At 47.5% G+C, this 143,369-nt stretch overlaps 2 protein-coding genes across 6 annotated transcripts; both read left to right on the top strand.

The window, feature by feature from the left end:
- The first annotated feature begins 819 nt into the window (after positions 1–819).
- TIFAB (TIFA inhibitor) lies at positions 820–1,443 on the top strand. Its single transcript, XM_007172265.3, has one exon. The coding sequence runs from the start codon at positions 820–822 to the stop codon at positions 1,441–1,443; it is 624 nt and encodes a 207-aa protein (XP_007172327.2).
- A 41,161-nt stretch (positions 1,444–42,604) lies between these two features.
- Positions 42,605–123,373, top strand: LOC103002265 (core histone macro-H2A.1). Of its 5 annotated transcripts, none has more exons than XM_057540047.1 (9): positions 42,605–42,713; positions 52,808–53,012; positions 73,514–73,620; positions 74,058–74,255; positions 96,206–96,316; positions 103,755–103,854; positions 110,546–110,635; positions 113,231–113,405; positions 122,597–123,373. In XM_057540047.1, the coding sequence occupies exons 2-9, from the start codon at positions 52,841–52,843 to the stop codon at positions 122,760–122,762; spliced, it is 1,119 nt and encodes a 372-aa protein (XP_057396030.1). In that variant the 5' UTR covers positions 42,605–42,713; positions 52,808–52,840; the 3' UTR covers positions 122,763–123,373. The 5 variants fall into 5 exon arrangements, with proteins under 5 accessions (XP_057396030.1, XP_057396034.1, XP_057396031.1 ...); XM_057540051.1 differs by lacking the exon at positions 103,755–103,854 and adding an exon at positions 105,630–105,720 and having other exon boundaries at positions 42,711–42,851; positions 96,209–96,316; XM_057540048.1 differs by having other exon boundaries at positions 42,711–42,851; positions 96,209–96,316.
- Positions 123,374–143,369: the final 19,996 nt, after the last annotated feature.

The following is a 143,369-nucleotide window of genomic DNA, read 5'->3' as shown; positions in this document are numbered from 1 at the left end:
TGGCAGATATGTATGGCCAGTTGACCTCCATGGAGTCCCAGCAGCTCTGAGAGAGATCTCAGCTCTTTCCAAGTTCATCACCGGGATCTGTCTTCTGCCCCAGACAGTGAGGAGGGGATGCCTGTGGCATTCGCGCGCATAGGAGCACTTAGAATGTGCTAGATGTTTTTGTTCTTCCTTGGGGTGTCCAGGCAGCCTTTCTGATCCCCCAGGAGCAGGCGGGGGTCCCCTCTTCTGTGTCACTCCACAACGCCGGGAGCTAGAAACCCCTTCTCCTTTCCCAGCTGGTGTTCCTGTTGATCAGCTCATCCCCAGCCACTGGTCAGCGCCTGGCTCAGAGGAGGGCACGGCAAGCATTTGCTGTGTGACTGGCGGATACAAGGAAGGTGGATCCTACCTTCTGTCCTTCCCTTTCCATGAGGCAGGGCAAATTGTCCCCAAATGCCAACAGGCCACGCAAACCCCACCACACAGGCTGGTATGCCTTGGACCTTGCACAGACAAGGATCAACATACCTACGTTACAGAAGAGAGAACTAAAATTTGGAGATTGAGTAACATGCCTCACTCAGAGCGTGTTAGGGATGAAGCTGAGGCTAGAAGCAGCGGGCCTGAGCTTTCATACCAGCTCTGGCCGTGGCTGCAGCCTGGCTGGAGCAGAATGACTGCATCGACGTTCAGTGCCCGGCCCTGCTTGGCCAGAGGTGGCTGGGAGCCCCTGAGGTGGGCAAGAATGTCCGGGCTCAGGGAATCACAGAGGAGTGTCTGCCTCCACCCACGCCTGTGTGTCTGTGCTCCGTCTTTCTTAGGCTATCGTCCATGGAGAGGCCCCTCACGGTCCTGCGGGTGAGCCTGCACCACCCCACGCCAGGCCCTGCCACCTTCGCCAATGTCCCTCCGCAGCTAGAGCACGACACCAGCCCACTGCTGGTGGGCCGGGGACTGGATGCCCACCTCCGGCTGCAGCTCCCTCGCCTCTCCCGCCAGCACTTGTCACTGGAACCCTACCTGGAGAAGGGCAGTGCCCGGCTGGCCTTCAACTTGAAGGCTCTGAGCCGCAAGGGCTGCGTGTGGGTCAACGGGCTGACGCTGAGGTTCCTGGAGCAGGTGCCCCTGAGCACCGTCAACAGGGTCGCCTTCTCTGGCATGCAGATGGTGGTCCACATCGAGGGAGGCACCTCCCTGGAGGCCTTTGTCTGCTGCTTCCAACTCAGCCCCTCGCCCCTGATTTACAGGCTCCAGGCTGAGGAGACCGACGAATGGGAAATCATCCCCCAGGAGCAGGCTCCCTCAGGTTCAGGGCAGCAGGCTCGGGGTCACCTGGGGTTTCTCGACAGCCCTCCCCAGCCCAGCCCTGGAGGAGCACCAGAAATACAGCTCCAGAGGAAGCCCCCGGACAGTGCGCTCTGCGAGCCCCGCCGGCCACCCCGGAGCAAGCCTTAGCTGAAATGGGACTTGAAATAGTCAAGCTACATCATGCAAGGTTGACAAGCCAGGCCTGCCGCGTAATAATGAACCTATTCTGCAAGCATGAACCGCCAGGGGTGAGGGGAGTGCCCTCCGCATCCATAGCTATGCAAGGTAACAGGAACTTCATATACTTTTAGAGGCCCTGAGGGGTTCTGGGAGCCTCTCTCAGTGTTTCCCCACATTTCCCCCTCTCATCTGACTAGGAGTTACTTTATGTTGCTAATTTTGTGTGCCGTTTAAGAGCTGGAGTTTGAGGTTGCACCAGGAATGCATGGACACATGTAACAATTACGTTTGTGGTAGCTTGGGGTTACCTTGGGCTTTCAAATACCCACAGGCACTCGGGGCTTAGGGAAGCCTGTGTTTAATAAACTGCAAGTATTTCATTAAGCTGGCATACCCAGTAGGATTCCCTGATCCCCAGATGGGCCGCCTGCACGACACATCCTCATGCAGAGGCAGGGGCGGGAAATAGAGAAGAGGTGTAAGAGGAAATTGGCAAGGCAGGGGCTCACAGTTCTGGAAAGGATGAAGGTAGAGCGGAGGGCTTCCTGGGGATGGGGAGCTGGGGGCTGGGCCTGCCCGGGAATGCATTGCCACTGTCATCCTCTTCATCCTCATGCCCCCCCACTCTCACTTCTGGATCAAAGCCTTGGCTGACCAGAGGGCAAAGGTCTTCAGGGGAAGGTAGCTTCCCAGAGCAATGGGCTCTTCCAGGACTAATTCTATGAGAGGGCGGGGTGGGAGGTTGTGACAGAACACAGTTCAGCAGTTATTTCACTCAAGGGTGGGTCGTATGCCAATGGGGGTGGACTACTAGGGGATCAAGAGTGAGCTCATTTTCTCAGTGCCTGTTGGGAGGTATGTGCTGGGGGGCAGAGCACAAGCAGCCACGCTCCGTGCCGTCCTGGGGAGGGGGAGTGTGGTTTAGAAACCGTGCTCACCTGTGTCATGAAGGGAGGGACCTCAGACCCAGAGGGTTGCCATCAGCCTTGACCCTGCTCTACGATATCCAAGGCACTGAAGCTGCCCACGAGCTGGCTCGCATCCCCAGGTCTGTGACCACCTCCAGCAAGGCTTCCAACACTCCTCACTTCCCGCCCAAGAAGAGAGATCCTTTTGCACCCAGGGTAGGCCGCAAGGAAGTTCAACCGCACTGCCAGGCCTGAGCATCTTCTCCTTCGGGAAGGTAGCAGTGGGCAGGACCCAGACTGCCCAGACTTGGGAAGATTCCATCCGATAGGCAATGAGGCAGATACACTCAGGTCACAGCCACAAAGCAGAGGAGGGCAAGGGATGTGAGAAGAAGGGGCTGTCCTAAGCTGTGAATGGCCCATGGGGCTGCCAGAGCAGTCCTTCACTCAACTTTCACCAAGCACCCACCTTGTACCAGATGCTGTGCAAAGCCCGGGGAACCAGCAGTGAACAGGTTGACTAAGGCCCTGCCCTCAGGGAGCTTACTTGGGACTCAGGAAAGACATGCTTTCAGGAGATGATCACTGTGGGCAGTGCTAGAGACATTGTGTTTTCTCTCTCTTCATGCTGGTGTTAACCTCAGCTCTACTATTAAGTGGCCGTGTCTGGTGAGTGCTTACTATGTACTCCACGCTCTGCTAGGTGCTGTGTACATTCCCCCATTTAATCTCCACAATGCCCAGATAGACAACGGTATTAACCACATTGTACAGATGAGGAAATTGAGGCTCAGAAAAGTGAGGTATCTTGCCCAACGTCACGCCACTCACTAGCTGTGTGATCTTGGGCAAGATCAAGGCTGCTTTGGTCTCCATTTCTCCTTCTGGAAAATGGGCAAGATGATAGCACCTCCCTGCTGGAGCCCGCTGGGGTCCCCACTGGAGCCAGCCAGTGGGCCGTGAGGGTTTTAGGAGGTGGCACATATAAAGCAGTTACAGCACCTAGCACACAGCGGCCACTCAGTAAGCGTTAGCTACTATCGCGAGACCTGAGAGAGGGAAACATATAGGTCCTGACCCAAGGGCTCACCTTAGACAGGAATATGGAGTGAGAGAAGGTTGGGAGCCTGGCGGGATGGCTCCAGAGCCTGAGGGCTCATCCACACTCTGTGATTCCCTGATGAAGAATTTTGTCTTAGCCATCGACCTGGTGGGCAGTCAGGAGGGGGTTTATTATTGTGAACGTTGGCACCAGAAGGCCCAATATTCAGGGTCTGTAGAATGGGAGACACACGGTCAGGGCGGGTGAGCAGCAGAAGCCCTGTGCGGTGTGGTCTGATGAAGCCCATGTTTTGGGACTGCCTTTATTTTTCACACAATGATCCCTCCACAGACCGAAGTGCTCCCCAAACTATGCATTAGGGAGCAGCAGCCCTTTGCATGCAGAACTGAGAAGCCACTGCCCGGAGACTAAACCTGAACATCAAAGGCTGAAGAGAGGAAGCTGGCTGATGGCTCCCCAGAGTCCCCAGGGTGCAGCTCCCCTGCTCCAGCAGGGAACCTCTGCCATAGACGGAGAGTCCTCTTCCTTCCAGGAAGGAGCAAACCCAACCCAGCTGGGGGCCTATGAGAGGGAGCGGCCCGCCTCCTCCCTGGGGGGGTGTCTCTGACTTGGGGTGAAGTCTGGGAGGCCCTCTGGGCCCCAGGATGGACTGTGCAGCACGCGGGAGGAGGGCAGACCAGAGCCAGGGCAGAAGGGAGCCAAGAAACACCCAGCTTGTTGTTTCAGACTCTACCTGTTCATGAAGTCCCCTCCGGAAACTCACTGCCTGCCTCATACACGTTTCCTAAACAGCAAAGCTCCACTCCATGCAAGGCTCCATTTTTCTTGGGTAGAAAACCATTTAAATCACCAGACCCCAACACCCACCCCCCAATTCTCGCCCAGCAGTTAGAATTATCAGGTTGGTTTCAGGCCCTGGTCCATGAACTTGATACCCCTTTCCTTTGCTGCTCAGACAGACTGAGCAGGGCGGTGAGTCCCTCTCAGCAATGTCCTCTGCATTCCCTCAGCTCCCATACACAGGGCAGCCTATGTGGCTGAGGGGTGTACATGAGCATGCGTGTGCACACGCACGCGCGCACGCACGCACATGCACACACACGCGCACATGCACACACACACGCATATGCACACACGCACACACACGCATGCGCACACACAAGCCCGAGCTTGTGGCTCCAAGCTGGGGCTCTGCAGTCAGGCTGCTGCCTGGGTTAGAATTCTTGCTCCACACTTACTAGTTCTGGGATCTTGGACAAGTGACTGAAATTCCCTGTACCTCAGTTTCTTCTTCTGGGAAATGGGGAAAATAACAGCTTTGAGAAGGTAAAATGAGGCACTGCCTATAAAGAACCTGGTGCAGTGTCTGGCACACAGGAAGTGCTCAATAGGGTCGCTTTCATTGTTTGATTTAGTGGAATGAATTCAATGCATATAGACACATGGACTCAGCTTATACACACACACACACACACACACATGCACACACACACATCTGCTACAAAGAGCTACATCAATTACATTCAGGCATACCCCAGAGCGCTACAACTCTCTGAGAGGACATCTGGAAATTTAGAAATCATTCCCTGTGCCCTTTCAGGCATTATAACCCCACATTCCTCTGCTCTTCTAAGAATGGGAGTCTCCCCGACTTGTCTGTGAGTCACTGCATTCGCTTGAGCCCCGTGCTGAGGGAGACACGAGAATGCTCCATCAACAACCCCAGCGTGGGGCTCTGAGGCACAAAGAAACGCCGTCAGGTCGTGGCGGCAGACGCATCAGACAGCGCAGTCCTGGCCACAGCCATGCACAGCCGTTCTCTCCCGGCATCGGAACGCTGCACCCACGGTTTCCATGTCTCTCTCCCTGTGAGACCCCAAGATCCACACAGACAAGGACCCTGGGTGGTTTGCTGTTGTATTCCCGACGGCCATCACAGAGCTGGGCAGAGCCGGGACAGACAGACAGGCACGCGTGGTCAGGGAAGCAGTCACCTTGGCGGTGCTAAGGCTTGAGCCAGGCTTCTCGGGGCACGCGAGGGCCGGGCCAGGGCCTGCAGTGGGGGGCAAGAAGCAGGCCGGCCCTCTGGGGCAACAAGGCCGCGAAGCTGAGGGCAGACAGTAAGTCTTACCTGCTGTAGGCTTCTGTTGGGGCAGCCGAGAGCCTCCGGCTGGGGCAGAACAAGGCTGGTTCTTCTGCCTAGTTCTTGAGACTCTGCAGCCCAAACTCAACCCGAATTCTGGGTTTTTGGAACTCGGTGTGATGACTACTGAGGAAGGTTGACAGATTTGACAGGGTCCCACATACCAAGAGATAGCTCTCAGCCAGCACTTCCTGCCCCAAACAGAGGCACGTAGGTGTCCCCAGCAGACCCTGGGAGGGCTCCCAGCCACGGCAATCAGGGGTTGGGCTGGCTGGGTTGAGTCTGGGCCTGTGGGCCACAGAGACCACCTACCCCAAACACACACTAGGAGCACACAGCCTCCCTGAAACAAGACTGTCTCTTAAAGAGATTTCCTGTGGTGCAGGACGCTAAGATCTCGCCCTGCTAGAGGCATCTGCATTTTCAAAGAAAGGATTGGAGAGGACAATGCTTGCCCAGTGGAAAGAGCGACATTAAAGTTTTCACAGTAGGCTGATAAAGGAAACATTTTCCCTTTCCCCTCAAATCGATGGTTACTTCGTAAATGTGAAGTAAGACAGAGTTAAGGGGCTAGCTCAAGGTTGCCCTGTGACCAAAGAGAGCTGAGACAGGAACTGAGAAGGGATTCTTTCCCAGCAGCCCACTGAGCGGCCAGGCTGCAGTCAGCAAAGAGATGTGCAAAAGCAAGGGAGCCCCACGCCAGGTGAATGGTTCGCTGCCACCTCCATAACCTCCTCCCGCCGCCAGACTGGGCCGGGAGACCTGCCTCCTGCCGTATCTGAGGCGTGAGTTTGTTTCTCCAGCTTTTCTCTGTGTCCCCTTCTTCCTCTGCTTCCGCTCCATGGCATCTGCTGGTACTGGTGCCTCCAGCAGGTTAGCTGGTCTCGGAATCACTGAGGCAACCTCCCCTCACTGAGGCAGCTCTCCCTGCACCCCGCGCCCCAGTCACGCTCTACCACACCAGGCCCCGAAGCCAGACAAGGAGGAGCTAAGCCAGCTCCTCCACCTTTAGGAGGAGATTTCGGAGTTAATAAACTCTATTCACGTTGCAGGTTGTGGTCCCTCTTACCTTGAAAGTGAACTCACAGGCAGATTAAAGTGAAATAAAATCTACCATTTGAGTTACGTTCTCAGCTGATTGGAAACATGCATTACCTCCCCATGACCGGGCCGTGAGAAGGGAAGTTATCTTTCTTTAGAGTTTGTAAACTCTTTATGGCTGAGGCAGCTTTAATCCTGCTGGGGGAAAAAAAATGATCCGGGAATAAATTGCTCTCATTTACCTTTGTTTTCCAATCATACGCTCCAGTGGGAACAAAACAGCCTAAGTGAGTGGATGTGGGGAGCCAGGTGATCCTCAACAGAAGACGTTCATTATTTTCTTCTTTAGGCACGTGAGTGGAAAGGGCTTTAGGTGCCATTTGGCAGGGGGCTCGCACCACAAAAATGTGTGCCCCGTAGTAATGTCAGCATCCTTGAGCTGTTTCTATCTCTGCTTCCACTTCCCCGTGACGCCCACTTCTTTAAGGGCCACCATCACCAGAGTGCGCAGCTCCAGACATTTGGGAACAAGAAAGAAGGAGTCTGAGAAAGGGCAGATGTGAATCAAAACCAAATTACAGTCCAGGGAGGAGGGAGAAACCGTGGGGTCTGGGGTTCTGGAGGGGGCTTTCCTTCCCCCCTGTTCTCTGATCCTCTCTGCGTTACCTAACACAGAGCTTACATAGAGCAGGTACTGGGCAAAGCCATCAGGACGCCCCAGGCTCTGAGCCAAGCACTTTAACTGCTGGAAGGAGCCCCAGGTGGGATGTCTGCCTCACTTTCCTTTAAAGATGTGTACGTCGGGGGGAGGGGGTGAGGAATCTTCAGAATAAAGCAGAGACAGGGGCCTTTGGAGGGAGAGCTCAGCCAGGCAGCCAGCCATGGGGTTTCCATAATTGCTCCTCTGAGGGATGGGGATGCCATGATATTACTCTTTCATTCACCTGCAGCTTGCTGCAGATGGGCTAGGAAGATGGACCCTATTAGGTCACCTTGCTTGTGGGACAGGTGGGGTGACGGTGGCCGGGAGTATATCAGTCAGGAAAAAAAAAAAACAACCACTCTAAGTATTTCAACAATTTGATTCAGTGAATTGGGTATACAGGTGATAGAATCGCCGAAAAGCCACACAGGCAATGCAATTCGGAGTTCAGCAAGAACAAGAAGTGCTACCACTGCTAGCTCCCACCCCTGGGGCTGCAGGGGCACCTGCAGAGACCGTGTTGCCAGAGCGGGTGCTGTGCGGCACAGAGCTAGAGCTACCCGTGAAGCTGGGACCTTGGCGGCAGAGGCCGTCCAGCCGGATCTGGAGCCACAGAAGAGAGGCAGCTGCTGCCAGACTCTCCCCAAGGTGCTGAGAGAGAGGGCAAAATATCCTGGCTTCTCCCCTTCCCTGGCCCCCAGCGGCCGAAGCCAGCCAAAGGCAGCTGATGAGCAGCCTAGGATATGCAGCCTGCAGGAACGACTCCCCGAAGCACAGAGGGCAAACCGTCAAACCCAGCACAGGGAGTGTGCCCAGCTCAGTGCCCTCAGTCCCAGCCTGAAGCCCTGGGGTGGCCGCCAAGAATGGAGAGGAGATGGGAGAGGGCCGCACAGCACTGAGGGCTCCACTGCTCAGGGGCCTCCTGAAGCCATAGGCAAACACAAATCCCCCTCTACCACTGTCACCCCAGCCTGTATGACCTTCAGCATCTGTAAGAAAGGAAGGGAGAGGGCACAAAGGACGAGTGCAGGACAGTGAGGTACAGACGCGGCCTGGCCTGGCCCACACAGTCCTGCAAGGATGTCTGCTTTGATTCCGCAGCCCTCCCCTCCCGCCTGAGAGGCAGGGCAGCAGAGCAGGGTCCAAATCCCCCCTGCCCTTCACTTACTGACCCTGAAACTTCATTTCCCAAGCCTCTTTTCTTCGTGTATAAAGTGGGGATACTATTAGTACCTACCCCACCTCTGTGAAGACTGAAACACACAACCTATACGGGATCTCAGCACCTACCTTGGAAATGCTCAATAAATGCCAGCCATTTCTTATTAAACATGAACCACCACCCATCCCCAAATGTTCCTCCCTCCGGAAAGCTTCCTTGACTTTTTCCCACAAAGAGCTAGCTCCTTCCTACCTCCAAACCAGTGTTGGGACACTCAGAGAGGATTTTCAGGCATGATCCATGGAACAAAAGGTATGTCCTCAGCTGGGCATATGTGTACTTGCTGTGTGCTCTGCATCATGCCAGCACTCCCCCCCAGCAGAGCCCTGGGGGTGGCGGAAACTGTCTGCAGATCGAACAACCACCTGGCACACAGTAGGTCCTCAGTAAGTGTCTATTGACTGTGAGGAAGAATTTGGAGGGGGTGAAAGCAGACCTTTAGGGAACGAGGCTTTGAGAAGCACAGCAAACCACAACAAAGATGCTGGTTAAAAGGTTAACGTGCACTTTAAAAAACTAATTGATCGGAATGAGAAGAGGCCAGCAGGTTTTTCTGTTTCTAGATGAGTCCCGTCTCCGTGAAACACCCAGCCCTTCACCTCTTGGAAACACACGCACGAGGCACAGGGCTCCCACGCTGGAGCTCTGGCCCGAGAGCCCTGGAGGCAGGCAGGCTGGACGCCGGACATCGGAGGCTTCCAGCACCAGTGCTGGGCCTCATTACTGAGGAACACATAGTCCCCTGTGGCACTCGCTGGAGGCCAGAGAGGGAAGCTAATCATCAGGGGGCTCCGTCTTTCGTCTTTCGGTTTTACATTCCTCTTCCCCGGGGCCTGCGGTTGCTGTGCAGACTTCAAGCTGCAACATCAGGAAAGACTCATGCGGTCTGACTTCTTCCCCAACACACACACTCACACGCACACGCCTGCCTCTGGGCTTTGTCAAGCACCCCAGGTAAAGTGTTGGTTAGAAAACCATGGGGTAATGATGAGCTGTGAGTTTTGCTCCTTGCAGTTAAAGAAAGAGAAAATACCTCCACTTAAGATTCTCAGCATGCTTTACAAACCAGAGTGAATATTTTGGCTCAGCTCAGAGGAAAAAACAGAAGCCAAGGAGATCTCATTAGAGGAATGGCAAGGAGCATTCAGAAAAGGCCAGAGTGTTCTGGATAACGAAATGCTATACACCCCGGACATGAGGTCCTGGGAATGCTGAACAGCTAACTCTGATGGAGAGAGCAGCAGGTTGAGAGAAAGACATTCATCACGGCCGTGAGACTGAGAAAGTCGCCAAAAGCTCCGCATGCCTCACTTTGCCAATCTCAACAATCAGGGATGTGCTGGTTAATGTTTAACAACCGGCTCTCTGGGTGGTGCGTGAAGTCTGGTTGTAGTGTTGACCCATCTCCGATTTCCATGGTGTAAATTCTCCAACTGTGGTCGATTTCAACGTATCAAGATGACATCACTGAACTTGGATTTGGAAAGAGATGCACAGTGAGCACAGCTTTTCATAGCATTTCCGCCATACAGACACAATTTACAAGAGCATAGATACAGTAAAATATAGTAAAATAATTAGGAAGCTGTGTTTTGATTATTTACTAACTTTGTATTTAATATAGTTCATTTAACTGTGAGTTCATACAATTTAATTTTTAATAGTGGCTTAACAGTCATCTCTTACAAGACAGCATGAGACAGCTCCAGGACGCCACTGTATGGAAAAAGTGCCAACCCCTTGTGCCCAACTGTGGGCCAGAGACACAAAATAACCAATGCGAAAATGCCTTGGAAAGAAAGATGCTAGTACACAGAAGCCCTAGAGGGGTCAGAGTAACTATCCTAAGAAACCTGTATAATGCTTTGCTATTTAAAAGTGAATGTGCGTTTAGATTTAGAACATTGGATATTCAAAATAACCTTATGAAGATGTTAAACCATCCCATGCAACAGAAGAAGAAACTAAGGCTCAGAGAGGGGATGAATGCCCAAATTCACTCAGCAGGTCAGTGGGAGAGCCAGTATCTGATTTCTTCTAGATCCTAGCTCTTCTCCTCACCCCCTTCCTCCATGCACACTCAGTGAAGGGCAGCTGATCAGCTCTGGTCGAGCTTGGGTTGCAGAGTCACATTGTCATGCCCGTCTAGCAGATGTCACCAGATATGGTTTACAATGGCAGTGCTTGTGCTAGGGCTCTGGAATCAGTCCTCTGGCTGAAAACATGCAACGGGGGTATTAAGTAAGAGACCACACTCCCTTCTTTCCTGGGAACTCTTTTAGAGTTCGGGGCAGTGACAGATTGCCTGGCATTTAGAGGAAGGAAAGCACAGCTCTCTGGGCTTCACCCCACCTCTCATCCCTCTTAGACAAAGGATATTGGAGTGTCTGGTTTACTGATCAGCAGGAAGCAGAGGGGCTTTCAACTCAGTCTCTGAGCTGTAGCCAAACCCCAAGCCCTGCTGGACACTGACAACAGGGCAGTGCCTGGTTGGCCACCCAGGCAGTGTGTGAGCATTACCCAGCAGCCCCTTGGGAGGCTCCAGACAGGCTACCCCCCAACCCAGGGCAACTGGCATTGGATTCCAGAAGGCATCAAGACCCTCACTTGAGGCTTGGATCCCAGACCCCAAACTCACATGTGGCAGAAACCCATCCCTCCTCCAGGGCAAAGTGAGCCCCTCTCCTACCTCTCACCTTCTCCCAACTTGGCTACTACCCCTCTGGCTTTTGGGTAGGAGACACCCCATTGCCCAGGCCGTGTCCCCTCAATCCTGTGTCATTTCAAATTTTCTGACATGTAGATTTGGTATGCTTGGCTCTTTTAAACATCACGCTTTATGGCCTTTTGCAGTGTAATTTTGTTCCTGTCCTGCCATTCAATTTGAATTAAATATCAAACAGATGTGAGTCACTTTTTTGCGCTTTATGAAGAAAAAGTTTAATATTAGGGAGCATGCCCTCCTATATGATCAGGAAAGCCATTCGGAGAAATAAGCCCCTTCAAATTAAAAAAGAATCACATTGGGTAACATTAAGATGCTTTCAAGCGATACATTTCGAAGTGCTAAGGGAAGGTGTTATCCAGCAAGCTATAAAGCAGCCAGGAGAAAGGAGGAGAAGATATACGGCCCCAGACTGATGGGGAAATTGGAGCTCAGAGAGGGGGCAACCCCACCTGGGGAGGAAGCTCTAAGCTTGGAGGTGAGGTTCACAGATGATGGTGGGGGAGGCCATCTTCCCCAAAGGCCGGGGCGGGAGCGGGGGATGCTCTCTGCAGCCTGTGTGGTCCGAGTGGGAAGGGAGTCATGAGGAGCTCCATTCTGCTCAGACAGCCAACCTGACCTGGGTAGCCATTCCCCATCCTCACATACTTGCACCAGCTTGGCACATCAGCCCCCACCAGCAGCCCCAGGGGTGGGCTTGTATGTTCGGGCATGCTGAATGGTGTAATCCCCTTGTTCCTGCTCCAGTCTCTTGGATAGCGTGATCTTTGGCCTCTTGTGCGTCTTGGATGCCTCCGAAAATGCCAAGAAAGCTGTGGCGCTTCTTCAGACACAGGAACATACATAAACCTCCGTACAACCTCATGGTCCCCTGATTTAGACCCCCTTCCCCCCAGGATGGCCCTAGAACAGAGCATTTCATCATCAAGACACTCAGCCCACAGGACTGAGGCCCTTCTCTCACAGAGAACAGGAAGCTACTTTCCTGAGCACCCACAAGCCCAGCACTGTGCAGGGCCTTGGCGTGAGCTGAGGGAGCTGGTCAGTCTCCAGACCCCTCTGGCTTCTTGGCAACATGCATGCCTGGAGCTCAGCATTATTGGACCTGCCGCCATTCATGGCTTTGAGCCAGGGCTTCTCCAGTGCCGGCTCAGGCTAAAGTGTTTCCATGTGGTCCTTTGACTCACTGCACCTAAAAGGCAGTTCTCCAACTACAGCCGGCTGACTATAAATGACATTTCCATGTGGCGGGGAAAGGGGCCAGAAGGCCTCTGATTCCAGCTGGTTCTGGACATCCTGGACCCTGAGATGAGGCTCTGCACACCCAAGGTTCCCCTCTAGGGATGATGTGCAAATGCCCAGAGGCCCTGCTCCATGGGGAGCAGGAGGCCCCGCTGATGAGAAACAGAACCGACACTTCCTAGAATTCCGCACACAAAAGAGAAGTTCAATGGAGGGATTTAGAACAAAGAAAAGCCTAGACTTTGGAGTCAGACAGTCAACGTCTGGATCCCAGCTCTATCACTTACTACCTCTCCCAGCCTCAGTTTCTTCCATCTGTAAAGCAGAAATGCATGTCTCCTAGGGTGTTTGGGAGGTTGAAATGGACTGATGCACGTGCAGCACTTAGTACAATGCTTGACCTACAGCAAGGGCTCAACATTTGGAAGTTATCTTTTTTGCCCTTCCTTCCAAGAGGACAAGACCCCTATCTGATGGTGCTTGTGGGGTCTGGCACTGGGAGGTAGATCACAGCCAGGCTTGCTCCCTGCAGTAACCATCCTGATAACCACAAGAGGAACAGGAGATGCAAAGGGAGGGGATATGAGTTACTGTCTCATAATTCCTGTCTGAGGGGTGGGGTGGGGAGGAAGAGGAGGGAGGGAGGGGGGAGGGGAGAAACTGCAAAAATACCTACAAGTGGTTTTAGAAGAGGAATTGAAATTCACAAATCATTGCTGCTATTCCAACTGTTATTCTGCATCCGTGGCAATTCAGTAAGAAGGAATTGAGGTCCGTTCTGAAAGCCTGGGGGGAGAGGGAGGTGCAGCAGAGCAAGGGTGAGGGACCCAGGACTACATCCAGATTCTAGAAGGGCTCTGAGCTCAGGCGGCAAGGGCTGGGCTGGTCAGGAGAGGATTCCGGTAGGAGGAGGACAAAGCTGTGCCTTGAACGATGAGAAGTCTGTTGAGGGAGAGAGACACCCACAATCTATGCCTTGCTGCTCACCAGGCAGGGGTCCGAAGATAAGGAAGCCTGCTCTCAGGGGTCTCGGTTTTAGGCTCCCTCCATCTTCCAATGCACTCGGTCACACACAACAGCCATTCATTTCTGCTTCACTCAGAACAGGAGGTCCCCTCCATAGTGCTGCCCAGCTTTAGAACTCCTAACGGCAATGAAAACGCAGTTCCCTCACCCTACCGCTAGGGGAAGCCGTGCGCCGGTCAGAGCCCTGAGGACACTCCCAGCCCTCCTCAGGGGCCAAGGTCCCTCTCCAAGTGACAGGGGCAGGGGGTGTATGTGGGGTCCTGGGCTGTGAAAGGAAGCTGACTGTGATGGGGGCTCAGCCCCATTTCCCCCAGGACACCCTGCCCAACCTTGGAACTTCATGCAGGTGGCCACACTCATTCTGATGACCCTGCTTCTATGGTCTCTGCATGGGCAGGGCCCCAGCTGCAGGCTTTTCTCCAGCCTTTGTGACCACATACATCTTGTCCTGGACTGATGACATGGGCTCTCATCCTAGCAGGAACTTGATAACTTAGACACATTCATATCAATCTCTGTTCTCATTTAATTTTCATTTTTATTATGCATTTAAATATTGAATGACTTAAATATATTTAGATAAGCAATTACATCTCCCTCCAGTCTTTCTTTTTCGGGGTATGCATTTTCCCACAGTCATAATCAGGGTGCGTAGACTTGCTTTCTTCAGTTATTTCCTGGGCATTTGACATGGCTTCACACTTGTCATATTGATCTTATTGGCTATTCACTAATGGCATCAATGACACACCTCAGTGTATAACCAATCGATGGGCATTTTCACTGGTTACATTTTTTTTTTACTGTGTTCAAAGTAACACCCTAAACTATTTATAAAATAATTTTCCTTTTGAGCTATTCCCTTGGAGATGTTCCCAGGAGCTGGATGCCCAGTTGAGAGCTGTGTGAAGATTCTCTGTGGGCTTCATGTTCTATGAATGGCCTCTCACTTATCCATGTGCCAACCAAGCATAGTGCATTCCTGATTCCCATTTTACAGATGAGAAAACTGAGGTGGGTGGAGTGGGTATCTCCCTGTGCCATTTCTTGGCATGTGACCTCCTCCCTCCCGATGCACTCTGGGTTTAAAAGGAGACCTGAGTGTCTTTGCCCAAGGCTGTGAATGAGTAACAGTGGAAATGCCCGGATGGCAGCATGGAGATAATTATAGGATGAAGAATGTCGCTTCTTCAACCTCTGAAAGAAGCCTGCAGATGGCTGTCTCTGACCAAGCCCAAGACTGCCCTCCTCAGTCCCTCCAAGGAGCCTTTAAGCCAGGGAGGGCATGCTTTTTGGATCTCTAAGCCCTTCAGAAGATGTGAAAATGGGGGCAGGTCAGCCACATGAAGTGCTGGCTGCAATGTGTACACACCACCTCAGGGCGCTGCTAATCTCCCAGGTCAGGGCCTGGTGCAACCAGCTGCCCACTGCAGGCACAGAGGCCGGGGTGGCTCTCACCCAGTTGCCTGTATGATCTCACATCACTGGCAGGCGGTCACTGGGCTCCCAGGACCTGGCAGGGGACCATTCGTGGGTACCTCTCTCTGCCCTGCGGCAGCCTGAGCGCCCTGCCCAGCCTTCTCTAGATGCAAAGCTGCCGCAGCTGCCGGGCCAGAGAGGCGCCGGGCTCACACAGGCATCTCTGGCCCCCAGTTGTGCCCCTGGGCGAGGTGCATGGGGCTAACCAGAAACACCTGTGTACATGGAATTTCCTGCCCCAGTTCAGCCTTCATTTCCTCCGCCAGTAAAAACCCAAGGCGTGCAAAGGTGAAAGAAACCAGCCAGTCAATCACCCAGACGACGGCCACCAGGGCCGCAGAGACAGGACTCTCTAAATTAAATTTTAATTCCCACCTGATGGCCTGGCCAGGACAGCCATGATTCAAACCGTGTAACCGCCACCACGGCCAGGCAGATCCCTGCCCGGTCCTTGCGGGAATTAACCTCGCCCCTGGGCCAGCGGACAGGGGTGTCAGCCTTGGCCATCAGGTCATGAAATGAGACCCTAAGAATGAAAGCACTCCCTTTCCCCTCCACTTTATTGTGCAGCTGCAAGGGCTGCCCAGCTGATTAGCTGCTCACTGCCCCAGGCTGTTTGAATTATTAGGTGCTGGAGAGATCAGATCCCACCGGTGATTCAGGGACATTTACCAAGACAACATCAAAGCCGGGGGGGCAGCCCGGGTCCAAAGTGTAGGATAATGGTCAGGGCCCAAGGGTCTGTGCTCTGTCCTGGCCCAGCAGGTTTAGGTGAGGAGAGAGTTGTAAAAATGCCTCCATTTTTCCAGAATATTTTTTCCAGAGATTCCTGCCGGCTGGAGGAGGTAGGGCTTGGAACAAGAAAAGAGATATTGAGCTACCTGTTGTATGGTTAAACCAACCAAAGCATCGTCAGAGACAATGGCTTGCCTGACCATACAGCTGGCTGGGACCAGTCCACCAGACTGAGTCCATCACTGGAGACTGAGTCATGACTCCCATCTTCCCGTCTCAGCTAGCCATGAAAAGGGCAGGGAAGCGGCCTTGAGGGGGTGATCCTGGGGTCCACAACAGACCTGGGCTCAAAGCCCAGACTGTGCCCTTACACAAGCCCAATTCTCTCAGTTTCAGTCTCATGGTGATAAAATGCGAAATCATGATAGCCCCACCTTTATAAGGTTGGTGTGAGAAATAAAAGAATGTCCATGAGGTGCTTTATGCGAGGAATGTGACAAGCCAGGAGACCAGATGAGGCTACTTTTGCCAGGAAACTTCTGATTTTCTGTCAGGGGCATGTCAGCCATGGTCACCACAGGAATGGAGGTGAAGACTCGCCCTTCAGGAGGACTTGACCCCATCCTAGACACCCACATCCCCACTTCCGGTCTCGTTCAGCCTTTGGCAAGATGCACATGCCCCCCTCCCACCCTGTCTGACTGGTTTCTTCTTTGAGGGGTTCAGACACCAATATGTGTCATTGGTGATGGCAGGTGAGCCAAGGGATGGTGGGATTGGCACAAATCCATCCGAGACCTGGAGAAGCAACTGGGAGAAAGAAACTTCAGGACAGAGGGCTGGGGGCAGGAGGCCATAACCAACTCCCCAGCAGAAGCACTGTAGAGCCCTCATTGGGAAGTGGAAAACATCCAGGTTTTTGACAGCTGCCATCCGCCATCTTTTTAAAAATAGTTTTATGATTTAAAAACTATATATGCTCATTATAATATAGTACAACTACACACCATAATGTGGGTGAATCACATCAACAGCGTTGAGCAAAAGCAACCAGACAGAGAGTTCACACTGCATGATTCCATTTATATAAGGTTTTAAAATAGGAAATGGAATCTGTGGTGTTTAACTCAGAAGCAGGTCATCCTTGAGGGTGGTAGCGACTGGAAGGGAAGACAGGGGAACTTCTGAAGGGCCGCTGATGCTCTGTTTCTTGATCTGGGGACTGGTTACACAGGCGTGTTCACTCAGTGACAATCCACTGAGCCGTACACTCATGATTCTGGCACGTTTCTGTGTCTTTTGTTATATTTCACAATACATTTCCTTAAAATAAATTGCCAGGTCCTTGGCAACACTGTGTTAAAAACAAATATAAAACATTCATGCTCAGTCTAGAAAATGTTTTTTTTTTAATGTAGAAACTTGGAAACAGATCCCTCATCCTACCATCCTAAGTTACTTCTTTTTATTTTTTAGTCTATTTCCTTCCCACCTTTTGCCATGTATAATGTGTGTGTATTTTATACATTTAGTTGTATTTTTGAACTTAAAAGTGCCTGTGTGACTTCTGTTGTCTCAATATGATATTGTAAGGATTTGTGCACACGTCCTTAATGCCTCTTGAAAACTATCCTTATGACTCTGTAACATGCCACCATAAGGGACATACCACGCTTTAACCTAGTGGTTCTCAACCTCAGTTGATTTTGCCCCTCCTCAGGGAGCATTTTGCAACGTGTGAAGACATTTTCGGTTGTCACAACTTGGGGGGCGTGGTGGCTGCTGGCATCTAGTAGATCAGGGATGCTGTTAAAGAGGACAGCCCCTACAGCAAAGAATTATTTGACCTCAAACGTCAACAGTGCTGAGGCTGAGAATCCCTGTAAATAATTAATAATAATAATAATTAATGTTATTAATAAGGCAACAGCAAACTTCCTAGATAAATCATGCTGTGCACCTCTGAGTATGTCCTCTGTATCAGTTTCTGTGGGCAAGCTCCGTGTTATGGCCACTTTGAAGAGCTTGATACGTATTGCTAGTCTGCCTTTCAGAAAGTGGCTTCTGTTTACCCACACCATCCCGATCCTTCCCCCTCCTTCTCTAGTGACAAGCTCTGGCCTCAACCTTTAGAGGCTCATGGACCTCCCATTCCTAAAGATATCTTCTTTGCCCAAGACTCCCTCTCTCCCTGTGCCCCATTTTCTCATGCTTTCTCAGCAGAGCTTCCTGAAAGAGGTGTCCACATCCCTCGTCCTTCTCTCCACCTACTGCTCTGGGCACCACAGAAGGACTCCCACCCCACTGAGACTATCCTCAGAGTTACTACAGGCCCCCCCTTGAACCAAACATCAAGGTTGTTTTTCAGTGCTTGGCCACCTAACCCTCAGACACATTGGCCACAGGCACCCCTCCCCCATCTCTCTCAGAAGATTGCCTAAGACTCTCGCACCTGCCACTCCTTAGGGCTGGTCCTCCCCAGGGCTTGGACCCCACCCTTTCTCACCCACAAACACAGAGATGATCCCAGCCCAGCCTGCTCTCCTGAACTCCAGACCTATATTTTCAACCAAAACAAGGCAGCTTGGCCTCTCTCCCAAGCCAGGACACTTGAGCCTTCCACACTTCACCTTCTTTGGTGATCTTTCTGAAACAAAATCACAAATGCAATATGGTAGACTTGATTTGAATCCTGATTCACACAAATCAACCTTAAAACAAAAATATTTTGGGGACAATCTTGGAAATTTGAATATGAACTTGGTATTAGATATTAAGAAACTATGGGAGATGTGATGATGGCACTGTAGTTGTGTAAAAAAAATGTTCAGTTTCAGTATGGGTTCATGGGAAGTTCATTATACTGTTCTCTCCACTTTTTACGAAATTTTTCATACATTAAAAAAAAAAAACAAACACTGCAAATCTGACCACATTGTTCTCCTGCTCAGAATATTCTGGTATTCCCTACTGCCTAGAAATAGTCCATACTTAAAAGTGTCACACAAGCACTTAGAGCCTTGTCTTGCATCCTTCTCCAGCCTGCACTTCCCCAGACAGACTCTTCTGCTCGGTCTGACAAAAGCCAGGAGCAGGGGGTGATTTGGGTTCCAATCCCCTCCTGTAGTTGGTCATGCTGTCTTCTTTCACCTAAGAATTCCTAAGAATCTTTGCTGCTGGCTGTTTCGCCGCACAATGAATTGGCCATAAGACCAATTGAAATAACATAAAAGATAAAATAGTGAAAATAAAAGAGGACATTAAAAAGGACATAATGAAACATGAAAATTAATAACAAAATTTAAAATCAATTTTATTGTGGAAAATGAAAATACAGAAACTATTTGAATACATTTAAAATGTGTGCAGATTCATGATTACAGTTGTATCTGGATATATCTTAGAGATCTTCCTTTCTCAAAGTCGATCATTAAGGGTTTAGGCTCTAATGTCAGGCGTACATAAGTTCTTTACAATATTAAAAAAATCTGCTGTAAGTCTCTTCAGATTTCCCTGGAAGTAAAGCTGATATTTCTTACCAATATATGTAGCCCATATAACTGGTAGTACACATCTGGACTACATTTAAATGCTCCATCATATGCCCAGTTTTAAAATTTCACCAAATCATCTAAGCCAAATTCTGTGCCAAATACCAAAATTCTGTCTCCATCATGTTACCCACAATCAAATAGCAAAATTTTTTTCACCGTTTTCAAGAAACTTATACTCATCAGGAATCATGTAACCATTTATTTGGCCGAGGGAGGGGGGGATAGGAAGTGCTGATTCTTTTTTTGCCTCCAACTTCTAATATTGCAATGATAAATTTGATAAAATGGCATTAGAGAACAATTTGGATCTAAATTAGCCAAAGAATTGATAATTAATGCCCTCGAAGAGTGTTGTGAATCACTAGCTGCCTCTTTTATACTATCTTTTATGGCCTTGAAAGCAAACTGTCACCCAGTTACTTTATCTTTTACGGCAGAAGTGCCTTATGGCCAAGCGGTGCGGTAAAACTGCTTGCGGGAAAGAGTTTACGGCAAAGATACAAGATGCGGTTACGGTACTCGGAAGAGGGGACGCCGTTAAGAAGGCACAGCTTGGGGCCCAACCTGGACTTATTGAATCAATTCTCGGAGTGGATTTTAGGAATCTGCATTTCAGCAAGCTCTTCAGGTAATTCTTTTTTTTTTTTTTTAACTGTGGTAAAATATATATAACATAAAATATAACATAAAACCATTTTTAAATGTATAATTCAGTGGCAGGCATTAATCACATCAACACAACATCACAAGCAATCATCACCACTATCTGTTTCCAGAACTTTTCTATCGCCCCAAACGGAAGCTCTGTACCCATTAAGCAGTAATTCCCCATTTCTGCCAGCTTCTGGTAACTTCTAATCCACTCCCTGTCTCTATGAATTAGCCTATTCTAGGTAGTTCATGTAAGTGAAATCATACAATATGTGTCCTTTTGTGTTTGGCTTGTTTCACTTAGCGTAAATATTTTCCGGTTTCATCCATGTTGTAGCATGTACCATAACTTCATTTTTGTGGCTAAATAATATTCCATTGCATGGCTATATCACATGTTGTTTACCCACTCATTCTCCTATTGATTGGCAGACACTCCATCTTTTGGCTTTTGTGAATAATGCTGCTGTGAACATTGGTCTTTGAGTATCTGTTCAAGTCCCTGTTTTCAATTTTTTGGTGTATATACTTAGTAGTAGAATTGCTGGGTCATAAGATAATTTTATGTTGAACTTTTTGAGGAATGCCAAAGTGTTTTCCACCAGCTGCTCCATTTTACATTCCCGTGCACGAGGGTTCCATCCCCATTCTCAACAACACTTGTTATTTTCCATGTTTTTTTTATTATAACCATCCTAGTAGATGCGAATTGGTATCTCATTGTGGTTTTCTTCTGGTAATTCTCATGCATACTAAAGCTGGAGAACTGTACTGTTTAAAAAGGAGACAGAACTTTCAACAGAGAGATAAGGACTCAGGTAAAGGGAAGGGGATTTTTGTCATTTTTCAAAGAAAAAGAGATTTTTCTTTTTTGTTGTTTTAAACAAACACTGGTTCCTAGTGCTGAATTCAGTGGCCCATCAAGAGCACCTTATAGTCCTGAAGCAAGTTTGAAGAGTTTGGGAGTTGGGAGGGCGGGGCTGAGATCTAAGAAGACTGGGCAGATAGTGACTGAGCTGGGGGCAGAGGTGCAGGATTAGTGACGATGGAACCGTGGAAACCTGAAGTCCCCCACTCTCATGAAGCTCTTAGCAGTGGAAGGGATTGCATCTGAGCCTCTCTCCAGGGTCTAATGATTTCATGTGTTGACTTTGTAGGATAACTGTACCTTTTAGGAAGAGCTGTAATGAGAATGAACAGTGGGAAAAGCGCCGTCCAGCTTTTTAATTAAAAAAACCATGTGAGTCATGGGTGGAGAGACTAACTCCTCTGCCTTCCCACCAGCAGTGTCTGTGCAACAGCGCTCAGTGGGCAAGATATCAGGCTCTGGATCCATCTTGAGACATATCCGATCAGAGAGGTTTTCTTGTTTTCTAGGACTTTAGTCCAGGCTGTGTGAAAATCTCTCCAGAGTCAGGGGATGCCCCTCAGTACCGCGCCCCCCATCACCCTCATTGAGAAGCTGCTGCCCAGTGGGGGTTCTGAGTGTCTGGGAAGTGCTGACCCCTGAGCCCCATAGAGGCTGCCCTCTCCCAAATGCCACATCCTGCCAGAAAAAACACTCACTGCTTTAGGTGGAATTCTGCTTCTTGGACTACACTGGGCCAATTAGCATAGCAGAGCTCTGTGGGTAAGCACACTCTCAATGGGACTTGTAAGAGCCACAGTCAGGAGATCAAATAACCCCCTTGCTCTCTGTGCAGCAGGCCTGGACTCCATCAGAAGGACATGCCCAGCCAGCCAAGACGTAACTTTGGTGCAGACAGCAGGGCAATGAGGCAAGCAATAAAAAGGCCTAATCTCTTAAGGCAACATGAATTGTTGGCAAGAACATAAGGGGGAAGCAACATTAGCCAAGGATCCTTTTCCTCTTGTTATAGATGCCTGCTGACTGCTTGGAAAAAGAAGAGGGGGGGAGGGCGGGGAATCCTGCTAACACCAGTGGGCAGCAAGATGCAATTTACAGAACTGATTTCCCCCAAATTTTAACAGCTAAACAGTATCATCATCCCAGGTTCAGTGTAAGAAACAGGTTATTCTAGGTATTTCGAGCAAAAGGGGATTTTTGTATTGGGAATCATATGCCAACCAGATTGTGATAGGAGCTGCATATGCAAAGGGGTGATAATAAGCTGCTGTTTATAAGGACCCATTACATGGCTGAGACATCAGGAAGCTGCTATAGCTGCCACCATGGCTACTGTCACATGACCTCTTCCAGCCTGAAGCTGGTGACCCTCTTTCTTGAACACCTCTAAACTCACAACAGCCAAGCTTGCCTCAGCAGGAGGAAGAGGCCTCCCTCAGCTCCAAACCTCCCATGAGAACCACCAGCTAGTGGGACTTACTTCCCATCCAGAACTCTAGTTGCAAGGGCGTCTGGGGAGCTTTCCAGGCTCTCCAAGGAAGGAGGGTTGAATTGAGAATAAGGGTGCCTCACCTCCTCATTTTTCAGTTGTGTCCAGAGAGGTTAAGTTAGTCGTACAAGGTCACACAGCTAGTAGGTAGTAGAGCCATTACTTAAGCCTAAGATTGCAGGACTATGAAGCCTGTTCTTACCCACTGCTTTCTGGGGAATATAGGAGAAAAAGCACTCTACATATTCTAAGCATTCCTATTAATTATAATTACATTGGTGGTTATTATAGATCTCAGATTAAATTGCCAGGAGACTATTATGGATAAAATTACTCTGGAAGTCATGAGAAATGAATTGTTCAAGTATCAGTGGAGAGCGCGTTCCGAGGAAGTGGTTAAGAGAAAGTAAATGTGACTAGTCTGGACTTAGCTGCAGAGCAAACCTATATCCTCCTAGATCTCTGTTCCAGGCTACAGGTTCCTCACTCCCTGCCATTGCAGCCTGGGGAGATTTACAGCACCCTTGTCGAAGGGTTAGCATGGAAGGGCAGTTCTCACAACTAACGCTAGCACGTAGATGCCAGGCATGATGCCAAGCATATTTACAAAGATTAGCTCATTTCATCTGCACAAGAATTTTTGAGGTAGGTGACTGTCTCCTTTGAATTTCATAGATAGGGAGATTGAGTCTCAGGGAGGTTAAATGCCTCATCCGAGGTCACAGTCAGTCTTTGGTAAAGTCAGAGTTGGCACCCAAGTCTGTCTAAGTCTGATTTCAGAATACAGACTTAGCCCCTGGCTATGTGTATGTACACCTCCCTGGCCCTCCAAGGTCTGGCAGCCCCTCACAGCACACACACAGCTGGATTAAGGCAAAAAGATTGAATACCAGCTGGGTGGACACTGCTTGTGACAGAGCAGTGGTGACCAGCTCCCAGGACGCCAATCTGGAGAACTCAGTGCAGGTGGCTTCCAGCAGGCCTGGGGACAGCTTGTAGGGCATCTCTCTACCCCAGGGATTCTTTCCAGGTCCATCATGCATTTCCCCCACCATAGCCCATCCCTTGGGATTTTTGGCAAGTCCTAAAACCTCATTGCTCCAGCTTGAGAGACCTTCATGGCTTGCTAGTTAAGCCTTGCATTGTATGCCTGGAGAAAGAGATTGTGAGAGAGGAAGTGACCTGCCAAAGGTAATTTAGATGGCTAGAATCAAGGGGGTAGGAGCAGAACCCAGGCTGCTTCATCTTCTCCTCAACTTTGGAGCTTACGTTTAAAGGAGGAGGCGTCATAGCCCAAACTCAGTGCCCCTAGAATTCCTTCATCACTAAGAAATCCCCCCCAACCCTTACTTGTTAGCTTCTGAGATAGTGGTCATGTTCATGTTTTATTTCTTGATCTGGGTGATAGTCATATGGCTATATTGACGCTGTGAAAATTCACTGAGCTGATTACTTATGGGTTTTTTTTTCATTTTTTATATTACATCAAATTTCAATAAAAAGCTTACTTAAAAATAATGTGGGCTGATTTGCAACAACATGGATGAACCCAGAGAGTATTATGCTTAGTGAAATAAGTCAGATGGAGAAAGACAAATACTGCATGATTTCACTTATACGTGGAATCTAAAAAACAAACAAAAAACCAAAATAAATGAACAAACCAAACCAAGCAAAAACAACACGTAGATACAGAGAATAGAGTAGTGGTTACCGGAGGAACAGGTACGGAGGGAGGGGGGGAAATCAGTAAAGGGGATCAACTGTTTGGTGATGGATGGAAACTAAATTTTTGGTGGTAAGTACACTGTAGGGTACACAGAAGTAGAGTACAGTGTTGTACACCTGAAACTTATGTTATAAACCAATGTTACCTCAATAAGAAATAAATAAAAATCATGGTGGCTGATTAGACTCCCCTCAGTACCAGGAAAATAGTCCATGTTTTCACTGAAAAGTATTTTCCTTCTAGTCTTAAGAGCCTGAACAAACCATATCCAGTGCTGCTGTCAACTCAGGGTTTGAGAAAACTGAGGAGTGAAATAGTCAAGAAGGTTTAGGGGCTCTTTGGCAAAAGCAAAGACATTCCTTTTACTTTTTCTTCAGAAAGCAGAAACACACACATACACATACAAGTGAGACTTGTGACAGAGACTTGTAGCTGTTCACAAATTATTTACCTCTTCCTCTTGGACGAGCACTGGGCTGTACTTCCCAGCCTCCCTTGCAGGTAAGGGCAGCCATGTGACTGGATTCTGGCCAGTGGAATACCCAGAGTGGGTAGAAGTAATGGATACAGATTCCATGTTTGGCCCATAAACCCTCCCATGTACAACCCTTGATTACCTTTTCCTATCTACTGGCTAACTGGAGAGTTCTCTGAGGTCCTAGAAGAGGGCAGAGCTGTAAGACAGAAGGAGCCCAGGTCCCTGTGACACCATGTGGAGGAGAGCCATGTAGAAAAGATGCCTGATCAGGAAAACCTATGATGGGACATTGCACAAGCAAGAAATAAACTTTATTGTGTAAAGTATTGAAATGCATAGCTTGTTTGTTACAGCAGTTAGCCTACCCTGAATAATACAAGAACCATTTTGAAATTAGGCAAATCCTGGTCTCCAAATCACCCCTATTTTCTCAACGTAGAGCCAGCCCCAAAGAATTTTTAAAATCTGAGAAGCCAAAGTGGCCTCTTGCCTGTTACCGATTGGCTTTTAATTCAGAAACAGTTGTAATAGGTACCATTTACCAGCTTCCCAGGTGAGTTAGGGCAAGAGGTCAAGGTGGGGAGACTCATTATAAGATATGAGAGTTGTCAGTCCTTTTTTTTTTTTTTTAAATTGTTCTGTCTCCTTCTTTGTTAACAAAGTGCTCAGAACAGCAGCATTCCGGACACATTCAATACAGGGCTAACAGTCCTGTACCACCAGAGGGCAATACTATATAATGGCTGATGCACATATGATAACTGAATCCTCATGAAAGGGAGAAATGGAGTCAGTAACTATGGAAAGGGGCAGGAGGCTGACACCAGGATTGTGGAAGGTCTCTGCGTGATGGAGTGGGGGACAGTGAGGAAAGTTTCTTCCAGATATGTGCTCCCGACCTCCATCTCCTTTGCAATTGTTCTAAGGACCAACTCTGCCTGTAATTTTCCTGCATGTCTGAAAATTCTCTAGCTGAAATATCCTGTTGCACGAGGTAAGGAAAAACTGTGCTGAAGCTACCTTCCACCAAAACATACAAATGTGCAGAGCTGTTAGAAAAGAGACATTGAGGGAAAAAAAATAGATATAAAAGGAGAAGCACCTGAGGAGACAGAGTCCCATTTTGTTTTCTCTTGGGCCTGGGGCCTGCAAAAGTTTATAAGGAAACAGCAGTTTCTCTAGCAATACCCTGTGGTTTCTTATTAAAACCCAAGGTTGTGAGTTCTGCTTCCTGGAATGGGTGGGGGATGAGGTGGGGTCTAGCGTTTTTCCAGACCAAGCTTCTAGCTGAAAATAACTAGAAAAGAAGACAGAAATATATATATGTATCTTTTAAACTGTTCGATGGCATTAAAGAGCAACCAAAGATCGCTAGAAGCAAGATCTCAGAGAGAAGGGGCAGCCAGGAGTCTAAGCCCAATATTTGGCATCCCTTTTTTCCTTGAGAAGTTTGGACTTTTTTTTTTTTTTTTTTGCCGTACCGTGCAGCGTGTGGGATCTTAGTTCCCTGACCAGGGATCGAACCCGTGCCCCCTGTATTGGGAGCACAGAGTCTTAACCACTGGACTGCCGGGGAAGTCCCTGGACTTTTGATTGAAGCGCTGATCAGAAAGTGGCAGCTGAGAAGCTGAGTAAGAACTTTTGACAGCCTCTCACCAGGTTGCAGGAACAAAAATTGGAGTCTGAGACCTGCCAATCAGGAGAGGATACAATGAATGGCCCAGGTTTTCAGTGGGGATCTCAAAGATCTACTACCTAGAATAAGAGGGTCTTAGGCCAGATTTCCTGGAAGACAGAGCCAGAGGCAAAAGCTTGCATGCTGCCACTTTGCCAGGAAACACACTTGCAGGGAAGCTGGAGTGAGGAAGAAAGGGAGTGGGGCAGAGCAGAAGGGAGAACGTGTGTAAGGGAGGGTGTACTGAATTCTACAAAGCACCAGTTCTCAAAACCCTCAATGTCGTCGAAAACAAGGAAAATCTGATACTGTTACAGACCAGATGAGACGTGATGACTAAATATGAAGTGGTATCCTGGAACAGAATAGGAACATTAGGGAAAAACTTATGGAAACCAAATAAAGTATGCAGTTTAGTTAATAGTTATGTGCCAATGTTGGCTCCTTAATTGTTACAAATGTACCTTAGTAATGTAAATTGTTACCAGTAGGGAAAAGTGGGTGCAAGGTATATGGAACTCTCTGTACTATCTTTGCAACTTTTCTGTAAATCTAAAACTATTCTAAAATACAATTTTATTTAAAAAAAAAGAGTAAATAGGTAGGTTAAACCAAATGAATTTTCTCTGGTGAAAATGTGAATAATAATAATGTCTTGTGGGATTATAAACGTGTATTTAACATCACTTATAATTAAATCATATACATATTAAATATTAATAAACATAAACACATATAATTATATTACATACATAATTAAAACACATACATAATTAAAGCACACAGCAATAGCTCAAAGGCAGAAGGATGGGGATACATGGAGTTAAGATGTTCTAAAATCCTTGTATTGTCTGGGAAATTGTTAAAATATTCATTTATAGTAGATTTTAATAAATCAAAAATGCATGTTGAATCTCTAGTTTCATCACCAACAGAATAGAAACTGAATGCGTAACTTAGCAACCGATAGAGAAGAAAAATAGAATAATAAAAATACTTAATATGAAAGAGTAAGAAAGGAAATTGAACATAAAAGAGGTAGGACAAATAGAAAATAAATAGTAAGTTGTAATGCTGAAACCTAAGTATCAGTTATAACATTAAGTATGAATGAAGAAAATGCTCCAATTAAAAGTCTAAGAGGAGATTTCGAAACAACAACATTATGCAAATGTTTCTTTAAATAATATACTTTAATTATAAGCATACAAAATTATTAAAAAATAGAGATGGAAAAAGACATTCAATTCAAGCAGTAACTAAAAGAAAACTGGTGTAGCTAAGTAGACTTCAAAACAAAGCATTATCGGAGATAAAGAGGAATCATGTATATTAAAAGAGGCAATCCACCAGAAATATATAACAATTCCAAATTTGTATGTACTTCATAACAGAGGCTCAAAATATAAAAAACAAAATTAGATAAAACTAAAAAGGAAAAAGACAGATCTACAACTACAGTGGGGGACTTAAATACACTTCTCTCAGCAACTGATAGAACAAGCAGGAAAAAAATCAGGATTTAAAAGAATCGAGCTATAAAATAAAAAAAGTTGACCTATAACATACATACTACCACCTCTAAACAGTGAGAGATTGAGTATACAATTGACCTTTGAACAACATGGTTTGAAGTGCATGGGTCCACTTATATGTGGATTTTTTTCACCAACTGTATAGTACAGTACTACACAATTCACAGTTGGTTGAATCCAAGGATGTAGAACTGTGAATATGGAGGGCTGACTGTAAAGTTATACTTGGATTTTTGACTGCATGCGGAGTCGGTGCTCCTAACCCCCTGGTTGTTCAAGGGTTGACTGTACCTTCTTTTCAAGTGTATATGAACACTTGCCAAAATTGAACATATGTTGAGCCATAAAGCAAATTTCAAAGAACTGAAATCATACAGAAGATGTTCTCTAACCACAGTAGAATTAAGCTAAAAATCAATAACAACAAACTAGAAAATACTCAAATGTTTGGAAATTAAGCAATATACTTCTAAATAAATCATGGATCAAAGAATATCACAATAGAGAGGAGAAACTATCTGAATAATAATGAAAATACAACATAGGAAAACTTGTGAGCTGTGGACTGAATGTTTGTGTCTCCTCCAGATGCATGTGTTGAAGCCCTATTCCCCAGTGTGATGGTATCGGAAGTAGGGCCTTTGGGAAGTAATTAGGTTTAGACGAGGTGACATGAATGGAGCTCCTATGGTGAGATTGGTACCCATAGGAGAAGAGGAAGAGACAAGAACCTTCTCTGTTTTCACCATGTGAGGATACAGCAAGAAGGTGTGCAGACCAAGAAAAGGGCCCTCACCAGGTGTTAAATCTGTTGACACCTTGATCTTGGAATTTTCCCCCTCCAGAATTATGAGAAATAAAAGTCTGTTGTTTAAGCCATCCAGGCTATAGAATTTTGTTATGGAATGACTAAGATATTGTGGAATATAGTCACAATGGACCTGGACCTGGAAGGAAATTTATAACCTGGAATTCATGTAAGAGAAAAGAGGAAAGAGCATCTATCTCCAGGAAGTTAGAATATCAACAGCATATTCAACCCAAAGAGGTCCACTTCCAGGTGCATGAAGTGGTTTGTGGCAAGGCAATGCTCCCACTAAAAAAAAACCCTGGAAACACAGACAACTTATAAAAATCATATATTCAAAAGCATCAGAGAACTACTGAGGCAATGGAGATTAAAGGATAAGATTTCATTGAGGGGAGAACTTTTTACCAAATGAGTGCAGAATACACATTATTTTCAGGAGACATTTATATGGTCAATTCATTTTCAGTAAAGATGCCAAATCAAACCAGTGGGGAAAGATAAGTCTTTTCATCAAAAGGTGCTGGAACAACTGAATATCCATATGAGATCAAATGAAACTTGACCTCCCTACCTCACTATATGTAGGATTTAATTTGCCATGGATCATAAACCTAAATGTAAAAGCTATAACTGTAAAGATAGTAAGGAAAATATCTTCATGATCTGGGGTAGGCAAAGATTTCTCAGAACTAGAAAGATATAACTATAAAAGAAATCATTGAGTGGAATTTATCAAAAGTAAAAACGTCTGTTCATCAAAAGATACGATACCATCAAGAAAATAAACAGGCAAGCCCCAGACTGAAAGAAAATATTGACAAGATAGATAACTAAGAAAGAACTTATATTCAGAATACATAAAAACTCCTACAACTTAATAATTTAAAGGAAAAACAACCCCATAAAAATAAGCAAAAAACTTGACAGACGTTTCACAAAGGAAGATTTTTGAATGGCTAATAAGTTTGTGAAAAAGTGCTCAACATTACAAGGCATTAGGAAAGTGGCAAGGATGTAGAGCAACCCAAACTCTATTACTGGTAGGAACATAAAAGAGTACAACCATTTTGCAAAAATTCTTTGGCAATTTCTTAGCAAGTTAAACATGCACTTACACTTTGACTTAGCAATTCCAATCCTAGTTATTTATCCAGGAGGTACAAAAACCAACTTACACAAGAATGCTCCACACACCTTTTTTCACAATAACAAAAAAAATTGGAAAAAAAACCCAAACCCAAATATTCATCAACAGGAGAGTGGATAAACAAATTGCGATGTATTTATACAATGTAGTGCTATTCAACAATAAAAACAATCAGTGCACACAGCAACATGGATTGATATCCCAAACAAAAACAACTGAAGACAAAAGAGACATACTCTATAATTCCATTTTTATGAAATTCTTAAACAGTCAAAACCAATCCGAGGTGAAAAACATCAAAACGTTGGTTGCCTCTGGGGGTAGAGATTAACTGGGAAGGGACTCAAGGGAACTTTCTAAGGTGATGAAAATGTTACGTATCATGATAAAGGAGGCAATTAAGTGATATATCCATTTGTCAGAATCGTAAAGCTAAAATGTGTGCACTTCCATGCATGTATATTTTACCTTAAAATGAAAGAACTGTTAAAAATCATCATCAGGTAGGGGAGTTTGGGGGAGTATAATGGATGCAAGAATGGCAGAATTTGATAATTGTTGTAGCTAGGTGATGAATATACTGGCGTTAATAATACTCTCCTCCTTACTTTGTAAATGTGAGTTTTTCCATAATAGAATTTGTTAATGAAGGTGAAATAAAGAAGTTTTAAAATTTCTTTAAAGAAGAAAGAATGAAGAGAATTAGTTGCCAGCAAGTCTTTATTAAAAGAAACACTAATGGTAGTTTTTTCAAGAAATAAAAATGAAAAAGAATCTGAAAAAGAATAGATATATGTATATGTATAACTAAATCACTTTGCTGTACACCTGAAACTAAACAACATTGTAAATCAAATACACTCCAATATAAAATAAAAATTTTTTAAAATAAATAATTTCAATTAAAAAAAAACAATAAAAATGATCCACATGGAAACATAGATATACAAGAGAGACTGAAGAGCACCAGAAGGGATAAATATGTGGATGAACATAAATTAATGTAACTATACAGAATAATCCTAATAATATGGAGTTTAAAATATATGTGGAAGATTCATGAGAATAATGAAAAGTTGAGAGAGTTAAAAGTATTCTAAGTTAAAATATTCTAAGGTGTTGAAATTATTGGGAAGATAGGAAAAATAATTGTTTGGTAAAATATCAAGCAGATGTCTTGTAATATATGTGGTAATTTATTACAGTAGTAATAGGAAACTAATGTAGTATCCACTAATGATTTTTGCCAAAACTAATCCTTACTTTGATGGTTGCACAATGCTGATTTTCCAACTCCAGCACTCCCTCTACATTTTCTAGTTGCCACTTGTCATTCTACTAAAGGAACAGAACTTTTTCCCCCTTTCTATATAAATAAATAAATATTATATGTATAAGTATCTATTAAATATATATTTATATGCAATATACTATATGTATAAGTATATATTATATATGTACATATATTATCTTTTTATAATAAGTATGGACTCATAAATCTGTGAGATTGTCCCAGATTTGGCCCACGGGAGCCTGTTAAACTGGCTCATTGTTGAGCCTCTTTAACTGGCTCCCATCATTTTGTGAGTGTGTGTGTCTGTGCATGTGCATTTCCCTACTTCCTAGCATAGCAAGATATTCCAGTCTTATATATTTCCTGCCCTAGCCCTAGAATGAGCCATTTCTCCAAGGAGCCCTAGACTCCTTTTAGTAGGAAATGGTATTAAAAATCAAGATCTGGGTATTAGATATCCATATTGCTACAGGGGTGTCTTTTCTTCTTGGCCTTTACAGCAGCTAGAGCTAGGAAATACATGCGTGTATAATAAACACACACACATATATATACACACACAAATATATGTGTGTGAACATATACAGACATGTACACATATATATTTATATATACCTATTTTAGAAATGAGTTCACACCAGTACCTCCAGTCCCAATTCATCCCCATAGGCCTCTTCCTTGCCTTCCTCCATTCCATATTTCTACATCCCTTTTCCCCATGGTGAGAACCCTGGCTTCCAATAATATCAACACATTTACTCTTTTTTCTAAAACCTATAATAGATCCAAAACTATTTTAGAGGACTTCCCTGGTGGCGCAGTGGTTAAGAATCCGCCTGCCAATGCAGGGGACAAGGGTTCGAGCCCTCGTCCGGGAAGATCCCACATGTCGCGGAGCAACTAAGCCCTTGCACCACAACTACTGAGCCTGCGCTCTAGAGCCCGCGAGCCACAATTACTGAAGCCTGCGCGCCTAGAGCCCGTGCTCCGCAACAAGAGAAGCCACCGCCATGGCAAGACCGCGCACCGCAGTGAAGAGTAGCCCCCGCTCGACGCAACTAGAGAAAGCCCGCGCAGCAACAAAGACCCAAAGCAGCCCACCCCCCAAAAAATTGTTTTAGAATTGATTTTCCTATAGCATTGCAAAAAAAAAGCAAACAATAAAAACGGTTCAGGATTTGTTTGTAACTCTTCCTTGCCTTCCTTCCTCACCCCAAAGTATCAAATACTGTATTCATAAGTAAAGTCAACTGCTTCTTTGCCCACCCCTGCATTCAGTAGGGTTATGGTATTCATTTGAAATAAATTGGGTTCACTGGTTTTAGTTTGATTTCAGTTTTAGAAATGTTCTCCCTGTTCATTCTTACAGATGCAATTTTAGTTTTTGAATATGTGGAACTCTAACATACTTCCAAAAGCCAAAAGTGTGCAAAATATACTCAGAAGAATGTTACTGTCTCCCTTGCTTTCTGCCCCTTACCCCTTCAAGTTAACTATGTTCATTGTTTTATGATTTATCCTTCCTGTGTTTCTATTTGTAGAGATATATGTATGTTTTCTTATTTTGCCTTCTTTCTTATACAAAATGTAGCACACTATATATGCTCATTTGCACTTTGCTTTTTTCATTTAACAATATCTCCTGGAAATCACTCCATAATCAGTTCATAGAGATCTTCATCCTTTCTTTTTACAGTGTGTAGTATATACTGTGTGTATGTATCAGAGTTTATTCAACCAATCTTATATGCTTGGATATTTAAGTATTTGTCAATATTTTGCAATTACAAATAGTGAAGCAATGAATAATCTTGAAGGCCTGTATTTTCGTGTCATTGGGGTGCATTTTCAGGGTAAATTCTAAAAGCAGAATTGCTTGGTTAAGGGTACATACAAAGATAATTTTATTAAATACTGTGAAATTCCCCTCCATAAGTCTGTAATAGTTTGTATTCCTACCAGCAATATATGAGATCCTGTTTCCTACAGCTGTGCCAACAGGGTGTAGTTTCAAGCTTTTGAACTTTTGCCAGTCTGATAAGTGAGAAATGATACCTAGGTGTATTTTTATTTACATTTTTCTTATGAGTGAAGTTGAACATCTTTTCATATTTTAAGCACCATTTTTATATCTCTTTTGTTAATTGTTTGTATCATTTGAGCATTTTTTTCTTTTGGCCGTGTTGGGTCTTCATTGCTGGGCATGGGCTTTCTCTAGTTGTGGCGAGCAGGGGCTACTCATCGTTGTGGTGCTCGGCCTTCTCATTGTGGTGGCTTTTCTTGTTGTGGAGCACGGGCTCTAGGCACACAGGCTCAGTAGTTGTGGCGCATGGGCTTAGTTGCTCCGTGGCATGTGGGATCTTCCCAGACCAGGGATGGAACCTGTGTCCTCCGCATTGGCAGGCAGATTCTTAACCATTGCGCCACCAGGGAAGTCCCTGAGCATTTTTTCCATAGAATTTTAAATCTCCCCCCCAGTTTTCAGAAGATATATTTATATGACTGCTGTGGACTGAATTGTGTCCCCCCAGAATTCATATTGAGGCTCTAACCCCAATGTGACTATATTTGGAAATAGGGCCTTTAAGAGGTAATTAAGGTTATATGAGGTCATAAGGATGGGGCTCTAATCCAAAAGGATTAGTGTCCTTATAAGAGGAGACACCAGAGAATAATCTCTTCTATTTCTCTCTCTCTCCCTGTACACGTGTACAGAGGAAAGGTCATGTGAAGACAAGTGGCCGTGTGCTCTGGAAGAGAGCTTTTACCAGAAACTGAACTGTACCAGAACCTTGATCTTGGACTTTCCAGCCTCCAGAACTGTGAGGAAATTCTATTATTTAAGCCACCCAGTCTATGGTATTTTGTTATGGCAACCTAAGCAGATTAAGACAAGGACAATAACTTTTACCTGTGTTATATTTTGCCAGTATTTTCTTCCAGTTTGTCATTTGTCTTTTTTTTTTTAAATTAATTTATTTATTTATTTATGTATTTATGGCTGTGCTGGATCTTCGTTTCTGTGCGAGGGCTTTCTCCAGTTGCGGCAAGTGGAGGCCACTCTTCATCACGGTGCGCGGGCCTCTCATTATCGCGGCCCCTCCTGCTGCGGAGCACAGACTCCAGACACGCAGGCTCAGTAGTTGTGGCTTATGGGCTTAGTTGCTCTGCAGCATGTGGGATCCTCCCAGACCAGGGCTTGAACCCGTGTCCCCTGCACTGGTAGGTAGACTTTCAACCACTGTGCCACCAGGGAAGCCCTGTCATTTGTCTTTTGACTTTCTTATGGTGGTTTTCTTTTTCCATGGAAAAGTTTTGTTTTGTTTTTTAATGTAGTCAAGAGAGAAGTATTATAATAACCTTTTCAGATAATTGTGGATATTGTTCTCTGATTCTACACCCAAACTTATTAAGTGGTAGTTTCCTAACAGTTAGTAGTTATGTAGAATATTAAAACATATCACTGGACTTTTCATACTTTGTGACATTAAATCCATTGGTTTTTCTTTCACTTCGAATAAATTTTTTTTCAACCAATGCATGATGTTGTAACATCATGCATTTGGAAAATATAAGTTCACTAAGTTATACTATCTTATATATTACTAAGATATTTAAGATCTTTCCAAATGTTGACAGATTTTTATTATATAACATCAAAAAATTATATTAGTTAATACCGTCACCAATATCATCAGAAAAGTTTTTAAGTTTTGGGAAGCTGTCAACTGTCAAGCTCATGGTGGCAGACACAGGCTTTAAAAAATTTTTAACTCTGCTCATTAAAGACACTTTTAATTCTTAAGTGAAACTGTGTGTGTGTGTTGAAGAATTCCATAACTGCTAACAGTTTGGGGCCACTGCCTTGATTTATGCTAAGACACAGTTTTACCCACCAGTGCTTTTGTAATATCAGTGCAAATGTCAATACAGTGAAAAAGGCAAATAAGGCCTTACAATTAATTATGAATGTAGTCTTGACCCACAGACCCCAGTAAAGAGTCTCAGGGACTCTGCAGTGGTCCCTTTGAGCACCACTGCTCTACAGGTAGCCTAAATCCTTTAAACCGTATTTTCAATCCAGCTCTAACTTCAGGGGGGAAAATATTTAAATCTAGAGATGCCTCTAGGCCTGGAAAAAGGTAATGTAGCCCTGATGGTTTTCCTTGGTTCCTTTGTTGTTCCCAATTAAGGGTAAATATTCATCTGTACTTCTCTTAGAGAAGGGCATTAACTGCTTACAAAGACAGGAGGGGGTGGGGATTATTGAAAACATGGGAAGGAGTCAGATGTTACCGCCAATTACAGATCAAAGAGAGAGAACTTACCTCTGCAGTAATGAAGTAAGGAAGAAAGGCTCCAATGGAAGAGACGAGACGGTGGTGCATCTGTTCCATGGAAAAGACCACATCTGTTTGCTTGTGGGGGGCAGAGGACGGTGGGGAGAGGTTTATTTCTTTCCTGGGATTCCTCCCCTCCCTCGAGCACTCACACTCACTTCTCTTTGCTTGAGTGTGTGATGAAAAGCTTAGGAACTAACTAGAGACCCACTCCCTGCCCTTCCACAAATAAGGTCAAGCTAAACCAGGGAAATGGTGACACCCCACCGTTTGACTCTCAGATCATCAAAGGTCTTGGAGAACAGTCAGGGTGGGGCCAGGAGGTGCTGGGGAAATGCACGAATGCTCAATCCTGCCCATTGCCTGCCCTGTCCCAAGATCTCTGGAGGGCCATTTGGCTACCTGTGTTAAAGCTTGTAAACTATGGCTCTTTGATCCAGCAGTTCCGCTTCTAAGAACTTATCCTCAACAGTCAGATGTGCACAAAGATGTATCTCTAAGGACATTCATCAGGTCTTTCTAATAGAGTGGGAAATTGCCTGAAAGAAAAACAGTAACTACTGCTGAACTGAATGAATAAGCATTTTCAGAACTCTAATGAAAAACTGATGAACTCATAAAAGTGCTAACAAAAGATCAAGATGAAAAAAAAAATTAATTACATGGGACTGAGTGAACTGATGAGGATGAGTATAATTTTTGTGACTTTCTGTCTGAATTAAAAAAAAAAAAAATCCCACAAGGACTCAGAGGCAAAGAATATACAAATCAATTTTCACTGCAAAGTAAAGGAGCTGTTACAGTGGAGGATTACTGGACTGAATGTCAATATTATGACATAGTATGAGTGTGTTTCATGTTTGGTAATTGCAATCATTGTTGCTTTTGTTGTGGTCATCCATGTACAATGCTTGGTGTCAGTCTATTTATCTCTTGTAAAAATAAAATACAGTGTGTGTGTGTGGAAAAAATAAAAAAAAAAAAAAAGAAAAAAAAAAAAAAAAAAGAAAAACAGTAACAACAACAATAACCAATAATAATTGGTTAACTAAATAATGGTACAGCCCAGGATGTTTGGGACAGTGGTTCCCAAAATGGGGTCTGCAGATCCCCGAAGGTCACTGAGACCCCAGACTTTTCATGATAATGCTCAAACATTATTTAGCTTTTTCACTGTCTTGGTCTTTGCACCAATGGTGCAAAAACAATCGGTACAACTGCTGGTGACTTAGCACGTATCAGCAATGACACCAAACTGTACTAATCATCATTTTATCCTTTATTGCCAAACACTCACAGAAAAAAAAAATCCCAACAGTTTCACTTAAGAATGTCCTTGATGAAGCAGTAAAAATCACTAATTTTATTGCTCTTGACCCCTCAGGTCACATTTTACATTTTAAAATGTTCTCTGTGACCACATGGGAAGTATTTGTGAAGTACTTCTGCTGTATAACAAACTAGGATGGTTGCCTTGAGGAAAAAGCATTTGTGTGACTGAGTTGTGGGCTAAACTAGCTGCTTTTTTCATGAAACACCATTTTTATTTGAAACGACGATGACAGACAGCAGGGCTACATTAATATTTTCATGGGCTCCAGGCACTTTTGCTTTTGTGGGCCCCTTCCTCTATAAAAAGATATAAAAATTATATTTTATGACTACGTTGGTATAAAGACAAATATATTAATGTTATATTTTAAAATATTTTATTCGATCTAAAAGAAGTAACCTTCATTTTCTTCTTCTGATTTTAAAGAAGTTGAAACATTTTCATGGGCCCATAAAGTCATGTGGGCCTGGGCTCTGTTCCTAATGGAGAAAGTGGGCCTGACTGACAGATGAACTGTGGTTGTTCAGACTTGGGTGTGTGCAAGGCTGAATTCTCCATGAGGCATAGTTGTAATATATCATGTTAATATATTTGTCTTTACACCAGTGCTGGGGCTTTTTGTTTGTTTTTGTTTCTGTTTTTAAATGGAGGAAGGGAGCCCAAGAAGGTAAAGGTGCCTAAGGCCCAGGAAATTCATAATGCAGCCCTGTGTATATGGTGGACATTTTCTTGAAAATGAATAAAATGAACTTGTCACCTCAAGAAAGGTAATTGTGACATTATGTTGCCATTGGTAAATTTGAACTTACAAGCAAAAATTACAATATTGGGAAATTTGTATCTGCCACCATAAGCTTGAAATCTTCTCAGTACTTAAAAACCTTCTGTTGATATCAGCGGTGATATTAAGGAATGTGATCTTCTGATTGTACCATGAAAGGAGTTCGCATTTGGAAGACTGGGAGATCTGTATAACTCAGTGAACCACTGTTTTCCAAATGACCAATGAGTGATTATATCAAATCATGCATGGCTAAAAGATCCATCAAAATAATGGATGAAAAAATAAGATAGACTATTAAGGAAATTAGCCCTTTGCCTGTGGTGTGAGTTACAAATAATGTTTCCCTAGCTTATCATTTCTACTTGGACTTGATTTATGGTGGGTTTTTTTTTTTAATGCAGACTTTTAATTTATTTTTTATTTTATTTATTTATTTTTTTAACATCTTTATTGGAGTATAATTGCTTTACAATGTTTTGTTAGTTTCTGCTGTATAACAAATAGAATCAGCTATATGTATGCATATATTCCCATATCCCCTCCCTATCCCACCCCTCTAGGTGGTCACAAAGCACCGAGCTGATCTTCCTGTGCTATGCGGCTACTTCCCACTAGCTATCTGTTTTACATTTGGTAGTGTATATATGTCCATGCCACTCTCTCACTTCATCCCAGCTTACCCTTCCCCCTCCCCGTGTCCTCAAATCCATTCTCTACATCTGCATCTTTATTCCTGTCCTAATGCAGACTTTTTAAATGTAAAATAAAATTTAAGAATTCTGCTCATTCCCCCCCTAAAATAAGATAGATTAATAAATCCATTCAAAATAATACAAAAATAGATTAACAGATTTTTATGTTACCAAATTCAAAAATTTATCCATTGGTTTCAGATTCTACATTGCTATTAACCTTTAAGAAACTACTACTTTTTGGGTTTTGGTATGGTATCAAAGAAGAACATCCAAAAGTATCTGAAAAGGATATTAAAATCTTCTATCTTTTCCCAAACACATATCTGTTTTTTTTTTTATGTAGGCTGGATTTTTTTATACTTAAAAACAATAGATAGCAACGACCAAATACAGGAGACATGAGAATCTAGCTATCTTCTATTAAACCAGGCATTAAAGAAATGTGCAAAGTTGCAAGGCAATGACACTCTTCTCACTAAATTTTGTTTGTTTGGAGAATATAGTTATTTTTCATACAAATACATTATTTATATTAATGTGTAACTGGTTTACATATTAACATTTAAAAAATGAATAAATTGATATTAAGATCTTTCTGTTTTAATTTCTGATAGAACAAATATTGACAGATATAACCCACATAAACGAGCTCTTTGCAGTCAGTAATTTAAGAAGCTAAAGGCATTTTGAATTCAAATAGTTTGAGAACTGCTGTTGTAGAATACCTGGTTAAATGTTCATAAAGGACCATTAAGTTTAAAAAGCAGGTGACAAGCCCTAAATGCAATAGGAACCCAAATACATTTAATATTAAGTAGATATGGATACAAGGGCTGAAAGGGAAGCAGTGGTTCTCTCCCAGTGGTATACTTAGGGTGATTTTTTTGAGCATTTTTATTTTCCAAGTTTTACATAGTGAGCATGCATTTATTTTGCAATTGGAGGAAAAAAAAAGCTGGTGGAACCCTCTGAGCCAGATTAGGGGAGAGTGCATGTCACCGAGGTGGAAGAACAGGGCACACAAGTTAGAGGGGAAGAGAAAGGGGGGTGGAGCCTTTTGGAGAGAGGTGGAGAGAGGGCATCTTGAACTGCTCCCAGGGACAATATTCCTAGTGAGTTCTATGAGAATGGCACACTGCGGGGGGGGGGGGCGGGGAGTGTGAGGGGGATGGCACTAAGACCGCCTCTTGGAGGGGTATAGACTCTAACCCAAGGACAACAGTGCATGACTCAGTGGGGACAAAAAGACCCATTCTGAATGGCGGGGGAGGATGCAGAGGATAGATGCTGGGTGCAGAGGAAACCAAGCCCCTAGAAGGGCTCTCTTCAGGACTGAGCCATGAGAACTCAGGTCCCAGATGAACTTGGATTTGAACGCCAGCACCAGCCTACCTGCTCTTTGATCTCCAGCATATTTCTTAGCTTTCCGAATCTATAGTGTCTTCATCTGTAAACTGGGGATAGAAATGTCCCAGAAATAGTGTGCCTGCTAGGGCTGATGTGAAATGAAAATCATGGGATACATGTGATTTGACACATAGTGAGTGTGCAATAAGATGGAAAGAAAAAATAGCCTTGTAGGCGTGACCCACTTCCATGTCACCAGGGAAATCAACTTAGAAACCAAAGCTGGTGTGGAGGTGAGTGAATTACTTCTTGGCGCCCTAGGGTTGCAGATTGGGATCTCTTAGACAATCATGCTCTGTGTCTGGTCTTAGCCATCACTAACGACCTGGGGAAGAGGAAGCCTCAGGTCTGTAAACAGCCAGGGCACCAGCAGGCTGCAGGCATCTCCCCCTCTCCAGACGTGCCTGGCCTTCCCTACAGCCCAGCTGTTCTCTCTTGTTAAGGTTTCTAGGAGTACTGCTTATGTTTCGGACCAGAGCCTGGGCAGTATGGCAACGCACCTAGAGGGTTTTTCTCCTGGAAGGAGCCTAGTCCACAGCAGGTGCTCAGCAAGTATTTGTTGAGTGAATTATTGAAGTCTGGCATCCTCCCGACTTGCTGTGGCCTACAGAAGCCTCACCTGGTGGGTGGCCCCTGCAGAACTGAGGGACCTCCCTAAGGAGCAGGGAAGGACAGAGCAACTGGGGTGGGGGGTGATCTCTGTCCCTTTCCAGGCACCTCTCTGGAGCTTCCCTGGGGGAGTCCTCACACATCCTTAATGCTTTGTTTTTGGACCCAAAGAAATATCATTTCTCCAGTTTCTCCTCCTGTAATTTTCCCCTTCACTCATTCCACTTTAGCCTCACACTCACTCTTCCTTTCTTAAAAATTGAGATATTATTGACATATAACATTGTGTGAGTTTAAGGTGTACAACCTGTTGATTTGATATATTTATATATTGCCATGTGACTACCACCTTAGCACTAGTTAACACCTCTGTCATGTCACACATTATCTTTTTTTATGGTAAGAACACACTCACTATACCTTGACGATTTCAGAGACGCTTCTGCCTCAGGGTCTTTGCATTTGCTGTTCCTGCTGCTTGGAATACTCTTCCCCCAGATATCCACTTGGCTTGCTCCCTCAATTCATTCACGTCTTTGCTTAAATGTCACCTTCTCATGGAGGCCTTCTCTAAAGTTTGAAACCCCACCCCAACTCATACCTCCTATCCCCCTTCCTTGCTTTGTTACTGAGCCCAAGCTTGTACTCCTTGCCGCATGACAGGCCAATAAATCAAGAGACGAGTTGTTGGGCCAAGGAATAATGACTTTATTCAGAAAGCCAGCAAACCAAGAAGATGGTGGACTTGTGCCCCAAAGAACCATCTTGCCTGAGTTAGAATTCAGGCTTCTTTTATACTAAAAGGGGAGGGAGTAGAGTCAAACATTTGCTGGTTCTGGTCAGCCTCTGGAGGGGATGTGTTAATTTCTTCCTCCCTGCAGTCATTCACAGGTGGGCCTGGTCAGGATGGTTCCTGTGAGCTAACCAAAGGTATTTTAGTTTCATGCTCATTACCTGGGAGGCAGGGTTCGCAGAGATGGGCCATTATATATAATTTAAGCTTATAGGAAACACCCTTTTAGTGATTAACTTGTAGTAGGATACAAAATTTCTTCCCTATTGCAGCTTTATTTTTCTCTATAGCCTTTACACCATCTGGCACATCATCTCTTTTGCCTATAACCTTTCTTTCCCTACTGCACTGCAGACTTCAGGAGGTCAGGCATTTTTGCATGTTCTGTTCACTGCTTCATTTTCATCACCCAAATTGGAGCATGGCACAAAGTATGACCACAGTAGTTAATTGAATTAATGGATGTGTGAATGGCATGTTTTGGACACTGCTTTGCACACTTTTTTAAAAATTTATTTATTTATTTATTTATTTATTTATTTATTTATTTATGGCTGTGTTGGGTCTTCGTTTCTGTGCGAGGGCTTTCCCTAGTTGTGGCAAGCGGGGGCCACTCTTCATTGCGGCGCGCGGGCCTCTCATTATAACGGCCTGCACACTTTTAAAGTATAGTGTAAAGCATCATGGTGAGGGGAGGAGGTTACCACCGCTGCTACAGGGGCAGCTTGAGGGAAGGGGGGGTCTTTAATGACTCATAATCTCCCATCACCAACTCCAGCAGCCACAGAACAACTCTGCGGAGGGTATGTATTGTTATCTAAAGTTGGTCCACAGCTGGGTGCTGAGGTGGCTTTGGTGGAGGGAGAGGAGAGAAGGAGAGGGAAGGCCCCTGTTTAAGTCCTTGGGATGGGTCACTAACGCCTTCAGGCCAAAAACCAATTTAGGAATACAAGATAAGTTTTGCATCGGCCCCTCTTTCTGCTTGTCTGCAGTTTAAAAAAAAAAAAATGTGTGTGATGATAAAGAATCACTGTTTGTCTTAGTAAATCTCAACTTGGGTCCAAGAGTGAACATTTGCTGAATCGAAGTAAACGCCTTCCATGCAACAATGCAGATCCAGACTTCTAGGGGTCACTATGAAGAACCTCAGGGGTGCGCATTAGTTGGTCGCGGGGAAGACCAGGTTTGATGGGGGCTTGTGTCTAAAGACAGCGGGAGGTTCTGAGGTGCGCGGGAGGTTTGCATTGGTTGGGGAGGGAAAAGTGCTTGCTGGTAACAGCAATCGTGCCTCCCTCCCTGCGTTAATGGGAAGGTTTCTAGGGATGGGCAGCAAAAGCCCCCCTCAGTAGGCGCTCAATAAGTGTCACTCGAGACGCACAGGCTGGGACGCGCGCTGGAGAAGCGCCTCTGCCGGGGTCCCGACCCTTTCCCAGGACTTAACTCAGGGCGAGTCCCCGGCTCGGGCGGGACCCAGCGTTCAGTGTCCTGGAGGGCTGACCGAGGGCTGAGGGCCAGAGCCAGGGCCGCGATGCGGCCAGGGGACTGACCCACCGACGTCCAGGCGGTACAGCGCGGAGGATCCCGCGCGCGCAGCCGCGGGCTTGGGGTCAAGGCCGGGGCGCCCGGGTGGCGCGGGAGGGGTGGCCGGACGCGCGGGGACGGGATGGGATGTGACGAGCGGCGCGCTGTGCATTGTGGGAATCCCGGGGCCGCGGCTACTGGTTCCAGTTCACTCAGCAGCGGAGCCGGGCGGAGGGGGCGAGCGCGGGGCGCGCGGGCGGGAAGCGAGGAGGCGGGCGGGCCAGCCAGGAGCGCGGAGAGAAAAGGCGCGAGCGGCCGAGAGGGCACAGGCCAGACACCTTGCTGCTGCTGCCGCTGCCGCCGCCGAGCCGCCCCGTAAGTGCCGCGCGGGCCCCCTCGCCGCGCGCCCCGTCCCCGCCGCCCGGGTCCGGCCGCCTCGCTCTTCCGGCCGAGGGTCCCTGGGAGCCTCCGGGCCTGGCGCGTACCGGGCGGCGCACGGCCGCGCTCGGGCCGCCGGGCTCAGCGCGGCCCACGCCGGGGCCTCGCGCGCGCACGGCGCCCTCCCAGGCCCTGCCCCGGCCGCGCGGGAGTCCCTCTGGTTTTGTTCAAAAAGCAAACCCGGAAGCCAACTTCTCTTAGAACCGCGTCCTCCTGCCTGCGCCTGGGCGCTTTTGTGGGCAGGAGACAGCCCTGGCCCGTCCCCCGGCGACCCTTCCCGGGGCGGGCGGGCTGGACTCGAGGCCGGGGGAGGCGGCGGGGAGCTGGCCGGCCGGCCTGGGCCTGGACGCCCGGGAGCTGTTGTGCGCGGAGTTGTACTTAGTGAGGCGCCCGTCCGCCGGCGAGTTGCCGTCCCCGGCACAATAAGTGGGGCCCGAGCCCCAGGTGGCCGTGGTGTAGGCGTCTGGCTGGTATCTGCTGGGAGGGTGGGGTGGGGGGTTGGGGGAGACTTGCGGGACTGCAGCCAGGCAGGCGCGGGGAGGAGTTTGTCCAGGGACTGCCTGGAGAGGGGCCACGGGAACCCCCGCTGCTTTCGCTCGTCTTCTGACCGGCCTTTTGTTTGCTTTGTGGTTGGGAGTTTTTTTTAAGGTAACTCCGGAAGGCTGTAGGTTCCTCGGGTGGAGAAGGCCGGGAGGGAAGAGACTCGCTGGGGGTGGGGTGGAGTGAGGAGGTGAGTGTGCAGGATGCTGTTGGCCATGCCACCTGACAACAGGTGTGCGGAATGGCGCGCCCCACGTCCACTCCTGCAGGGACCACAGATCACTCAAGGATCTTGTCAGTAGATTGCTTGGAAGGTTCTTTTAGACAAGATGTTAGGGAAAAATATTCCTGAGTTTGAAAGTAAGAGACTTATGTATTGATACAAACAGCTGAGACAAGCCTTAAATTCAATAATTACAATTACCACGAAGTCCTTGTAAGACTTTAATGATCCAATAAACAGCATATAAGAATAGACAATTAGAGGGGCACTCCTGCTAGCTTCTCTCTTCTACCCTTGTGGCTTGAGGTTTTATCATTAAAGAGGGGGGAAAGTGCTTTGTTACAAGGCTTCCTGCTCTAGGGACTCAGGGAATTTTGAACAGTTTTAGGTTTGAGTGGGACACTCTAGTTGTGAATTAGATGGAATCCGCGTACTCCAGGCCACGTTTCGGTTACTAGTCTTTCAGAGGAGTTATTAGCTCTGAAATGGACACGTCATGCCTGCAACTGGAATTAATACCCCTTGTACACAACTAACCAAAGCTGGGCAGTAGCATCTCAGTCTTGCACAAGAGGCTACCCGATGAGGATAAATGTGTTTTTAACCTATTTTTCTTTCTTTCTTTCTTTTTTTAAATCCTCAAGACTTTAAATTCTTCTTTACTCTAGTTTTAGGAGGAGAGTGGGAAATCTTTCCACTTTGTTATTGTTTTAATCTCTTACCATTGTTAATGCTGATCCCTAGATAAAGGCGTTTAGTAGGAGGGAAGGGGTTAAAGTATATGAAAATTGTTTGAGGCAGGGAGGGCCTTTAGAATGAGGAAGGGATGGCTCACATTTTATTAAACTTTAAGAGTTGTCTGGAACATCACACACGACACTCTACACTTTACACAACTATAAGTCACTAGCTTGGTCTATGCCAAATGGGCCAAGATCAGGGAGGGGTACGTCTCAATCTGCCATTTCTTCTGGTCCTCCAGACAGCAGATCTCTGGAAGATCCCTCATCCCTTCCTTCCAAGAGAGACTTGGACTACATACATGTATTCTCAGACCTGCCTCTAATAGCTTCAGAGTTAATGGCGCCCCAAGCCATTTAAAGGAGCTTTATTTAAATAAACAGAAGCATAAACTGAAAACCCAACCTGACAAAACCCAACAAGAATCTATATGTGGTGTTCATCAGAATTTCAGCAGCCTCTAGCTCTCATTTGAGTGTGCCTTTGGATTTATGTCAGCTTTTTCAGAGCCCCATTCTTGGCACATGGACTGGGAAGGGGCAGGGCTCAGTAGGGCCCATACCTGGCTTATGGGTCCTTCCTGAGTTCTGTAGGTTTAGAAATACATTGGGCCCCACCCCAGCTCTTATGAGTGAGCCCAAGTGGGTCAGCTCTTCGTTCCAAAGAGTTGTAAAGCTTGTTAACTTGGATCAAGCCTTCCAGATCAGTGTCTTGCAGCTTTCAGTAAATATTTCTTGAGAATCATTTTCTTGAGGGTCAGGCACTAGGGACAGAACCTGATCAAGAAATGTCCAGTCTTGCCATGTCCCTCCACCTCCCAGGAGGGGAGGGGGCTGGAGGTTGAATCAATCACCAGTGGCCAGTAATTTGGTCAGTCGTGCCTCCTATGTAATGAAGCCTCCATAAAACCCCCAAAGGACAGGGTTCAGAGAGCATCTAGGTTGGTGAACAAGTGGAGATTTGGAGAGAGTGGCACACTTGGAGAGGGCATGGAAGCTCCGTGCCCTTCCCCAGACCTTGCCCTATGTATCTCTTCCATCAGGCTGTTCCAAGTCATATCCTTTTATAATAAACTGGTAATCTAGTAAAGAAAAAAAAAAAAGAAATGCCCAGTTCTTATCCTTGGGAAGCTGATACGAGGAGGAGAGGGCAGGCAGGCAGCCATTGCAGGATCAGTACAGGAGGCCACAGTAGATCCCATAGCAGCTCCCAGACAGTAACCTATTCAGGAGCAAGCCCTTACCAGGCACGGAAAGGCCAAGTAACAGTTGGCTGGGCAAAGGAGGGCAGGTGGGGACAAGTGTTTGAGACCTACCCCACATGTGCAGAGTCTGAGAACAATGAGAACAGGTCATATGGGGGAACTACCAGAGGCTCAGGATGGCTGGATTCTAGAGGGGAGTCAGGTGAAGCCAGGGGGCCAAACAGACCAAATCACAGAGGGTCCTGATCAGAAACACACTGAAGGATTTAAACTTCTTCCTAAGAGCAGTAACAAGCTCTGAGTAGGAGGAAGGCTTGAGTAGGAGGAAGATGTGGTCAGATGTCCTTTATTGGGAATGCTTCATCAGTTCAGCAAATATTGAGTAGCCTCTAGATGCCAAGCCTCCCCAGGGTCTTGCCCTACTGAAGCTCACATTTTCCTCTGATGGCCTTCCATTGGAGTGATTCTCTCTGAGTTTCGCACAACCTTTAAAAGGGAGAGGCAGTTTGAAGGAAAATGTCCTTATGAAGCAGGCAGACAGTGCCTTACTGTTGTTGAAGAATAGTGCTGGTTCCTTTAGTGTCGCTCAGGAAGCACACCACGGAGTGGGTTTGCAGAGGTGAAATTTTAATCCCAGCCTAGCTTCCTGCTAACTGTTCCTGCTTGTAGTGAGTAACACTTGTGTTCAGCTTTTGTTTTTTTCCCGCCATTAAAAACCTAACACATGAGGAGAGTAGTATCTGCTGGAACAAAATGTGTGGTTTAGGGTTTACTTACTGTCTCAATTTATCCTTCTCTCCCTGTTTGCAGTCCCTTGGTTCACTGAGGGTGGACTGTAAGTTCTTTAATCATCCGCCTCATTTTATGGTATAGTGTTTTATGAATGGAGAGAGATGTTTTTTCTGATTGGCCAGAGTACCAGACCAAGTCTCTGTTCTGAGCCAATCAGAGTGCAGCTTGTGAACCCCTGCTCTGTGAGTGATAGTTGTGTAGTATATCCGCATGCCTCTGGGGACATGACAGCAATGACACCGTTAATCATTTGGTACGATAGGAGTAAACGGAAGAGAATGCAGTAAACAGGATTAGTGTCCTGCGCTTCAGAATTAAGTGTCTCGGGTTTGCCTTCGTGAATGGAGTTGATGGGAAGGTGACAAATGCATGTGGACACGTGGGCATTTATCCAGCTGCAGGGAATAGATGGGGCAGTCCTCGCTCTGTAACAGGGACTTGAGCGCTGATAGCTCAGATTCCTCCATCCTTGGGTGCTGGAGATAGGGCTGTCTTACTCGCAGCCCCCCAGCAGTTCTAATCAATATTTTGCTCAAGATCAATATGCACACATTCATTGCTTAGATAATAAAAGACTTCACCATTGACCATTCCAGTGGTTTTGTGAGTGTCCTGATTATTTAAGAGTTTTCTATGCTGCATCTTTTACAGAGGTCAGCGTCTCATAGATATGAGGAAGGTCAGTACTTTCCTCTGGTCTGTGTTACTGCGCCCGTCTTACGGCAAGAAGAGAGATTGCTGGAGCCATAGAATGGTCAGGGAGTCAGAAGGCCTCTGCAGGCTCCAGCCTCAGCCATCAGGGAAATTGCAGTGTTCCCCTCCTGGGAATCCCCAAGGTAGCTCCACAAGCTCCCTGAATTTTGAGGGTCTGGGCTTCCACACGAATGGTCCCAAAGAAGGTCCCGGACTGGTGTCTCACTTACCACATCTCTGAGTCCTGTGGCCTTTGGAAATGCTGCCCTCATTTTTGTCAGGAGAACCCCATCCACTGTAACTAGTCAGTCCCAACCCAGCCAGCATTTGAGGGCCTCTCAGGAACGAGGCAGGGTGGTAGGTTCTTAGAGATACAGTGGTGAACAGAGCAGCCTGGTCCATCCCATCATGACAGACAGGGAAATAGGCAGTGGTGATACAGTGTAACAAGTGCTAAGAGTGGGATAGTTGGCTTTAGAATGTTTATATAAATTGGATCCGGAGTGGCAATCATGTTGGAGGGAGGGGCTGGAAACTGCGCTTGCAAAGCACTTTATATAAGACTGAGAAAAGCAATTGAACATATTTCCATGGTGGCTGAGGTGCATTATAAGGGATTTTTCGCTGGGCTCAGGGGCCACCGCAGGAGTGTCTACTGAGGAAACAGAGTGATTCAGCCTGGTGGAGCCCTCATTGCTGGAAATAGGGAGAGATGAGCCGGAGGTCAGCGGGACCTTGCGTGTAAAGCTAGAGTCTGGGCGTGGGGCTGCTCCACACTAGACTGGGACTGGGGGCCACACGGCACAGCCACTGCAGGAATGGGTCTCCATCGCCAGAGGACATGTTGGGACCGCTAGGTAGGATTGCCCCAGACTGAGGGCTGGAGAGAGTGTTCCAGACTGAGCGAGTGGCATGTGCCGAAGGGTAGAAGTGGGAATGAAGGTGGTTTGCAGCGCACTGAGGAACCAGTTAGGGTGCCCTGTTGGTGAGGAATAGAAGGGTGTGGTAGGATGGCCATTTGCCCTCCTGAACTCTGTTGCCCCTCCTCCTTGTTTTTGTGTCCGTCTTATTCATGGAATCCTCACAGCCAGGCTTCTCATTTGTCCTGTGCTTTGAGGACAGATCACGTTGTAGCGGTCTCATCTCGATCGCTGAGGGGCTTGTCATCAAAGACCTGCTTCTCACTCGAGCCTGGCTCTTCCCTCTACGGCCCCCTCCACCAGTGTGTCTCTGTGTGAACTTTGGGTTTCTGCAAACAAGGTTCATGTCTATTGTGAATGATTTATTGTTGGAGGAGTTGCAGAGATAAAGACCACAGAGATCCCTTCAGGACCAACCACAGAATTTTCATTTCCTGGCCTGATAACAGTCAAAAAGACCGCCAAGCTAATGTTCAGTAACGAACAGATGCCAGGATTGCCTGAAGACCTATCACTGTCTTCAAAGCCTGTGGGGCCCTCTACAGGGCTGAGGGCTTCTGGTTTGCTGAACAGGGTGCCCCCCTGGTGGACGAGTCCAGGAAGGAAGGACACAGCTTTGTTAGTTCGATAAGGTATTATTGCTGTTTCTCCTGTGGGCAAGCTCAGTGCCCTGAAGAGAAGGTGAATGCAGAAGAAGCCACTTTCTCCATGACGTAGGACTGTCCGTCTCTCAGAAAAGGCTAGACGTAGGACATGGGTCAAAGTAGGCTTTGACTGGTCACTCAGAGCCTGGTTTCAGGGTCAGCTTTCAAGTTGGTCTGTCAGGTTACAGAGACTGGCTGTTTCCTCTTTTCTTCGGAGCACATAGCTGGAGGACATTTCCCAATCTCTCTTGCAATTAGGTGTGGCCACGTGACCACGTTCTAGTCAGTGGATCACAGGGGTGATGTGCCCCACTTCCAGGCCTGGCCTCTGAAAGCCCCATGTGTTGTCCTCCATGGCCCTTTCCCTCCAGTAGTAACCCTGACTTGTGCATTGAAGGGTGGCAGGAGTCTGGATCCACAAATCGTCCTGCAGAGAAGCACCAGCCAGTCATGGAAGCCGCTTTGGACTTTTCACAAGTGAGAAATAACCTGGGGGGGGGGCGCTTATTTGTTACAGCAGCTAACCTAGGACACATAGGCTTTCAGTGGTAGGGCTGTGACTTGAATCAGGTCAGTCTGACTTTGGAATTCGAGTTATTAACCACAGTGCTCAACAGCCACTTCTGTCACAGCCACTCTCTCCCCCCACGTTGGTGCCTGGCCATAGCTGCCCACATCCCGTAGACCTCTGAAGAGCAGGATGGACCCAACATGTTCTTTGATTGGTTGATCTGGAGATTGCACATCATTTTCCAAATGATGTTTTAAAAATCACCACAGGTTACTGGATGTCATGAGGCTGCATGGCTCAGTCAGAATTCTTTCAGAGCTGTGGCTGCAGCTTGGGGATTTATAGTTGGAAGTGCAGGAAGAACATGAGGAGGGGTGAGGAACAGAATCCCTTGAGGACGGGCCCCTTGGGGAGGGGATGAAGACTTGGGCTGCTCTATCAGAGAGGAGCCTGACTCCAAATAAGACGTGAAGATGTTCTTCTATCAGCAGAGTGGCAGTGATGTTTAAGATCTTTCCTGGGACCTGGGGAGCTACAGATGAGTTGACTTACAGCACCTGGCATGGAGTAGCTCCAGGTTGAGTCGAGTTGGGGAGACAGGCACACAGATATATGCCGGGGTATGTGCCGTGGGAACACAGAGCAGTGAGCAATTCCATGGTCAGGACCGAGGAGAGGGGTCATGTGAGCGTCAGTTCAGCAGGTTGGCAAGAGGACAGAGGGTGTTTCAGGCAGGGGAAGCAGCCTATATAAAAACATTCTGGACACAGCTTCACAGGTCAGGAATTCAGGGGCAGCCTGGGACATCAGCCTAGGCAGGGGTGGCAGGAAGCAGTGCTGCCGAAGTAGTTGAAGGATGCTGTTTGTGGCTGGCTCAGGGTGATGGGGAACCAGCAAAGTGGGCGGAGATCCTCTGGTGTCCATGGAGAGAGACTGGTGCTGGGGAGAACAGGTGAGAAGTAGTGGGAGCTGAACCAAGGCAGGGAGGGCGAAGAGAAGGGAAGAGGCTTGAGAAGTTAGGGAAGCCTCTGTTGAACCTTACTAATGACTGGGAGCTGCGGAGGTGGGCAGAGAAATAGGGACAGGGTGACTCCCGCCTGGCAGCTTGATGCATGGTTTTGCCACCGCTGGGGCTGAGAAACCCAGAGGAGTTCACCTGCCTGTGGGACTTAACAAGTGGGCCCTGCCGCAGGCAGTCAGAACAGCTCTGGAGCTCAGCAAGCAGGTGTGCGCCGGCTTAGGGACCTGGGAGTCACCAGCATGTCGACTAAGTCTCTTGACTCAAGTCAGAGGGAAACCCCAGGAGCATTACTTTTGAAGAATAAGCGTGTCTAGGGCCCATCAGTTCCCTCAATGGTAGTGGCTCCTCTCTGGGACAGGACATTGTCCCATTCCCACAAAGGCAGCCCTAAACATACCCAGACAGGTCCGCCTGTAGACAGAGCTGGAGTCTGTGCTCCAAGAAGAACAGGCTTCTCCTTCTGGAAGAGGGGAAGCATTCAGATGTAAAAGCTCTTAGTCCAAAGGCATGGGGTTGGTCTGTGAAACACATTTGCATTAAAGCAGAAGACTGCTAGGAGCCCAGTTACAGCTTTTCCCTGCAAACACACATGCACACACGTGTGCACATACCATTTCCTGCTCAGAGTGAGCATGGGCACCTGTTTGCAGGGAATGTTTTAAAATAGAGCTCATTACAGAAGAAATGGAACCAACTAATTGTTTCAGAAAAACCAGACCCTTCTGGGACTCTCTTTAGCACTCGGTGATCAATTAAGACTTGGTGCCCCCCTTGACAGGGTGAAACACAGGGTTCTCATCACAGAGGCCTTGAGCCCCCTTAATTCTGGTGAGCCAGTCAGCACAGCTGCCCCAGAGTGTCCAGGAATTCTGCTCTCTGCTGTTTTGGCCATCTCTCTGTCAGGCAGGTGATCTGAGATGATCTTGGGGTTAGGGTCGGGTGTCAGAGTAACAAGGACTCCTAACTTTGTGGCTTCCATGGTCATAGAGACATGGACTGTGGCAACTGGAGGGGCCCACACACCGTGGAGCCTGACCTCAGTTTACGAGAAGATGAGAGACCTGCCCATTTTATTCAGTGGTCTGAGCATCAGTGACTTCTAGGGAAGGCTTGTCTGACGCCCCAGAGCAGGCTGAGGGCTCTGCATAGCCCCCCTCCCAGCACCCTGCACTGGCCTTTCACAGTTACCATTTAAACGACTGTAGGGTTATTTATTGTTTCTCTTCCCCACCAGCTCTGGGAGAACAGGAACCACATCTGTCTCGTGCACTGCTGTCTCCATTCCCCAGCATAATTCCTGAAGTGAATGCATGAATGGCTTGAATGCTCTTAGTAAACATTTGTGACCTTACTGTGTGGTGCTACACTAGGAATACAGTCGGGGGCAGCCCTCTGAGACCTTGCAGTGTGATGGGAGAGACGGCGGGGTGGGGCGGGGGCGTGTGCACGTCAGTGCTGTGGTGTGAAGCACATAGGAGCCCAGAGGGTGGAGCACTCAGGGAGGGGTTGGCAGAGGGCAGAAAAGCCTGAAGGATAAAGGAGGTCCTGGTTAACGGGCACAGCCACTGTGGAGGAGGGCACCTGGGGGGACTGCCTGTGTTTGTGTTTAGACCTAAGGAAGCACAGGTAAAACTAGATGGGTGTGCCAGGCCTAGATTTCTAGGGCGTTTGGCGACAGGCCGAGGGTCCTGATTTTATCTTGGGAATTGTGGCAGCAGGGAAAACTTTAAAACCTCGGCCATGGCATATTCAGATTTGTGTGTACGGAGATAGCCCAGCCAGTGGAGGGCAGGTAGATTAGAGTGTGGCCTGTGGTGAGAAGACCTTTTCAGGAGATGTTTGTGATCATTTGGTTAAGATAGTGGTGACCTGGATCCAGGCACAGTCGGGGTGGAAAAGAGAGGACCCCACAGTAGGTGTTGAAGAGGGGGGATCCTTCGGACTGGGGGGCATTTTGGATGGGGGTGGGTGGGGGCCAAGGAATGAAGAACTCTCCTCCCTCTTCTCTAAGGACAGGCCTGTCTAGCAGTCTGGAAGTGCTCAGAGGGCCTCTTACTCCAACCTGGCTGCCCACTGAACTCCTGTGAGCTGTTCTTGCCTCTCACAGGTAAAGGACCTTAAGGTAGAGATGCTGCTTTCATCAGAGAACCTAGGTATATGCCTTACATCTTCATTCTAGGGGCAGGTGACATAGTTTTCTTTTCTTTTATGAAGGCTTCGGCAAATTTATCAGCCCAGGTCTCAAGTGTATGGAAATACAATTATTAAACAAGCGTATAGATGGTAGCCAAGAAATCCCATTTTCTTTTGCATCGTGTGGCATAAAGGTGAGGCACTTAAGAGCAGTCATTGTCAGCGTGACGTTTAAATGGAAGTGGCCGATAAAATTGATGTCATGGTATAAAATGTGAAAAGCGAAGCCGTTCTCTTTTCCAGGGCTGAAGCACACCGGCAGAATGCAGAAACTGGGCTCGTGGGGCTCAGCGGCTGCAGGCAGTGGCATCTGCTGGCACAACCCATTTCTTCCAGGGGCCAGAAGGCATGGGGAAAGGGGAGATGCACTGTCCCCAGTAATCCTGACCCGTGTGTCTCTTGCCTCCACAGTGTGTTTACTGATCCATCTCCAGGACCACCGCCATGTCCAGCCGGGGTGGGAAGAAGAAGTCCACCAAAACCTCCCGGTCCGCCAAGGCAGGAGTCATCTTCCCTGTGGGCCGGATGCTGCGGTACATCAAGAAAGGCCACCCCAAGTACAGGATCGGAGTGGGCGCGCCCGTGTACATGGCCGCCGTCCTGGAGTACCTGACAGGTGAGTGTGCCCGAGTCACTGCAGACACCACAGCTTTCCAAGGGTTGGTAGGACCTTGTTCATTTCTTTTATTTTGAAATTTTTCAAACCTACAGAAAAGTTACGAGAACAGTACAGTGAACATTTTTACCTAGATTCAACAGTTGTTAACATGTTGCCCCACTTGCTTTATCTCCCTCCACCCTGTGTATGTGTGTGTGTGTGTTTGTGTGTGCACTTGGACGTTTCTGGAGAGCCCAGTCCAGTTGTTTTGCAGAATGTCCTTTAATCTGGGTTGGCCTAAGGCTTGGATTTAGGTTAAATGTTTTGGTAGGAGAATTCCATAAGCAATGTTGAATCCTTCTCTGGCATCATGTCAGAAGGCGCCTGCTGTGGGTTTGTCCTGTTATTAGTGATCTTTGCTTTGGTCATTCGATCAAGGTGGTATCTGTGCATTTCTGCACATCCTGGATCACAATCTGACACCCATTGGCTTTAGCATTCCTTGATGATCTTACCTGGATCTGTTATCACTATGGTGGTTATAAAATAGTGATTTTTCTATTTCTGTTATTTTTCCTACATTTGTTAGTCGGCATTCTTCTGTTAAGAAAAGCTTTCCTTCTGCCCTTCCCTTCTTTTTATTTTTTGTTCTATCAATGTTGGTTCACGGATTTTTAAAATTTAGTGTGTTATACACTATCATGTCATTACTCGTTATGATGGTCACATTGTCTCAAATTTGACCTTCAAGCTGGTTTTTATGTCCTTCTGCCCCCTCTCCATCAGTTTCTGTACATTTCCTTGCTTTCCAACATAATGAGATAGTCTCATCTCCCCCTGACCTTCTCCTGCCCTAGTCTTGGAATCAGCCATCTCTTCAGGGGCGTCCTTGGTCCTTTTCCCAGATATAATGTTATTGGTCTTATTGGTGGCGCCATAGCAACTGTGGGAGGCCAGCTGGGCAGGGATACCACCCCCCATTTTTAGTAATGAGAAAACCAACCTCTGGGCATAAAAAGATTTGCCTAGGGTCACATATAACCAGGAAGTGCTTGAGAAGGGATGCACATCCTGCTCTCCTTTTGTAATGCTTTTACCACTTTTTGCTTCCATACACCATCAGGGTAGGTGGCATGCAGCGACAGCTGTCTCTCTAGAGCCAGAAAGGAGAGACTCAACAAGACAAGGCGCCTCTTCCAAAGGGAAGTGGTCAGGCAGTAGAAGAGCTGGGTCACTTCCTGCTATCCCAGACCTCTCAATAAGACAAGACCAAGGTTTCCCCCACAGAGAACACAGTCACGAGGGTTATAGAGTTTTTTTTGTGTTCTGTTAAAAGAGTCTAGGCATAAAAAGTAATTGGGGTTATAGTTGTGAGGCCTTTGCACATATTTGGAACTTGGACCCTCTGCTTGTCAGAGACTCATAGGTGGCATGGCTGGTAGCATGAAGTAGGCCTCATTCTTCTCACTATGCAGATGAGGAAACAGAGGCCCAGAATTTATGTGTCACATCCAGGAAAACCATGTATAACACTGGCAGTCAGCCAGGGAGACCAGGGGAGAAGTCACTAGATAGGACTCAGAGAACATTTTTAAGGTCTGGCCCTGCAGTTTACATGCTTTGCGACCCAGAGAGAGTCACTTAACCTCTCTGGACCCCAATTTCCTTACAAATCAAATGGAGACAGCAGTCCCTGCTTCACCAACTCCAGGCTGCTATGAGAGGGGCTTTGTTTGAGTATAATGGTAAGCTGACATGATGTGCAAACCCAGCCAGCCGGTGTTTCCTGGTTCCCGAATGCTATGATGCCCCTGGCACTGGAGTGACACTGGGGTGTTCACAGACACTTTCGTTAGGTCAAGTACAGTAGCAGTTTCATTTCTTCTGTCAAGCTTCCTCTTTTCAGTTAGCAGGGCGTTGGTGGGGGGATACCACTTCTCCATCATGTCTGAGGCAACTACTGTCTGTGCCACACAGAAAATCTGTACATCTTCCTTGTCTATGCCTGGCTGGCTCTGAAACTGAGTGCAGTGCTCATGAAGGCCAGGTCAGCAGGTCCGTTCTCATGGGGTCCAGGCACCTTGACCCTGCACCCTCCCCACCAACTGTGCCTGTCTCTGGCTGTCATAGGTGCAGTAGTGGTCCCAAAGAGGGGTGGGAATGGTCAGGGCAGCCCAGCCCTAGAGCTGGCCAAGTCGCTCAAGGCAAATCCTTTCTCTGGCGTTAGCCATGTTAACCCCTGTATATTAAAGAGTAATATGTATTTTTAAATTTTACCATGTCCTTCCAGCAGAGCTATTAGCTGAACCTGAACCACTTCCTCTGCCTACACGCAGTGCTGAGTCATTGACGTGACTGTTGCCCAGTGCCTGCCCCCGACTGGGTACCTGGTCTGTGTGATGGGGCCTTGAGGGACGTCCTGAGCACTGTACTCCATCACTGTTGGTGGTCACTTGTGTCCGGTTGCCTGATGGGACAGGAGCTGAGTTCTGGGGCCACGTCCAGTGAAACATTGCTCCATCCCACCCACAGGACAGTGCTGCACACCCACCCTCACTGCTGTCAGGCGGTGATCTGCCCTGAGCCCCTCGGGCTGGGATGTGGGAGCACGTGGGTATTGGGAAGTCCCGGGCATCTGCCTGCTGAGAACTTTGGTTTTGGTCCCTGAGAGAGAAGTAAAGGTGGACCAGCTCGCTTTCTGCTCTTTTCTTTTGCTTCACTGAAGACCCCTTCCCACCCATTCCACATACTCACCGAGCACCTGCTGTGTGCCTGGCACCATGCTAGGCTCTGTACGAGTGCACAGGAATGACTGGGGAAGAAATGGTCTCTGCTCCGTGGGGCTCTCACAGTCTAGTCTGGGAGAAAGAACCAGCCAACCCAGATGGTTACTGGCTGTGCTGAGTGCTCTGGAGGCTGTAAACGGGACAAAGGGACCCAGGTGGTGATGTGGCCCAGGAGGGCTTCGTTGAGGAGGAGACATCAGCTGAGACCTGGAGAAGGAGACGGTGCCGACCAGCCCTGCGAGGGCTGGGAAAGGGGCCCTGCCACCCACTCACCTACGCACAACGCACCTACTGGGTGCCCGCCTCTTCCCAGAGCTGGGAGAAGCCAGGAGAGCAGCACTCACGCAGCTTAGGGCCGAGTCAAGGATGTGGCCCAGACATCATGCTCCAGCACAAGGCATCTGAAGGAAGTACCACCCATTCCGCAGGTCCTCATTGAGAGCTACGGTGTGTCCGGTGCTGAGATATAAGCCAGAACAAGACCTCCCCCCAGCCCAAAGAGCTTTGTCCAGAGGCAGGTACAGGCAAGAAAAAGGCAGTGATGATGTAGGACCGCATGTGCTGGGAGTAGGTTTCAGAAAACGTTTCCTGGAGGATGCTTGTTAACCAGTTGACCAGAGCCGCCCTGCTTGTCTAGCTGTCACCTGAAGGGCCCTATGGAGGGATTGTTTTCTTCTCTTACAGGTGGCGTACACAATTGCAGGCATGGTGATGGGGTGCCACACAATGCTCTTTTGAAATGGCTGGGCCAGGCCTCCTCCTGTGAGAAGGCCCCGGTGGAGAGATGAAGAGGGGTCTGGATGCTCACGAGTTGCTGAGCTAGCTGCAGGGCCCACCTAGGAACAGGTGGCTCTGGAGCAGGGAGCTGACATCTCCTTGGTGGCCAGCCAGGGGCACCACTTGGGGTGCCACGATGTTCGGTGGAATCAGGTAGAGGCAGCAGGGCCAGGTGGTTAAGAGTGTGGACCTTGGTGTCAGAGCTGCCGTTTCTTCACTGTGGTCTTAGGCAGGTCACTCACATCCCCAAGCTGCGGTTTTATTATCTGTGAAATGGGGGTTACAGCAACTGTGTCATAGAGTTATTATGAGGTGGAAATGAGAGGATGCACGTGAAGTGCTTTTCTGTGCCTGCACAGTGTAGGTGCCCAAATGCTAACTGGTAGCGTAAAAGCAGAGGGAGGAGTCCCCAGTAATCCTGCTCTGGCTGCTGAGGTGACTGAGGGTTGCCCACTTCCTTTAGGGATGGCGATGGGGGCTGTCACTGCCCACTCACGCGTGGTGTCCTTTCATCAGGCACCTGTAGAACATCTTGGCTGTTTCAGACCTACTCGTTCTGGTTTATTTCAAGCTGCCATTTGACCCCTCCTCAAGCCTGAAGCACCCTCAACACCAAGGTGCCCTGTTAACCGAACTCTTCTGTCTGGTATTGAAGGCCACTTCTGTCCTGAGCTCGTGGCACACTGATGAAAACCTTGAAGGGTTTTCTGGTTAGCTAGGAGCTGAGCATGCCCAGCCCCGGGCCTGTGTTAGGCCGGAGCTGCGGCCAGATCAGCATTAGAGCATCTGAACAGGCAGCCCCCCGGCAGGCCAGGGGCCGTCAGGGCCCAGATAGATGATCTCCTGTGAAGAGCATGTCTTCGGGGGTGAGGGACCATGCTCACTCATGGAGTACTTCGTGGGTAAGTACTCCTCCTTAGGGTCTGTTCAAGGCTGGGGTGGATGTGGGAGGAGGATGTGGCCTTGCGTCTTGCTGTGAAACTTGAAGCTGGCGTCTGTTTCTCCTCTTGGGTGCAGAGCCCAATCATCTGCCAAACTTAAAAGGAAAAGGCAACATCTGGAACAAGCTTGAGTCTGGCGACCAGACAGCTCCTTCTGCACACCTCTATGTGCCTGGCAGCCCTTCTGACTCTTCCCAGAGCTCGTCCCGAGGAATGTGATGCTGTTTGCTGGTCTTCCCAGTGCCCCAGGACAGTCCATTCTCCACCCGTTGGCCCTTGACCTTCCAGCCTAGGTGATGATAGTAGCCCCACCTCTTGGGGTTGCTTTGAAGATTGATATTGCATCTTATGACTTTAGCCAGCATTCCTACCAAACACTCAATAAATGATGGATAAAAATAAGTATTATCATGGGGAAACTGAGGTAGTTTCTTTGAGGCATCATCTTTGTCCCCATATTACTGTGGTACTTTTTTCTTAAATGATATTTAAAGGGAACTTGAATTTAGTTCAGCTCAGAAAGCATCTTTGGAGTTTCTTCCCTCTGCTCAGCACAGCACTGCTCAGTGCTGGAAGGTATAGGAGACATGAAATAAGGAACACGTGACATGGCTTTTGCTCTAGTGGAACTTCCATTGATGTTGGGGACACACACGCCCACAGGCCAGTAGGGGAATAGGGCAGGTCTAAGGGACAAGTTAAAAGCACTGGAGTCCTACAGTGGGGGTAGCAGGGGGAATGAGAAGTGTGTGGAAGAGCAAAAAGCAACCATGCTATGATTCGATGGATGCAAAGCACTCTGGGTCAGCATTGCTCAGACTGTGTTCAGCAGAACCGAGGTGTTTTGTGAAATTTAAGAGGTAGTCCACCGAAACATAAGGCTCTATGGGTGAAATCAGGAGATGGCTAGATTCACATTCCCTCTTTTGAGATGGATATGTGAATACCTTTGTTGAGTTCCTGAGTAAAGGAACTGGTTTTAGTTTGGGAACCACTCAGAAACCACTCTCTTTACTGCAGGACTTTTCAGAGCCTTTAATATACTGGTGTCCCATGAATCCCCAAGTGAGGGAACTGTGATATGTAGCGGTTCCCAAACTTTTATCAGAAAGCCTTTCAAGGAACACCTGTAAACACCTTGCACCATACCGTGTGGGGAGACTTATGGGTTAGGCCCATGAGAAATGGTCCATGAGAAATGAAGAGTGCCAACTGAAGAAACAAAGCTGAAGGCCACCATGAAGGGTGCATTTTGGTCTGGCTCATGGCATTGAGGCGCAGAACTTGGCTGATAGATAAGGAGACCTAGGTCTGCCTCCTCCATACAGGGCTCAACATATTAGAAGGTGCTTCAGCATTCACACAGGGTGGCTATGACTTGGGGAAGCTGTGCAGTTATTCTGCTAAGCTGAGCCACTCATGCACTGACTCAGGGAGGGCCCACCACTCTTCAGGGCTGTGCTAGTCACTGAGATGCCAGAGAAAAGTCCCTGCCCGTGGGACTTACCCTGGAGGGAAGTGCCTTTGGAGTCACTCACCCAACGCCTGAGAGAACAGGCCTGGTTCCTGGTCATCAAATCCAAAAAGATGTCTGATGACATCTTTTTCTGGTCCAGAAACCCTGTTACATAGCCTGATCACACAGCTTATTCTGCCAACCTGCCTCCTAGGATGTAAGCCTGTTTGCAAAAATCAAATCTGTTCTCAGAGGATTTCTCGACAGTAAGGAGGATGGGAAGCCCTGGCTGCCAGCTCTCAAGACTGAATGTTGACACTTCGTAATAAGTGTAGACGCCCCCCCCCCCCACCAGGGGACCACCGTGAGAGTTCTGCTGATTTAGATACCCCAGCTCTGGTCTGTTTAAAAACCTACTGTTGTAGTATTACATTTCCACCTCTCATAGGATAAGGCCGTGGCTAGAATTTTTTTTTTCTGTCTTCTTTGGCTCTAATCTACAAAATGATGAAGATATCCAGATTTGCATATTCTTAACCCCCTACTCCTTTTCCATTTCCCCGTGCCCTGTGCCTCCCCATGCCCTGTGTTTCAGACCTCGGTCTTCCCTCTCCTGTTTCTTGTCAGTGACCAGGACCTCCACGCTCTTCTAGCAGGCACCTGGCATCGCTCACAGCAGGCACTCCAGCCTGAAACTGCCTGTGGGTACTTCGCTAACCATGGGGAAGTTTACAGGGCCAGCTCCTGACCTGGGGAACGAACAGCGTTCACCCAGCGGACCCTTATAGCTACTTTACAGACTGGATGAGTCCTAGCCCTTGTGCCTGACTGCATCCTGTAGTAAAACCCCGGGGAAAAGGGATGGTTGTTAAAAATACATCTTGCTATCTGGTTTTGGCTAGTAAAGTGATCATCCTCATCCCAAATTTCAGCTTGTTTGATTTCTAATCTATAACTCAGGTCAGGTGTTGCATAGCCCTTTGGTGCTAGTCACTGTCTGCACTCCATCCCTGCCCCCATCTCTTGTAAGTATAGTAGGGAGAGGCCTCCTCTGTCAGCAGTGTGTCCTGTTACACAGATACTCATTTCAACAAACATCCATCCACTTGGCATTTCTGGCCTGGGAAAGAAAGGATCCGATAAGCTTGGAAGATTAGGGTAGGCAGAGCCTGCAGTTGTCTCTGTCACTTACCTGGCCTCTTTACCGCTTTCCTATCCGGAACAGCCAACTGTGTCCTGTACTCAAACAGCTAAAAATAGGGCAGGGAGAAGAGGACAGGCGGGCTCCGTGATGCTCAGAGGCTCTCTGAATTCCTGTGTCTCTTGCTTGTTTGCATGACCACCCTACCTTAGACTTACACTTCAGGCCAGGACCCAGCTAACTCTTGCCAGTGACTTCATGCTTCCCTGGAGCTCCCAGAACCCCACAGCACTCACTGTTCTGCAAAGCCCTTCAGCAGCTGAAAGGGAGGACTAGATTTTAATGAGCCAGAGGGTTGCGACTAGAAAAAAATTGGAAACACAGAAGTTGAAACTCCAGTGTACTGGCAGCCTATATTTAATGTATGTTCCCTTTTCCAGTTATGTGAGTAATTTATGTTTGAAAATTTAAGAAGGGAAAACTCACTAATAATCCCACTGCCCAGAGATAGCCGCTGGCACTGAATGCCTTTTGTGTGTATGTGTACATGCATGAAAGGGAGTTAGATTTTAGTCTATTTGTTTTTATTAATATCTGCTATTGATGATCACTGTACATGATCATACAAAGCAAATCATGAAGTCATTAAGGGAGAGCTACATTGTCAGTCCTCCTCAGTCTCCCAGGAGGAATAGATGATTCTGTGGTGGATGAACATTCAAGGGGCGCTTGAAAAAAGCAGCACTTTAGCACAGTGTGCCTTTGACATTTCCCTGATGACTTGTTGTCAGATGGCCAGCCTGTTAGCAGACCCAGGTGAGTCAGACTTCGGGGCTGAGGGCAGACATAGAAACCACTGAGGGGTGGAGTTTCCCCAGTGCTTCACTTCCCCATCCAAGGTGTGGAGGCGGCAGCACGGCTTGAGGACGTGCTTCTCCCAGGGCCACTTGAATCTGCTACAGAGCTCAAAAACTGAATTTTTATCTGGTCCTTCATTCAGTCCTTCTAAAGAGGCCATGAGTTTGTCCAGGAGAGTGTAAGTGTGACCTGGGCCCCCTTCACAAAACAGTGGACCCATGTCCCCTGCACTCTCGGCCCTGGGGGTTGGACCACATCACTTGGATCAGAGAAAGGAAAGGTCTCATTGCTTTCTTTTGCAAATATTTTCTCCTGCTCTGTGACTTCATATTCTCTCAACACTGTCTTTCACAGAGCAGAATTTTTTTTTATTTTAAAAAATTTTCAATTCTTTTTTTCATGTATTGTGCCGTTGATGTTGTATCTAAAAAGTCATCACCAAACCTTGAGGTCATCTAAATTTCCTCCTATGTTATCTTCTAGGAGTTTTATAGTTTTGTATTTTACATTTAGGTCTCTGATCCATTTTGTGTTAATTTTTGCAGAGGGTGTTAGGTCTTTGTCTAGATTCAGTTTTTTGCATGTGGATGTCCAATTGTTCCAGCACCATTTGTTGTAAACCTCTCTGCTTTCTTGAAGATAAGCCACGGTGCCTAGGAAACCTCAGTGGTCAAGGATTCTCATTGTTGCTTTATGATTTCCCTTTGAAGGGCTATATGCAACTTTCATTTCTGTCATTGGGGTCAGCATATGCATAGCTGAGTTCCCACCAGAGGTTCTGTTTTTGCTTGGGCCAATGGGAAGGCACAAAACACTACAAAACTGATTCTGGATTTAGGCAAGGAAAAATCTGTGACCCAAACTGTGCGTGCGTCTTTCATTCAGACCTTCCATCTGGGCTCACTTTATATACATCCTTTAGAATTTCATTTAGTGAGGTCTTCTGGTCGTAAGCTTTCTCAGGCTCTGATTTTGAACATGTCTTTATCTCATCCATAAAGTTTTTAGCTGTTGTTTCTTCAGTGTCTCTATTCTAGTCTCTTTCTCCTTATGGAACACAGATTAAACATTTATTGGTCTTTTATCTAAGTTCCATATCTGTTCATCTCACTCGTATTTTTCATTTCTGTCTCTCTAGATTACTTTCTGGATAATTACTTCTGGTCTATCTTGTAGAACTATCTCCCAGTTTACTAATTCTCTCTTCAGCTGTGTCTTATCTGCTATTTAATTCAATCACTGAACTTTTAATTTCAATTTTGATATTTTTTACTCTAGAAGTTGTTTGGTTCTTTTGTGAATCTGCTTGGTTATTCTTTATAATATCTTGTTTTCTCTTCATTTTCAGAATTTTCTTTAAATATATATTATACACAGTTCTCATATATTTTTCTGAATAATTATTTTTTCCCCAGCTTTATTAAGGAATAACTGACAAATATAATTGTATATATTTAAAGTGTACAATGTGATGCCTTAACATAAATGAAATGATTACCCAATTTATCTGAATAATTCTAGTATCTGAAGTCTTTATGAGTCTGTTTTTGCTGGATTTTCAGTCATTGTTCAGAAAGCCTACCTCTCTCCAAGGCTGCAGAGGAATTCCCTCATGCTCTTGCTTAGTATTTTTATGGTTTAATTTTTTACATTTTTACTTTGACCCATTTGGAATTTATCCTGATATATAGTGTGGGAGAGGGATCAACTTAATTTTGTTCCAGATGGTTACCCATCTGTCTCAACACAATTAATTGGATATTCCGTCTTTTCCCTGGTGATCTGAGATGCTGCTTTTACCATACATGAAATTTCTAGATATAATTAGGGCTACTTCTCGACTTTCTTTTCTGTTTCATTGGTATGTTTATCTGGTTATATACTTCATAATATGTTTCTCATATCTGGTAGGTCTTTCCTGTCTTTTTATTTTTATAGAAAGTAATTATTTCCTTTAATAAGTAATACATACCAATGATAAAATTCACGTTCCCAAAGGACATACAGTGAGACATGCATTTCTCTCCCTACTCTTTTGCACACCCAGTTCTCCTCTCAGGAGACAATCAGTGTTATCAGTTTCTTATATATGTTGTATATGTTTCTAAATATATTCTTCTCCCTTTTCATTTCAGAATAAATATAGAAAATGTAATGGGTGCATGTGATATACAAAGACTGACATTTATATTTGAGCCAAAATCTGAGGGTGGTTGATCTGCCTCTAACCTGCCCCAACATCCCTGGTCCCCTCAGCCAACCTTGAGTCCTGATTTGAGACTGAGAGGGACGGCCTGCCTGGATCCTGGGCCACCCTGGGGCTGCTTTCCCCCGGGATGACAGCTTTGTAGTTCACACGGCCTGCCATGGATTCTGAGTGTTTGTTCTAATCCATGAAATCAGGACAGTGCCTTGGAGAACATCCCTGCACTTCCATCCTGCATCACCGCCTGAATGCTGCAGTGCTTGTTCACTGGTTTAGTAATTCATCTGTAATAACCTATTTGTGAAAGAGTTACCAAGCTCTGACCAGGTACAAGGTGCCGAGCTGGGTGCTGGGGGTCCGAAGAATCACTGTTGATTTCAACAGATTTGTACTGAGTGCTTGTGATGAGCCAGACATCCCTGAGGACATATTAGTGACCCCCAAGGCTGGGACTGTGCCTTCCCTACCCCTCCCTCATCACCGTGTACTCAGCTGCTCAGCACATAGGTTTTTGTTGAAGGGTAAGAAGACTAGTTAGAGGAAGGATGAATTTCTGGAGGGGGGAATGTAGGTAATGTCAGATGCTGCCAGGAAATTGGTAAGGATGAGAGTTGAACTAGACCCCTGGATTTTTTTAATGATGCATAATTAGGATTAACACCAGGGCGTCGTGGACCAGACCTGCCTGAGGAGAGGCAAGTGGCAGGGCAACTGTTGGTGGCAAATAGGAAGGCATTGGGAGTGTTTCAAGAGTTGATCTCTCACTCCTGCCACAAAAGGATGTCTCTAGCTGCACCTCAAATAGCAGAGGAAGCCAGGAGCTGCCCAACTGATTAAAGTAGCAGCATCCCAGGAGAGGTGCTCGAGGTCCCCCTGGGTTCCCCTGTGGATGACCATCAAGAATGGCTTTAAAAGAACTACTTACTTACTGAGAGGAGGAGGAAGTAGGTAAGAATTCTACAAATATCTCTTCTCTCAATATCTTCCCATTAAAATATCAGCAACTAATAAAATATATTTATAGCCCTCTTACTTTCTTTCCCTGCCTGAGGCCTTCTCTGTCTAGTCAACCCAGAATAAAATACCATGAGAGCAAAAAGCCACTCCTCAGAACTATAAATAAGTTCTAGCAAGAAGACAAACCCAAAGGATACTAACCACAGTCAGCCTCTCTCTCTCTCCCTCTTCCCACCACCCCCTCCAGTTCTGGTTGCCAAGAGGATGATACGCACTCTCCTCGGATTTGCCAGGCTGCTCAGCCAGCCTACAGCTCTGACCCTGCCTCCACCTTCCCTCCCTCCCTCTCTCTTCCTTTATCTTCCACCCCACCTTCTTCCTTTTTAGACAAGTGCCCTCCATCTAGTGGCCAGAAAACACGTGTTCCCTGGTACCTCAAGAGGCCTGTGGGGTCTACAGGGGGACATGTGTCGAATGGCCTTGATAGAAGACATTTACATATGTCCTCCTTATAGAAGGAGGCTCCTTCTCTGCCAGAGCCCACATTTCTTGCCTGCAGAACTGTGAGAACCATGTGGAAATCCAGGGCCTCTGGAAAAGGCTAATCTATCGGCTTCCTTTGCCATCGATATCCTGATTGATGCTCCCTGGGGTAATGGGTAACTGAGGTAGTCTTTGGTTAGCATTTCTCTGTTGTCTCTGTAAATCTGGATATTGACCGCTGCAAGTCAATATCTGCTGTTCATTCAGAAAATGAAGGTCTTTAACTCCAGTAGCATTGTTTTCTTTGCTCTCCCACCTCTGCCCCAGGCCCTGGCAGTCTCCCTCCCAGATTAAAATTGTGGCTTGTCAAAATGTGAGTTTTGGGGCACAGAGGGCAGTGCTTTGCACGCAGGCAAAGGCGGGACGGTTTAGGTAATAAAACGCCTGCCATACATTGAGCATTCACTATGTGTCAGGCATTGGCTAAGTGCTTTACATCTGGAAACTCACTGAATCCTCAAACCACCTATTTTGCTTAGGAGGAAATTGAGGCTCGAGGAGTTTAAATAACTTCTCCAAGGTCACTCAGCACAATGACTCATCTCTAGAAGAGCATTTCTGTAGGCTCTCAATGGAGCTGAAACCTTAGCAGTGAAAAGGAGAGCCCTGGGACTTGGGATTTCTCAGTGCACTTCGCGTCTCCTCTGCCTTTAGTGGACATCTCAGGAGGATGGGATACGCCCAGGCCTCCACGGCTGGCTCCTGTCCTCCCCAGAGCAGCAGCCTGGCCCAGGAGGCAGCTGTGGACTCACGGGAGGGGTGGGCCCTGCGCAGTCACAGGTGATTGCCAAAGGGCACGTGGTGTGGGTGTGCCAGGCGGGAGACAGCCCTGTGGCCTGCCGTGGGCAAACAGGACAGAGGTCCTGCGGGATGGGCCTGGAAGGACGAGTAGTCCCTGACAGGAAGGAGGAAAGTCGCGGACTTGTAGGAAGGAGGTGCATGAGCACAAGAGGGGTGATGGCCATTGGAGGGACGTGTGCTGGGCTATAGGGAAGGGGCAGTCTGGTCAGTGTGGGAGGTGCTGCCTGTAGCGGGACACAGAGGTCCTGGGGGAGAAGCACCAGACGGCCGCCCTGCGGAGAGCGGAAGGCAGTGCCCAGTCGGGTGTGGGGAGGCTGTAGCACTCAGCAGCACTGAGGGTGGACTGAAGGGCCAAAGGGTTTTGCCCGATGTCCCTTCATTGTCCTCTTAGTGAAGGGGAGGTGGAATCCTGGGCGACAGAGCTTAGGCAAATCCTTAGACAAGTGGCCCTCAGCATTGGGAATCCGTTTGGGCAGACAGAGCTGGGCTAGTAAAGGTGACCCCAGGAGCGGCAGCCCCTTTCGGGGCCTCCCCTACTATGACACACTCATATCGCTCTAAAAACAGTCAGTTATGAAAGAACCTAAAAAGTCTTCATGTGGTCAGATCTTTTTTTCCACAAGCAGGATTAAGCAGGCTGGGACAGACGTCAAGGCAGGAGGGTGCTTACGACACGCAGTTGCCAAGGCCAGTGGGGTGGCATATCGCATAGTTGCCATTTCTCATTTATGCTGTGTTTTCAATTTACTTTTTACATTTTGAAAAGATAAATTGTGCACAAGATAAACTCAGCGCCAAAAGGCTAGAAAAAAATGTCTCCCTCGGATCTGGTCGCCGATTCCACTCCCAGGAGGCAAAGCTGTGCCTCATCTCCAAGAACACGTGTCAGCGCGGGCTTAAGCGCGGGCGACAGGCATGGCCTCTGCCCCCCACAGGATGGCAGCCTACCAAAGCCCTGCTCTGCTCCTTGTTTCCCCTTTAGAAGTCCATCTGGGAAGTGGCACCATGTCCGGGCTCTTTAAATGAGTTTCCTCTTTACATTACACTCTTCAAATCATTTCATGTTAGCAGACGTCTCTGATTGTTCACCCCTTCCTGAGATGAATTAAGAACAAATGGCTGTGATTTTCCATATCAAAACAAACATACATATTAACCATTTCCTTGTAAATTAATTTCGAGTCCTTGAAAGCAGTGAGCGGTGGGGAGAGGGCCCTGCCCGGCTGTCAGCCAGGCCCTGGGTTAGAGCAGGTTCCTCTGGCCTTCCCCAGCCACCTCGTCCTTCCGCCTTCCTTCTGGGGCCTTGACTTGTGCTGCCTCAGCAGCTGGCTTTGGTCCTGCCCTTGCCACGCTACCCCCTGCTGAGTCAGACAAAAGCCCCAGACCCCATCCTTAGGCAGAGGATGCCTGTGGGGCCACCCTGGGTGCTGTGTAATATCAAGGCAAGTCTGGCAGCACCGAGGTTAAGCGGGTTCAAGTGCATTTTTCAAACATATGTAAACTGTTAAGTGTAACAGCAAAGGGTAAACTATCAGGGGAGGAAACACCAGGTTTTCCATACTGCTTCTCTCCTCCTCCTCTTGGCTCTCACGTACATCCCATCTATCCACCTAGCCAGCCAGCCAGCCAGCCAGCCAGTTATTTTGATAGAGGAAACTGAGGAAAAGAAAGTATAGTTTCCTTCCCATAGAAATCAAGCCTGTTATACTATTTTAAAAGATAAGGTGTGTGGTTGTAGCATCAGTATTTGGAGCTTACGTTTACCAAGTGTTCTAAGCATGTCGTTTGGTAACTCATTAATCCTCACAAGCCTAGAGGTGACCTCAATTATCATCCCCTTTTGTAGAATGAGAAACTGAGGCACAGGTGTGTCTTGGCAACTCTCACAGCTAAGTGCAGGAGCTGTGGTTCACACCCAGGCTGTTTGACAGCGCGCCCCCGGCTTCAGCATGGTGCTGTTCGGGGCTGCTGCCTCCACTGAAGACAGACCTAGGAGGTGAGCTTACACAGAATCGCTAGAGATTTGGGGAAGGAAGAGCAAGGCTTTCCTGAAAAGCAAGATATTCACACACCAGGCTGGGTTGGCGGTTTAGATGAAGGTAATATTTGCCAAGAATCATAATCTCTTTTTTGTTAATGTGAATAATGCAAAATTACTAATTTTTTATTTTGAAATACCAAAAACAATTAGCTTACTTTAGAAACTCTCATATTAAGCTGTGTTTCTTTCTTACTGGGAGACTTTGTGGGGAAGATGGGAGACTTTGTGGGGAAGGTGGGAGACTGGACCAGATGCTGCCTCCTGGACCCTTGGCTCATGGGCCCTGAGGAGTGGATCTGTCATTTGGATTTAACAGCAGTGGACAAGATTGTATGAGATTCGGAACATCTGCAGAAAAACAACAGAATGGTTCATTCTTACAAAATACCTTGTTTTCTGCACAGAACATACCACCTTCAATTACTGCTGTAGGTTTTATTTTCTCTGTGGAACCCCTGTTTCCTCGGAGGCCCCTGGGACAGGCAGACTAGAGAGCTTTGCTCTGGCCCACAGGCAAGACCCCAGTGCTCCAAGCTGATGGCTCAGCGGGCTTCAGCCCCTGCCACTCATCTCCCCAAAAGGTGGGATGTGGGCCGGTGGATTCTGGGCTGCCGAGGGAATTGGAGGAAACTGTGGTGCAGTCAGGACGCAGGAAACGCTTAGCAGTTGCTCTCCGATTGGGGTTGATTGGGTTAAGGCCTTCCAGAATGGCGTAAAACAGTTCTGAACTCAATGAACTGCTGATGGCAGCCTGATGAATGGAAGGAAATACGATAAACAGATTCCTTGTCATGCTGTTGGCTTTGTAGCAGATACCTGTTTTCTCCTTGGGATTACGTGAACATTTGCTTTCCTTTGATTTCTGGTTGTTCTTTTCAGTATTGCTTTTGTGAGAGGAGACGCTTCAAGCAGTTCTGTAGAAGCCCCCGACTCTTTCCTTTGCAAGGTCTGTGTTTAGCCGTTGGTGCGGCCTCCACACATCACCTGTTAGCTGTTAGGAGTCAAACTCTGCCAACCATGACTTCAGCTCCCTGAAGGGAGATAGACGGAATGCTTCAGTACAACAGATAGGGCTCAGTTCAGGCGTTTGGGGAGGGGGCGGGGGGAAAGACTCTAAGCCTTTGGTCTCTGGGTGAACTTGGAAAGTAGACCTGTCAGAGGTATTCATGTTCAGACAGCTGGGCTGTAGCTGAGAAGGCTGCCAAATAATGCTGTTACTCAAGGCTGTGGGAATTTCGTCAAGTGGCCTTAAAACAATCGCGTTCCACGCGGCTGGGGAATGGCGGGCCCAGGGGTGCCTCTGCCGTGCCTGCTGCTCTGAGGAGAGAATAAGGTCACGTCGCTGGGCCAGGCCGCTGCGTATGATGGAGACAGCGACTCGCCGCTCGCCGGGGACCGGCCCTGGCCAGGAGTCGGAGCCAGAGACACTCCAGTGTTTTGCCAATTAGATCTTAAACAAAAAGATCTTAAAACAAGAAACTACCTCCCAAGGTGGCCGGTGTAGCTCATCATTCAACCTGTCCCCTTTGCAGTGTTTATAACTGGGGAACCTCACCACACTGAGGGTCCTCCCCAGAGTGACCCCACGTGCGCTGAGCCCCAAACCAGTCCCAGTGCTGGTCGGCGGTATCAAAATTAGACTGTCACTGGTCAGGAGGACTTGGCTTGATGGGGTGGAGGACCTGGTCAGGGGTTTGTTTCTTCTCCCCGTTACTGCTCTTTGCCAGGTTCCTCCCGTGGTTTCTTAACGGGTTCCATTTGTTTGGGTTACAACCTCAGGGCTGTGGCTTCTGAACCTCCTTCCGAGGCGGGATCCAAGCATGGCGCTCTGGAAACCGTGGAGAAAAGAATTTGCGTCTATAGATGTGGTGCTTTCCTGGTTCTCTTTTTCGGAATCCTTTTTCTCTTAAAACAGCCAGAGGCAAAAACATTTAGAGATGGACAAAGCCTTCCAAAATGCAAGATTAATCACGTGCAGGAAACCCTCCCTGGTAGGGAGGCACGGGCTCCATTCAAGTCGAGGCAGAGCTGAAGCTGGCTCCGGCCTAGCCCAGGAGGCGGCCCCCTTGCTGGTGGGGGTGAGGGGCCCATACCCCGCGGGCAGTGGGTATAGTGGCAGGAACCCAGGCACCGCCCTGAGCCTAGGGCTTCCACGAATTTGCCCTTGCTATCATTTGCAAAGCCGAGGATCACTTACTAGGAAGGAAACTTAATCAGGAAATCACCTTTGGTGGCGTGTGCCCTGCCCCAATTCCTCGGCACTCACCCCCCTCTCTCCTGCCCTCCCACAAACATGCCCTGGAGAGCAGATGGGAACTGATCCATCTTGTTGAGTTGCTGGCAGTTTGCACCTCTCCTCTCCCACTGCAGCAGGCAGCCCTCTCTTAGCCAGGAAAGCCCTTTATGATGGCCGTTTCTAACACTAGGCTGAGGATGAAGGGAGGTTGGTATTACTGAATACTTGGCAAGGGGCGAGTTCGTGCTCTGGGTTCCTACTTTTGTGCGCGGCAGGAGTGCGTCCTCCATCTTTCTGGGCTGTTGTCAGCTGCCCCAGCCCTCTGCCTGGGGCGGAGCGGGGAACACACTTCTCATAAAAGGTGTGTCTCTAAGGTGCTCCCTCTTGTGTGTCCCTTGCCGAAGCCACTGCTGTGGTAACTATCCAACTGGAAAACATGCAGGAGTAAACAGAAGATAAAGCTCTTGCGCAACCAGCCAGGATGTGAATCTCTGCCCCTCTTTGTTACCCCATTTGACGCAGCTCCCTCCCTCCCCACAGGGCTGAGGGTCCTCTCTTTGAAGATAGGGAGTGGGAGGGCCAGTTATCTTGGTCTTTGCAGATCAAAAGTGAGCTGGGGTTTTGCAGAAAGGAAGGAGTCCTGGATTTTCTGGCTCCTTGGTGAAGAAGTCAGAGGGATGACAGGAAGGACACCCCAGCCCAGCTCTTTCTGAGGAGCTAGAACACTCCTCACCCCACTCCACACACCTCTCCAGCCCCTCCATGTCCACCTTGTTGTTACTCCCAGGTGGATCCAGTCTGGCATCCCTGAGTCCAGGCTGAATTAGCAGTAAGTGAGCACAGTCCTTGAAATTTCCCAAGTGGAGAAACTCAGGCTATTTGCGATTGCAGACACAATGTGAGAGAGGCGGTGGAGGGGGAGCTAGTGGTAGCCCAGGGGAGTTCCTGGAGAATTGATCGTCCTATTTCTCAGCTGTGGGTGCTGCTTAGAGCTCAGTGCACTGCTTTACTTGCTTGTGTTACATACTGCCTGTCCCTCACCCAAATCAGGGGCCCAAACACACTTGGAGTTCTGGTGATCCCTCTCCACCCTCCAGGTCTGTGCATTCATCATCTGCACCTTCCCCGCACAAAAAATAGTGATGCCAAAAATAAAAAGACCACCTGCCTCTTCCCCCCGACCCTCCACCAGCGGCCACTGTGCCTTCTCTTGGGGAGAGCCTGCACCAATACTCTGGGCAGGAAGAGGAAACAGGCCACTTCCACTTTCCCGAGAAACCATAATTTCAAACGATCTTCTTGCCAAATGGATGGGCTTAGGACACTATTGTGGGTTTCTCTCTGTCCCTCTCTCTCCTCCTCTTTTTCTCTCTCTTTTTAAATGAGGGCCAGGTAAAGCATTCTTAGCACATTATGAGGAGAAGGTTGTAATCCCCCAGCCTCCTCCTGTATATTCTGGCTTTGTAGATACTGATGGCCCCGTGTTTCCTGTGGCCTCAAAGTGGAGGAAGGCTGGGGAGGTGAGGGGGTGGTGGAGGCCAGGAAGCCAGCCAAGTGGGCTACAGCTCAGCGGTGCCAGCTGCCCTCTCTCCAGCCTTCCTGCCCCTTGGGCTGGCTCTCCTTCCTGTGCCCTTACTCCCAGGGTCAGGCTCCTGTTGCGTCAGGCTCCGGCCTCACTTCCTCACAGGCAGTGAGTTGGACAATAGCGTTGCAGATGTGCTGCCTCCTGCATGAACGTGGGAGAATGGAGGCCAAGCTGGGCTCATTTCTGCACATGGGCATCAGGTCACTTAGGCATCCCAAGCACCCTTTCTTTCTTGGCCATGACAGGGTCATCTCCTCTGGGCTTCGGGACACACAGTCACCATCGATTATAGGGAAGCTTCTGTGAAATTGACAGGTGGGCCTGTACTCAGGCTGTATGGGGAACAGCCCTGTGGAGACTAACGGATGAGGGTGGGAAGTGTACTGATTATCTCCCCTTCTTCCCCGGGCCTCACTCTAGTGACTTGCTCATGTGACGTTCAAGGCGAGGGACCCCTGTGGCCTGGGAGCATCAAGCAGGCAGGGGCCTCAGTTGCCTCTGGTGTCCAAGTATCATCAGTGCAGTGATTATTGAGTAAATGAATTCCTGCCTTGGATTTAGGCATTGAATCCATGTGATCCAGGTGTGAGTATCCAAGAAGCTTTTCAGCTTGACACACAGACTAGTTTTTGCATTGGGTTCAGCCATTAGTACCCCTTAACAACATAAACCATGTAATATTGTAAATTTTAAATACGTGGTTTTAATGTAGCTAGAATTTTTTCCCTAGTTATTTTATAATGATTCCGAGTTTTGGCTTTGCTGGAGACATCTAGTGTTTGCAACGTAACTTCGAATATTAGAAATCCTTTAGTACCAGGAAGAGGTCAGACTTGAGCTGAGCCTAGAAGGGAGGGCTAGATGGATATTACAGGCAGGGCTGTGGCATGGACAGAATTGCAGAAGTGAGGGTGTAAGATACATTTTGGGACAGTCTGCATTTCTCATTAAGAAAATGAGGCGAAAGTGATGAGGTTGACACTTACAAAGAGAACTGGGCCACCAAGGAGAAAAAAATCTCTTGCCAAAGGGTACTTCCTAATTTTCCCCATCTTTGGTGCTGTGGAAGAACCTGTCTTCTTGTCTGGCGAACCCTGCCCCAAAGGACTGGTCAATAAACTCTAACTTAGCATGAACTCTAAGTCAGGCTCATATCCTTCTAGGTTTTTTATTATTTTGTGGAAAAAGTCAAATATACAGAAAGCTGAGAGACGAACTCTCTGACGTCTTACTCTCTTACATCACTCCTGGATTTAACAAGTGTTAGTATTTCACCACATTTGTTTTCCTCTGTAGACTTTTTCAGGATTATTTGAGTAAATTGCAGACACCAAGGCCCTTCACCCCTAAATACTTCAGCATGTATCTCCTAAGGACAAGATGTTCCCTTCAGAGTGGTAATACCATTATCACACCCAAGAAAACCAATAATTCCTTTGTGTCTAATATCTGGTCTACATTCAAATCTCCTCAGTTGTCTCCAGAATGACTTTTATAGCTTTTTTTGCAATCAGGATCCCATCAAGGATTGACACTATATGTATTTGGCTGTTGTGGCTGTGTAGCCTCTTTTAATCTACTACATCCCACCTTTTTTGTTTTATGTTTTATGACATTGACTTTGTAAAGGGTCCAGTCATATCCTTCTAGTTTTGAATCTGAGTGTGCAGGCGTTCAACATTGGTTCCATTAACAGAAATTTACTAAGTAATATGCCACCACCCCCTGAAGTCCTGTAAACCCACGCATGACCCGTTGTTCAAGATGCACAGTTCAGTCTCAGGGCCACACTGCTGGCTCCACGGGGTTGGTGCTGGTGACGTCTGGAGTGCTGACTGTGGGCAGCCCGTTCTGGGAAAGGGCTTCAAATCTCAGCTCTACCACTTCTCACTGAGGGCCTTCAGCTGGTGGTCCTTTCTCCTCTCTAAGCTTCAGTGTCTTCATGTCCACAACAAAGGGGTTGGACCAGGGGTCTTCCTAGTCCCACTCAGCTTTGCCTCTCAACACCTCTGTGACTTGGCTCCAGGTGTTGCCAGGCAGACCGCCTGCAGCTTCGTAGCTCAGGGTAGCTGCTTCGGGAAGCCATTGCCTGCTCCCATTCCTGGCACCAAGAACAGGGGATCCGGGAGGATGCACACGGTTCTCTGATGCTTTAACGTGACCACATGCCCTTCCCCTCTGCTCCCCACAGCGGAGATACTGGAGCTGGCTGGCAATGCAGCAAGAGACAACAAGAAGGGCCGGGTCACGCCCCGGCATATCCTGCTGGCCGTGGCCAACGATGAAGAGCTGAATCAGGTACGGGGCTCTCCTCTCCCTCCCCCACCCAGACACTCCAGCAGGCAGTCTTGCTGCCCGAGAGTTGTCTGTCCAGAGGGAGGGTGCTGTTTGGCTGGCTGTCAAGGGTGTGGACTGCATTTTGGACTGTCAGCAGCTTCCCCGTCCCCCGCATGGCAGTTTTTCCCCAAGACTTTATTGGTTTGGGGGAGGGGAATGAAACAAGGTATTTGGCTCTCCTTGGAAGAAAGATGGTTCGGAAACTCCACCCGAGTGAGGGACTCTGAAGACTTGCTCCCCGTGTAGTGAGCCAGGGTCCTGCCAGCCTCCTTGTAGATGCCATGGAGGAGGGAGCTCTACCAACCAAAAGCAAGAGCATGGGGGTGCAGGGCTGAGTTCTTGAAGGTCACGGACATGCTGGTCTGGCTCACCATCCACTATTTTGGTTTTCCTGCAAGCTGCTAAAAGGAGTCACCATTGCCAGCGGGGGAGTGTTACCAAACATCCATCCGGAGTTGCTAGCGAAGAAACGAGGATCCAAAGGGAAGTTGGAAGCCATCATCACACCACCCCCAGCCAAAAAGGCCAAGTCTCTGTCCCAGAAGAAGCCCGTGTCTAAGAAAGCAGGGGGCAAGAAAGGGAGCCGGAAATCCAAGGTGCGTAGGTGATTTGGCGGGGACGTGTGGAGTGTGAGGCCGGGCGGGTGCCGGCAGGCGGGGTCATGCGGGCTCCCCTTCCTACTCATTCCCCTCTGGGGTGGGGGCCTATGGAACAAATGGAGCTGGTGACAGAGGGCTAGTCCAGCTCAAGTGGCCAGAGTCTGGACGCAAGTGGGGGACTAGATTTCTGTAGGCAAGGGGGATGTGGGGAGGTGCTGGGGCAGATAGCCCCAGGCTGGAAGGACCTGGTGCCCACCCTTCCAGGAGATGCCCATGCCCGTGGGGTGGGACATGTGTGTACAGGAGCTTCCCTGTGCGAGCGACAGCAATTGAGTCCTGCCCAGAGGTGCCAGCTGCCCGCTTGCCCTTGACGTGCCCAGAACTGTCATTGTGTTGCCATGGCTGCATGTCCTCCTCCGAGCCTGTTCCAGCAGGGATGGTTCAGACGGTTAGCTCTTTGAAATGACCACCTTGTTAAGGAGGAAAATAGATGCGTTATTTGGGCGCTTCCTGCCAGACCCAGCTTGGATTGAGACTAGGTCGTAGGTGCTGATCTTCCTGTGGGGAGTGAAACCTTCTCGTGAGCGTGACCTAATGTCTTCTGGGATGGGGCAGGCCAACTAATCCCAAGCCAGGATCTTCCTAGTCCACCCTTGGGAGGTCCACACCTGTGGCTGGTTGCATTCACCTGTCGGAGACTCCAGGGTAACTGGGACACATGGTTTCTGTTTCTTCCTCGCTGGGCCCTGCCTCTCAGCTGTTGTCACAGACTCCAGGGCCAGCAAACTAGGCACAGCGCAGCTCTGTGTTTAATAAAATGGAATCTTAAGGCTGCTCCACCCTGCCCTGCCCTGCCCTGCCCTGGGGTGCCCCGTCAGGAGTCATCCTTCTGGCCTCTAGCCAGACTAAGAGGAAATTATCTCTGGCAGAAGGTGGCTTCCCTATTTTGTAAGACCCCCAGTAATATCCCCTTGGAAACGCCCTGCAAGGCCTAATGCGGTGTCAGTGTCAGGACATTCTTACTAGAGCCCAAAGCCCTCACCAGAGTGAGCTGGTGAGGACACCTTCCCAGAACAGGTCCAGGAGCAGTGACCTGGAGCCACGTGCCAGCCCGCCCTCCCAGCATGTCCCCTCCTCTGAGCTCATCCAGACATCGGGCAGGCCTTCACCACATGGAGGGCACCTTCTGTGACCTCTCACCTCCCACCCACACTGTGTTTGTGGACTCTCTTTAGGTGAGGTGTAAGAGGCTGTATTTTTTGTACATCCTTCTGGGTGTGGACAAACACTTCCCTGAAAACAACAAAATCTAAATTCCTCTTGCCAACAGACACCCCCCACCCCACCCTACCCCACCAGGCTCAGAATCACTCCCAGCTCTTTGAGAGAGAAACCCGATACTGAAGAGTGTCCTGTAAGTTATTTCCAGACACTGCACTCCACCTTGCTCACAAGCCCTGGAGGAGGCTCAGGGCAGGCGGGGGATTTCACAGAGTGCTGTTACTCATTCCTGCTAACTATAAAATTAGCAGATTGAACTGTTTCTTTTTTCCCTTACAACATTTGCATTTGTGGGGAGGTGCAGGACAGGGAAGGCAGGGGAAAGTGCCTGTGCATCCCCCTTTAAATGTCAAAAAAGAAGACGAAGATGCCAAATTCATCATCTCTTGATTATGGGCCTCAGGGAGCTGGCTGCCCACAGAGCAGGGAGCCAGCAGGGGACCAGCAGGGGCAGAACTGCGGCACCTCTCCAACCCGAGTGTCTCTGGCAATCCTGGGTTGAACCTCGCTCCATGTCACCCCTAGTCTTCTGTCATAGTTTTTGCCCCATAACTTTCCGAACTTCCCATCTTACCAAACACTATGAATGCTTTTTTCTTTCTTTTTGGACTTGAAATATAGAGGGTGTGTGTGTGTGTGTGTGTGTGTGTGTGTGTGTGTGTGTGTGTCTCTCTTTAGCTTCTAGTAGCTATATTTGGAACTCAGTGTTTCTAATAACCATATGCCAATAATCACTCGAACACTCAACTTTTCCCTTGATTACAAAAGCAGGAAGTCTGTTATGGTGGTCTGTTTTTCTTCTCCACAATAAAACACATTGTCTGCTTACTGTACCAGTATTTGGCTAACATTAAACCCTGGGGGAAGCTGAAATTGGAACCGTGAACAGCTAATTTTCAAAACATTTGTTTAATGTAAATTGTGGTGTCAGCTCCCAGAAACAGCAGAGAACCCTGCATCTCCAGGTTTAAGTGGAATGTTCTGAAAATAACCTTTCCAGAGACATGCAGACAAAGCCTTAGTAACATGCTAAAGCACTTGTAGTGAAAGGGAGTTGGTATTTTTCAAGTGTCAACACTTGAATTCCAAATCATAATTTTTCCCCCAATTCTATGTAATTGGAAGGTTTTGAAAGTCTCCAGTTGTGACAGCTGAGTCAGCCATAGTGGAAACTGTTAGAGAAGGCGACAGAACCCACCAGGGGCTGGGCATCCGGGGCCCTGGCAGTGCCTTGGGGTTCCTCCTTCTACTTGGGTGGCCTCAGGCAAGTCTGTGCCTCAGTTTACCCCCCGCCGTGAAGTGATGGGGTCCATTCCAGCCCTACAATTTACTGACTCGAGTGAATGTTTGCATAATGTCTTTGTGTAGGTAATATGTGTGAGAGTTTGGATGGTACAAAGAGTGTGCGGTAATAAAATCTCACTCACAGTCCTCCATTTCTCCCCAGAGCAGTCTCTGGAATGAGTTTTCATGTACCCTTTCAGAAAGTCTAAGCTCATAAAAGCATACAGATACATAAAGTCTTCCCCATCCTACTGGCCTTTAAAATATGTGTGTGTGTGTGTGTGTGTGTGTGTGTGTGTGTGTGTGTGTGTGTGTGTGTGTATCGTGTTCCCCACTGTTTTGGCAGTGTGGTGTCAGTGGTTACTAGTGCCAGCTCACCTGGCTTTACATTCCAGTTCTGCCAGTTGCTGGCTGTGTGACTTGGGGAAGTTGCTTCATTTCTCTGGTATCTCAATTTCCTCATCTGTAAAATGGAGGTATAACACAGGGTGGTTGGGAGGCTTAAAAGAGAATTAATTCCTGTGAAATGCTTACAGTAGCGTCTGGCACCCATGTCAGCTGCTGCTGTTACTCCCTTGGCAGTTCTTACTCATCTTGGCGTGTGGAGCTGCTTTAGTCTCTCATGGTATGACTCCAGTTACTGATACTGTAGGCAGGAGCAGTGTACCCAGTTCCCTATGGATTGTTCCTCGTGTCCATTCTGACAAACAGTGCCGCAGTGACCATCACTGTGTGTGGGTCTCTCTGCGTAAGTGCAAGTGTATCTGTAGGAGAAAGTCCTCAAGGTGGACTTATTGAAGCAGACAGTGTATTTTTTAACTCTGATGGCTGTTACTCCCATATACAGCATATTATCCCATTAAGAAATTTCAAGAGTGGACTTACACATTTGACACAGAGTTGTTGAAAGAAGATGCATCCATTCGATCCATATTTATCACATCTACGTGTGCTTGTTCCCCTTCTTGGTAGTGAGGGTACAGCACCTTGGTGCTCAGGGAGCTCTGGTCTAGTGAGGGAGGTAGAGTCACTGCCCCAGGGGAAGGTGGGGCAAGTGGTGCTCCGACCACAATAAAGTGGAGTGATGGCATGGCAGTGTTATCTTACATAGGTGCTCAGGGGAGGCTTCTCTGGTAAGGTAACACTCAAGGCATTTAAGTGATTGAGAGGAGAGAGCTCCTGGCACAGGGGGGAGCATGCCTGGCTCTTCCCAGAGAGAATGGGACAGGCCTTCATGTGAGGTCCCCAACGTTTCAGAGAAGCCTGGGGACCCTTCTCAAGATAAGGTTTTGGGCTTCCCTGGTGGCGCAGTGGTTGAGAATCTGCCTGCTAATGCAGGGGACACGGGTTCGAGCCCTGGTCTGGGAAGATCCCACATGCCGCGGAGCAGCTGGGCCCGTGAGCCACAATTGCTGAGCCTGCGCGTCTGGAGCCTGTGCCCCGCGACGGGAGGGGCTGCGATAGAGAAAGGCCCGCGCACCGCGATGAAGAGCGGTCCCCGCACCGCGATGAAGAGTGGCCCCCGCTTGCCGCAACTGGAGAAAGCCCTCGCACGAACCGAAGACCCAACACAGCCAAAAATAATAAATAAATAAATAAATAAATAAGAAAATCCTTTAAAAAAAAAAAAAAAGATAAGGTTTTATTTATTTTTTTAATTTTACTTTTTTAAGAGAGATTTGGCTGGCCCCAAGTGATTTTTTTTTTGTTTTGTTTAAATTTTACTCATCTTTTTGGCTGCATTGGGTCTTCGTTGCTGCGCGTGGGCTTTCTCTAGTTGTTGCGAGCGGGGGCTACTCTTTGTTGCGGTGTGCGGGCTTCTCATTGCGGTGGCTTCTCATTGCGGTGGCTTCTCGTTGCGGAGCACGGGCTCTAGGGCACTTGGGCTTCGGTAGTTGTGGCGCGCGGGCTCTAGGGCACTTGGGCTTCAGTAATTGTGGCACGTGGGCTCAGTAGTTGTGGCTTGTGGACTCTAGAGTGCAGGCTCAGTAGCTGTGGCACACGGGCTTAGTTGCTCCACGGCGTGTGGAATCTTCCCGGACCAGGGCTCGAACCCATGTCCACTGCATTGGCAGGCGGATTCTTAACCACTGCGCCACCAGGAAGTCCAAAATAAGGTTTTAAAATGCATATAATACCGAAGATTCAAAGGAAACCATTTATGCCTAAATCTTCAAGGTTAAGACCCCTGTCAGAATGCTCACCAAGATTCATAGGATAATCTTTAAGGTATCTCCAAGACGACAGTTTTTGCCAAAAGTTTTGATAAATAGTCATTTTACCTAGGATTTTTCAAACGTAAACCCGCTCTACCACCCCAATTGAACTCCACCCCCATATGTGAATCACTCTTCCTGATCAAGAAGATACACTTGCTCCTCACTGCCTGGCAAAAAGCCCAAGATGATTATGGGAGAGCGCCTCTTTCTTTTTGAGAAATATTTAAACTGCAAATGAGTGATTAATGTTCTGGTAAGGGATGCCAAAAAAAGGGATTGGTTCTTTTGAGAAGCTGCCATCCTTGCAAAATTTTGCTGACTTTTTAATGAAATTTCCAGAGATTCAAACAGCAGAGCAAATGAGACTAGGCGTAGGTAATCTTGGGTTGATAATTTCACACAAGTCTTTTTGAACACTCAGTTCTACAGATTCTTAAATACGTATCCCACTGACTCTGACCTTACAGGTTTTCTGCTGCTCAAAACAAAACTGGGTGTATGCACAATACATGGAGTTTTTGGATTTGTACAACAATATGAATCTCTAAAATGTCAATCTTTTTTTTTTTAACATCTTTATTGGAGTAAAGTTGCTTTACAATGGTGTATTAGTTTCTGCTTTATAACAAAGTGAATCAGCTATACATATATCCCCATATCTCCTCCCTCTTGCGTCTCCCTCCCACCCTCCCTATCCCACCCCTCTAGGTAGTCACAAAGTACCGAGCTGATCTCCCTGTGCTATGCGGCTGCCAATCATTTTTTAAAAATCTTTATTGGAGTATAATTGCTTTCCAATATTGTGTTAGCTTCTGCGGTACAACAAAGTGAATCAGCTGTAAGTATACATATATCCCCATATCCCCTCCCTCTTGAGCCTCCCTCCCACCCTCCCTACCCCACCCCTCTAGGTCATCACAAACCACAGAGTTGATCTCCCTGTGCTATGCAGCAGCTTCCCACTAGCCATCCATAAAATGTCAATCATTTTGGAGATTGACAAAGTATTGCTTGCTAGCTTTTGTCCTCCCTGGGCCAGGTTGTGAAAATAATCTACCATCTACTCTCACCATTTCATATAAGAAAGGGCATTTTAATACCAAGAAGTGAGGAAGGGACATAATCGCAGACTACAGACCTTAGGAAAACTTAGGGCACACTTGTTATGATTGGAATATAGTGATATCTCCCAAGGCAACTGTGTAGACCTGAAGCACCATGTCACGGGCTGCACACCTTGCAGGGAAGAGGCAGGTGTTGGTTGCCAGGTGGACAGACTGTGAGAACTGGGAAGGAACAGCTGGTCTTGCACAGGGTTTGCTGCCTTCTCTGCCTTGGTCACTCGTTTAGTCAGTTCTCCTGCCTTATCTCACTTTCCTGATGAGAAAGCTAAGTCTTAGGGAAGGTGAGCCATTTACCTAAGGCTATGCAGCTAGTAGACCAGGGCTCAAATGCAGGACTTCAGAGTTCAGATATAGTGTTACTTGTGTGCCCTGTGACTATGGACCACGTCTCTAGGTAGAATCCCCTCTGGTCTGATGGTAGAGGGCTGCAAAGCCACCCACTGCAGCGTGAGTGGGGCAACAGCTTAAAATAATTTTTTTAAATACCACATTCTGGCCTCTCATTAAATTTGTTTGTGCATTCATGATATATATTCTGTTTATAATTTCCACCTCTTACCCTCTACAGCATTCTTTTTCTCGGTGTATTGAATTATAATTGACATAAAGCACTGTATACGTTTAAGGTGTACAGCATGATTTGACTTACATATATCATGAAATGATTACCACAATAAGGGTAGTTAATATCCATCATCTCATATACAGAAAAAAATGGTTTTTTCCTTGTGATGAAAACTCTTTGGACCTACTCTCAACAACTTTCCTACGTATCATACAGCAGTGTTAACTATAGTCATCGTGTTGTACATTACATTCCCAGTACTTATTTATCTGATAACTGCAAGTTTGTACCTTTTGACCACTTTCCTCCAATCATCCCTCATCCCCCAACCCTCTGCCTCTGGTAACCACAAATCTGATCTCTTTTTCTGTGAGTTTGGTTTTTTTTGTTATTGTTTTTTAAGATTCCACGTATAAGAGGGATTATGTGGTATATGGTATTTTAATTTCTCTATCTGACTTATTTCACTTAGCATAGTGCTCTCAAGGTCCCTCCATTTTGTCGCAAATGGCAGAGTTTCCTTCACTTTTATGGCTGATGAATGTTCCATTTTGTTTTTATATAAGTGTGTGTGTGTGTGTGTGTGTACGTGTATTATATTTTCTTTATCCGTTCATCCATTGATGGACACTTAGGTTTTTTTCCATATTTCCATATCTTGGCTATTATAAATAATGCTGCAATGAACATGGGGTGCATATATCCTTTTGAGTGAGTGTTTTTGTTTCCTTTGGATGAATACCCAGAAGTGGAATTGCTGAATTATGTGGGAGTTCTGTTTTTAATTTTTTGAGGAGCCTCCATAATGTTTTCCATAGTAGCTGCTCCAGTTTACATTCCCACCAACGGTGTACCAGGGTTCTCATTTCTCTACATCCTTGCCAACACTTGTTGTTTCCTGTCATTTTGATAATAGCCATTCTAACAGGTGTGAGGTGCTGTATCATTGTAGTTTTGATTTGCATTTCCCTGATGATTAGCGATGTTGAACACCTTTTCATGTACCAGTTGGCCATTTGTATGTCTTCTTTCGAAAAATGGTCTTGAGTTTTTTGCTCTTGAGTTGTCTGAGTTTGTATATATTTTGGATATTAACCCCTTGTCAGATAAATGATTCAAAAATATTTTCTGCCATTCCATAGGTTGCCTTTTCACTTCGTTGATTGTTTCCTTTGTTGTGCAGAAACCTTTTAGTTTGATATAGTCCTACTTGTTTATTTTTGCTTTTGTTGCCTTTTCTTTTGGTGTCAAATCCGAAGTCATTGCCAATACTAATATCAAAGAGCTTACTGTCCGTTTTCCTCTAGGAGTTTTATGGTTTCAGCTCTTATGTTCAAGTTTTTAATCCATTTTGAGTTAATTTTTCTGTATAGTGTAAGATAGTGTTGCAGTTTTATTCGTTTACATTGGCTGTCCAGTTTTCCCAACACTATTTATTGAAGACACTGTCCTTTCTCCATTGTATATTCTTGCCTCCTTTGTTGTAAATTAAGTGACCATATATTCCTGGGTTTATTTCTGGGCTTGCTGTTCTGTTCCATTGATCTTTGTGTCTGTTTTTATGCCAGTACCATACTGTTTTCATGACTACAGCTTTGTTATGTAGTTTGAAATGAGGGAGCATGATGCCTTCAGATTTGTTCTTCTTTCTCGAGATTGCTTTGGGTATGTCAGGGTCTTTTGTGGTTCCATACAAATTTTAAGATTGTTTATTCTATTTCTGTGAAAAATGCCATTGGAATTTTTTTTCACATTTTACTATTTTTTTAAATTGAAGTATAGTTGATTTACAATGTTGTGTTAATTTGTGCTGTACAGTAAGGTGATTCAGTAATACATATATATACTTTTTTTATTAAGAGCACATTTTATTTTTTAAATTTTATTTTATATTGGAGTGTATTTGGTTTACAATGTTGTGTTAGTTTCAGGTGTACAGCAAAGTGATTTAGTTATACATATACATATGTCTGTTCTTTTTCAGATTCTTTTCACATATAGGTTATTGCAGAGTATTGAGTAGAGTACTCTGTGCTATACAGTAGGCCCTTGTTGATTATCTGTTTTATATATAGTCGAGTGTATGTTAATCCCAAACTCCTAATTTATCCTTCCCCTCTCCCCTTCCCCTTTGGTAACCATAAGTTTGTTTTCTAAGTCTGTGAGTCTATTTCTGTTTTGAAAATAATTTCATTGTATTAACTTTTAAGATTCCATATACAAGTGATATCATATGATATTTGTCTTTCTCTGTTTGACTTACTTCACTTAGTATGATAATCTCTAGGTCCATCTGTGTTGCTGCAAATGGCATTACTTCATTCTTTTTTATGGCTGAGTAATATTCCATTGTATATATGTACCACATCTTCTTTATCCATTCTTCTGTTGATGGACATTTAGGTTGCTTCCATGTCTTGGCTGTTGTAAATAATGCTGCAGTGAACATTGGGGTACATGTATCCTTTCAAAGGATGGTTTTCTCGGAATATATGCCCAGGAGTGGGATTGCTGGATCATATGATAGCTCTATTTTTAGTTTTTTGAGGAACCTCTGTATTGTTCTCCATAGTGGCTGTACCAATTTACATTCCTACCAACAGTGTAGGAGGGTTCCCTTTTCTTCACACCCTCTCCAGCATTTATTGTTTGTAGACTTTTTGATAATGGCCATTCTGACTGGTGTGAGGTGATACGTCATTGTAGTTTCAACTTGAATTTCTCTAATCATTAGAGAATCTTTCCATGTGCCTTTTGGCCATCTGTATGTCTTCTTTGGAGAAATGTCTGTTTAGATCTTCTGCCCATTTTTTGATTGGGTTGCGTGTATTTTTTTGCTGTTGGGCTGCATGAGCTGTTTGTGTATTTTGGAGATTAATCCCTTGTCTGTTGCATTGTTTGCAAATATTTTCTCCCATTCTGTGTGTTGTCTTTTCGTTTTGTTTATGGTTTCCTTTGCTGTGCAGAAGCTTTTAAGTTTAATTAGGTCCCATTTGTTTGTTTTTGTTTTCATTACTCTAGGAGATGGATCAAAACAGATATTGCTGCGATTTATGTCAAAGAGTGTTCTGCCTACGTTTTCCTCTAAGAGTTTTATACTGTCGGTTTTACATTTAGGTCTTTGATCCATTTTGAGTTTATTTTTGTGTATGCTGTTAGAGAATGTTCTAATTTCATTCTCTTAGCTGTAGCTGTCCAGTTTTCCCAGCACCAGTTATTGAAGAGATTGTCTTTTCTCCATTGTATATTCTTGCCTCCTTTGTCATAGATTACTTGACCATAGGTGCGTGGGTTTATTTCTGGGCTTTCTGTCCTGTTCCATTGATCTCTCTTTCTGTTTTTGTGCCAGTACCATACTGTTTTGATGACTGTAGCTTTGTAGTATAGTGTGAAGTAAGGGAGCCTGATTCCTCCAGCTCCATTTTCCTTTCTCAAGATTGCTTTGGCTATTTGGGGTCTTTGATGTTTCCATACAAATTTTAAGATTTTTTTGTTCTAGATCTGCAAAAAAATGGCCATTGGTAATTTGATAGGGATTGCACTTAATCTGTAGATTGCCTTGGGTAGTACAGTCATTTTGATTCTTCCAATCCAAGAACATGTTATATCTTTCCATCTGTTTGTGTCATCTTCGATTCTTTTCATCAGCGTCTTATAGTTTTCAGAGGACAGGTCTTTTGCCTCCTTGAATAGGTTTATTCCTAGGTATTTTTTTCTTTTTGATGTGATGGTAAGTGGGATTGTTTCTTTATTTTCTCTTTATGATCTTTTGTTGTTAGTGTATAGGAATGCAACAGATTTCTGTGCATTAATTTTGTATCCTGCAACTTGACCGAATTCATTGATGAGCTCTAGTAGTTTTCTGGTAGCATCTTTAGGATTTTCTATGTATAGTATCATGTCATCTGCAAACAGTGACAGTTTTACTTCTTCTATTCCAATTTGGATTCCTTTTATTTCTTTTTCTTCTCTGATTGCCATGGCTAGGACTTCCAAAACTATGTTGAAGAAAAGTGGCGAGAGTGGACATCCTTGTCCTGTTCCTGATCTTAGAAAAAATGTTTTCAGCTTTTCACCATTGACTCTGATGTTAGCTGTGGGTTTGACATATCAATGTACAGCCTTTATTATGTTGAGGTATGTTCCCTCTATGCTCACTTTCTGGAGAGTTTTTATCATAAAGGGGTGTTGAATTTTGTGAAAAACTTTCTCTGCATCCATCGAGATGATCATATGGTTTTTATTCTTCAATTTGTTAATGTGGTGTATCACACTGATTGATATACAGATATTGAAAAATCCTTTCATCTCCGGGATAAATCCCACTTGATTGTGGTGTAAAGTCCTTTTAATGTACTGTTGGATTCGGTTTGCTAGTATTTTGTTGAGGATTTTTGTCTATTCGTCAGTGATATTGGCCTGTAATTTTCTTTTTTTGCGGTATCTTTGTCTGCTTTTAGTATCTGGGTGATGGTGGCCTCATAGAATGAGTTTGGGAGTGTTCCTTCCTCTATAATTTTTTGGAAGAGTTTGAGAAGGATAGGTGATAGCTCTTCTCTGAATGTTTGATAGAATTCACCTGTGAAGCCATCTGGTCCTGGACTTTTGTTTGTTGGGAGTTCTTTTGAATTTTTTTGTTTTGTTTGTTTGTTTGTTTTTGGCTGCATTGCAGCTTGCGGGATCTTAGTTCCTCAACCAGGGATTGAACCTGGGCCCTCGCAGTGAAAGCACTGATCCTAACCACTGGACCACCAGGCAATTCCCTGTTGGGAGTTTTTAAATCACAGTTTCAATTTCAGTGGTTGTGATTGGTCTGTTCATATTTTCTATTTCTTCCTGGTTCAGTTTTGGAAGATTGTACCTTTCTAAGAATTTGTCCATTTCTTCCAGGTTGTCCATTTTTTTGGCGTATAGTTGCTTGTAGTAGTCACTTATGATCCTTTGTATTTCTGCGGTGTTAATAGTAACTTCTCTTTTTTCATTTCCAATTTTATTGATTAGAGCCCTCTCCCTTTTTTTCTTGATAAGTCTGGCTAAAGGTTTATCAATTTTGTTTATCTTTTCAAAGAACCAGCTTTTAGTTTCGTTGATCTTTTCTATTGTTTTCTTTGTCTCTATTTCATTTTTTTCTGCTCTGATCTTTGTGATTTCTTTCCTTCTACTAACGTTGGGTTTTGTTTGTTCTTCTCTTTCTAGTTGCTTTAGACATAAGGGTAGTTTGTTTGAGATTTTTCTTGTTTCCTGAGGTAAGATTTTATTGCTATGAACTGACCTCTTAGAACTGCTTTTCCTGCATCCCATAGGTTTTTTATTGTCATGCTTTCATTTTCATTTGTTTCTAGCTATTTTTTGTTTTCCTCTTTGATATCTTCAGTGATCCATTGGTTGTTTAGTAGCATATTGTTTAGCCTCCACGTGTTTGTGTTTTTTACAGTTTTTTTCCCCTTGTCGTTGATTTCTAATCTCATAGCGTTGTGGTCAGAAAAGAGGCTTAATATGATTTCAGTTTTCTTAAATTTACCAAGGCTTGATTTGTGGCCCAAGATGTGATCTATACTGGAGAATGTTCCATGTGCACTTGAGAAGAAAGTGAATTCTGGTGCTTTTGGATGGAATGCTCTATAAATATCAGTTAAGTCCATCTGGTTTAATGTGTCATTTGAGGCCTGTGTTTCCTTATTGATTTTCTGTCTGGATGATCTGTTCAAAGATGTAAGTCAGGTGTTAATATTATTATATTAACACCATATTATTGTGTTACTGTCGATTTCTCCTTTTATGGCTGTTAGCATTTGCCTTATATAGTGAGGTGCTCCTATATTTGGTGCATATATATTTACAATTGTTATATCTTTTTGAATTGATCCCTTGATTATTATGTAGTATCCTTTGTCTCTTTGTAACATTCTTGTAAAATCTATTTTGGGGACTTCCCTGGTTGTCCAGTGGTTAAGACTCCACACTTCTGATGCAGGGTGGCACAGGGTTTGATCCCTGGTCGGGGAACTAAGATCCCACATGCTGTGCAGCGTGGCCAAAAAAAAAAAAATTAAAGTCTAATTTGTCTGATATGAGTATTGCTACTCCAGCTTTCTTTTGATTCCATTTGCATGGAATACCTTTGTCCATCCCCTCACTTTCAGTCTGTATGTGTCCCTAGATCTGAAGTGGGTCTCTTGTAGCCAGCATATATACAGGTCTTGTTTTTGTATCCATTAAGCCAATCTGTGTCTTTTGTTTGGAGTATTTAATCCATTTACATTTAAGGCAATTATCGATATGTATGTTCTTATTTCCATTTTGTTAATTGTCTTGGGATTGTTTTTGTAGGTTTTTTTCTTCCTTTCCTCTTTTGTTCTCTTCTTGTGTGATTTGGTGACTATCTTTAGTGTTGTGTTTGGATTGCTTTCCCTTGTGTGTGTATGTCTCTACTGTAGATTCTTGGTTTGTGGTTCCCGTGAGGTTTTGATATAGCAGTCTGTATATGTAGAAGATTGTTTTAAGTTGCTGGTCTCTCTGTTTCAAATGCATTTCTTGTATCCTGCATTTGTACTCTCTTCTTGTGTGTGGATGATTTCCTACCTTTACTGTGTGTTTGCCTTTACTGGTGAGCTTTCCCATTCATAATTTTCTTGATTCTAGTTTGGACTTTTATCTTATGCCTAGAAAAGTTCCTTTAGCATTCGTTGTAAAGCTGGTTTGGTGCTGCTGAATTCTCTTAGATCTTGCTTATCTGTAAAGCTTTTGATTTCTCTGTTGAGTCTGAACAAGAGCCTTGCTGGGTACAGTATTCTTGGTTATATACTTTTCCTTTTCATCACTTTAAATATATTGTGCCACTTCCTTCTGGCCTGCAAAGTTTCTGCTGAAAAATCAGCTGATAACCTTATGGGGATTCCCTTGTATGTTATTTGTTGCTTTTCCCTTGTTGCTTTTAATATTTTTTCTTTGTCTTTAATTTTTGTCACTTTGACTAATATGTGTCTCAGCATGTTCCTTCTTGGGTTTATCCTGTATGGGACTCTCTGCATTCCCTGGACTTGAGTGAGTGTTTCCTTTCTCATTTTAGGGAAGTCTTTGGCTATAATCTCTTCAAATATTTTCCCAGGCCATTTCTCTCTCTTCTCCTTCTGGGACCCCTCTAATGCAAATGTTGGTGCATTTAATGTTGTCCCAGAGGTCTCTTAAACTGTTCTCATTTCTTTACATTATTTTTTCTTTGTACTGCGACAGTGCTTTCCACCATTCTGTCTTCTAGCTCACTTATTTCTTCTTCTGCTTCAATTACTCTGCTACTGATTCTTACTAGTGTATTTTTCATTCCAGTTATTGAATTGTTCATCTTTCTTTATTCTTTATATCTTCTAGTTCTTTGTTAAATGTCTCTCGTATCTTCTCGATCCGTACCTCCATTCTTTTTCTGAGATCTTGGCTTATCTTTACTATCATTCTTCTAAATTCTTTTCAGGTAGGTTGCCAATCTCCACTTCACTTAGTTCTTGTGGGTTTTTATCTTGTTCCTTTGTCTGGAACATGTTTTTCTGCCATCTCATTTTTTTCTAACTTTCTGTTTTCGTGGTCTCCTTCTGCTGGCTGCAGGACCGTAGCTCTTCTTGTTTCTGGTGTCTGCCCTCTGGTGGGTGAGGTTGGTCCTGGACTTGTGCAGGCTTCCTGGTGTGAGGGACTGGTGCCTGCCCTCTGGTGGGTGGAGCTGGGTTGAGTTTCTCTGCTGGGCAGGGCTGTGTCAATGGGTGTGTTTAGAGGTGGCTGTGAGCTCAGTACAGCTTTAGGCAGCCTGTCTGCTGATGGTGGGGCTGTGTTCCTATCCTGCTGGTTGGCCTGAGGTGTACTAGCACTAGAGCCTGTAGGCTGTCGGGTAGGGCCAGGTCTTGATGCCAAAATGGTGACCTCTGGGAGAGCTCACGCCAATCAGTATTCTCTGGGACCTCTGGCACCAGTGTCCTTGCCCCTCCAATGAGTCACAGCCGACCCTCACCTCCTTAGGAGACTCTCCAAGACTCGTAGGTAGGTCCAACTGAGGCTCATGTGGAGTTACTGCTGTGCTGGGTTCCAGTGTATGTGAAACCTTGTGTGTATCCTCTAAGAGCGGAGTATCTGTTTCCCCCAGTTATGTAGAGCCCCTGCACTTAAGCTCCATTGGCCTTCAAAGCCAAATGCTTTGATGGTTCCTCCTCCCGATGCCAGACCACCAGACTTGGGAGCCTGACGTGGGGCTCAGAACTCTCACTCCTGTGGGAGAACATCTGTGACATAATTATTTTCCAATTTGTGGGTAAGCCCACCCGGTGGGTATGGGATTCGATGATGTCATGAAAGTGCCCCTCCTACCATCTCGTGGTGGCTTCTTCTTTGTCTTTGAAAATATCTTTTTTGGTAGGCTCTAGTTTTTTTTGTCGATGGTTGTTCAGCAGTTACTTGCGATTTTGGTGTTTTCGTGAGAGGAGGTGTGCTCAGGTCCTTCTCTTCTGCTGTCTTGGCTGGGGATCTCTCGCCATTGGAATTTTGTTAGGGATTGCATTGGATCTGTAGATTGCTTTGGGTAGTATGGACCTTTTAACAGTATTAACTCTTCCAGTCCTTGAGCATAGAATATCTTTCCATTTATTTGTGTGTTTAATTTCTTTCATCAGTGCCTTACGGTTTTCACCGTGCAGGACTTACACCTCCTTGGTTAAATATAATCCTTGGTATTTTATTCCTTTTAATGTGGTCGTAAATTGTTTTCTTAATTTCTCTTTATGATAGCTCATTATTAGTGTATGGAAACACCACAGAAATCTGTGTAATGATTTTGTGTCCTGCAACTTTACTGAATTCATTTATTCTAACAATTTTTTTGGTGGAGTTTTTAGAGTTTTCTGTGTATAATATCATGTCATGTTTAAATAGTGACAGTTTTACTTCTTGCTTTCTGATTTGGATGCCTTTTCTTTTTCTTGCCTAATTGCTGTGGCTAGAGGAAAAGAGGAAAAAAATTTTTAAAAACCTTCAGACAAATGAAAATGGAAATACAACTTACCAAAACTTATGACATGCACCAAAAGCAGTTCTAAGAGGCAAATTTATAACAATAAATGCCTACATCAGAAATTTTTTTAAATCTCAAATAAAAAAACCTAACCTGAAGGAACTAGAAAAAGAACAAATGAAGCCCAAAGTTGGCAGAAGGAAGGAAATAACAAAGGCCAGAGCAGAAATGAATGAAATAGAGACTCAAAGGACAATAGAAAAGGTAAATGAAACTAATAGATAAACTAAAGATAAGTAATCGTTCCTATTGGTTGTTCAGTAACATGTTGTTTAATCTTCATATATTTGTGATTTTTCCAGTTTCCTTCTTGTAATTGATTTCTAGTTTCATACCACTGTGGTCAGAAAAGATACTTGACATGATTTCTTACATTTATTAGCACTTGTTTTGTGGCCTATCATGTGGTCTATCCTGGAAAATGTTATATGTGTACTTGAGAGGAATGTGTGTTCTGTTGATTTGGGTGGAATATGCTGTGCATATTTTTTAAATCCATCTGGTTTAACATGTCGTTTAAGGCCAGTGTTTTCTTATTGATTTTCTGTAAGGAACATCTGTCCATGGATGAAAGCGGGATATTAATGTCCCCTGTTATTACTGTGTTGCTGTCTGTTTCTCTTTTAGGTCTGTTAATATTTGCTTTATATATTTATTTGCTCCTGTGTTGGGTGCATAAATATTTACAAATATTATATCCTCTTGTTGGATTGACTCCTTTATGATTATGTAATGACATTCATTGTCACTGCAGTCATTGTTTTAAAGTCTATTTTGTCTGATATAAGTATAGCTACTGCAGCTTTATTTTGGTTTTTATTTGCATGGAAAATGTTCTTCCATCCCTTTACTTTCAGTCTGTATATATCCCTACATCTGAAGCGTGTCTCACGTAGGCAGCATATAGATAGGTGTTGTGTACTTATCCACTCAGCCACTCAGTGTCTTTTGATTGGAGAATTTAGTGCATTTACATTTAAAGTAACTATTGATAGGTATGCACTTATTCCCATTTTGTTAATTGTTTTTTGGCTGTTTTGTATTGGGTTGGCCAAAAGGTTCACTTGGTTTTTTCCATAAGATGGCTCTAGTAGCACTTAGTTGTCTTTAACTTCATTTGAAACAATTTTGTTAGATTGTATTGTGACAGCTGTCATATCAGCATGCATTTTATAAAAGACATCAAAATTGGTGAATTTTTGTGTAGCCTTTTTAATATTGAAGATGGAAGAAAAAACAACATTTTAGGCATATTATGCTTTATTATTTCAAGAAAGGTAAAAATGCAACTGAAACGCAAAAAAAGATTTGTGCAGTGTATGGAGAAGGTGCTGTGACTGATCAAACGTGTCAAAAGTGGTTTGCGAAGTTTCGTGCTGGAGATTTCTCCCTGGATGCGGCTCCATGGTCGGGTAGACCAGTTGAAGTTGATAGCAATCAAATCGAGACATTAATTGAGAAAAATCAACATTATACCATGCTGGAGATACTGGACATACTCAAAATATCCAAATCAAGCGTTGAAAATCATTTGCACTAGCTTGGTTATGTTAATCACTTTGATGTTTGGGTTCCACATAAGGTAGGCAAAAAGAAACCTTCTTGACCATATTTCCCCATGTGATTGTCTACTTAAACGTAATGAAAACGTTCCGTTTTTAAAACAAATTGTGATGGTTGATGAAAAGTGGATACTGTATAATAATGTGGAACAGAAGAGGTCATGGGGCAAGTGAAATGAACCACCACCAACCCACCAGAGGTCAGCCTTCATCCAGAGAAGGTGGTGTTGTGTATATGGTGGGATTGGAAGGGAGTCCTCTACTATGAGCACCTTCTGGAAAACCAGATGATTAATTCCAGCAAGTACTGCTCCCAATTAGACCAACTGAAAGTATCACTTGATGAAAAGCATCCAAAATTAGTCATCAGAAAACTCATAATCTTCCATCAGGATAACGCAAGACCGCATGTTTCTTTGATGACTGGGCAAGAACTGTTACAGCTTGGCTGGGAAGTTCTGATTCATCCACTGTATTCACCAGACATTGCACCTTCAGATTTCCATTTATTTCAGTCTTTACAAAAATCTCTTAATGGAAAAAATTTCAGTTCCCTGGAAGACTGTAAAAGGCACCTGGAACAGTTCTTTGCTCAAAAAAGATAAAAAGTTTTGGTAAGATGGAATTATGAAGTTGCCTGAACAATGGCAGAGGGTAGTGGAACAAAAGGTTGAATACGTTGTTCAATAAAGTTTTTGGTGAAAATGAAAAATGTGTCTTTTATTTTTACTTAAAAACCAAAGGCACTTTTTGGCCAATCCAGTAGTTCCTCTGTTCCTTTCTTCTTTTCTTGCTCTCTCCCTTTGTGATTTGATGATTTTCTTTAGTGGTACACTTACATTCGTTTCTCTTTTGTGTATCTACTATAGGCTTTTACTTTGTGTTTATCATGAGGCTTATATATAACAACTTATATTTATAACAGTCTATTTAAAATTGATAACACGTTTGATCCCATTCGAAAGCTCTGTATTTTCACTCTTCTCTCCATGTTTTGTTTTTGACATCACATTTTACACCTCTTTATCTTGTGTATAGTCCTTAATTAATTATTGTAGTTACAGTTATTTTTAGTACTTTTGTCTTCTAACCTTTATACTAGCTTTATAAGTGATTAATCTACCACCTTTATATTTACCTTTATCAGTGACAAAGGTGCTTGTACTTTCATATGTTTTCCTGTTACTAATTAGTGCCCTTTCTTTTGAGCTTAAAGAAGTCCCTTTATTATTTCTTTTAAGGCCAGTTTAGTGGTAATGAACTCCTTTAACTTTTGTTTGTCTGGAGAACTCTTTCTGTATTCTTCACTTCTGAAGGACAGTTTTGCCAGGTAGAGTATTCTTATTGGGAAGTTTTTTTTACTTTTAGCATTTAGAAAAATCATGCCACTCCCTTCTGGCCTGCAAAATTTTTGCTGAAAAATCTGCTGATAGTCTTATGGGGTTTTTGTGTGTGTGTGTGTGTGTGTGTAACAGGTTTTCTCTTGCTGTTTTAAAGAGTCTCTCCTTGTCTTTAACTTTTGCCACTTTAATTATAATGTGTCTTGGCACGGGCTTGTTTGCGTTCATCTTATTTGGAACTCTCAGCTTCCTGGCAGGATTTTCTTCTTTTTTATGGCTAAATAATATTCCATTGTGTATGTGTGTGTGTGTGTGTGTGTGTATTACATTTTCTTTATTCATCTGTTGATGGGCACTTAGGTTGTTTCCATGTCTGAGCTATTGTAAATAATGCTGCTGTGAACATGGGGGTGCAGATATCTCTTCAATATAGTGTTTTCATTTCCTTTGGATATATTCCCAGAAGTGGAATTGCTGGAGCACATGGTAGTTCTATTTTTTATTTTTTGAGGAACCTCTATACTGTTTTTCCATAGTGGCTGAACCAATTTACAATGTGGGGCAACAGCTTTAATGCAGGTGACCATATGCAAATGAATCATTGCTGAAAATTATCAGTATTAATTACCACAGGTTAAGCTTTATAACCTGGCTGCCTAGGCAGCTGCTGACTTGTATCCGGGGCACAGGGAGCCTTTCAGGTCCCCTCCTCCCCGTAAAACCAGCTCCAATTCCCAGATGCCTGAAATTCTATCATTTAGGGCTTTCTGACCTCTTAAAATCCAAGTATCCTTGGGCAGAAGCACTAAAATATTTATCTACTTAGCAACTGCATTTCATTCCCAAGCGTTTACTGAGCACCTTGTGTATGAATGGTGTTCACTGGGTAGAGTAGTGGCTTTAAAACTTTTTTGCTTGCATACTTCCTAAGGCAGTTTTGAAAGTCTTCATAGCTCATACATCTAAAATTTGACAGCTAAACTTCTCATAATAAATTTAAATATCTACTACAAAGGGTATAATTTTGATATATAATACATATTGAACTTTAAAAAGAAAACTCTTTCATTATTTAAATATATCCAATGAAATCTACTTACTGTGATGATTTGATATACCACAAAATACACAAACAGGCTCTTTTTTAACAGTTGGAAAATTTATATAATTTTACTCCTTTGAGCCCTTATTTTCCTTTCACTTGCCCCACAAAATTTTATCCTAATATAACACATTTTTTTTTGCTTGTAGTATGTTAGTGATTTGCGCAACAAAAATAATGTACATAAATTTAAATTCATTTTGAAAAATTTTCTTGTGATCATAAAAGCACTAAATGTTATGGTTTCCACAGGATTGGATAGTTATCACATTTATTAATAATACACAGTTGATCAAACTGATAAATACTTGACACATTTTAATTTTAACTATTAAGGAGAAAGTAAAATTTTTTTGGAACTGTATCATGTCATGGGATGCATGGAGATAGTTTTTTCAGTTAACTCAAGTACCCTAGATGAATGTTGCTCATTGTAAAGATGAGTCATCATCCTATATTTTATTTATAGGTATAAGTGCCTGGGAAATCTTGTTCACAAAAGTAATTAAATGGGACTGGAAAGGATTTTGTTATAGCAACATCGCTCAATCCTCTGAACTCTTTCTGAGTTACATGCCAACAATCACATAGTAATCTGTCATCAATTTGTTTTAATAAATGTTTTATTTTAGAACGGTTTTAGATTTACAGAAGTTACAAAGCCCGTATAGAGAGTTCCTGAATATCCCTCACCCAGTTTCCCTGTTGTTAACATCTTCTGTAACCCTAGTACATTCATCACAACTAAGAAACCCGCATTGGTACATGACTGTTAACTAAACTCCATCAATCTGTTCTTTAATGGTCTATCAGCTGTTAACTCAATTTGGTATTTCTTCAGTTTTGTTGAAAGCACAGAATTAGAAACATCTGACTTGTGAAAGGATTTGTCATCCCGTCTTTGCTTTTCTTGTTTCCTGGAAAGTATATCAAAAAGGCTTTACTAAGACTTACCATGTAATTGTTGATTATACCTGTCAAATCTGATACACTTGAAGTGTTAGGAAACCAAAAGAGTGATAATTTTACTATATCTTTGCTAATACCATGTTTCTTGTTAAAATGCTTTCTGTCTTACCATTTATATCAAAACCTTGGAGCATCAAATTTAGTTCATTTAATTAATGGAAAATGTTCCAGGTTAGCCATATAACCTAAATGCCAAAGCAGTCCTTATTGTTAAAGCACTTAGTAAAATTAGACCTTATTTTTCAGTGTAAGTAAAAATGTTAATATGTTAATGAATTTGAGTATTAAAAGGGAAAATGGATAGGGCACGGGCCTTGCCCTGAGTTTTCTGTCCAGATCCTTCCTTCAGGAAGCCATGGCCATTTATCATATTTTATATATTTTATAATATTTCTCACCCCGTACTTTGTTGATTTGCTCCCACTGGACCATCCTCAGGAGTAATGTCCTTTTTGATAATAATTGGGGGAAGGAAAAAATACCTAAACAAAAACTTGCTATTGTGCCCACTTTCCTCACTCACCAATATATCTGAATGCAAAAAATCCCCAAATGAGCCAAAATATCCATTTCTAATACAAGCCTCGTCCTTGACAGAAATAAAAGACTGAGAAAGACATGTATCCCTACTTGAAGGGTGGTGCTAATATTCACTCTTGGGAAGTGGGAGAAATGGTTGTGAAGGGAGACCCAGCATGAAACCTTGATTGCAAGCATAGATCACTCTTAGGGCAGATCCACTTCAGGAAGAAGTACATTAGGCAGCAGAGGATCTGCAAAGTAATCATACCTCTCTACATGACATACCTTTGCAAGGCTCTTGGAAACCCCAGAGGACATATACTTCAGTCTGAATGACGCTGGAAAGAGGCCCAAGAGCCTGCCAAGATCCATGCTCACTGCAGGGGGGTGGGGCATCTCAGGGGACAGAGAGGCTCACCAACAGCCCCCATATGGATCCTTCTCCAAGGCGGGTCTTAATGAAAGAGGGTGGGAGAGTCTTACCTCCTGGGCTCAGAGGGTTGGAGGGTGATGATCCTTGGTCTGATTTTTGGCTCTTTGAGAACTAAGGATCCAGAGCAGTTTGTTTTTTCCCCTCAGACGTGAATACTGTACAGGCATCTAGAAAGTGAAGACCCTGAATTAAGAGACATTCACTTGGTCTACAGTTATGCAAGTGGTTCTGTTCTAAATTATCACTGTGAAGTTTTGCCTTTAGGTAGCTATTTTTTTAAGATTATAAAGGTGATGAAAATACATTTTAACACTCTTTACTCTTGGACTTCAAAATAAGCCTGCAGCCCCCACTTTGAAAAATGCTGAGAACTAGTAGTGGTTTAGTTTCCTGTTTTCTCTTGAGTCTTATGGGCATTCACCTGCCTGTTAGAAAAGCCCAGATTCACGTGGTCTCCATCTGTGCAGGCCTCATACTGACTCTTCTGTTTGTGCAAGAAGAAGCAGGGAGAAGTCAGCAAGGCAGCCAGCGCCGACAGCACAACCGAGGGCACACCCGCCGATGGCTTCACTGTGCTCTCCACCAAGAGCCTCTTCCTCGGCCAGAAGGTAGGCAAACGCGGGCCCCGGTCTGCTCGCGGGCCCTGGGACAGATGGGTGCCTCCACCAGCAGGAAGGCTGACTGAGGACCATTCCTGGCCTCATGGGCTGGAGGAGAGAGTGGGGCCTGGGGCGGCTTTAGGAGAGGACTCAGGGAGGGCTGGACAGGGTGCTGAGGGGAGACTGGCAGGTGGGGAGAGGAGGTGGTGGTAAAGAAGAGGGACAGCAGCTCCTATGGGGGTCGGGACACCCTGGGCTTAGTCTGTGGAAGGAGCTGTGTATATGGGATGACCTGGTCATCCTGTAGTCCTGCCCAGAAAAGCAGCTGGAAGTCAAAACTGGGTCCTGGAAAGGGAAAGGTCTAGCAGGCAGCCCAGGTGTTCCGGTGGGCACTGAAGGTGGAACCTTGATCCAGGGGGCGGGATTGTTGCTAGACACACGGTGCCACCTGAGGACTCCTCAAGCCAGTCGTTAGTTTGTTTTAACCGTGGGCAATATGTTTTCAGCCGCCCCAGTGATGCAAATTTGCCAGGACGCCATGGTTTTGTAACAAATGATTCACTTTTGTTGAAAATAAAAATGATGCAAAGGCTTTTAAGACCTGAGAATGAGAGTTCATATTTCTCTGTTAACACCAAAAAAGGGGGTGGAGAGAGAGCGGGAATTACTTTTCTGAATTTTTTTTTATCCTACATTAAAAAAAATTAAAGGCATGGATTTGAGCTTCCATGTAAATTGCGTTTAGTTTGCATGTGGTGAACAACTTGGTTCTGAAGCTGCATCATTTTTAAAACCTCACTGTCAGTTTCCTTTTGCATCTCAGTGACATAGTCCTCCTGCTCATGTCATTGCAAGTGCTCCTTCTCCCCCTCCCTCTTCCTGTCACTAATTGCACTCAGGCTCTCATGATGCAATTCCTGTGGTGGACTCTGTGTTCCAGCAAATAACCATTACAGTGTACATTTTATAACCATTATCTGTATTTTGTATGCATTTTTCAAAGGAAAAACTAAGCAACACTCTCTGTCATCTTAAGGTCTGGGGCTTTGAAAGTTTTTGTTTAAAATATTTTTTATTTATAAAATTTCAGCTCAGCAGTGAAGGCAACCACCTGGGTTTACTTTCACACCCTTTAACCTGTCCTTTGGGTAATATATTGAAAGTTAACGTGACCTGTCATCCAAATTGCTTTGGTTTGAACTAAAGTGCGAAAAAGCTCTGCGATTTAGGACTAGCTCCAGCGTGCTTCAGATCCCTAATGCTGACGATTAGCCAGGACTTGGAAACCTGTTAAGCAGGTAGAACAGTTCAGTGCCTGGGTCCACCCTCTCCCTCACTCCTTCCCGTACCCCGCTCTTGGGTGCCCTGACCCTGGCCTCTCCCTTCCCCGTGTTCTTCTTGCTCTTTCCTGCTGGTTACCCCAAAGCCAGCGTCAAATCAGAACTCCTCACACCCCCTTGCTGGATTTCCAAAATAGCCGTACTCAGCCATACAAATGTCCATGTACAAATGGAGATGCCCTTCTTGCCCTTCTTGGCCTTGGGATCAGGGCCTCGTCTGCTGCATACGAGCCCTGGAAGGGAAGGGAGGCAACAGAGACTGCAGACACGTTGCTAGCTCCTCTGCAACCAAGCAGTGCCATCTCCTCCATCTTGGGTACAGCCTGGTCTCAGGCCTCAGGACCAGGCACCACAGGCAGGAAAGTACCAGAAAGTACAAATCCAGCTAATACTGACTATACTCCACTCACGGTTGGGGAGGGAGAGTCCAAAAAGCTATAGAGAAGCACTGATACTCTATAGTCATTTACAGGCATGTTATCTAATATTTAGGAAATAGAGGAAAATGGAAGATGGAGGCTTGACAGCGAAACTAATGTGGCTTTTTGATATCTTGACTTTCGGAGGGAGAGCCTGAAGGGACTGGTTGAACTGGAGCCCAGTGTAACATGGTCAGCTGTGAGAGAAGGGGCTGAGTGCAGAGCCAGAAAGAACACCTGCCTTCTTTCCCGTATCACACAGTCAGGTGTGAGTGGTGAGAACAGAACCCCAAACTACCACAAGACTGCCCTTTGCTTCCAGCTTAATGACCCAGGACACACACATCCAGGATGAGCTACCCCCAAATCCAGCCCTGCAGGTGCCCTTTAGCAGAGTAAACTGTGTCTCCCCAAAAGTGGTGTCACAGAATAAAGCATCATCTCAAGTCAGCCTGGGCACCCTGTTAGAAGCTAGTGTCCTAGCAACCCTTTCTGGAACCCTGTGCCCTGCAGCATGAGAGAGGGAGTAAGTGTTCATAGTTGAGAGCGTTATTTTGAAGCAGGACTTTCTGGCCCTTTATAGTCTGTCCAGTGAAAGTCATGGCATTTAGTGCAAAAGGGGCCAGAGTGGTCAAACTGACACATAGGAATTTTTACACAAAGCACATTTTAAAATGTCATTATTACAGACATTAATTTTGACTTGGATTTTAGGAAGTGTTTCAGAAAGGGTACTTTACAATGGTGACTGTATGGTGCCCTGTGTTCTGAGTCTTACTTTCCACCTGTGACAATGAAACCAATGCTGGAATAGTGCAAAGCAAGCTGAGGTCAGAAAGGTGATACTGTGCTCGCTACAGCCCTGAAAGGCACAGTTGCTAAGCTACTTGCAGGAGAAGATGGCCCAGGGCTTAGGAGCCTGGGATCTCATTGTTGTTGATGATAATGTATTTCACATACTGACGTCTCAGGAGTAACCGCCCTCATTGCTCTCTGATTTTACCCAGTATTCCACACACATTGTTGAATTGTTTTCAAAAGGGAAACAGTGCTGTGAATCTGAATCGACTAAATGTGTTTGCTTTGTGGTTCAGTGGAGATTCTCAGCTTCTTCTCAGAGATTTAAAAAGCCTTATGTCCAAAAAAAGTACTTCCAATGTGTATTTCTATAAATCTGTGTCAGTGGTAGTAAGTGATGTAGGCTTCCTTGGAAGAGTCAGTATCATTAGAAGCAGTTGGGAAAGCAGTGTCCGGAGGGCATGCGTGTGTGCCTCGCCAACTATCAGGATTGCAGCCGCAGCCCTGTGGGCCACTAGAGGCAGGGGTAGGCACCGTGGGTTTTCTTCCTCAGATGCAGACACCCTAGTCCCGGGGGCTGGGGAACAGTAAAGAGAGAGGGAGCTCTTGAAGCAGGAATGAGGAGGAAAGGCCCACCACCCTCTTCCACCCTATGGCTGACGACTGGCTTCCGAGACAGTTTAGGACGCTGATGAAGCCATGTTTCTGGGCCTCCAGCAGTGCCCACAGGGGTCCTTGTCTTTGTGTGGCACATTCTAGCCTGAAACCCACCAGATGCCACCTCCAGGCCTGAGGCCTCTGGGGGAATTCAGGCCGGGGATGCGTGCAGGCTGGCAGCATAGCACAGAGGAAGGAGCCCCTCCACCCCAGAGGCCAGGGCAGGAATGGGCCCTGGAGCAGGCCACAGGGAACAACACATGGTGATCCATGAGGAAGTGGAAACAGTTCTGTGGAGGACCTCGCCTCTCCATCCTCCGTAGTTAAAGTGGACTCTGGGAACAGGAAAAGCGTTGCATTTTATGTGGTGGGCACAGGGGAAGAAGTCTTCTTCCTTGTCCCTTGTGAGGGAATGAGAGATACCAACAGGCTAGCCTGGACAGTGACAGGCTAGGCTTAACAAGTCACTCAGGTAATCTTTAATCATCACGTTTATTTCCTAAAATTGAATTTCTGATCACATATGTTTAAAAAAAAAAAAAAAAAAAGGATTGTACTATTTCCTGTCGCCAAGGAGGTCATGTCAAGGCAGCCCAGATGTCCATCCGGTAGCCCCAAGCCACCAGCTCCTTCCGTATGGACAGGCTGCCTCCCAACCTGCTCTCAGTGGTGGGTGCCACCCTCCCTTCCAGGATGGCCAGGTTAGCTGTGAGCCACCTCAGGTCCCAGCCAGGCCAAGGGCCCGGTCCCTGAGCTCTGGCCTTTCCGTTAGCCCTGCTTTCAGGGAAGCGGTTTGTTCACGTCATCTTAAAGTTGTGTCTGGATGTTTGACATTCAGTTCCAGCTCTGTCTGTGGGCCTACAGAAACCCGAGCACTGTCTTAGGCATCGGATGGCCCTTGGGCAGGAGGCAGCCGGCCCTCTGCCTTCAAGGAGCTTGTACCCTAACGAGTTCACGTCAGGAGTAGACAACAAGGGTTAACTGGGCATGACCCCTCGAGGGGAGACTGGGCACTGTAGACATCAGAGGCTGGCTCCAGCAGAGCCCACTGACATGAGCATCATCAGGTCCCCGTGGTGGAAGAGATCTTGAAGGACACTTAGCTCAGTCCCCTTCCCCCAACCCTGCAGCCAAGTGGGACCCCCTTTCTGCTCTATAACTGGCACTCTCTCCAGTGGCCAACAATCTTCACAGATACTTTAAATTCACCATTCTGTGGTTTACAACTTGGTTTTCCATCTTTCCCAATGTTAAGACAAGGAAGTAGTCACCTTATTCACATTCTGAAATCATTAATGACCCTCCTCCCTCCCAGAAAATCAGACTAAACTTGGGAATTTTCACAGTTTCCCAGAAATCTGATTTCCCAGTGCAAATACCCCTGCTCTGCCATGTGCTTCAGACAGCTGTGGGCCCCTTTGGCTAAGAGGCCCAGGTGGATTTGACCCTGGGTGGGCTTAGGGGGGCCTGAGACCTCCTAGGACTGGGCATCTATCTTGGGCCTGCCAGGCCTGCTGGCATGTGTCCTCTGCACAGTGAGATCCTTTTCAGGCATGTGTATACGTGGCCTCTGCTCATCCTTCTCCTGTCCAGGGGAGCTTCTGTTCTTGTTTCATGACCAGATGATCAGATCACTGTTGGCTTCTGCCCCCTGGTCCAGCCTGCCCAAGCCAAGATGATTGCCCATCTGTCTTTCCAAAGTGCCTGAAGCAATTTGTCCTCTCCCCTCCCCATTCCTCTCCCAAACACACAAACACAGACCGCCCCCCTCCCCCAAGCACATGCTTTATAGTCCTCTATAATTGTACATTTTTAATAGCAATACTGTTTTGTGGCTCAGCCCCTCACCCTGAGGACTTCTGCTGAGCCTGGTACCCAGCAGAGCATGATATGGGTGAGAGTGAAACCGCACTTGGTTAGCTGGGGCTTCTCCATGCTGGTGGCAGTGGCTCCCTGATGTGCAGGATTCAGTGCTTCCAAGAGCAGGGCTGCTCCTGCTCAGAGGGAAGGTGATGAGCCCCGAGTCAACTGGGAATTCTGTTTGCAACTGCTCCCTCGCTTCAGCAAGGCCACAAAGCCCCGCACTTTCCCCCAGAAAGCCCTAAAGAGCAGGGGGAGTGCTCCCCAGGCAGAGGCAGAGACAGTCTACCAGGGTCTCCCCGGCTAGTTGAATCAGAGCCCATGGCAGTAGCTGATTTGCCGGTGAGACATTTCTGAATACAAATCCAGAAGTGTCTATACAATTAGAAAAAAATATTATGAAGTTTAAAGATTTAAACATGTATGGTTTTTAAACAAACAAAAAAGGAATCTCCTAGATGTTTTTAAAGTGTATTCATTCATAACACCAAGTGAAGTGTTCTTTTCCCTTTTTTCTCCTTTCCCTTCCTCCCCCAACAATCTCCTGCTGCTTCACACAGTGTGGGTTTTTATTTTTGGTGGGGAGCAGGGAGTACTGGCTTAATTTGAGTTTTATAAACAGCATTTGCTTGAAGTCATACGCAGTTACTTACATGATACCATAATCAAACCCTTCACCCTTGTCCTGAAACCTAAACCTTCACTTGCCTTACTCTGAGACCCCGACCCCCCCATTGTGTGCCCATCCACACCCCTGCCCCCTGAACCAACACCATTAGCACCCTCTCCCTGATGCTGTCTCTTCTGTGCCTCTGTCCTGGCACCAGGACCTGTGCTCTGAGAGCTTCACTGTGTGAGGGCACCCCAGGGGGCTTCCTTCAGCTTCAGGAATGCCAGTGGCTGGCCCCTAATTACCCTGCAGTGCTGGGAACCATACCCCAGAAAGTCCAAGTGGAGAGAGCTTGTACCTCTTCTCTCTTCGAGCACTAACTAAAAATGAGGCCTACCACGCTGTGGCAGGGCCTAGCCAGAGTCCTTCCCCTGCCCATAAGACCAAATTCATTTCCACAACTTTCAGTCTAAGCAGGTCCCTTTTTTGAGAATCTGCTGATTGCGTCTGGGAATCAGAAATGTGGGTTTATATTTCTACTGCTTATAGCACGTCAGGTTTTTGTTTGGTTTTGTTTTCAACAAAATGTTTGGCCCCAGAAATTCAGTGACTTGGAACTCAGTTACCAAGAGCTTCCCAGCCGAGTGTCTGCACACGGCCCTCTCCTGGGAGTGAGCGCCTGCCCTGCTGGGCCCCGAGGGTGCGGTCAGCTCCCCAAGCCGGGATTGAGTTGGTCTTGGTCATCCGCTCCTCTGGGCATTGCTCTCTGCTGCATCTGGTAGGAATGTCTGTCACTGAAGAATAGCCATCTTCCCTGAGAGAGTGTGAGTGCTTAGCTGCAGGCGCTTGGACCTAAGAACAGGAAGGGGATCCTGGGCCAGCTAATTCCCCCTGCCCTCTGACAGCCAGTCTAGAACTTAGGATTCCTCTCAAACTGAGGGTTGCCGTGGCACCAGAATAATAGTGGGGAGGGAGGACATTCAGCGGCTCTTTACAAAGACTCAGGTGGTAGGGTACTCATAAAACTCACTCAAAGAAAATGCTCTACCCCTTGGGCCTCAGAGTAGCCTCACCAACAACGTGAACAGTTTAAAAGACACGCTCTCTTGCTGGAGAACTGCTGTGTCTCTTCCTGGGTTTGGCCAGAACTTCAGTATTACATGACTAACAGGCATGTAAAATTAGATGCTACTAAGTAACAGGCCATTCTTGCTTCTCGCCACCCCTGAGCAGGGCACAGGAGCCAGCCTGCTAGTAGTCACGGTGATGGGGACAGCCTCAAAGACCCATGACCACTTGGAAGAGAATGGTAGAGCTACGAGGGGTTTGCCCAAACCAGCTAGGACTTCCGCACCATCCCAGTGCTCAAAGAAGGGGACAGTCACATATACCACCCCACCCTACCCCAGCAATGAGTACTTGACTCTGGGTCCTGATAACTGCTGTACTTGGGCCCCCAGATCACAAGTTCTTTTCAAGGGAAGTGGATCCACCAGCCTGACGTGGCTTATGCCTCCCTTTGGCCCCAGGCATCACCAGACAAACACGTTCTGGACCCTCAGCCTAGTTTGGTTCTTTTTAGCATCCCGAGTGGCATTTGAGTCTTTCGTTTGACATGGATTCAGTTTAGCCAGTGACTCCCTCTTCCCCTTTGTGCCCAGTGCACCTGGAGTGCCCACTGCCCTTCATCTGTATCCCAAGGCTCACGTCTCTGTGACTTCCCAGCTGTCCTGTTATTTCCCACCTCATGCTTTTCTTTTCAGCTGAACCTTATTCACAGTGAAATCAGTAATTTAGCCGGCTTTGAGGTGGAGGCCATAATCAATCCTACCAATGCTGACATTGACCTTAAAGATGACCTAGGTAATTGGGGATGGGGTTTGGCACCATCAGCTGTCAGTTGAAAAGTTATGGAACCCAGAATTTAGGCTCTTCATCTTCTCAAACTTCAGATGGTCAAACCAAATTCCCAAAACCAAGATTAATGTTTGAGGGTAGACATTGAATGTCTACTTACTTCAAGCCATTCCAAATGGGAATGATCTGATTATGTTTTATTAAGCCCGATTGGCTGCTTTCCCCTTGATTATAAATATATTGCCATCTAAATTCTCTTCCATAATGATCACACTGACTGCTGGTTACTCGGGGGGGATTTTTTAAAACTGTGTATTTTTTGTTTTTTTTTGTTTTTTTAAGAACTGAAAAATCTCAGGTAACTACAAAATGATAGTTTCTCCATTTAAGCCTTAATTAGAAATGACAAACAAAGCATGAAAACACTTGAGAAGGGAGACAATTAAGCTGCATCAGTATACTATTAAGTTGTCTTTAATCTACCAGCAAATTGATTTCCCCCAAATTTACCACCTACTGTCACTTCGACTTCTTCTACAACTGAAAACAGTATATGACTGAGTGCCACCTTCATGAATTATTTGGCTCGTGTATGATATTAAAAAGAAGGGCAATATCTCTTTCTGAGTGAGTTCTTCCAGTGGAAAACTGCCCCAGAACCATGGCATCTCCCTGCACAGGAGGGTGGACGGTTCAGGGCAAGCTGAGGGGTACCCCTCAGGTGTTCCACTCTGTGGCCTCACCTTTACAGAGAGGAACTGTCAGCTTAGGGCACAGTGAAGGCTCCTGTCTCCTTAGCTGTGAGCCTGGCAGGGGCAACAGGCTAGCAGGTGCCCACCAAGGCAGCCTTGTGCCTGATGCTGACTTAGGTATGTTTTGTGTATCTTTAGTTCCCATCTTTGGCCACCTGTGTATGATGGCAGATTTCCTTACCGGGAGAGATGCTCATGCCAGAGCCCAGGCCCGACCCACACAAACTGGGTACAGTAGTGGGCTGAAGACATGAGAACTGGGACTCAAAAATGCCCTGCTTGAACTTGTTTTCTAACTACCTTAAACAGATACTTTCTTTAAAAAAACAAAAACAAAAACAAAAAACTCACAAGCTAGAAAAAGCTAGGATCCTATCTATCCATAGTATATTTTATATGTAAAATACATAAAAATGAGATTGATTAGAATAAGAGGTAGGCTGGAAAAATATTTTTACACATTGAGGGGGAAAAATAAAGGCATTCCTCTGCGCACACCTATACTGTTTTCTCAGTTTTCAAGAGATGTCCCTCGAAGGTAGACAAAATGATGAACATCACAGGAATAAAAATCAAACCCTAAAAGGTGACTACTGCTGATAAAATGGAGAAACTTGTTGTTTTGGTTCGCCTGATAGTCCACGTTTTTTAAAAAACAGATGCCATGTTTTAGTAGCCTTCTCAGTGGGGTGCCAGTCTTACAGGCTTTTGCGAAGTGAAGTGGGGCATTCGTTGTTTTGTTATTTCTTTTAACCTTTGGAAATGATCTCATGTGTCTGTTTCTCTTTTTTTGGACTTGTCATTCAAATGTTTAATTTAAACATGTCACATTTGATATTCCTCCTCCTCCTCCTCCTCCTCTCCTCACCCCCATCCACATGTGCGCACACTTCGTGGACTGATTGCCCTTTTGGCTCATATGTTGGAATCGACCAGGTAGGCCAGCCCTGCCATTGGGGCCTTAGTAAATGTGCCTGTGCGTGGGTCTCGGTCCAACACAGTTGATATACATCTGTTTACCTGTTATAGTTGCAAGTTGTACAGGCTGACATTGCCTCGATCGACAGTGATGCTGTCGTTCACCCGACAAACACTGACTTCTACACCGGTGGTGAAGTAGGTAATGCCTAGCTGGGTGCTGCCGAGTGTGTGTGTGCATGGTCAGTCAGCCGCCGCAGACAGCTTGATCCTTTGACAGCTATGCAGGGCTGCATTCATTTCACACTTCCAGCTGTCCTGACCTTCCCCAGGTCTCCTGTCCCCGGGTTGTGAATGCGAGAACTACAGCTAACTGTCAGCCAGGTTGCATCATGCAGCTCACACATGGGCACACTTCTGGTTTGGAAACTGGTTCAGCAACATTTCTTCACTGCTTCCTGAGGCACAGCTTTGTGGGAGACTGGGTTCACACGTGATTTGAGCTGCAAGCAGGATGCAGACAGATCGGCCGAGTGGCATCCAGGACCACTTCTGTGCCCCCCCGTGGACCAGACACACAGGAATGCCTATGCATGGGTCTGTGTCAGAAGCACGCTCATTCCTGAGGATGGCCTTCAAGCCTTAGATGCACGTGGGGGGAATTTTAGAACACTCTCCCACACTCAGGGGTTCTCAGGCCTTATGTGTACGAAAGCCACCTCATTCTGATGTGCTGTTCCTAGATCACTCTTGAGAAACACTCTCCTAGACCCAGAAAGCTCCTTCCTCTCCTCAGCAGCTGACACACATGGTCAGTTGGCTTCTGGCACTGAGTAGCTGAGGGTGGGGTGAGGCGGAGAGAGCGTGTGGCATGCCAAGTACTATGACTGCAGACCTGCTGCACGAACATAGATAGTGCCCTGCTTTAAGAATGTGTTGAGGGGCTTTTATAATGAGGAGGCATCCAGGTGTGATGGCAAAAAAGTACAGGTTTGGAGCTACGTAGAAGGATCCTGAATCCTACCCTTACCATTTACTAGCTATGGGGCCTGGGCAAGTCACATAACTCCTCAATGCCTTGGTTTTCCCTATCCGTAAAATAATGGTGATGAAGAGAATTATGTTAAGTCATGTAACCAAAGCACCCTGCTTCATGCCTGGTTCATGATAGGTGCTTATTGTAAAGGTCTTGCTCTCAGGTGCGTATATGATTTTTACAGTAGGTGTGCTGGTCCTGAGAGCAGCATTCTGAGTATAGATTCAAACACCAACTTCCAAAGAGAATGGATACATTTCTAGTAAGGGCAAAAGTGAAGTCATCTTGAAGGATGACGCTGTTGGGATTCGCGTGAGTGTCCCAGACACTGGAAGTGCAACAGCTTAGCAATCTGTAGCTGTCCAGCTCTGTTCAGTGTCACTCACAAAGCCCGCTGTTCACAGTCTGCCCCAGCCACTTTGATTTGGGCTAATTGCTCTCCTGGGCATTTTGGATTTTGGACAAGGATAGAAAGACAAACTGGATGGAAAGTCAGGATTCGCCAAGCCTGCCAGGCCCAAATGAAATCAGGCTGTAGGCAATTAAAATAAACTCCCCTTTCCCAAGATTTTGGAGGAGTTTAAGAGCTCCTAAGTCAGGCAGCTTAAGAGAAAGATACTTCCTTTCTTAACCAAGTGAAAACTTGATGGGAGGGAAGTACTTATTTGGAGGAAACTAAATAAACGAACAGCTGAGGGCTTATCTTTCAGCCAGGAGTGACTAAGGCCTAGGTTCGTCCTGCCATCCAGAACTTTGGGTGAAATGGAAATTGTGAAACTTGCTGGGCAAAAGAATCTTGCCCAGGCTCAGGGAGAGGAAGAAAGGGCCAGTCTGCTGCGGCTGTGAAAGTGTTTCCCCAGGATTAGCCACACCAGGAGGTGGAGCTGGAGGCTTTGAGGCTGGGTGGGGCCAGATGGGGTAACATGCAGAGCCAACTGTCCCCCCCCCCCCGCCCCCAGAAGAGCCCAGTCCTTCCTAAACCATGAATGGAACCGGTCTCCTTGGAATAATGACAGTGCTAGTGCTTTTCTCTCTGACATGCTTGCCCTTAACCCACTCATATGCACAGGTTAGGCATGAGTAGCCTTGGTGACATGTAAGTAACCCGGGTCCGAGAGCTCGGCCAAGGTTACGTCGTACATCACTCATGGACACTGTCACAGCAGGTCCAGACAACCTGACTGGCCAAGGAGGAAAGACGGTGCCAGGTCCAGAACCCAGGTCTTCCAAAGCCCACCTCAGTGCTTTTTCTCAGCGAACCATTCCAAACTAGTACTGAACCCAGATCTCTTGCAATACCAAAACAATGATCAACCAGATTCACACATGGTCTCAATTGGTTCCAGTTCCCACTTTGATGTGTGAGAGGGGAAAAGAGGAAGCGAGGATGTAATCACTCCACTTCTCATACTTGGTGTGAATTCCTGAGTCCCGAGACTGCTGGAAGAAGGAATGCGAGTGCAGGAATGCTTAGCCCCAGTGATTAACTTTTACCCATCGAAAGTTCTTTCTAACAGTGAAATAGACCACAGGCTGAGCCTGACGTTTGTCCAAGCCTAAATTTTCGCTTAGGCTGGTTTGAACACTGATACTTATGCCTGCTTTCTAAGCATGAAATAATGCTCTTGTTCTCATGGGAGTAACACATGTTTATGCTTGGGGGCAAATAAGCCAATTGCCTTATGATTAACCCTGAAGTTAAGCCTAAAAAGCAAGAGTCTTACATTCAGAGTGTTGACAATACAGTTGAAATGGGCCTGTTTCTTGTTAAAAAGTACACGTGTGTCTACATGAACATGTGCATACATATGTGTGTGTAGGAGTCAAGTCCTGACCGGGTTGATTGCCTGCAATCTAGGGTTCAATTTTTAAGTTTGGGAAATGCATTAAGTGTAATTTAACGTGCAAATTTCACTTCTAATTAAAGCAAGATTTAATTATAAGTAAAAATTTTAAAGTAAACACTCTTCCTAAGATAAAACACCTTTAATTATAAATCAGCCCATTTTCTTAATATTTTTCTATTTCAGAAGGGAGTTGGTAGTATTAATACAACACTGATTTTACTTTACCTTCCAAATTTCCCATTTCTCCTAAAGAGTAGATAGGATAGAGAATGTGGACCTGAAATAGTCCTGCCTGGAGCATGTTTGTATCCATCCTTCAAGCTGGAGGATGGGTGAGGAGGGAAGGCCAGACCAGGTACAGCTGGGCAGCAGCATTTGGGATCCAGCGGATTCAGACTTCGGATTCATTTTTCTCGGTTGCATGGATATTTCGGGTGAACCTGTAATTGGGCCTCATTCACCTGGGTTGTACCCTCAAACTCTCCACTTCCTGGTGGGTGGAGTTGAGCCGCGAGGCCCAAGCCTGCTCCCTTAAGCCCATTTGGCCACTGTCTCTGATGCTGAACTTTGTCAGAAACACGCAGAGGCTGCCACCACTGCGGGTAAAAACCTCTGAAGCGGATGTGTTTTCCCTCTGGACACCTCTGCCATTTAAAGCCTACTTCACTGCTTTCCAAGACAGGTGAAGGCTTGTGGGCAGTCTGGGCTAATGAGGAGGGACTCTGGATCCCACCTTAGGGATCCCAAGTTAATCTCTGTCTGAAAGTCAGGCCTTCTCTTAGCTGAGAGCTCCTTGTGGGTGATGGCCTGCTGCTCACATTCATTCAGGCCCCCAGACTTCCTAGAGTGGGGTGGCTTATAGGCAGTGCCTGCCATTAGCCCTGTGCCGTCTTATCTGTGACAGTGCCCAGGCTGTCTGCTTTTCCTTCTAGGCACTTCCTGGGGTTAGTTCACCCCACCAGAACAACATGCAAATGAGGCAGGTTTCTCTAAGATAATCAGACCTGGTCATTCCGGGGTGAATCCAAAGAGAATCTGGGCTGGTGCATCCCAGTGCACCGTCACTGACCCATACCAGAATGTGCCAAGGGCACCTTGAATTTTCCAAGACAAATGGTGAATCTTAAGGGGAGTATTTTATCCTCTTGTGAGGAATGTACTTTAAAATGTACACAACTGAGGAAGCAGAGCTTATGGAAGACGTAAGACCCCATTCTGGCCAAACTTGAAAGGACGATTTTGACTGCTGCTTGCTGTCCCGTGTGAGACATTTAACCCACAGACCTTATAGGTGTTGGCAATCTTATTTGGGAGCTTGGCTTTCATAGCAAGAATTGATTACTTACCAAGTACCCTAATTCAAGAAGAATTGCTCCCTGCCTCCATTTGATTTTTTTTTTTTCTTTTTTTAATCTGGTCCTGAACAGTTAGTCATCCTCCTTTGAGCAACAGGTTCATCTTTAAGCTCTGTTTCTGATGTTGCTCTCCTTTACCTAAGACGATTCTGAATCATTTGTGTGATTAAGGAAATACTGTCTGAGGCCTTTTTTTTTTTTTTTTTTGTATTCACATATGACACCAAAGCTGCAAAATAGGAACAAAGCATGGTAATAAAACTGGCCCAAAGGTGGCCAAGTCTGAATGCTTTCTTCTGGGCCTGCCGCCAAGAGGAGAGCTAGCTGCTGATGGAAGCATGGTATGCTTCTTCTAAAACCTCCTTATTTGGGGCTTCTCCCCAGAGACAGAGAAGAAAATCCAGGGGGAGGCATCAGCCTTGGAAGCCGACACCATCTGGTTTCTCACGCTGATGGAAAGCATGCAGGACAGGCGTGCTTGCAGAGAACAGGCGTCTCCCATCTCCCTCGCATCTCTGGCATGTCCAGGATCACCCCGAGTCACCCCCAGATAAGAGGCAGCAAAGAGAGCTCGGTGACCAGCCATGCAGAGTGGTAACTGTGGCCGATGGTGAATCTCTTCGAAACTTCACTTTTTTGACTCAGCCAGGGCTTTGTTCCTGTCTTGCAGCTGTCTGGAAATTTAGCCAGTCAGATCATTTTTAGTATGTAATCACCTGACATGCTAAGTGTCTGTGTGTGCCCTGAGACGCAAGGATGGCAATCTGATCTCTCCCTGTCCTTGTCTAGGAAACACGCTGGAGAAGAAGGGTGGCAAGGAGTTTGTGGAAGCTGTTCTGGAACTCCGGAAAAAGAACGGGCCCTTGGAAGTAGCTGGAGGTGAGGTGGGGAGGCACTGTGCTGATCTGGGCGTGGTGCATGCTGCCTTAGGGTAACTGTTTTACGGGACGACTTAGAATTCAGAGGTGCGTGGCTATCTCCGAGACGGAGGCAGAAGAAAGCCTTTTAGACTTTTATCACATACAAATTGTCAGGGGAACTTAAGGGTTGTGGAAATTGCCTTTCCAAGTTTTTTCTTCATTACTTAAAATAGCTTCTAAGTGTTTGATGTCTAGCCCTCAAATTTTAAGCAGTTACAGAAGCCAAATTCGGCAAATCTAAGAGCTGAGAAGTATAGATAGGGATACTGAGCCATCTGCAAAATTGCTGATGAGATGCAAATGAATCATTTTCATTCAACCATCTGTGTTTTTCATGGGAGAAATGTAAATATACATCTCTCATTTGCCAATTACACCTTTCCTGATAAGAGGGGTAAGAAGATGACTTGAAATGTGATGTGAGGAGAATTTACTGCTAAGAACTAGAGGCAGGGCACTTCTCACTGATGCCAGCCTGGATTTGGGGATTTTAGGTGGACACAGGGTTTCCCGAGCACCTGGGAGTCTGAACAGTGGGTGAGGCTGGCTCACCCCACCAGCTATGTGAGGACAGGCCACTCCCTTCCTCCCCTTTGGGCTCCAGTTTTCTCTCCTTACTAGATGGTTCCCAATTCTGTCTTTCAAATCCTGTTCGTTTTTCAAATGAATCTTAATATGGGCATCAACAGTTACTATGTGACAGCCACACAGCCTTCTCTGAGGGTACCCCAGGCCTTACCTCTCTTTCCCCAGTGACTACGCACGACCTCCCATCCTGGGCTAGTCACGGGTCCTGGCGGGGATAAGAGGGTGGCATTGCCTTTGACCTCTGCTCTGCCAGTTCAGTTCTGTTTTGCCTGCAAAGGGCATGGCATTGCAGAGAGTTGGTGGGGGCACAATTACCGAGCTCTTCCAGGCAGTTCCCCCCTGGAACCGCCCACACTGAACAGGGAGGACACACACAGCATCAACTACCCAGCCAGGGGCTCCTGGCCTTTCCTCAGCCCCTTACTGGCACCTCTCTGTGCCAGCCCAGGGTCCTTCCTGTTGGTACTCCAGTTAAAGCCCATTTGGTGACCCTCAGCAGGAGGTGTGATGAGAGGTGGCCCTGATGCTGCCACACACCAAACTTAGCTGGTGACACCAGAGCCACAGCTGGCACAAACCCGTTAGACTTAGCACAGCTAAAGATATGTTTGCCTGTTTCAGAAACAAGAACGCATTTTGTTCTTGATTTTAAGATCTGTTTTAGAAAATGTTTTAAAATATTTTTTAAGTAAGTATAAAGGAAATAATAAAACATATCCCTGTTCCGCTGTCCAAAGATAATCACTGCTAACACATTTCTTTTGAATGCATAGTTTAGCAGTTACTTCTCATGTGGACATGCAGGTGAATTAAGTCCCCCAATCTGAAGCCCACAGTTCTTGAACCAGTCAGCAAGCAGAGCCAGGACTCAAAATCAGACTTGTGACTCTGGGATCAGAGCAGTTGCTACTGCAGCATGAGACACTTCCCATAAATCACTCTTCTCCAGGTTCTGCTAGCGACATACTGTACCCATTAACAACCCAGACCCCTTGGATAGCGCTGATGGTGTTCTTCACAAAGTGGGTTTAGAAAACACTTGGTCAAAAAAGTTTGGGTGTCTTACTGGAGCAGTGGGTGGAGATGTTAGTGTGCTCCTGTATAGAAGTCTACCAGGCAGCACTCACCAGACCCATTGGTTCCAGAACCACCTTCTTTGCATTGCAACTTTTGGGACAGGAATCCTGGAACATGCTCTGGGAGACATGGGCAGGCCTGTTGTATTTCCTGGTAGGAGCAGACCCAAGACCAGTGTCTTCAGATCTGACAAGAGGCAGAGAATGAGAACAAATCTGGAAAGGCAGGTCTGCTATGGAGATCTGTAGTTGGGAAAAGGCTCCTCTTCTAGGAGAGGAAAACAGTTCCATCCTAAAAACACTGTCCAATTAATTCTGTCAGAACTAACAGGATCGGTTAGTCAGGGAGAAGAACAGGGCAGCAGACATGCTATTTGGGTTACTTTCCCAGTAGGTTTATTCTGAACTGTGTCTGAGAGATTTATAGATATCGATACATCATAATTAAATGCACATGAATCCACTTGAGGAAAGGGCGGTTGGAGACCCCCAAAAGGCAATTAATTGGAGGCTACAAACATTCTGACACATTTGGTCAAGTTAGTTAGATGGTTAAGGCTCGGCCTTCTGGGAGGGTAGGGAGAGGGTTTACTGTGACCTTGGCTAAAGTTCCTGGTGGCCATGCGTCCTATCGCCAACTTTCCAGGGGTGGAGGTTGGCTTGGTGTCCCCCCTGCCCCGCCACTGAGGGAGGAGACTGCAGGACAAGCAGTTTCCAGCTCGAGCTTCCGTGGGAATCACAAGGCAGCAGGCAGCTGCAGCCCTCCTGAACCAGGTGGTCGGTGGGCCCGGGAAGACGTACTGGAGCTGGAGAGCCGGCCTGGGCTTGGCACTTAGCACGCGTGCTTTGCAGGGGGACCCAGCTCACTGTTTCTGTCTCGTCCCCTCCAGCCGCTGTCAGCGCAGGCCATGGCCTGCCCGCCAAGTTTGTGATCCACTGTAACAGTCCCATCTGGGGTGCAGACAAGTGTGAGGAACTTCTGGAAAAGACAGTGAAGAACTGCTTGGCCCTGGCAGATGACAAGAAGCTGAAGTCCATCGCCTTTCCATCCATCGGCAGCGGCAGGTAAGGGCCCACGGCCTGTCCCCCTGCGTATGGGGCCCATGCTTGCAGGGAGCTCTGACTGTGCGCATGGTCAGCTAAGGCTACTTTCAAGCACTTGCCTTTGTTGAGGAGACCGGAAGCTCGAAATCGGGAAGAACATAGACATTAAGTAATTGTGAGGGACAGTTGAAGAGAGGTAGGGAGACAGGAAGCCTGAGGAGAGACTCAGACTTGAGCCGTGACAGCAGATGTCATCACAGAAGGTGACCCTTGAAGGACACTAAGACCTTAGGTGGGTGGGGAGGCATGAATGCAGGGATACTGACCGGGAGAGCCCCTCCCAGACCCAGCCCATATAGCTGCGTTACAGTTCTGTCCCTGAACCCCAGCATGCTCTGGGCACAGCCCTCTGCCCCTTATCTTTGTGTTCCCAAGCATCTTCCACCTCCCCAAAACCTGCTTGCTCTCCCTGTGTCTCACTGCCCTGCTGATGAGGTGGATCTGAGTGGGCAGATACGTGAGAGTGAAATCGGGCTGGGCCTCCCCCACCTCCCAGCCCTGAAATCCCCCCAGGGAGACTCACGGAGGTTGTGGGGAGCAGCACAACTGCTCCTGAGACACACACACAACCCAGAGGGCCAGCACTGGAAGGGTGTAGTCCTTGACCCACGGATGAGGCAGGCAGGATTCAGCCACAACCCCCAACCGCACCCGCTCCCGGGTGGTGCAGCCCCAGATGCCAGCACACAGCCCATCAGGTCCTGCCTGTCAGAGCAGCCCTGGGCTCGGGCCCAGGCCTGGCTAACCAGCTGCGTGATGGCATGCAAATTAACCCCCACTCTGAGTCCAGCCCCCTACTCTGTAAAATAGATGTGATCGTCCCCACCACGCAGCATCTCAGGACTGCTCGGAAATTAAAGGAGCTCTCCGAAGGGAGCATGCTTTGAGAACTCTCTGCCACGATGAAGATATGAGGGCTGCCTCTGAGGCTGTGTCTCACTGCCTGTCACATCTCCACGGTCCTCCCTACCAAGGGTCTGAGCAGCAGGCCTCTGGAAGGCTCGCCATCTGGATGGGGCACGGAAGCAAAGGGAAACTGGCCTTCAGAGCTCCCGCAGCCCCGGACTCTGTGTCATCCCTGGGGCTTCCCATGCAGATCGGGAGCCTTCCAGGGTCTCTGCCATCAGTCCCTCCCAGTACCCGAGGAAGGCGGGCTGTGCAGTGGCAGCACAGGTCCCAGCACACTGACGTCCCGTGACACCACAGGCTGCACCGTCCTCCCGGGCGAGCCTGAGTCACCGTCCTCAGCACTATTCCGTGTGTGTATAGAAAGCTGCTCTTCTCAAAGCACTTCTCTTCCAAACCCATGAGGAGGACAGAGAGTGGATTTTGCTGTTTTTATCTTGGGCAGGCCTTGTAATTTTGCTTCCCTGAACAGTGCCATCACTGAGGGTCCCACACCCCAAGTGCCAGTGACAGAGCTAGTCCGGGGCAGAATTCCTGTCACATCTGCTCAAGCAGCGCTTAGTCGCTGTACCCAGAAGGCCTTGCTTACAGGCAGACAGGCACTGTGCCCCAGGGCTCCCAGGGCTTCCTGTGGGCCACGGCAGTCACACGTGACTGGTGGACCCACCAGAGGACCTGCTATGGGAAAAGATCTTCCTCTGGAGCCTCTGTCACTGCCTGCCTCCACCTGGGACAGAAGGAGCATTCCTCTGCAGTCCCTCCTGGAGGTGAGCTGTGGGCGCCGCACCTCCCCTCTCTTCCCCTCCTGGCCCTGGCCCTGCAGCTCTGGGCAACCAAGGCTTCCCAGACCAGGTGCTCCTTTGCGTGAGAGCCCCTCAGTCCTCTGCACTGACAGTGGGCTCTCTTCTGGGGCTTATTAGCACAAAGAAGCTGGTGTCGGGGGTGGGGAGGGACCCTGAGCAGAGGACAGGTGAACACGCACACGGCCCCCAGCTTCGCGTTCCCACACTCACTCCGCCCTGTGCCGAGCTCTGCAGGGACATCCAGAGCTGACACGATTGTTGTTCTGGACTGCCATCTATGTTTCCCGTCACCATACATCTTCATTCTGTTCGCTTCTGCCAAAAGCATCTGTTGAGCGTCATTTTAAAAGTCAATACCATTTAAATGCCTGTTGAAAGCAAAGCTGACAGAGCTAGAGCATCTAACAGCCTTTTTCAGTCGGCTCTAAGAGCACCTGGCGAAGACGAGCATCCTTCATAAGCTGGTCAGCAAGCACCCAGCAGGTTGAACTTTCCCAGGAACTGTGGAGAGGTGTATAGGTGCCCGACTCAGTCCCAGAGTCAATTCAAGACCTTTTTTTTTTTTTTTTACAAAGTGCTTTTGGATCTGAGCATAATTAGCTAATAACTTCCTGCTTCTCCCACCTTCCCAGCCCCCCACCTCCCATGGAAGTTCTATTCTTCAGCACTGAGCTGCTGTGTGACCTTTGGTAAATGAATCACCCTCTCTGTCCCTGGCCTGCCTTATCAGCTAGTGAGGCTAAGGGACTGCCCTTCCTCACAGACGGTTCTGAGGCTCAGTTAATTAGTGTTTCGGATGCACTTTGATCTACTCTGATGAAAGGTGCTTCCGAGGAGAGAAGCAATAGGAGCCTTTATTGGAGGTAATAATTTCATGCTCTTTCATATGACTAGTGGGAAATTTTTAATTGAAGCGTAAAAGTCATGCCCATAAAAGAGCATCTGTTATTACAAACTTATTTACATTTTTCACGGAGTAAAAATTTTAAAAAATAATCAGTTGAAAGCTTTTAAGAGGGCGGAATGCCAAAGTCAAGCACATGTGCATAGCCACCCAGCCCCACATCTGTCGGGCAGACCTTGCCCCACAGAGCCGTGTAAACAGCTGCCCTCTCTTTCATGAGCAAAGAATGGGATTACACCTGAGCCGGCCAGTAAATCACAGTGGGGTTTAGGAGGGGAAATAAAACAGCTTGTTTGTGGCATCCAGTGTCTCTGGCATAAAAGTCATGTTGGAATTAAAACAATATAAATGCAAAACATGTTGGTAAAGAGCTGTGGGATCACTTTCTCTCAGCTGAGGCCCAGCATCTTGGGCATGTGGAGGATGACCACAGCCCTACACGCCCTTCCTCCAGCCCATCGGCCCGCAAGATTGGGGGTCAATCTTAAAGCCCACTGGAGGCAAATGAGACCCAGGGTGTAACCCTGGCCTCGGGAAACCACCTCTGGCATCTGGACCTCCTGTCCTCGGGCATTCTGGTCACAATATTGATGGATACCCCACTCCCTCTGCTCTGTTTGTTTGACATTAGGGGACAGCCCCTCTCCAGAGGGGCAGTACTCAGGGAATAGCTAGTTTGGGGCTTTGATTAAACTCTCCTTAGATTTATGAGCCTAAAAGGAAAGCCAGTTCGTTTTCTTGAAGCTACCACGTGTGGGTATTCATCGAGTCCCAGGCACTGTGCTAAACCCTTTATCTGCAGTATCTCACAACAACCCCGCAAAGTGGGCAGCACTATTAATTCCACTCAAAGGCAAAGAAACAGAAGCTTAGAGGGGTCAAGTCACTCACCAGAGGTCACACAGCGTGTACTTGGTAGAGCCAGAATTTGCTCGGAGGTCCTTGGCCTCAGTGCTCTCGGTATTAGGCACGTGGAACCCCTGCCTCCTGTCCCCTTTGGTCAACAGACCCACCTCCGAGCATCCTGCCAGAGGATCACCCCACTGCCTCTGCACTCTCTGTGTGAGTGGATTCTAGAGAACCTTGGAAACACCTCTTGGAATTCCCTGACCTGCCCAGGCAGAGCCATCGGCCTCCCTACCCCCTCGGTGTGGGCCTCAGAAGACAAATATAAAGGACAGAGACAAACTGAATTGGGGAGAATTACTTATTAACCCAAAACATGTGAGCCCTGGAGTGAGAGAAGGTAAGAGGCCTCTGTTGGGGGTGTGCTGCCCTGGCCTCTCTCTAGCTTTGGAGGCATTGGGCCCATCACCATCCCCTTCTGAATTTTAGCTTCACCCTCTTGTAACCCACTGCTCTCAGCTCAGGACCTCGATAGCCTGTCCTTTACCTCTGGATGGAGTAGTCTCTGGCTGGGCAGTTACTCAAAGCCAGACAGATCACAGGAAGGCCCAGGAGCACAGTGTGAGGGAAACCTAATCCCAGCAGAGGAGGGTTCACATGGGGTGACAGACATTTTGCCCACGTCACCCAAGCTGCCAAGACGCCCTGCCCTATCCATCTCCCAAACAGCCAAGACAATTAGACAGGTGGCCTGGTCCAGCAAAAAAAAAGCAGAGTCCATCTAGAATCTACTTTAATTCCTGTTTAGCCTTCAGGGTCAGGCTCCTAGCCTTTCTCCTCCAGAAAACCCATCTGGGCTTTCCAGCCCCCAGGACACAGCCTCTCCTCACAGCAATCTCTGGGTCCCTGCTCAGCACAGCCCCTGGCCTGGAGTCCTTTGCGTCTGCCCTGCCCCGCCCTGGAGGCTGAGCTCGCCAGGAGCAGGGACGCTTGGCGATGCCCTACACGAGGAGGGGCTCAGCACAGCTGGAGGGAGTAAATCCTCTTCTGTGTTGTGGCCCTGTGAACCCACATCTCTGCCATCAGATGGGACAGTGGACAGGCAACCAATGTGTACAGCCCCCGGCCATCACTGAGCAGGTGACCCAGGAGGGCACCAGGCGGAGGTAGCCCATGGGGTCCCCTTGCAACAGCCAGGGAAACTGAGGTCTAAGACACTTGGGAAAGGCTGTTGCAGACACAGCTGGAGAGACTTCAGGGGGAAGCTCAGACACCTTCTTAGTCTGGTCAAGGCAATAAAAAAGGTCGAAGTCTAAGATAAACTCCATGTGGGGTGGGAAGTGCTTGGCCGCAGAGAAACTTAAGACATTTGGCATGAGCACGGCTGGCAGGGTCAGGAGCCGAATGGGACTAGGAGGGGCACCCATCTCCCAGGGGAAGCAGCGTCTGCATCACCACCACTGTCGTCATTGCCATCGCCGAGCAGTACCTATTTTCCAGTGGAGGAAACTAATGCCAGGAGAGGTGAACGCCTGCTCCCAAGGGCAGCTAAGATTGAAACTGGAATCTGACTGGAGTGCAGAAGCCCTTACCCACCCTTGCTCTAATGCGCCTTGAGGAGGTGTCATCTGGTCTCATCCAGAAGGCAGACACAGTACAGCGGTAGAACAGAGTGACTGTCACAGAAGCAGTAAGCCTGAGATGGGGAGGAAGGCACAAAGACCTGGCCAAGCAGGTATGGCCGTTCAGAAGGGCTGTGGTTATTCAACAGAAGAAGCCAGCCAGCCAGCCAAGAAGCCACAAGATGAGTGAGACGCATAGGCAAGCAACTCTCCTCAAGCTGGTCAGTACTGCACCAGGGGACCCCGGCGGAGCCCCTGCCACACCACAGCATGCCAGCAGTCCTGGCCCACGGCCCTCCAAGAGAACTGGACATCGCAGACCCGGGCAGCAGCCCTCTGGGGGCCTGATGCTGACTTTGTCAGCACAGGGAAGCAGCAAAGATAGCAGCAGTCACCCAGTCCCAGCTATCATGGGGTCTGGGGTTGGGGAGGCCATTTTCCACTGTGTGGGCCTTTAGAAAGACCCTTCGAGACTACCCACTTTAGAGATGACACTGTTGATTGAGGGCTCTCTGTACAGTATTTTGTTCCATACACACAGCCTCCCCAGGTAATAAATACTTGATTAGCTACCCCATTTCACCAGGTGGGGAAGTAAGGCACAGAGACAGGGCCCAGACTCAAATCCCGTGTGACTCCAGGCCACTGCGTGTGCCACAGCTGCCCCTGTTTGGAGGGTGCAGGGCCTCTGCGTGTAAAGCACGCTTGCGAAAGCATCCACTTCTACGTTCCATTTTGTTACAAACACTTCTAACTGTGCCTACTAGAAAACATTTTTGGGACCCACCTGGAAACATCAAGAAAGCCGTCACCTCCTCCATTCCTTCCTGGTGGCTTGCGTGGTCCAGAGTGGCCACAGTCCCATGGCTGGGTCTCTTCTTTAGGCTGTGACTGCCTCAGACAGAGGGATGGGTTTGTCAACAAGAGGTTTTCCTGGAAGCAAATCATATTCACAGTTCACCCAACAGCAACCTTGAAGGACAAGGCCAGACCAGCCCAGGCTCCCTTAACAGTAGGGCATGCAGGCGTGGGCTGCAGGTCTGTGACCTTTGACCCCGACCTTTCTTCCCAGTGCAGGTTCTTAACCTTTGGGCCCACCCCGAGTGCGTGTAGAACAGTCGTTCTCAAAGCATGGTCCCCAGGCTCACCTCATCTGATTTCCTGGGCGGAGCCTGGCAGCCTGCGTTTTGGCCGGCCCTCCGTAATCCTGACAGAGGCTAATGTTGAGAACTGTTGATGTAGAGGAACAGGAACTAATGTCCCTTCAGTCAGAGTCACACATCCCTTTTCAAGGGTCCAAGGCAGAGGAATAGAAAGCTGTGGGAGAAGGTGTGTGTCAGAAGGCGCTGGGCACAGGCGGAGTGACCGGCCTGCTGCGGGTGCTCCGGGGAGGCCCTGCGGCCACACCCTGCGTCTCTGCACCGCACCACATCTCCCCTGGCTCGGGCAGAGCGGCCGCAGGGTGGCATGAGGGCAGCTCACGAAGCCCTGGCCAGGGTCAGCTCAGGCTGGGCAAACACCAGAGGAGATGGGCTGTGACCATCAGGCCACACGACAGACAGCTTGCTCTTCAGGCAAGTTCCACAGGCCCTCACCTCGGCCCGGCTCACCTGTGCAGGTGCAAGGCAGAGACGTGCAGGAGGGCACCCTTAGTGGGGGAGCTTGGGGCTGGTGGAGCATGGTCTCGGGCTTCCAGTGCAGAGGCAACTCCTCGCAGTTCTCTCAGCCCCCGCCTAGCCAGGTCGTGCCCGCAGGCCGAGCTCTGCCTGGGTCAGCGGCCCTCGGAGTCCCCGGCCTGAGCGCAGCTGCTTCCAGTGGCGGGCCGGGCCCCGCTGTCCTGCCGTAGCCTCCCAGCCCTGCCCACTCCCGCCTGTCTGCCCAGGGGCTGCCGCCTCCTCAGGCTTTCCTCACCAGGAACGAAACGAGTCCTTAGGGCAGCTCCTGTATTTACAGCAGGAGAATAAACACTTGCTCTTTGTGAGATGTTTGAAATGGGCCCTCATTCGGGTGACCCTGTGTCCGCGCTCCGCCATGGCTGGCCTGGCCCCTGCCTCAGGAGTAGGGTTGCCTGGAGGAAGGGCGGCCCCTATAAGGGTGCGAGCTGAGTGCCCCACGACACACTCACTGGAGAGGGGCCCTCAAAGCAGAAGGTCGGGTTCACTCCATCCAGCGCTTTCCAGCGCGTGTCTTGTTCCGGACAGTGTAGCCTTTGTGCTCCTTGACTCCTGTGAAAATAGTCAAGGCAGCCGAGCCAGGTGTTGTGAGGACAGCTTCTTCCCAGACTGGGCCTGCAGGCCCCAAGTGGGGATGGGTGCGAGGGGTGTCACCTGCCCTGCGGGGTCCCCACCCTCCCCACTTCCAGCACAGCCCCTCTCCCCACCACCCTCCATCCCAGCCCGCCTTTTGGTCACCCCAACTCTGCTGGTGGACGGAGCCCCAGGGTCTCCTCAGGAGGAAGCCGCCTGTCCGGCAGCCCTGTCCTGGCCGGAACGCCCCTGCAGCTCTCTCAGACTCTGACCCTGGTCTGGTTCACAGGCTCGTGTGTGCTGGCTGCCAGGCAGGAGTGCCTTGTGCCTGGGGGTGGGGGAGGCACCTGCACATGAGGGAGCCCCAACTCTAGGTCACACCCTATCTACTGCCTCCTCTGCACAGGCTAGGAACGGCCTGGGGTGACACTCTTGTCCTCTAAAAAGGAACTTCACTTCTAAAGCATCCACGAGTTGCTAGGGGTCCATTGTCAAGCTGGGTGAAGCCCTGTTTGATCAAAAACAAGTCGCAAGAATGGTTTTCTCCTTGGCTCTGAAAGGCTCTGAAAAGCCCTGAGTGCTGACAATAGAGTAAGTGTGACCCTCCAAAAGAAGCCGCTGAGGTGGTCCACAACTCATGGCACTTAGCGAGTGAGCCTAGGAGAAATCCCGCACCTGACACATTTGAAAACCTCTCACCTGGCAGCAAGTACCCCATCCGAAGGAAAGCCCCAGCCGAAACTGGCAGGTTGACCCAGCACTTCGGACTCCACTGGACCCGCAGGCTCAGGGCAGACTGAAGACTAGATCTGCTTAGGAACAAAGAAATCCCCATGGAGACCAGCCCCTCACTCTCACCCTCAGTATCCTGGACTGTAAACCGGGGTCAGTAGGGATTTGAATCCAGGGCCACTGGCTCCAAAGTCCATGTTATTTCCCCCAGACTAGGCAAGTTGACACATTCCTGCCATGGTCCTCCTGGGCCACCTGGGTCCTCCTGCACCTGCAGTGCTGACCAGGAACAGCCCCAGCACACATGGAGCAAGGAGCGCCCGTCCTTCTAGTCCCACTTTCAGATTCTTGCCTGAGTTCTGAGCCCCTGCCTCCAGAATTGCCACGTCACGTTTACTTTAAATGGAATTGTATGGGAATTCACACCAGTTTGGCTTGGAGACTGGGATGCTGTCCCTTGAGATGAAGAGCCTACTTGTCCCAGGGTCGTTCGCTGCTCACAGCTCCCCGAGGCCTGGGCCTATGGGGTGCCCAAGCTGGTGTGTGCCGGGAGGTGGATTCCTGCTGCCCATGAAATCTGAAGGCCAGTGTGAAGGATGTAACCCTCTACTTGCATGGAGGGAGGCTGGTGCTTCCTGGAGAAGCTCCAGCCTCCAGCCGTCTCTGAGGCTGAGACCCCCAGGGGGCCTTTGGGAGCCTGGGCTGTGTCTCAAGCCCCGTGCTAGTCCCGGTGATGTTGGGAAAAGAACCGTGGGCGCTCACACTGCCTGCGGGAGACTACACTCAGCCCACACGCCGCGAACCACAGATTCTGTCGCCTTGCTGGCATGCCGCCTCTCAGAGCACAGCACATTCTCCCGCGGGTCATAGTTCTCTGTCTCCTCGTTCTTCCCCTGTCTGGTGGCACTGGGCTCTCTCACGCCTGTGTACAAGCAGCCAGAGGTCGAGTACCACTTGTGGACCCTGACCCAACACGAGGCCACTGCAGCACAGAGGTCCTCGAGGGGCTCCCGGGGGGAGGAGGTGGCCGGGGACGGGGGCCTGTGGCCACCACGGCCCCCTAGTTGCTGAGCCGTCGTTCTCTCTCTTGCAGGAACGGTTTTCCGAAGCAGACGGCAGCTCAGCTGATCCTGAAGGCCATCTCCAGTTACTTCGTGTCAACAATGTCCTCTTCCATCAAAACGGTGTATTTTGTGCTTTTTGACAGCGAGAGTATAGGCATCTACGTGCAGGAAATGGCCAAGCTGGACGCCAACTAGGCTGAGGAACTGCAGAACCAGCCCGCACCGTGCCCCCGCCTCCAATTTGAAAGAAAGAAAAGAAAAAAAAAAAGAAGATTCCCTCCACTCCTAGTGGGAGGCGGGAACCCTTTCATTTTTTTCAGTTTTGCTCATCTAGGGAAAATAAGGTTTTGGTTTCCAGTTTAATTGTTTTTGACCTTCTAAAATGTTTTTACGTTAGCACTGATAGTTGACATTACTGTTGTTAAGCACTGTGTTCCAGACCGTGTCTGACTTTAGTGTAACCTAGGAGATTTTATAGTTTTATTTTAATGAAATCCTGCTTGACGCAGAGCAGCGGGGAGAGCAGTGTCTTCTACGTGGGGCAGAGTCCAGGAAGCCCATTTTGTAACCGTGTGTCGTGGTGCTTTATTGTACACCCAGTGGCATTCTTTTTACTATAATGTTCCTTTTTTTCCCCTCAAGAAGAAAAGTCATGAATTTGCAGCAGACTTAATTTTTGTTTACTTTTTGTCTTAATGATGGATTTGAAAATGAAAGATTTAAAAGGCAGAACAGAATCTGTTGTCCTTAATTATATTTGCAATTTGGAATTCGTGTGAATTGATTTAGTAAAATGTTAAACTGTTGCGACTGGTGTGTTCCAAGTTATTGTGCCCTTGAGTCCTAAGTCGGTTTCTCTCGTCACAGGATGGGGCACCTTGGGTGGGGCAGCCCACCCGCAGGAAGCACCACAGTGGCCATCGCACTCCCGGGGTGGGGAGAGCATCTTCAGGCCCTGATAAAGGGAGTTCATATAAAGTCTCTCCTTTTCATCCTTCTGAAAGGAGCACTTGGGCAAGGGTGTGATCTCCGTTTCATGGATGAGGAAACAGATGCACCAAAAGCCATGTGGGTGGCAGCTGGGCGGCTGGTACTCCAGCCCAGATCTCTAGGCCAGCTCTCTCCTGCTGTCTGCCCCCTCCCAACGATCTCTCTGGCTCATGGCTGGACCCAGAGCCCCTGGGCCACTTGCCAGATGGAGCTACAGAAGCCTTGAGCCCTCTGCTGGGGCTGTGTCGGGCCTATTGTTCCTGCAGGATGAGGCCCCTGTTGCCAGGAGCTTTCCAAAGGCAAGGTGCCACCACCAAGGCCCCCAAGACATGCTGTCACCTTTACATGCCTTCTTGCAGCCGTGGGTGTTTAGGGATGATCCCAGCTGCACCAGAGTAGCTTAATTCTGGTTACCTAAACTTGTTAGCAAGGACTTCCCTGGTGGCGCAGTGGTTAAGAATCCGCCTGCCAATGCAGGGGACACGGGTTCGAGCCCTGGTCCAGGAAGATCCCACATGCCGTGGAGCAACTAAGCCCGTGCGCCACAACTACTGAGCCTGCACTCTAGAGCCCGTGAACCACAACTACTGAGCCCATGTGCCACAGCTACTGAAGCCTGCACCCCGCAACTACTGAGCCCGCGTACTGCAACTGTTGAAGCCCACTTACCTAGAGCCCATGCTCCGCAACAAGAGAAGCCACCACAATGAGAAGCGCACGCACCGCAACGAAGAGTAGCCGCTTGCTGCAACTAGAGAAACCCTGCGTGTCAACAAAGACCCAACGCAGCCAAAAATAAATAAAAATTAAACTCGTTAGAAAAACGCAGACATTATTTGCTTTAGAAGGTACTTTCACCTTAATCTAAATTTGCCTAAAATGCACAGAAGACTGCTCTTGTCGCTTTAAAAAGAAACGTGCCTGATTCTAAAGCAGACTTTACCCAGGAGGAAATACACAGCACACTGCACATCACGGATGAATGTAAAGGATCGTTTTTCCTTTCCAAACTGTGCTTAATGAAATCAAAATAGAATTCCTAAGCCATCACACAACCAATCTTTTCAGTGTAAAAAATCTTCACATTTTTTTTCCAAGATCTTTACTGGGTATAGATGACATATCCCTACTTATTGATTAGATTTTGGCAAAAAGAGAGAAAGTTTATCATTGTCTTTTCAAGAAGATGCATCTTGGGATTAACATATACACACTACTATATATAAAATAGATAATTGAAAAGGACCTACTGTATAGCACAGGGAACTATACTCAATATTCTCTAATAACCTAAATGGGAAAAGAATCTGAAAAAGAATAGATACGTGTATATGTATAACTGAATCACTTTGCTGTACACCTGAAACTAACACAACATTGTAAGCCAACTATACTCCAATATGAAAATAAAAACAAAAACAATGAGAAGAAAAAGAAGATGCATCTTAAAAATGATATCACTCCATCAATAATATCTGCAAACTGTCTGCCTGGACAAACCATACCGAGTAGCTATTCACCCAAGAGCGTTGTTTCTGCAGGTGGAATCTGCAGCGTGTAGGGTGATGAGAAGTACACTGTGGTTACTGTGAGTTCGTGATACTGATTATTTATTGTCTGCCTGGCACTGTGTTGAGTCTCTTGTGGGTACCATTCATTCTGTCCTTGTGATAACCCTGGAGGGCAGGGTCCTTTTGTTAGAGCCATTTTACAGCTGAGAACACCGAGGCTGCCAGAGATTGAGTAACTTGTGATCACACTGCTAATGTGACAACCAGATTCAAACAACAGAAATGCTGACCACCGTGATAGGGCCCCGGACGGCACACTCTAATCAGCAGCAAAGACAGTCCATTTGGCCTTGGTGCCATTTCCAACTCAGAAACCGAAACACAGAAGGAACGGAGGTTTAAATGGCTTCTAGGTAAATGGCGTTCATTTCCTTTACTCTGGAGAAGGAACACCTTAGAAGCCAATCCTGTGTTTAGTGGAGATCGTCCACTAGATGTCGCTAAAAGGATTGGGAAGTCAAGAGAGGAAAGGGCAGCAGGTTTCTGCTCTTCCTTGAGCTTGCACAAAAGAATACATTGCATTTGTCAGGATTTGCGTGAATTATTTACCATAATCAGCTAAATGTTTCTAAACTTTCAATAATCCAGAGTGCGCTGTGCCCCTGAGATGTGGGCTCACTGAAGAAATTGTTTCCAATGAAACTGAGGGAAAGAGAGCCAACCCCCGGCCTGGGAGCCCCACCATCTCTAAACCACCCAGTCTGTTTTTAAAACTGGGATCAAAAATTGTTCTCTGATGTCAGCCTCATGTTTTCAGGGAAGAAAGAAAACAGCTCATTACTTTAAAATTAAAAAAAAAAAAAGGTATAACTGCAAGGAACCACTTGAAATATACACATACCTCAAATGAAGACAAGTTTGCAGTTAGTAAAATTTACCAGAAGTGAAATTATTCTGTGAAGGGGGAAAACTGCAGGTTCTGGAGAGGTAACAGCTGTCCCGCCCTCCCCTTTGCCTTGAGCTGTGTCAGAGGCAGGCTTGCAGTGAGGGCTGTGGAGCGGAGCCACTCCTCTGGGGCTGCGATGCAGCCTGTGATGGTGGAAGCGGCAGAAACACCCCCTCCCGCTTATTTCTGAGGATCAACCTTTGCCCTCGGCAGCTGGGCTCTGCCCTGAAAAATCCAGACGATTTCGTCAGCGTGCCTCATGAGCTCCCTTAAATGACACCTGAGATCTAACACAGCGTCATGGCTCCAACTGGGACCACACTGACAATAACAACTACTGTGTGTGTGTGTGCGCACGGCATGTGTGTGCACACAGGCGCATGCGTACGTGTGCACGGGTCCTCTACATCCATCATTTCATCTACTTCTCATGACAACCCTATGAGGTTAACCATACTATCCCTATTTTACAGATTAGAAAGGTCACACAGCTATCAGTGGTGGAATGGGGTTTGAACCCAGCTGTCTCACTCTACAAATAGAGCTCCCCCCATTCTCCCCCTGGGACTGACCTCTCCTTTGGTACATGTACCCACAAATTTTGCTCCAGTGAGGCAGGGCTTCTTGCCTATTCACTGACAAGTCCTGTGCAGCTGGCCCTGGGGGCATACGTAGAACCTGTTGGATGATAGGTGGATAGAAACGTGTACTTAAAGCAATCCAGTGGCCGAGAAAGGACTTATTGGGTGCTTACTATGAATGAAGCCTCAGATCAGGGCCTCTTGCAAAGGCAGGTGAGACACTGCTTCTGTCCAGCAGAGTGGGTGACCCACAGACTCAGCTGCTATATTGGCAGGGGCTCAGTGTGGGGAGCTGTACCCAATAGGCACTCTGAGAGTGCTCAGGGAGGCTTTCTTGGAGCAGATAACCTAGAGCCAGACTTTGTGGGAAAGGTTGGAATCTTCTAGGCCAAGAGAGCAAGGTGATAGGTGACAAGTAGCAGGGCATCTCGGCCCCAGCCGGGGAAGCTCGCTGTGTCCCTGTGCTGGGAAGCCCAGGGCTGCACCCCACTTGCAGCCAGGCAGCCATGTCAGCCCTGCCCCTGGCATGTGGAGCTGTCCATCTGTGGATGTGTTTATCTGGCAGAATTACTCCTTCCCGTTCAGGGTCAGGTGGCTGTGTTTGGTCACAGCTAGTTAGCCCTGACAGAGAAAAGGGGGCAAGAAGCAAGAAAAGAGAAGAGAAAAGGGGAAGGGGAGGAGAGGGGAGGGGGAAGGGGGGAGGGGAGGGGGAAAGGGAGGGGGAGGGGAGGGGGAGGGGGAAAGGGAGGGGGAGGGGAGGGGGAAAGGGAGGGGGAGGGGAGAGGGAAGGGAGGGGGAGGGGAGGGGGAAAGGGAGGGGGAGGGGAGGGGGAAGGGAGGGGGAGGGGAGGGGGAAGGGAAGGGGAGGGGAGGAAACAAGAGATGGGCAGTAATTTCCCTCTCTCATCCCCTCACAACCCCTGGAAATCCTGAGGTCCCACGGCTGGGCAGGTCTGTTCTTAAGTCTTGCCTTTCTGGGGAAGGTGGAAGCCTGGGCCAGTCAATTCGGAGGGCAGGTAATCCCCTTGTTTCCTTATGTGTCACTCAGGCTGCATTGTCAATCACCCTGATTGGCCCAGCTCTCATCAGAGGCCCTGGTGGCTGGGGGATGGCATGGCCCATTTATTCATTAGCAAATGCAATGTTTAATTTTCACGGCCAGGCGCCACTGGCCAGTGTTATCTTGGGAGCTGGCCTTGGTGCCGCCTTGAAGCGATCCACCTGAAGGCACTGGGGGCGGGAGGAAGGTCTGGGGCCCAACCCTGGCCGAGAAGAAAGGGAAACGCTCAATGGCAAGGGGTGAGGCCGCCTTTTCTTTGGCTTTTCTTCCATTTATAACCTGGCCCGTTGTGTTTGCTTCTGGGGGCCCCGAAATCAAAATAATATCGCATGACCCTCCTGACAGGCAAGGCAATAAAACTGCTCATTAATCCCGGCCCCCATCACCGCCCCTCCATACTCCTCAGCAAAGGTGTGTAAATAGACTGGCCTTTCCCTGACCCCTAAAAACCAACCCAGCCAGGGGCTCCTTTGTCAAACTCAGAGAAAGAGTCTCAGAAATATTCTCTCCATAGACGGCACTTTCCCCTCACTCCCATTCTCCCACCAAACTGGCCCACATCCACGCACACACTCACCCATACTCACGCTCACACGTGCACACACACACACACCCTCCCACACCCACACTCACGCACACACGCACGCTCTCATTCACCTAAGAGGGAGACTCCAGACCCTCTGTGCCAGCAGAGGCAGAATCAAGGGACATGCAGAGAGACAGCTAACTGGAACAGAATCCGCCAGGACTCAGTTTTCTGTAAAACAGCTAAAATTTCCGCTCAGAGAGGCCCTCCCTGGCCTGTTTCGCCCTCTGAATGTTCATCTTCCGCTAACACTCCCTTGAGCGTGCTTAGCGGGGGCACCCAGACTGCCCTCCAGAGCCCGCTGGGGTCCAGCACCCACAGCAGAGGGGGCACCGTCATGTGCCCTGGAGCACACGCCGCAGGTAACGTAATCACCGGGGAAGAGGCCACAGATGGTCCTGAAATCTGTCCCGGTGTTACCAGTTAAAGGTCACGGTCTGGGCTGTGGGTTTATGACGACACTGCAGGGAGGGTAGAAAGCTCACAGTCCCAGAACGATACCCCCCAAAGCTTCTTGTGTCCAAAGCCCAGAAACCAGAGCTACAACCTCTACACAGAGGAACACGGCCCTAGAACGCATGTAAGCAGGTCATGTGTGCCTTGCTGGCAGGAGTCCCTTCCAGGCCTGAGCTCTTGGGCAGGCCACCACCATAGCTGGCCCAGGTGGGTCCCCATACTCGACCTTCTTGACACATCCACCTATGCACCCCATGCCCAGTCTGGCTGGGAAACCTGATATTTCTGTACCTTGAAACAACAAAGCTTCCTAAGCTTAGGAGAATAAATTAGAGTTGAGTTCAAGTAGGCTCAGCTGCGGCCGATGGGCAAATTGATTTGCTTCCCATCTGGGAGATTAAATTCCACTGCCCCAAAATGGCAGCAGGGTAATGAGCTGTCAGTCAAACAGTGCAGAGCCGGGCTGGGCGCGTAATTGAACCCTGGCAGCTCCTTATTAGGGTCCCCGCAGGTCCTGGCTACGGATTCCCACCTTGAGGCGGCCTCCGAGCCCCAGGAGAGGACGCACTTACTTGGCGCTGCTACACATCCTCTGGAGGGAAATGTCACGTTGGGCAAGGGGGTGGCCCACTTCAGGGAACTTTGACTTAGCCAAGTATGTACGATGTGCGTGTCAACAGCCACTGACGGCCCCTTCAGGATTTAATTATGGGCAAATCCAAACACCTGGGAGGATGCTGCCAGCATCCATTGAGATGACACCCGGGGACCTCGCTTCCCAGGGGGCCCTCTCCTGAACCCTCCACTGCCTTATGTGTCCCCAGCCACCCCTAGGGCTTCTCAGAGGACAGCACGCTGAAACCACACCCCACTCAGCCCTTTCTAGCATGCAAGACCTGCACACACACTGCTGGTTCAGTCCTCACAGTGCCCGGGGTGATTGTCAGTGTCTCCATTTATAAAAGGGATAAGGAAATGGGACCCATGGAAGTTTAGAAGCTGCCTTCAAAGTCTACAAAGGCCTGGGAATCGAGGAAGGCTGGTCGTCCTCTCCAGCCTCCCCTTCCCATCTGTGCCGACTCTGTTTCAGGCCACTCCTATCTTGCTTTCAAGATTTTGCATGTGTCAGTTCCTCAGCCTGGAACACGCTACTGCCGCCTTTTTGTAATCCTGCTCAATCCTTCAGGTCTCTGCTCTTAGACCTCCCTTCCACCGCCTCCAGGAAGCCCTCCCTGACCCCGCTGTCCAGCCAGGTATCTTCCCTCAGTGTAGCCTGAACACCCACCAGTCACAGCACTGTACCTACTGGACAGCTCTCATGTGCTGACGTGGCTGTCTCCCCATCAGATAGCAAGTGCCATTCATTCTCATACATTCCCTGAGCCTCTGGGCCAAGCACTGTGCTAAGCTCTGGATGTACAGCAGTGAGAAAGTAGAGAAGACTCCACCCTCCACGAGGCCAGGGACCAGGGCCCCTGCACCCTGCAGCACCCTCGGTGCCTCGCCCAGAGGGTCTGGGACAGAAGAGGGGCTCTCTCTCAGGGCTGCATGAATCACTGGTCAAGCCGAGCCTGCTGGGACCTCGAAGGCCAGTCATCAGGCAGAGCGCCTGACTCAGAGGAGGCAGTGGGAAGAACGGGGCGAACGTGGCCATTCCTGACACTCTGGTTCTGTAGAAGTCAGCCAAGGGGTAACACCCCGCTGGCTCTCTGGCTTCGTGTGGGTACAGAGAGGCTTCAGAGTGAAGTCTGATGTTGGCACTAAGCCTCAGCTTGGCACCAGCTTGCCACACTGCTAACCACAGCCTGGATCTCATGGCATCTGGTGCTTCCGCTTCCCCTGGCTCTTGATTTGAAAAGGGTGTGGACATGGAACCTTTCCGGCTAGATGCTAAATCCACAGTATCAATAAAAAGGGAAAATAGTGGAAAATGTGTGCAGGAGAAACCTCGGCATTATGGCAGCCGAGAGCCCTTGCCTGTGTACCAGTGAGGCTGGGGGCACACATTTTATAGGCCAGGGTATTAACCCCAGGGCAGGTGTCCTTGATGGGCCACTGGCAGCATTTCCTGGTGACCCGACATACAAGTCTGAGTCAGGAAGCTTCTCACAGCCCCAGCCCCGTAACAGGAGGACCAGGTCCTGCTGCCAGCTCAGTCCAAGGCCTAGATTCTGGCTCCGCCACAGGGAGAGAGAGGCTGTGATCACAAGCACATGGCACATGTTGGCCCTGGTGAGTCTCCAACATGCCCCGGATGGGATGTGTGTCCGACCCTGTGCTGCCCAGACCACCATAGCACAGGGCAGAATCACAGTGATGTAGAACCTTTGAGACCCTGTCCGCCACCTCCACACTCAGGTGGAAAACCACAATAACAACACAGCCAGAGACGCGACCATGCGTTGAGAAGTGGCAGCGGTGTGAATGCTAGGAACACCAAGAAGCCTGCATGCGTTCTCTATCAACCCTTCCTAATGACCCTGAAAATGAACATGATTATCCCCTCTCTAGGTGAGAGAGCTTGGATCAGAGAGGTGAAGTGACCTGGCCAGGCCACAGAGCATGAACCTGGCAGAACAGGATTCAAAACCAGGAATGAGTCACTCTGAAGTCAACTCTTGCTCATTCTAGTACACTGCCTCCCAGTGGCCGCAAAAGGTAAATTATCCCATTTCACAGATGAGGAAAAGTGAGGAGGGGATCAGCGCCTTACACGATGCCACAGAGCCTGGGAAAGGCCGGCCTTGGACGTCCTCCTGGGCCTCCCGGGTAGAGATCCAGGGCTCTGGCGAAGCCCGAACTGACGCAGGAAGCAGCACTGAGCTCTGCTCCTCCGAAGGGTGGGGACCCAGCCGGGGCCTTCCAGTAATTAGTGGGCTTAGTTAAGACCAAGTCGCGCCGTTCCTGGGCCAGGACTTGTTTTTGTTCCCAGGCGAGGCCCTCGCAGGAAGGCCAGGCGCACGTGCGCAGCCCCATAAATCCAGCCAGCGTCGCTCATTACTACGTTCCGCTTCACGACTCCTCCGCCCCAGCCGCTCGGGCTTCGCGGGTGCCGGGCCTCCCTGCAGCCGAGCTCGGCCGCCCTGCACTGCCCGCAGCCCAGACATGAGCTCATCCAGCGCACAGTGTGTGAGGAAGTGGCTGGCAGCGCTCTCGGCTGCGAGGGGAAAATGTGCCCATTAAGGCTGTCAGCTGTCAGCCCCCCACCGATACACCCCGCCCTGCCGCGGCAGGACCACCCCACTCCGGGCCCTGCCCACCCTCCAGTTCACGCGGAGGTGCCCCCATGGTGGGGCCTGTCCACTCCGGGGGTGTGTGGGCGCCGAGAGTGGCCGCAGGAAGTCGAAGCAGGGCAGGGAGGACTTGGGTGGTGGGAGAAGTGGGATCAGAGACAGCGGCCCTGAGCACCGTCCTGGCTTCAGCGACTGACCACCGCCCTGTGGTCCCTTGACCCCTCCGACCCTCCATCCCTACAGCTGTGCGATGGGAAGCTACACCTTGTCCTGGCCAGGAAAGCACTGCTCTGCAGCCCATGACCTTGAGCCTCTGTACTTTGGTGTCCCGTTAGTACAAAACCTGGCTGGTCCTTTATCTTTGTGGTCTGAGGAACTGCTAGGGGATGAAGCGCTGACAAGTCACCCCACCTCTTGTGGGCGTGGTCTCATCTGTTCAAATAGAGTTGGCAGCACACTGTCAGGGACATGTGCTTAATCAAAGTGACCTACTTCTTACTATTGCTCTGATTCCCATAAAGGTTAGAAGCTATGTACCTGTCATGGCTAGAATCCAAACTCTGGCTATGGCCAATGTTTGACGGTAGCCAGCTAGCTCATCTCCATGTGAGTCAAGTTCAAGGGAACCCGGCTGGGTGGTTATCAATACCGTGGTCCATTCTAACCCAACATTGATTGTATGTGGCTGAGAGGCTGGAGTCATCGGCGAGCCCTTCCCCACCCTGTGCTATCACAGCTCAGAGAGGAGCTGGGCAATGCCCAGTTTGGAGGGAACCTTCTAGAACTGTGCTGTCCAACACAGTAGCCATTAGCTACATGTGGCTATTTAAATTTAAATTAATTAAGACTAAATAAAATTAGGAATTCAGTTCCTCATTTTCACGGTCACATTGTAAGTACTCAGCAGCCACCACATTGGGCAGCTCTGTTCTAGAACATCAGTCCAGGGAGCCCTTCTGAGCAACACCCCAAGGTTTTCATACCATTTAACTTAGCGTATGGAGCAAAAACCATGGCCAGGGCATTTCCACCAGCAAATGCTTCTATGTTACCTATAATGACAATGACAGTGACTGATCAGCATGGTGGAAACAGTAATATCCATGTACTGATCGTTTCTAGGTTCCAGGCACTGTGCTGCATATCTCACACTCATTATCACATTTAACCCCACCTTCTAAATCCTCTACAGTTGGTGACATATCTCCATTTTACTCAAGACAAAATGGACTCAGGAACTCAAGCAAGGTGTAGTGGCAAAACTAGCTCCAACTTCAAAGCCAGCCTCCCCTCAGGTGCAGATCTCAGTCACACCTTCTCCTGTGCTTTGACTAGAGTTGCACCCAGAGGGATGCTTGCTCTTTCCAAAAGGTGCCAGTTCTCTTCCTGCCTTTCACTTAGCTCTGAACTTTTCTTCCTCTCAGGAAAGCTCAGACTTGTTTGTGAAGGCCCCTCCTGGCCACTGGGGCTGCCCTGGCCCCATCAGCCACCCTAGTTCCTAGAGGGGCCTGCTCACTGGGCCCACCCGGGGCCAGCTACCATGGGGGCAGCCCATGGATGAAGGCCCCAGCTGTGCTGCCAACCCCCTTCAGGGAGCGTGGGCTTCTGCAGGGTCAGGTCAGCAGGGTTAAAAGGGACACCAGGTGTCAGGTGGACACCCCAGTGTATGCACCTCTGAGCAGGCGGTGTTCCTGCTCCAAGCCCTAGCTGTGGCGCACACCAAGGCGCGGAGAGCAGGACAGGGTGACGGCAGCCAGGCCCTTGGAGTGAGCCCCAGCACCTTCAGTCACTTGTCTATGGTCCATTGAACAAATGAACGCCAGGCACTGGGCTCAAACAGCCTGCGGGCCTCAGGCAGCCCCCGCATCGGGACCCTCTGCCTGCTGGCATGTGTCCACTGCAGTCATGCCAGCTAAACCAGGGCTTCCAGGCTTCGAGCTGAAGCAACATCCTAAATGGGATCACATCCCCGTGCTGGAGGCCGAGCGATGGACCATGCCCTCCCCAGGGCCCGAGCCTACGTGTGTCTTGCTGAAGACCTAGGACTCTGGTTTAAGAGCCTTTTTATAGATTCCTATAAAGGAGAAAGTGAACTTTTAACATGTTTGCACTCCACTAAGTCAATACACATGAAAGGGACAACAGCCGAGCTTCCTCTGCGCAAACGAGGTCCAGCAGGGCTGGAGGGTAGCATGGGTGCCACCCAGCTACTGCAGGCATCTGTGGCTGCTTCTCCTCACCCCGGGACTGGAGCATGGCCCCCAATTAGCAGGCCGCTGTCCACCAGACCATGGGCGGGCACTCGTGATTCCGGAAAGCCCTCCCTGGCTGGGCTAATGGGTGGCTCCTGCCCTCACTCAGCCAAGACGGCCCCCCAGACGCACGGTTTTCATGAGAAGATTTAGAGGAGGGGAAATGCGGAAGCTGTAAAGTTTTACTAGGAATTCTCAACCATCCTCCTTTGGCCCCGACACTCACGCTGCCCTTCATTTTTAAGAGAGCTTCCTTTCTGCTTTGAACTTACCCCTTAAATCTAAGCACCCCTGTGCCTGCCTCCAGGATCCAGGATCCAGCCTCAGACTCCAGAGATGCCCGCCCAGGAGGAAGAGGGCGAGAGAGCTTGGGCATCCCAGAAGGCCTTCTCCTGCCCAACCTCGCCCTGGAACAATCCCCAAGGATGCCGTCTGCCTGCCTGCCATCACGCCAAGGTCACAGGAACCAAGGTTTCACGCCTGAGACAGGACACATCTTGGGTCAGGTTTGCAGACATGTGCACAGCTGTCTCTCTGTTCACTCATTTGCATGAACATTTGCATGTGTGCAAGGCCTCCTGGGCACTTGGTGGGCATTAGCTCAGTGGTTAAGAAAGCAGACATTTGAGGCAATTCCTGGGTTCGAGTCCCAGCTGTGCCACTTATTAGCTGTAACCTTGGGTGGGTCACTTAGCTTCTCTGAGTCTATAACTAATCTCTAAAATAGGAACAGTGGGCTTCCCTGGTGGCGCAGTGGTTGAGAATCTGCCTGCCAATGCAGGGGACACGGGTTCAAGCCCTGGTCTGGGAAGATCCCACATGCCGCGGAGCAACTAGGCCCCTGAGCCACAATTACTGAGCCTGTGCGTCTGGAGCCTGTGCTCCGCAACAAGAGAGGCCGCGATAGTGAGAGGCCCGCACACTGTGATCAAGAGTGGCCTCCACTTGCCACAACTAGAGAAAGCCCTTGCACGGAAACAAAGACCCAACACAGCCATAAAATAAATAAATAAATAAATAAATAAATAATTTAAATAAATAAATAAATAAAATAGGAACAGTGATACCCCCTGCCCCAAACACACACACACCCACCATGAGGTTGCTGTGAATATTAAATGCCATGGTGCAAGCACTCCATAAATGGTAGCTTAGAGCCTAACAGCTCTGAGAGGAAGACACCAGTCTCCCCTTCTGGAGAACGAGGGAAGTGAGAAGGTTAATCGTCGTACCCAAAGTCCCATGGGAGGAAGAGACTGAACTGCGTTTAAGTCTCAGGTCTTTCAGACTCCGAAGGCCACGACCATGAACTCTTTACTACAAAACACCCTAGGCTTGAGAGCCAAGCACGCCCTTCAATCAGTGAGAAATCAAGAAACTTTGCTGAAGTTTTGTAATCAGCAACTCTACAAAGGAATCATTTTCATTTCAGCCCCATGGTTTAATTCTGTTTCTTAGTTTGAGCTGGCGATGGTGGGGGGTTAGTGGTGGTATTATAATGTTTTCAGTGCTTAAGCAAGTCAGTCTAGTGTGGGGGGCCAGTTTACTATCTGCTGCAGAAAATCAAACCCTTACTCCACGGGCAGTTAACTAACCACGGCTCCGAGAGGCCAGGCCCTGCAGCATCCCAGCCGTGGAGGCCAGGCCGACAGAAGTCCTCTGGCTGTGCGCTCAGGGTGGGAGGGGTGGGGAGGGATTGCAGGTAGGAGTCAAGGCTGCCTGGCATCCCCCTCAAAGAGCTGGCATCTCTCCACCACATCCTAGTCTGGACATACCTGGAAAATTGATATCTCTTTGCAAATTCTGAGGACTGTCTGCTAACCACCTTTGCGGAATTCTTACCTTCTAGGAGAATTTCTTGGAATCATTCACGAAATAGTTTCTCCTTGTTTCCGAATGGAACAAGACCTCCTCAGTGTAAAGTCATGTAAAACATAGGCGTCTGGCGATGCTCAGGCTTAGAATCAACCAGTGGTACAAGGCAGAAGTAAGTGGCTGGATCCATGGGGAACACCTGGATAGCAGGTGGGGAAAGTGAGGCCCCAGTGCAGAGGGACCACTCAAGACCCAGTTACCAGCTTTGCATCAGTGCTGGGGAGGTAAGCGTCACTCTCTTGGTCTGTCTGCCTTTCTGTCTTTGCCTCACCCTCCTTTATAACAGCCTTGAAACGCCCAAATCCCATGGTAATTGTCTGTGCTAAATTCCTCTTTGGATAAAGAGCTGATTTGTTTTTCCAAGTTGCTAAAAGGTCCAGAAATGTGTAGATCAATCAGGTTCTAGGAAGGGGCCCACCAGGAGCAAAGGCTGGCCTATTCATGGAAGATTCCGGAGGCCTTAGAAAAGGCAAAACACCGAAGTTGATGCACCTCCCCCATCCCACCCCCTGTCCATCAACACAGCCTGATGGTTCCTCTAACAAAGCCAATTGCCAACCGCACGCTGTCTTCTTTAAGCCGTGGTGAGGATGTTGGGTTAGCGCTTGCTCTCTGAGTACGCCAAAGCCAAAGGTATTTCTGCAAAAGCTCACAGATTCTACTGCTGTGCTGGCTTTCTATATGTGCAAGAAAGTGGAGTGAGTGCTCCTGTGTTTGTTGAAAGCACCCGGAACCCATCTTTTGGCTGGCACTCAGCCTTCTGGGAGCTCTGCCCTCTGGAACACTGCTATAAAGCCAGAGATTGTAGAAGAAATGCAGCCGGATGGAGAAACTGTTGTTGCAAAGCTCACAGTTGTGACTCATGTGGATAAAGGGGCTCCATTCCACATCAGTGAGACTGATCTTCCTTCAGTGGCCTGATATTCTTTCTGTTTGCTCCTAATCTGCTGTTGGATGCAACTCTGAAGGAAATGAACACTGAGAGGATAGAGAATGCTCACAGAGGCACACCAGCGGAGTGTCGGGTAGTAGCAAGGGAAGAACAGGAAACCCATGCGGAAGAACTGGTGCAGAACAGTGGCTGGGGGCCACTTCAGGTAGAAGCTCTGAAGCAGATCTAGGACAGGCCCTCTGCTCATCATCTCATTCAGCCCAAGCTCAGGTCTTAGTGTCTGTATTAGTTTCCCACTGCTGCTGTAATGAATTATCTTGAACTTAGTGGCTTAAAACAACACAAGTTATCCTACAGTTTTATAGGTCAGAAGTCCACAATAGGTCTACTGCACTAAAAATCAAGGTGTCACCAGGCTGTGTTCCTTCTGGGCTTGAAGGGAGAATCTGTTTCTTTGCCTTTTCCAGCATCTAGAGGCCGCCTACAGTGTTTGGCTCGCACCCCTTCTTTCATCTGCAAAGCCGGCTGTGTAGCACCTTCTGACTTCTCTCTGACCCTCTCTGACCTCTGCTTCTGTCATCACATCTCCTTTTCTGACTCTGACACTCCTGCCTTCCTCTCTCACTTATAAGGGCCCTTATGGTTATTACATTGACCCAACCGTATAATCCAAGATAACCTCCCCATCTCAAAATCTTTAACTTAATCACATCTGCAAAGTCTCCTGTGCCATGTAAAGGGGATTAGGATTGGACATCTTTGGGAGGTGTTATTCTATCTACAACAGTGTCTTCATAGACTCTTGGGGCATAAGTGGTCCTCACACCACGAAGAACAGGGAAAGATGCACTCGCCATCAGAAAAGGGTTAGCAGAATCTATGTGTCACCGAGGGAAGGAAATCCAGCAGATGATACACACCTTTGCCTACAAAGTGCTCTTTCACCCGGTGTCACCTGATGAACGTGACTTTGAGGGCCTCTGCTGGCCCAGGGGGCACAAGGCCCCCTCTCCTGTGCCTGGGCTGTCTCCAGGGTCAGGCATGCCCATGGCCCTTGTAGGAACTAGGACCTGGGCCCTCCACTACTCAACCCAAACCTTCCCCCACCTGGCTGCCATACCCCACTCAAATCTTTCATGGCATCACCTAATAAAGCTCCAAATGTGGGCTCCAGCCACTTGGTTTTCGATCAGTTTTCGAGCCTGTGAAGTCCTGGCAGGGGGTGAAATAGGGGTGGATGCAGAGTCACAGAGGGCCCAGGGAGCGGGCTCTGAGCACCCCTGTACCAGCTATACACAGCAGCTCCCACACGATGTACACAGCCAACAGGTTGAGAATGGAGCTCTGGAGCCCATGAATCCTGGTTTGATGCCTACTTCTGCAGCTGGCTGAGCCCGCGGGCCCTGACACGACCACAGTCACAGGCATAGTGCAGCCTAGTGGGTAAGTATCTACCCTTCTCCAATCGTCAGGCTTGGTGGCTTTCTCCTAATTCTCTCTGGGGTCCTAGACTGCCTCCTTTCTCTCCAGATCCCCATCCCCGGCAACCCAGGCTCCTCCACAGCCTTCATCTAGGAAAGGCCCTCGTCCCCTGGTCTCCCAGGAGGACTCAGGGATTCAGGTGGGGTAGACCAGCCCCGTCTGAGAGGGGAGCAGAGGCCTCACCTGCCAGGCTCCTTGGAGAAACTACGGGGAGGGACCCTCCCCCTTCAACCACCTGCTCACCCCACTCAGCCTTTCAGACGCCCTCCTCCCGGAGCTGGGGGCTGCCACCTCGCCAGTACTGGCAACTCACTTTCTACACTGGTGCTCTGAATTACTGGGCTCTGTGGTCTGGGCTTTCCTCTTACCACTCAGACCAGAGCCAACGGAAGTCAGAGCCTCAGACCCCAGGGTCCCGCAACATCTGCAATGGTGACTCCCTAGTACTAGGGAGCGTTTACCGATGGCTTAGCATGGGTCAGGCCCTGTGCAAAAGGCTCTGAGGCAGCAGTGGCAGCACATAGGGGGGCACTACCATGACTCTCATTCTCAAGGTGGGGGCCGGGCGTGGCAACTGAGAAGTTAAGGAACTTGCCCAAGGTCACACAGCAAGTGACAGAGCCAGGACTTGAATCCAGGTCTGACACCAGAGTCTCTTTTCTGAACCACTCTGCTTCCCTCCCTGTCCTGGCGTTTCCCATCCCATCGCTGAACTCCGTCCAGAGGCCCCAGCTTCCAAGCTGCTGTGCCTAGGAAGCCTTCGTGAACCTACAGCCAGCTCAGGGTACTGCGTGCAGCAGCTGAGCGCCGCCAGGCCACCCACCTGCCCAAGCAGAGCACCCTGCCCCTGCTGGCCCGGGAAAACCCAAGTGAACACGCCACACAGGGCCCTGTATTCCCTGAGGGCTAGCTTCCTTCTGCTCTGCCACTAACATCTGCTGGAGCCTTACCTCTCGGTGACAGGGACCTCCTGATGCAGAGGAACAGACTGCATGGGGGCTGGCGCAGTGCCAGGGAGGAGAGCCGAACTGTGACTTTCTCGGTGGCATAGGTGTAAGCAGACACTGCTGGGTGGGGGGAGAAGATCTAAGTCCAGACTTGTGTGTTAAAGCTGCTGTGATCCTTGGGAATGAATCCTGATTTAAAAAAATAATAAAACATCTGAGGATCCTGGGCCCGAAGAGTCCTGGCTGGAGAATGTTTCGGGAGCAACTCAACAACGCGGCCACTAGGACTTCTGCAGAGGTAACCCCACATGGCCAAGCCCCGTCCACACGCAGCCCTGTCTCTCGATCTGAAGCATCCACGCTCAACTCACCAGCGGCTCCAGATGTCGACTTTAAAGAAGACAGTGCTTTGGTAGCCCTGCCAGCCCACAGCCCTCTGCCCTCACAGACAGTACACAGCATCCCCTCACCTCGTTTAAAAAGTTGACTTGTCGGTTCCTTTCGAATTTCTACAACCATCATGAAAAGGGAAGAGGGGGAAAGGCCCCCCCCCGCCATCGGTGCCCAATGTCAGCTTGTACACACGCACTCAGACCCAGCTGCGCAGTGGTACATGAAGGGTCACACTGCTTCCTCTGCAGCCCGTCCCTGACAGCCAGGTCCACCTGTGCCTTGTTTTCTAAAGAAGCACAGGACAGTGAAAAGGGGGTGGATCTGGCTTCTCAGCCTGGCCACCTACTACATATGTGACCTTGGGTACATCACTTGCCATTTCTGAGCCTTTCAAAAGGTTGTCCTGAGGATTAAATAAGATGATATGAGTATATTGGAAAGGCACCAACACAGGATCTTGTACACAGTAGGTGCTCAATAAATGCACGGTCATTAGTCCTCTTCCACCTCCTTGTGTCTCTCCACCCTGTCCTCGGACAAGAACTTCATAAAGGCAAAGCGAGTCTTTTCCTTCCTCTGGATGTTCCCTGGGCTGAGTCCAGGGCTGTGCCCCCTGAGGCCTCTTGAGAAACAGGGCCCACTGTGCACCCCGGGAGCAAGTGTCCTACGGAGGGGAGACCTTCTGCTCCTGGCAATGTGCCAGGCCACCTTCCAACCATAAACATCCAGAAAGGCTGGATAAGACATGATAAACATAAATTTAAATGTAAAGGCTAAGCAAAGGAAGCAAAGAGGGAAGGAAGAGAGGAAGGGAACAGATATGGGAAACCAGCAGTGCTAGAAGGAGGTCAAGGCCATGTGAACACTAAAGCCATGGGCTGCCCCCGGGACATCTGCCAATCCCAGGAACAGATAAAGCCTTTGGCCCACAAAAGAGGGAGGTCTGAACTGAGATCTCTGCCCGGATCCAGGGCTCTCTAAGAGATATACCTCCTCCAATCCAGTCACTGGAAAAGGAGACCACCAGGAAATATGGCCATCTCCAGCCTTGGCTCTGAATGAGAAATACCCCAGAAACATGTCATAGGAGATCATAGCCCAAGCCTGCCTTCACTCGGGTTTGGGTATGAATTTACAACACCTTCTAAGTCTGGGAAACTCCAGGAAGATACACTGATTTAAAGTGATTTCAGAGAGGTAGCATCCCTGGGCACCAGGAAGAAGCCTTCACAAAATCTCTCTGAAGGGATGCACGCTCACCCCCAGCCCCCTAAGAATTTTGCAGATTACAATCGGTTAGCTATAAACTCACCATGAAAAATTACCAAATACCCAAGGAGAGAAGGAAGGCACCAGGAGTGAGAGTCAGCAAGAACAACGGCGGGAAAACTGGGCCCCAAGGACCAGATATTAAATTTGCAGATATGAAATATAAATTAAGACCTGTAAGCTTAAACATAATGGGAAAAGAATATTTCAAAACTGACCAGGCATACCTGAAAAAGAATCAACTAGAATTTCCAGAAATGAAAAATGAAATTAGAAGCCCAACGAACAGTTAGATAGAGCTGACGTGAGAATAAATTAGCTGGAAAAGATCTAAAGAAACAACTTGGAAATTGGCACAAAGACAGAATGCGATGGGGGAGAAAATGAAAGAAACGTGTAAAAATAAGCTAGTGCTCACGCTCTGTGATGTGCTATGAGAAGAGCATGCCCTACATAGCGGTTGGTGCTTCAGCCTGGAGCCCAGAATATCCAGAGTCGAGTGGACCTGAACCTGACCCACAGCCTGGAGCAGAACAGAAGCCCTGCAGATCCCTGAGTCAAAAGTAAGTTTTGTTGTTGTTGCTTTTTTTTTTTTTTTTTTTTTTTTGCTGTAAGTCCTGGAGTTATTAGAAAGTACTATTGCTGCTAGAACTAACACAGAAGTGGGTACCTAGAAGTGGGCTGCTATCACAACCTAAAATATGTGGCACTGGCTTTGGGACTGGGCAGCAAGTGGTAAGGAAAGCTAAACAGGGCTAGAGAAATGGCACTTGGGTTATGTGGTGGTAAAACTGCTGCCCATGAGACCTGGAAAGCTGGACATACACCTAATGTATTTATGGCTTCCAGTGAAGAAGAGTCAGAAAAGATGATTCCTTGGGTGAGTCAGATGTTACTAGCTGCATTTCATAGGGTGCTACAAGAGAGAAATGAGCTCAGGGAAGAACTGACCAGTTTGCAAGCAGAATGGAGGGGGTTCTAAAGTCCCTGGACTTGCAAATCTGCAAAATGGAAATATTTTCCCACCAAATTGAGGGTGTAGCCATAAGACTCAGTCTTAGGTCAAAGACCAAATCAAGGGCACAGCCTTTAAGACACTGTCTCAGAACAGAGATCAAACCACAGATGTGGTCATCACACAGCATTTGTTCACATCTGAAGGGATTAAGATCATACCCGGTAGATCAAGGACAAAGTCAGGCTTTCCTCTCATGGAAGCCTGATTAACTCAGAATACCTATAATTAAAGTGAGAGAGAAAGAGAGGGAGAGGGAAAGGGAAGGAGAGGGGGAGGGACAGGCCTCAAAAGAATTGTGAGACTGGCTTGTGGCATATGGAGTTGGAACTCAAAAACATTTTTAGAGGTATGTAATAAAACTATAATAAAGTCAAATACATTTTTAAACATGATTTGAGAGTATTATATTACCAGAAATATTGCCATTAAAAAAGCCCGTGGCCCCCCCCCAACTTTCCACAGACAGGGGAGGAGGCTGAGAAAGTTTCTCAGCCAGTGAAGGAAGGCATATTTTTTAACACTTTCTTTGGAGGGAGGCAAGGAGGACAATGGAAGAGGGAGAAACTCCCAGGGGGTGAAACCAGGGGTCACAGAGAACAATGGATGTGGGTGCTACTCCAAGAATCAGGGAATCAAGGAATATTCAAGGAATAATGAAGGAATATTGCCTACTCTCAGCAGAAGAGGATCTCATCATATTTTCCCAGAAGGAGGAATGTACTGTGGACCACTGCTTTGTGCCTCCCATTCTTCCCTGATTCAATGGGAATAATAATTGTAGTTACTTTGTCCCCATTCTTCAATTGCATATTGTGTAGTTTTTATTTTTGCAGGGGAAGGGGGTGGGGATAGGGAGCAAATACTTGTCTCTTTAGTTCACAGGCCTCTGGGCCAAGAGAACTGATGGAGATTACAAGATTCTGAGCCTGATTCTATCACTGGATAGAATGTTGGACAGTCTTGGGGAGACAGGAAGTGTGTTTTGCTTAAGGCTTAAGGTGAATATTTGTGACTAGGTGGACAGACTGCAGTACAATGCATTATCGCTCAGCAAATAATCACCTTTCCTTAGTCCCCTCCATAAGTGAATGAGACTTCCCACCTACTGTTTTGGGCTTAGCCATGTGATTTTCTTTGGCAAATGGAATGTGAGTGGACATGATGTATACTGAGGTTAAATGTACTCCTGTGGTTTTCCTTGGCCTCTCACATGCAGGTAACTGCTGTCCCTTCTGCCTGGGTCCTGGGATGACAACATGTGGATCAGACCCAAACCCGACCCTCAGTATGGAGTGGAGCCACCAGAGCCAAC

The sequence above is a fragment of the Balaenoptera acutorostrata genome, chromosome 2 (assembly GCF_949987535.1).
Source record: "Balaenoptera acutorostrata chromosome 2, mBalAcu1.1, whole genome shotgun sequence".
Classification (NCBI taxonomy): domain Eukaryota; kingdom Metazoa; phylum Chordata; class Mammalia; order Artiodactyla; family Balaenopteridae; genus Balaenoptera; species Balaenoptera acutorostrata.
Note: the sequence above shows the minus strand (reverse complement) of the source record. Positions and strands in the feature narration are given on the sequence as shown.

Coding starts and splice junctions, on each gene's coding strand:
- TIFAB (XM_007172265.3), top strand. CDS start 820: ATGGAGAGGCCCCTCACGGTCCTGCGGGTGAGCCTGCACCACCCCACG.
- LOC103002265 (XM_057540047.1), top strand. CDS start 52,841: ATGTCCAGCCGGGGTGGGAAGAAGAAGTCCACCAAAACCTCCCGGTCC. Junction 74,256..96,205: donor AAGGGAGCCGGAAATCCAAG/GTGCGTAGGTGA, acceptor TGTTTGTGCAAG/AAGAAGCAGGGAGAAGTCAG. Junction 96,317..103,754: donor GCCTCTTCCTCGGCCAGAAG/GTAGGCAAACGC, acceptor TTTTCTTTTCAG/CTGAACCTTATTCACAGTGA.